General features: G+C 44.9%; 2 protein-coding genes and 1 pseudogene across 7 annotated transcripts; 1 reads left to right on the top strand and 2 right to left on the bottom strand.

Annotated features, from left to right (window-relative positions):
• Positions 1-59252: 59252 nt before the first annotated feature.
• Positions 59253-111122, bottom strand: LOC124033897 (two pore channel protein 2-like). 5 transcript variants are annotated; one of them, XM_046346302.1, is made up of 25 exons: positions 110630-111121; positions 103920-103975; positions 103703-103779; positions 103204-103381; positions 102942-103058; positions 102709-102815; positions 99969-100041; positions 99572-99671; positions 99396-99461; positions 99226-99290; positions 99009-99118; positions 98842-98923; positions 98635-98721; positions 98348-98467; positions 98039-98227; positions 95951-96000; positions 95527-95626; positions 94939-95010; positions 94711-94784; positions 94477-94570; positions 93966-94048; positions 93461-93542; positions 93252-93343; positions 80896-80957; positions 59253-59399 (listed from the first exon to the last, which is right to left on the bottom strand). In XM_046346302.1, exons 1-24 carry the CDS (start codon positions 110757-110759, stop codon positions 80903-80905), a joined length of 2259 nt encoding a protein of 752 aa, XP_046202258.1. In that variant the 5' UTR covers positions 110760-111121; the 3' UTR covers positions 59253-59399; positions 80896-80902. The 5 variants fall into 5 exon arrangements, 4 of the variants coding, with proteins under 4 accessions (XP_046202258.1, XP_046202257.1, XP_046202256.1 ...); XM_046346301.1 differs by lacking the exon at positions 59253-59399 and adding an exon at positions 77240-78264; XM_046346300.1 differs by lacking the exons at positions 59253-59399; positions 80896-80957 and adding an exon at positions 91806-92306 and having other exon boundaries at positions 110630-111119.
• A 2573-nt stretch (positions 111123-113695) lies between these two features.
• On the bottom strand, positions 113696-118029 carry LOC124032962 (annotated as a pseudogene).
• LOC124033896 (7-dehydrocholesterol reductase-like) lies at positions 115574-134911 on the top strand. 2 transcript variants are annotated; one of them, XM_046346299.1, is made up of 8 exons: positions 115574-115596; positions 129659-129779; positions 131250-131472; positions 131693-131783; positions 132420-132633; positions 132761-132965; positions 133120-133251; positions 133466-134911. In XM_046346299.1, exons 2-8 carry the CDS (start codon positions 129670-129672, stop codon positions 133928-133930), a joined length of 1440 nt encoding a protein of 479 aa, XP_046202255.1. In that variant the 5' UTR covers positions 115574-115596; positions 129659-129669; the 3' UTR covers positions 133931-134911. The 2 variants fall into 2 exon arrangements, with proteins under 2 accessions (XP_046202255.1, XP_046202254.1); XM_046346298.1 differs by lacking the exon at positions 115574-115596 and adding an exon at positions 128412-128525.
• Positions 134912-144179: the final 9268 nt, after the last annotated feature.

Below are 144179 nucleotides of genomic sequence, written 5' to 3'. Positions count from 1 at the left end.
AAGAAGGGATAGGAGAAGGGGACTCTGGGAGAGAGAAAGAAGGGATAGGAGAAGGGGACTCTGGGAGAGAGAAAGAAGGGATAGGAGAAGGGGACTCTGGGAGAGAGAAAGAAGGGATAGGAGAAGGGGACTCTGGGAGAGAGAAAGAAGGGATAGGAGAAGGGGACTCTGGGAGAGAGACAGAAGGGATAGGAGAAGGGGACTCTGGGAGAGAGAAAGAAGGGATAGGAGAAGGGGACTCTGGGAGAGAGAAAGAAGGGATAGGAGAAGGGGACTCTGGGAGAGAGAAAGAAGGGATAGGAGAAGGGGACTCTGGGAGAGAGACAGAAGGGATAGGAGAAGGGGACTCTGGGAGAGAGAAAGAAGGGATAGGAGAAGGGGACTCTGGGAGAGAGAAAGAAGGGATAGGAGAAGGGGACTCTGGGAGAGAGAAAGAAGGGATAGGAGAAGGGGACTCTGGGAGAGAGAAAGAAGGGATAGGAGAAGGGGACTCTGGGAGAGAGAAAGAAGGGATAGGAGAAGGGGACTCTGGGAGAGAGAAAGAAGGGATAGGAGAAGGGGACTCTGGGAGAGAGAAAGAAGGGATAGGAGAAGGGGACTCTGGGAGAGAGAAAGAAGGGATAGGAGAAGGGGACTCTGGGAGAGAGAAAGAAGGGATAGGAGAAGGGGACTCTGGGAGAGAGAAAGAAGGGATAGGAGAAGGGGACTCTGGGAGAGAGACAGAAGGGATAGGAGAAGGGGACTCTGGGAGAGAGAAAGAAGGGATAGGAGAAGGGGACTCTGGGAGAGAGAAAGAAGGGATAGGAGAAGGGGACTCTGGGAGAGAGAAAGAAGGGATAGGAGAAGGGGACTCTGGGAGAGAGAAAGAAGGGATAGGAGAAGGGGACTCTGGGAGAGAGAAAGAAGGGATAGGAGAAGGGGACTCTGGGAGAGAGAAAGAAGGGATAGGAGAAGGGGACTCTGGGAGAGAGAAAGAAGGGATAGGAGAAGGGGACTCTGGGAGAGAGAAAGAAGGGATAGGAGAAGGGGACTCTGGGAGAGAGAAAGAAGGGATAGGAGAAGGGGACTCTGGGAGAGAGAAAGAAGGGATAGGAGAAGGGGACTCTGGGAGAGAGAAAGAAGGGATAGGAGAAGGGGACTCTGGGAGAGAGAAAGAAGGGATAGGAGAAGGGGACTCTGGGAGAGAGAAAGAAGGGATAGGAGAAGGGGACTCTGGGAGAGAGAAAGAAGGGATAGGAGAAGGGGACTCTGGGAGAGAGAAAGAAGGGATAGGAGAAGGGGACTCTGGGAGAGAGAAAGAAGGGATAGGAGAAGGGGACTCTGGGAGAGAGAAAGAAGGGATAGGAGAAGGGGACTCTGGGAGAGAGACAGAAGGGTTAGGAGAAGGGGACTCTGGGAGAGAGAAAGAAGGGATAGGAGAAGGGGACTCTGGGAGAGAGAAAGAAGGGATAGGAGAAGGGGACTCTGGGAGAGAGAAAGAAGTCAACCCCTCTGACTGGGGTGCAGCGTTGGAAGGAAGAGAAAGAGGATTAGGCGACAATGTCGGACATCACAGAGGGGTCAGCAGAATTAAAGGCCAGCCCTGGCCGCCCTGCCAGGGGACACATGAAAGAAGGGCTTCCCCCTCCCATGAATGGAGACAGTTCAAGTGCAAGCGCCCTTCCAGAGGGGGCAAACCTGCAGCGCACCCCCCAGCCCCACTGTTCTGGCAGGCCCAGGCATTACTTTCATGTGTTGACACACATTGTCCCAGGGCTTCACAGAAACGTGCATTGGTAATAGGCCACATGCAGAATAAACTTGTCCCATTGAGATTATTGTGGCCGAGGGGGTTGGGTTGGTGGGTGGGTGGGTGGGGTGACGAGGGGTCTCTCTCTCTCTCTCTCTGTGTGTGTTTGTGTGTGCGTGCAGGCGTATGGTCAATGGAGGCCTTCATTTTCACAAATATTAAATTGTCGGACTCATTTATTTTCACTTCGTCATTTATCATTCACTATCTTTAACGTTTACTCAGCTAGGCTCAATGGCTTGAGTTTTCTTAGATTTACATCGTGGGTGGACAGGAAGAGAGAGAGGAAATGGGTTATGTGATAAAGACGACTATAATACATAAGTCCATATGATTTGTTTCATGTTCACACAGACAACGACAGATAGTGTGTCACAGTTGACTAGATCTCGTGTCAAGGTTTCAAATCAAGTTATTGGGAAAACCAGTCCTGGTTTCCATTGGCTGACCTCCAGAAGCCCAGGCTCAGATAGGAAACATGGGAGCAGCAGTTAAATAGAAATGTCACTACCTGGTCTCCTTACTTTTCTTGTCACATTTTTGTATTTCACCTTTATTTAACCAGGTAGACCAGTTGAGAACAAGTCCTCATTTACAACTGCAACCTGGTCAAGATAAAACAAAGCAGTGTGACAAAAAACAACAACACAGAGTTACACGTGGGATAAACACACGTCCAGTCAATAACACAATAGAAAAATCAATATACAGTGTGTGCAAATGTAATAAGATTAGGGAGGTAAAGGCAATAAATAGGCCACAGTGGAGAAATAATTACAATTGATCATTAACACTGGAGTGATAGATGATTATTTATTTGTTTATTTCACCTTTATTTAACCAGGTAGGCAAGTTGAGAACAAGTTCTCATTTACAATTGCGACCTGGACAAGATAAAGCAAAGCAGTTCGACACATACAACAACACAGAGTTACACATGGAGTTAAACAAACATACAGTCAATAATACAGTAGAAGAAATAAGTTTATATACGATGTAAGCAAATGAGGTGAGCTAAGGGAGGTAAAGGCAAAAAAGGCCATGGTGGCGAAGTAAATACAATATAGCAAGTAAAACACTGGAATGGTAGATTTGCAGTGGAAGAATGTGCAAAGTAGAAATAAAAATAATTGGGTGCAAAGGAGCAAAATAAATAAATAAATACAGTAGGGGAAGAGGTAGTTGGTTGGGCTAAATTATAGATGGGCTATGTACAGGTGCAGTAATCTGTGATGCTTAAAGCAAGTGAGGGAGATAAGTGTTTCCAGTTTCATAGATTTCGGTAGGATGGTCAGTTTAGATGCAGATGCAGATGATGATGTGCAAGTAGAGATACTGGGGTGCAAAAGAGCAACAAAAAAAACTATTTGGGGATGAGGTAGTTGGGTGGGCTATTTACAGACGGGTTGTGTACAGGTGCAGTGATCAGTAATCTGCTCTGACAGCTGATGCTTAAAGTTAGCTTAAAGTTAGTGAGGGAGATATCAGTCTCCAGCTTCAGTGATTTTTGCAATTCGTTCCAGTCATTGGCAGCAGAGAACTGGAAGGAAAGCCGGCCAAATTAGGTGTTGGCTTTGAGGATGACCAGTGAAATATACAGTGGGGCAAAAAAGTATTTAGTCAGCCACCAATAGTGCAAGATCTCCCTCTTAAAAAGATGAGAGAGGCCTGTAATTTTCATCATAGGTACACTTCAACTATGACAGACAAAATTTTGAAAAAAAATTCAGAAAATCACATTGTAGGATTTTTTTATGAATTTATTTGCAAATTATGGTGGAAAATAAGTATTTGGTCAATAACAAAAGTTTCTCAATACTTTGTTATATACCCTTTGTTGGTAATGACAGAGGTTAAACGTTTTCTGTAAGTCTTCACAAGGTTTTCACACACTGTTGCTGGTATTTTGGCCCATTCCTCCATGCAGATCTCCTCTAGAGCAGTGATGTTTTGGGGCTGTTGCTGGGCAACATGGACTTTCAACTGTTTGTGTTATGCAGGTGAATGAGGATCCAAAAGCGACTTGGCGAAAACAGAGTCTTTAATCCAGTAAAGTAATTTTACAATCATAAGGCATAATTCCACTCGTAATGACGAGAACAGACTGGAGACTCGATCAAGAACTGCAGGTTGCCTCGGGAAGGCACTTGAACGTAGCAGACTCAGACACCTGCTCACCACGCAGCATCTGAGGGAAACACGACACGACAGGGCGATACACAGACACAGCACGGTGAACAATAGACAAGGATCCGACAGGGCAGAAACGGAAAACAAGGGGAGAAATAGGGACTCTAATCAGGGGGAAAGATAGGGAACAGGTGTGGGAAGACTAAATGATTGATTAGGGGAATAGGAACAGCTGGGAGCAGGAACGGAACGATAGAGAGAAGAGAGAGAGGAAGGGAGAGAGAAAAAGGGGAACGAACCTAAAAAGACCAGCAGGGGGAAAATGAACAGAGGGAAAAGCAAAATGACAAGACAATCTAAGACAAAACATGACAGTACCCCCCCACTCACCGAGCGCCTCCTGGCGCACTCGAGGAGGAATCCTGGCGGCAACGGAGGAAATCATCAATAAGTGAACGGTCCAGCACGTCCCGAGACGGAACCCAACTCCTCTCCTCAGGACCGTAACCCTCCCAATCCACTAAGTATTGGTGACCCCGTCCCCGAGAACGCATGTCCATGATCCTACGTACCTTGTAAATAGGTGCGCTCTCGACAAGGACGGGAGGGGGGAGGGAAGACGAACGGGGTGCGAAGAAAGGGCTTGACACAGGAGACATGGAAGACAGGAAGGACGCGACGAAGATGTCGCGGAAGAAGCAGTCGCACAGCGACAGGATTGACGACCTGGGAGACACGGAACGGACCAATGAACCGCGGAGTCAACTTACGAGAAGCTGTCGTAAGAGGAAGGTTGCGAGTGGAAAGCCACACTCTCTGGCCGCAACAATACCTTGGACTCTTAATCCTGCGTTTATTGGCGGCTCTCACAGTCTGTGCCCTGTAACGGCAGAGTGCAGACCTCACCCTCCTCCAGGTGCGCTCACAACGTTGGACAAACGCTTGAGCGGAGGGAACGCTGGACTCGGCAAGCTGGGATGAGAACAGAGGAGGCTGGTAACCCAGACTACTCTGAAACGGAGATAACCCGGTAGCAGACGAAGGAAGCGAGTTGTGAGCGTATTCTGCCCAGGGGAGCTGTTCTGCCCAAGACGCAGGGTTTCTGAAAGAAAGGCTGCGTAGTATGCGACCAATCGTCTGATTGGCCCTCTCTGCTTGACCGTTAGACTGGGGATGAAACCCGGAAGAGAGACTGACGGACGCACCAATCAAACGACAGAACTCCCTCCAAAACTGTGACGTGAATTGCGGGCCTCTGTCTGAAACGGCGTCTAACGGGAGGCCATGAATTCTGAACACATTCTCGATGATGATTTGTGCCGTCTCCTTAGCGGAAGGAAGTTTAGCGAGGGGAATGAAATGTGCCGCCTTAGAGAACCTATCGACAACCGTAAGAATCACAGTCTTCCCCGCAGACAAAGGCAGACCGGTAATGAAGTCTAGGGCGATGTGAGACCATGGTCGAGAAGGAATGGGGAGCGGTCTGAGACGACCGGCAGGAGGAGAGTTACCCGACTTAGTCTGCGCGCAGTCCGAACAAGCAGCCACGAAACGGCGCGTGTCACGCTCCTGAGTCGGCCACCAAAAGCGCTGGCGAATAGACGCAAGAGTGCCTCGAACACCGGGATGACCAGCTAACTTGGCAGAGTGAGCCCACTGAAGAACAGCCAGACGAGTGGAAACAGGAACGAAAAGGAGGTTACTAGGACAAGCGTGCGGCGACGCAGTGTGCGTGAGTGCTTGCTTAACCTGTCTTTCAATTCCCCAGACTGTCAACCCGACAACACGCCCATAAGGAAGAATCCCCTCGGGATCAGTAGAAGCCACAGAAGAACTAAACAGACGGGATAAGGCATCAGGCTTGGTGTTTTTGCTACCCGGACGGTAAGAAATCACAAACTCGAAACGAGCGAAAAACAACGCCCAACGAGCTTGACGGGCATTAAGTCGTTTGGCAGAACGGATGTACTCAAGGTTCTTATGGTCTGTCCAAACGACAAAAGGAACGGTCGCCCCCTCCAACCACTGTCGCCATTCGCCTAGGGCTAAGCGGATGGCGAGCAGTTCGCGGTTACCCACATCATAGTTGCGTTCAGATGGCGACAGGCGATGAGAAAAATAAGCGCAAGGATGAACCTTATCGTCAGACTGGAAGCGCTGGGATAGAATGGCTCCCACGCCTACCTCTGAAGCGTCAACCTCGACAATGAATTGTCTAGTGACGTCAGGAGTAACGAGGATAGGAGCGGACGTAAAACGTTCTTTTAGAAGATCAAAAGCTCCCTGGGCGGAACCGGACCACTTAAAACACGTCTTGACAGAAGTAAGAGCTGTGAGAGGGGCAGCAACTTGACCGAAATTACGAATGAAACGCCGATAGAAATTAGCGAAACCTAAAAAGCGCTGCAACTCGACACGTGACCTTGGAACGGGCCAATCACTGACAGCTTGGACCTTAGCGGAATCCATCTGAATGCCTTCAGCGGAAATAACGGAACCGAGAAAAGTAACGGAGGAGACATGAAAAGAGCACTTCTCAGCCTTCACGTAGAGACAATTCTCTAAAAGGCGCTGTAGAACACGTCGAACGTGCTGAACATGAATCTCGAGTGACGGTGAAAAAATCAGGATATCGTCAAGATAGACAAAACAAAGATGTTCAGCATGTCTCTCAGAACATCATTAACTAATGCCTGAAAAACAGCTGGCGCATTGGCGAGACCAAACGGCAGAACCCGGTACTCAAAATGCCCTAACGGAGTGTTAAACGCCGTTTTCCACTCGTCCCCCTCTCTGATGCGCACGAGATGGTAAGCGTTACGAAGGTCCAACTTAGTAAAGCACCTGGCTCCCTGCAGAATCTCGAAGGCTGATGACATAAGGGGAAGCGGATAACGATTCTTAACCGTTATGTCATTCAGCCCTCGATAATCCACGCAGGGGCGCAGAGTACCGTCCTTCTTCTTAACAAAAAGAACCCCGCCCCGGCCGGAGAGGAAGAAGGCACTATGGTACCGGCGTCAAGAGACACAGATAAATAATCCTCGAGAGCCTTACGTTCGGGAGCCGACAGAGAGTATAGTCTACCCCGAGGAGGAGTGGTCCCCGGAAGGAGATCAATACTACAATCATACGACCGGTGAGGAGGAAGGGAGTTGGCTCGGGACCGACTGAAGACCGTGCGCAGATCATGATATTCCTCCGGCACTCCTGTCAAATCGCCAGGTTCCTCCTGAGAAGTGGGGACAGAAGAAATGGGAGGGATGGCAGACATTAAACACTTCACATGACAAGAAACGTTCCAGGATAGGATAGAATTACTAGACCAATTAATAGAAGGATTATGACATACTAGCCAGGGATGACCCAAAACAACAGGTGTAAAAGGTGAACGAAAAATAAAAAAAGAAATAGTCTCACTGTGGTTACCAGATACTGTGAGAGTTAAAGGTAGTGTCTCAAATCTGATACTGGGAAGATGACTACCATCTAAGGCAAACATGGGCGTAGGCTTGTCTAACTGTCTGAAAGGAATGTCATGTTTCCGAGCCCATGCTTCGTCCATGAAACAACCCTCAGCCCCAGAGTCAATCAAGGCACTGCATGTAGCACCCGAACCGGTCCAGCGTAGATGGACCGACATAGTAGTACAGGATCTAGATGAAGAGACCTGAGTAGTAGCGCTCACCAGTAGCCCTCCACTTACTGATGAGCTCTGGCCTTTTACTGGACATGAATTGACAAAATGTCCATCAAATCCGCAATAGAGGCACAGGCGGTTGGTGATCCTCCGTTCCCTCTCCTTGGTCGAGATGCGAATACCTCCCAGCTGCATGGGCTCAGTCTCTGAGCCAGAGGAGGGAGATGGTTGCGATGCGGAGCAGGGAAACACCGCTGACGCGAGCTCTCTTCCACGAGCTTGGTGACGAAGATCTACCCGTCGTTCTATGCGGATGGCGAGAGCAATCAAAGAGTCCACACTGGAAGGAACCTCCCGAGAGAGAATCTCATCTTTGACCACTGCGTGGAGTCCCTCCAGAAAACGAGCGAGCAGCGCCGGCTCGTTCCAGTCACTAGAGGCAGCAAGAGTGCGAAACTCTATAGAGTAATCCGTTATGGATCGATCACCTTGGCATAGGGAAGCCAGGGCCCTAGAAGCCTCCCTACCAAAAACTGAACGGTCAAAAACCCGAATCATCTCCTCTTTAAAGTTCTGGTAATTGTTTGAACAATCAGCCCTTGCCTCCCAGATAGCTGTGCCCCACTCTCGAGCCCGGCCAGTAAGGAGTGAAATGACGTAAGCAACCCGAGCTCTCTCGCTAGAGTATGTGTTGGGTTGGAGAGAGAACACAATGTCACACTGGGTGAGAAAGGAGCGGCACTCCGTGGGCTGCCCGGAGTAGCAAGGTGGGTTATTAACCCTAGGTTCCGGAGGCTCGGCAGGCCAGGAAGTAACAGGTGGCACGAGACGAAGACTCTGGAACTGTCCAGAGAGGTCGGAAACCTGAGCGGCCAGGTTCTCCACGGCATGGCGAGCAGCAGACAATTCCTGCTCGTGTCTGCCGAGCATGGCTCCTTGGATCTCGACGGCAGTGTTACGAGCATCTGTAGTCGCTGGGTCCATTCTTTGGTCGGATCCTTCTGTTATGCAGGTGAATGAGGATCCAAAAGCGACTTGGCGAAAACAGAGTCTTTAATCCAGTAAAGTAATTTTACAATCATAAGGCATAATTCCACTCGTAATGACGAGAACAAACTGGAGACTCGATCAAGAACTGCAGGTTGCCTCGGGAAGGCACTTGAACGTAGCAGACTCAGACACCTGCTCACCACGCAGCATCTGAGGGAAACACGACACGACAGGGCGATACACAGACACAGCACGGTGAACAATAGACAAGGATCCGACAGGGCAGAAACGGAAAACAAGGGGAGAAATAGGGACTCTAATCAGGGGGAAAGATAGGGAACAGGTGTGGGAAGACTAAATGATTGATTAGGGGAATAGGAACAGCTGGGAGCAGGAACGGAACGATAGAGAGAAGAGAGAGAGGAAGGGAGAGAGAAAAAGGGGAACGAACCTAAAAAGACCAGCAGGGGGAAAATGAACAGAGGGAAAAGCAAAATGACAAGACAATCTAAGACAAAACATGACAGTTTGAATTTATTTGCAAATTATGGTGGAAAATAAGTATTTGGTCACCTACAAACAAGCAAGATTTCTGGCTCTCACAGACCTGTAGCTTCTTCTTTAAGAGGCTCCTCTGTCCTCCACTCGTTACCTGTATTAATGGCACCTGTTTGAACTTGTTATCAGTATAAAAACACCTGTCCACAACCTCAAACAGTCACACTCCAAACTCCACTATGGCCAAGACCAAAGAGCTGTCAAAGGACACCAGAAACAAAATTGTAGACCTGCACCAGGCTGGGAAGACTGAATCTGCAGTAGGTAAGCAGCTTGGTTTGAAAAAATCAGCTGTGAGAGCAATTATTAATAATAATAATAATAATATATGCCATTTAGCAGACGCTTTTATCCAAAGCGACTTACAGTCATGTGTGCATACATTCTACGTATGGGTGGTCCCGGGGATCGAACCCACTACCCTGGCGTTACAAGCGCCATGCTCTACCAACTGAGCTACACAGGACCAGGAAATGGAAGACATACAAGACCACTGATAATCTCCCTCGATCTGGGGCTCCACGCAAGATCTCACCCCGTGGGGTCAAAATGATCCCAAGAACGGTGAGCAAAAATCCCAGAACCACACGGGGGGACCTAGTGAATGACCTGCAGAGAGCTGGGACCAAAATAACAAAGCCTACCATCAGTAACACACTACGCCGCCAGGGACTCAAATCCTGCAGTGCCAGACGTGTCCCCCTGCTTAAGCCAGTACATGTCCAGGCCCGCCTGATGTTTGCTAGAGAGCATTTGGATGATCCAGAAGAAGATTGGGAGAATGTCATATGGTCAGATGAAACCCAAATATAACTTTTTGGTAAAAACTCAACTCGTCGTGTTTGGAGGACAAAGAATGCTGAGTTGCATCCAAAGAACACCATACCTACTGTGAAGCATGGGGGTGGAAACATCATGCTTTGGGGCTGTTTTTCTGCAAAATGGACCAGGACGACTGATCCGTGTAAAGGAAATAATGAATGAATAGGGCCATGTATCGTGAGATTTTGAGTGAAAACCTCCTTCCATCAGCAAGGGCATTGAAGATGAAACGTGGCTGGGTCTTTCAGCATGACAATGATCCCAAACACACCGCCCGGGCAACAAAGGAGTGGCTTCGTAAGAAGCATTTCAAGGTCCTGGAGTGGCCTAGCCTATCTCCAGATCTCAACCCCATAGAAAATCTTTGGAGGGAGTTGAAAGTCCATGTTGCCCAGCAACAGCCCCAAAACATCACTGCTCTAGAGGAGATCTGCATGGAGGAATGGGCCAAAATACCCTCTCTCATAACTCTCTCTCTAACCCTCTCTCATATTTTTAGGTGGGAGAACTTGCACAATTGGTGGCTGACTAAATACTTTTTTGCCCCACTGTACCTGCTGGAGAGCATGCTACGGGTGGGTGTTGCTATGGTGACCAGTGAGCTGAAATAAGGCCGGGCTTTACCTAGCAAAGACTTATAGATGACCTGGAGCAAGTGGGTTTGGCGACGAATATGTAGCGAGGGCCAGCAAACGAGAGCATACAGGTCGCAGTGGTTGGTAGTAGACTACTACTTGAAAACAAAGTCACTAAAAACAGATCCCTTTATTATTTATTATTATTACTATTTTTAAACCAATTTGTTTATGTACTTGTCTTAATTAATCTGAAGTGTATATTCGACATACTTTAGTATTAGTAGTCCACCAGGCCAATAGATGGCGCTGTGGAGCGTGTACTTTTAGTGCAGACAGTGCAGGTGCATGAGAGAGAGACGATTTTACAGCGGTGCTACGATCTTAACTGTCAGCAATACATTCAGCTTTTTCTATATTGGTAGCGATATATAGAAAAACATTCAGTTATTTTTATCTTCATATGGGGTAGCAGGGTAGCCTAGTGGTTAGAGCATTGGACTAGTAACTGGAAGGTTGCAAGTTCAAATCCCTGAGCAGACAAGGTCTATCATCCCGCCACTGAACAGGCAGTTAATCCACTGTTCCTAGGACGTCATTCAAAATAATAATTGTTTCTTAACTGACTTGCCTGGTTAAAAATATATGTGTTTTTATTGTATGAATGTGAAATATATTTTGGCTTTCATGTGAAATCATACAGTAAGACAGGGTATTTGTGTGAAAACAAATTCTGATTTAGGTAAAGAAAGTGCTTTAATGTTGTGTAGTTTAACGTGTGCACTTGTTTGATGTGAATGTTTTAAAAATACGAACAAGAAAATAGACATTTGAACAAGAGAAAGAAAACGTGCTTCAGAATAAAGAACGAGGCAGAACTTTTCAGTTCTTTTTACTATTACAGGCCACTTCAGCCACAGACTGAGGCCGGTAAACATTAGTACTAAAGAAAACACTCAAATTAAACACACTGATGAACTATGATGAAAAAGTTGCCTGCACTGCCTTTTACAGGAACCGGATTTAGCCAGGACAGTGTAAGTGAGCTCATAGCGTGCGCTGATTCCACACACAACCAATAATCTTCCACTACCACTGCTTATGTTCTTCATAGCCAATGAAAACATCAGAAAAGGAAAGTCTACTATTCTGTCTGTCCTCAGTGGCCCAATCACAATGAAACGTTTCTGTCCTGACGGCTGTGAGGAAGTCATTTGTGGCCCTTTATTGCAGTGCCAAACGAGCGTGAAGATCAACACAAATAAGTCTGGAACAACATACGGTACAATATTAGCATACAATACAATGACTGTCTAAGCAGTCCCTATCATACGATGGGGACTGGGCCTGGCTAGGTGGCTCACATCCGTTACATTGTGCTAAGAGCTGCACCCCCTAGGTCCACTGGCCTAGTCATTATCACCGAGCTGAGGAGGATGGTCGGAAACGGGTAGGACTGGTCCCCCATTTGTTGTTCAGGAGGTTCTTCCTTCCTGCCTTCCACAAGGGCTCACAGACAATGGGAATAGCTATATTTAACACCCCTTCCTTCCCTCCAAACTTGCACGCGCAGCCTTCATCCTCAAAGGCTGCCCTCCCCCATGCGAAATAGGAAGACGGGGACCTCTTAGCGGAAGCAATGTGGCCAGAGGCCAGCGTGCTTGTCGATTGACCTGTGTTTATGGAGGATGCAGAATCTTCTCTTACCTAAGTCCTAAATGTCCACAGGTTCTTGACAAGTACCACAGTTTAACTCTGGCCACACTCTAGCGTGCGACATTTGTCGTCTGAAAGTGCCCGAAGGTGTCAATCGCCACGCCAGGATTGTTACATGTTTACTGCTAGCACCTCAATGCAGTAATAAATGACACGACATGAGAAAGGGAAGTACAAGTTGATTGGCTGGAGGTTTAAAGCCGTATTTACACGCAGCCGAATCGGGAATGGACTTGTGAAAACTCCTCCGAATTCTCCCCACATATGACCCAACTAGCAACATAGAGCCGACACTCGATTTAGGAACCGTTAGAACTGACGATGCAATTTGGGACGAGTAACAACAGTACAGCTTTGCCAAAATGCGTAGATGGCGCATTGGTGGATGGGAAGAATGAACATTTCCATTCCACCTAGATCTATCAGGCCAGACGAGGGCTGTCATAGTGTTTGATGTCAGGAAGAAAGGGGGTGAGAGCCTTCGTTGGAGGATAATCATTTATAGTCAGTAATTAAGTTGGAGGCAAATCAAAGAAAAATACAACAGGTGTTTCACCTTACAGTGAAAGACTTACAAGCCCTTAACCAACAATCCAGTTTAAGAAATAGAGTTAAGAAAATATTTACTAAATAGACTGAAGTAAAAAAGGAAATAAAAAGTAACACAATAAAATATCATTGACGAGGCTATATACAGGGGGTACCGGTACCGAGTCAATGTGCAGGGGTACATTGACTCGGGTGGCCATTTGATTCATTGTTCAGCAGTCTTATGGCTTGGGAGTAGAAGGTGTTCAGGAGCCTTTTGAACCTAGTCTCGGGTACCGCTTGCCATGCGGTAGCAGAGAGAACAGTATATGACTTGGATGACTGGAGTCTTTGACAATCTTTTTGGGCCTTCCTCTGACACCACCTAGTATATAGGTCCCAGTGATGTACTGGGCAGTTTAAAATGAAAAGGGATTGGTTCACATGTGGGGACCATTAGGGTGGCTATTAATCGTCCATTTGAATAACTTTCATGAAGCGTGATCGCAGAGTTATGTTATAGACCATTATAACTCCATTAACGTCCACTACGCCTGTCTGTTGGATTAAAAGTCAGATATTTATCCTTACCCAAAATCATGTCCCATAACAGATTCATGTTAGTTTAACAGAGCTGTTCTCCACTCCTATTCTCTGAATCCCTGCCTAATTTTGTCATACTCACCCACCATCACCAGGTATAGACTTGTTATAACATTCTATTCTTAGCGACTGGTGCTGGTGACAATAACCCAAACACTGAATCAAAAAGGGCTAGTTCCAGACTTCGCCCTACCTGCAGAAACTTCTCAATAAAATGAGGAAAGTAACACAGAGAGCTAATGGGCTCAGCTTATGAAGCATTTTAAGGGCCTACACATGCGTCATGCCTGTGTTGTTTAGGGGCTTGTTAAGACCCACACACACAGAGAGAGAGAGAGAGAGAGAGACAGAGAGAGAGAGAGAGAGAGAGACAGAGAGAGAGAGAGACAGAGAGAGAGAGAGAGAGAGACAGAGAGAGAGAGAGAGAGAGAGAGAGAGACCCTGGCCCAGTCCTACAGGATTTCTTACCTTTTTATTATTGTACTTTATAATGGAAAATACGAGTCTTTCTGAAAGCAATGCTACTTCTCCCTCAATGACACTACAAACACATAGCTTTCTTATACCGTGTATTTGTATTTATTCTGGATCCCCAAATGTTTTCTTCAATGTGTTTGTGTTCTTGGTGTTTGGAGGTTTATTGTGAAAGGTGAGCCAATTGAATGTTGCATTTTGTCAGAAATATGTAATATGCAATGCTATGAACATTCTGTTGAAATCATTTTTGAAATATATTTTTTTTACCTGTTCTTTACACTCTCACAAAAATATGCTAATATATATGTAAATATTAACTGGATAGGAAGTAAATAAGGATGTCAGTTGGAATGGTAATATTTGTCCAAGTCACACCTGGCTCCAACCTTCATTTTCATAGAGCTGTTTCCTGATTCATGACAATACACACACACACACAGACACACACACACACACACACACACACACACACACACACACACACACACACACACACACACACACACACACACACACACACACACACACACACACACACACACACACACACACACACACACACACACACACACACACACACACACACACACACACACAGACACAGACACAGACACAGACACAGACACAGACACAGACAGACACAGACAGACACACACACACACACACATTTCAGGTACTGTACAGTTTATTATCACCTTGTAATTAAATGAGCAGGAAGTGGCCCTGTCCCAATATCAACACAATTTATAGCAGAGCAGTTACAGCCTTTTAGGCTCTGACTCGTTGCCATCCTGAAAGGGATATGTCAAATGTTCTCACAGCAGCCTATATGACATCCTGTACCAAGCTAAAGCCAGCATAATCTACATTTCATCACCCGGCTATGATTCTCCTGTCTGTGTTGTGAACCCACTGACAGAAGCCATAAGCTGAGCTCTACACATCCCTCCCATGGTGGAACAGCAGACCAGCGCAGCCGCCCTGGCCGCTCCGCACCAGCGCTCCCATGAGGGCCTCCACTGATGGGCACTGCTGATTCCCCAGGAGCTGCAGGGCCACAAGTTCTGCTAAATACCTTCTCTTTGTGGAGCCCCCATGACGGCAGTCCCGAAAGCACATCCTTCCGATTCTCGGGGCGCAGACAAAAACCAAAACAAGACAGATGGAGATTGCCCACTGTCACTCTTGACACCTCTTTAGGACCACACAAAAGGAGACATTTAGATTAGGAAATGATGTCTGTTTGTTGAGAATAAGGAACTCGGTGGCGACGCTGTGCTTTGTCGAAGCTACGGAAGGTTATCGGGGCCACCCAGAGCCAGACAGACAGACAAACCTGTGACCTACATACGTAACTGAAGGTCCTGAGTCCTGACACTGCGTCTAGTTCATCAGGCGCTACTGTTGACTGACACGGCAGACCAGGGAGCAAAGGTCCTCTGCCTGAGAGGGATCAAGTCTGAGAGGGCCTGACTTAGTCTGAAAATGTGCCCTCTACGCAACAGGACGCTCTATTCATCAATCGGAAACCTTCAATTGAAAAGGCCTGTATGGCAGATAGTTTGACACGTGAAAGAGTGATCTATGCATGAAGTATGCACGTCTACAAATCAGAAGTTTGTTTGATTTCTGTTTCGGCGTATTCTTACTGTCTTTCCAATGGAGGTGTGTGGTATGTTTTAGCATGTATGACAGTGTGAAGAATTATCTCTGTATATTTAATTGCAGACTCGATGCCCGTCTCAGACACACACACATACACACACACACACGCGCAGGCACACACACAAGCAGGCACACAAACACGCACACACTTTACTTAAGGGGAAAATGTGGAGAGAGTTGATGGGACTTGCGTTGGTATGAGGAGTCATGTGAACACATAGTTCCGTGCTGAGAGGGGTCGTGTAACGACAACAGAGAGAAGGGTGCGTCTCTTCAGCACCACACCGCTGAACAACGCTGGAGAGATTTGACAAAGGTTGTGCACGGAGTTGAACCCCGCGTGCTTAGCACACCAATGACCGCTGCCTCCTACATATGTCGGAGTATGTTTAGCAGGAAGTCTTCCTCCGGTGTGTATTTGTGTCAGATAACAACAGCAAAGATCAAAGCACTGAAATCCGATTGTTTTTATTACTTATTAATCAACAAAAACCAATAGCCTAAAGATTGACACTCTTTGGTCTTTACCGTGCATGTTTCGCAAGTACTGTACCGTAGGGACAATATACTTTCTGAACAGGGGGCTATAAGAGGTTTGAATTGCTATATTGCTAAATTTGATGCACAAAACACAAAAGGTTATTGTTTAACTCTGCCATTTCAAGACGACCGTCCTCTTGCTACAGTATATGAGGCCAGAGAATGACGGTGGACTTTGGACTTAACAACTGCCAAACATCACCAAGGTTGTTCTCTGGCGTTCCTGAGGTAATTTTGGTCCCGAGTTTGGAAGGGGAGGCCTTGAGTGACCCCGACCTTGCCGAGTGGACTAGGGCAGGGCGGCACATGTGGTTCCCCTTAGCTTCCTGTCACATGTCTGGATCCCATCACCATGCACCAGTGAGGGTAAATAAGCAGGGCTTGGATTGGCTGAGGAGATCCAATTACTGATCGTCCGTGATCAGGGGTTGAAACTGGCTTTAATGGCCATGGCTTTAATGACCAGTGAACCCGCCCAATAGAGGTCAACCACAGGGCTAACTAGATATTGAACAGCATTATCGTTACACCGCTTTAGATTAGCATACCAAGTTTTTAATTTTCTAACTTAGGGACAATAATATGGATAGCAAACAAAGACAACGCGTCGTGCCTTAACGCAGATAGAAAGTCACTATGAAAGGCCAGGGGGAAAAAGTAGACGCCTCAGGGTCATCAATCAAAACCCAGGGTGCCAGGATAAGGGGGGAAAAAATGATATTTGTATATTTCCACAAGTTGAAAAAAATGATTGATATGTTCTATGATTGACTGCTTTGATGTGAAACCGGGGGAAACATTTAGTTTGATACACATGCAACGCGAATGCTTTGGCACCCCTCTTTGTCAAAGAGACTCACCTATCGGTACCATTACTCTCCATACACAAGTTAGGATACCTCCACCTCTTCCTGTCTATGCTACATCCTTCTGGATCCGGGGAAATGAATAATGGAGAGAGAGTAGTGGAAATATGGCAGTAAAATGCCAAAGCGAATGTGGTGTGGTATCTCATTCTACGCTTCGGTGGTGAATCACAGCACTGTAGAATATGTTTCTTTAAGTAAATCTAGGGAGAAGCAGGCTGTGAAGAACCAGTGCATCATCTGCAACGTTCACAGAGAGTTGCTGACAAAACAAATAATACAATGAATTGATAAACGAACCAACTAGATTAAGAGAACGTTGTCTTGGCTCGGGCTCTGAAAGGGAACTGTGCTATTGAGAAAGTTTTTAAGGGAGAGGAGGACTGAAGTCTCTCTTATTGGTATCACCTCACATCGGCTGTAAGGGGGTTTAGCTAGTGGGGGTGCAGTACAAACAAACGTGTTGAATGGGGTGATCTCGCTGCACTGCTGGCTCCCGGGAAAGAAAAAGACCCTCTTTTAAAAATTCCAATCCGGCTTGTGTTATTTGTCTCTGCACATTGTGCGGGGGGGGGCGCTGGCACGTTGCGTAAGAGGCCGCGTGGCTGCTCTGGCATGCGGGTGGTGAATTACTGCGGCAGATGGTAGAGCCACTCTTCTGGGGGGGCTCCGCGCCATGCCAATGTTCCGGGTCGGGTGCCCCTCGCCCCCTCTGGCCCCCTCCCCTCCTTCCTCAACTCGGGAACACAAAGGCCCTAGGAAGTAGGAATGAATATCCCGATGGAGCGGTGTGCCGAGGCGTGAGCCACAATCGCAGCTATCAATCACAAGTGCTTCTTAATGCTGGGCCACGCTGCCACTGCTGCTGGCTGCCGGACCGGGGCTCAAATGGGCCTCGCTACAGCACCTCTCTCCTTTGTCCAGGATTGCGCCAAAACACCAGGTCCCTGATCATTTACAAACTTACATTGCCCCCCCCCCCCCACCCCCCCCCCCCAGTGTGGCTTTGAATTGTTCCCGGTATCAAACTCCATGGCTGTTTAATGATTCTGTATTGTCCTGCTTTCTATCTTTGTAGAGAGAGATATTCTAAAGTTTCAGACAGCGTTTTAAGTTATTGTTTCGACATCTGTATTGTGGTTTTTGTTACATCTCAGCTGAGACATCTGTCTGAACCGTACTTTAGAAATAAATACAAGTTCACTTTGTTTGAACAGGAGGTTGACGTTAACGCTTTCTATGCATTTCACATAAAAGAATCACGTGGTTCTTTATGATCGCTGTCTCTACTGTATCACACTTGGCAAGTACTGCGAGTGAAATTCCTGTAAGTCTTCACTCTGTCGTCCGGGCAAAACACAAGATAGTTGCTTGTGAATCATACACACGTCCGAGGGATGCTCCGCATATATTGTTTATTGGATGACACCAGAAATGTAGTAACCCCCCTGAGTTATGTTTTAGAGCCTCCAACATCAATGTTTATCAGGGTCTCTGATATTTATAGGACAAGTTCTCCCAAAATCTGGGGCAAGACGGCCATGTTTTACATCTATTTTCTACTTTAACATCAGGGATGGGAGCCTGTCTCTGCAAGTGAGGTATATACTATGGCCTGTGAAAACGCATAGCAAATGATGACTTATCGGTGAAGCACTCAAGGTATTAGAACTATTCGCACAGAGCCTTCTTAGGGCCTTTTGAAAATGTGAGAAAATCTTCCACTGGCTGCCAATGACTGACTGACAGATGTTCAAAGTTTTTTACTGAGAACCTACGGGGATGTAACTTATACTGTAGCCGACTCTACTGTATCTATCTCCAAGAGGGAGGAAAACAGCGTCTGGCCTACTCCTCTTATCGCCGTGTTATGATGCAGTTAAATGCATTCATAGATGACAAACAGATGTTTTTATTGAAGCTCATGAACGGGATTAAAATGGCCTCCAGACAGGAACAAACACAAGGCGGCAAACCTTTAAGTGCAATATAATGGGATTGATTCAAAATGACGGCCTTTTGTAAACAGTCATGATCCCTTTTTGCAGGCCCTGGTTGCCTCCTGGCAGAAAAGGAGGAGCGTAACTAGTGGGAGTGATTTACATAACCAATAGAAGGTAATCAGTCAGCTCTGTAGCGATGGGGGGGATTTCCAGGGGGGCTCGGATGGAAATGTACCTAGAAAAATGGCGTGCTTGGCATATTGTCAGGGACTGAGGGTTCAATTAAAAAAATAAAAAATAAATGGGAGAACAAGTCCAGGTTAAAAAAAAAAAGTATGTTTTATTTGTATTCAGCCAAAAATAAGAGTGAGAGGAATATAGACATGCAGATCAGTATAGGCTTGCTTGTTTGGCTTGCTGCATGGCACAGTACATCATACACAAAATAAATCCCAAAACGAACACACAATTGGCTTCCTTGTGGAGAACCTGGAGAACCTGGACAACACATGTAAAGCATCTTCTTATCTGCGGCTGTGTGCAGGTCGTCAGACTAAATCTGCACAACCACTCCTCTTTCAACGATCGTCATTCATTGCATGCATATGAAGACGTTGTCGATGACATTACTCAGCAGTAGGTCGGGGACCTTTAGAGGTTTACAGCCTTTTTCTTTATGACAGACATTCCATAACAACCTCCGGTCACTCATTGTTTATAGATGTGGAATGATTGACACATCAAAGCTGATTGCCTTCGCAACAATCAGTCAATTAAGCTCTCCTCTAGGGTGAAGTGCAGATCTGATCTCTCCTCCATGAGGGCAAATGGGTGGTGTGTGTTTTTTGCAGCTGGCAAAAAAAGACAAGGAGCAGGCATGGAGGCTGATAGTGAGTGAAACAGGCAAAGGGCAAGGCACTGGTGGCTCCTCTAATCAGGCTCCAGCATTAGGGAGTTGAGCATACAGAGTGGTAAGGCACTCACTACTGAGAAGACTGCATGTCTACGTCCTGAAAGGCACCCTGTTCCCTATTTAATGCACTACTTTTGACCAGCGCCCAACAACATGCTCGCTCGACCCCATACCCTCCTCCCTTCTCCAGACCATCTCTGGAGACCTTCTCCCATTCCTCCTCTGACATAAAATGGCCAGAGTCGCTCCCCTCCTCAAGAAACCAACACTCTGTCTGACGTCAGAAACTACAGAAAAACAAACTACTCTCATCCCTTCTTTCTTTTCTTTCCAAAACACTTGAGAGTGCTGTCTCCGGCCAACTCTCTCGCTATCTCTCTCAGAACGATCTTCTTGACTCTAACCAGTCAGGCTTCAAGAAGGGTCACTCAACCGAGACTGCTCTCCTTTGTGTCACGGAGACTCTCCGCACTGCCAAAGCTGACTATCTCTCATCTGTTCTTATTCTCCTAGATCTATACGCTGCCTTCGACCGTCTGATCTTCCTCTCCATCCTCTGTGCGTCTCAGGCTCTGCACACTATTGGATTGCATCCTACCTGCCAGGCCGCTCCTACGAGGGGATGTGGAGAGGATCTGTGTCTGTACCATGTACTGTCACAGGTGGTGTCCCCCAGGGCATGGTTCTAGGCTCTCTCCTCTTCTCTCTCTCTATACACCAAGTCACTCGGCTCCGTCATATACTCACATGGTCTCTCCTCCTATCACTCCTATCACACTCAATCCTTTTTCTCCTTCCCCCTTCTAACACCCAGGTGGTGACATGCATCTCTGCGTGCCTGGCAGATATCTCAGCTTAGATGTCGGCCCACCACCTCCAGCTCAACCTCGACAAGACAGAGCTGCTCTTCCTCCCGGTGAAGGCCTGCCCCCTCCAAGACCTCTCAATCACTGTTGACAACTTCACGTTGTCCCCCTCCCAGAGTGCAAAGAACTTTGGCGTGACCCTGGACAACACCCTGTCATTCTCTGCAAACATCAAAGCAGTGATGCGCTTCTCCAGGTACATGCTCTACAACATCTGCAGAGTAGGACCCTACCTCAAACAGAAGGTGGCGCAGGTCCTAATCCAGGCACTTGTCATCACCCGTCTGGAGTAATGCAACTCACTGTTGGCTGGGCTCCCCGCTTGTGCCATCAAACCCCTACAACTTATCCACAATGCTGCAGCCCACCTGGTGTTTAACCTTCCCAAGTTCTCTCATGTCAACCCTACACCCCTACACCCCAATCCGAGTACTTTGTTCTGCCGCCTCTGCACTCTTATAGGCTGACCACACCACTCGCGTCGCAAAATAAATGTAGAAATCTATGTTATTCAATTATTGCACCCACACTGCTCGCGCGCGTCAACGAGCGTCTGCGTTGCCAAGGGCTAAAATAGAAGTCAGTTCTATTTCTGACGCAGATCGCGCTGCAAGTCATACCTCTCCCATCTCCTCATTGGTTTATAGAAGCAGGTACCCACGTGCCGTCTCCTCATTGGTTATACCCACATGGGTGATTGAAAGACAACTGTGTTGCCGGTCGGTGTAGTAATACCATGAAAGTTTAGATGCCAATCACCATATAAGTTCAAAGATGAAAAATCCTGAAAGGAGGAGAGATGACTAGAAACGATTCGGCTGACCGTTTTATGTGTGGATTAATTGTCAAAGTAGAGGACCTTGTGCATTTCTGGTAAAATAACAACTCAATGTTTATATCCCAGGACAAATTAGCTAGCAACTAGCAAGCTATTTAACTAGCAAGCTAGCTAAATAGGACAAATTAGCTAGCAACAGCAAACTAACTTGCTAAATTGCCATTAATGTTTAATACTTTTTGACCTGTTCCCAAATTAATGTAATCGGTTCAGAGTTTGTTTTTATATTGATATTTATATATATATATTTACTGCGTGTCATGATCGTGTTTGGTGTAAGGGGAAAAAACACATTTGTGCACGATGGCGCACGATGGTGCACGTTCGCAGCCGGTTTGGGTTCCGTGTTAGCCCACCCCTATGGGAGGGCAAAGGTCAGCTCTCGCTCAGCCTAGTCAAAACCCTTCTCTGTCCTGGCACCCCAATTGTGGAACCAGCTTCCCCCTGAAGCTAGGACAGCAGGGTCCCTGCCCATCTTCCGAAAACATCTGACACCCTCACTCTTCAAAGAGTATCTTAAATAATCCCCTCGCCACAAAAAAACCTGCCTTTCCCTGAACTAACACTCGCACATGACTTTTTCCCCCTACTAGCACTGACTTTGCCGATTGCTACTTTGAGGTAAATGTATGTACTATAACTGAGATATGTGGTTGTCCCACCTAGCTGAATGCACTAACTATAAATCGCTCTGGATAAGCGTCTGCTAAATGACTAAAATGTAAAAGAAATTACAGCGTAAGCTCGCATTGAAAACAAACAGTGACTTTACCTGTATCAGGTAAACACGAGCCAGGAAGTTGACAATCACATGTGACATTCTGACGCATACAATGCACTTGGCGTTCCCACAATAACGCACGCATACAGGCACGATTAAAGACACAAATACAGCACGCACTGTACATGCACACACATACACACAAATACACAAACACAAATGTACACACATTGGTACATACAGAAAACCCCACACGGCCTCTCTCTATGCAGCTGTCTGGCCTCACAAAGCTTGGCCTGTTAGACTAGGAAGAGCCAGCTGGACTCAGCTCACACTCATCCCCGCTCAAAAACAAAACGTGGCCCCCCCCGTACCCCCCCCCCCCCCGCCCTCTCTCTCACCCACCACTCATTACCGCATGACAGGGGACTTGCCAAGTGGGCAGCTGTCGGCATGGGTGGCACAGAGTGTTAGAGACAGAGAGCGAGAGAGAAAAAAAAGGGCGAGAGAGCTCTTCCCTTTGCAGCTCTGAAGACACATGGACGCGTTAAGCGAACGAGCACAGAGCACTTAATCAGTGTCCTGCCCCCAGCCTCCAGCCCCTCCCTTTGTTTTCCTTTCTTCGGCCCTCAGAAAGACCGCTGGACATGTTAATGGCTGTATCACAATCATAATTGCAGCCTTCCCAATCGCGTACATACAGAGGTCTACCGCACAACATGGCCCCAGAGCTCCTGTCCTACTGCTGCTGCTGGACCACAGCGAAGCCCTCAGACCTCAGCCTCCTGGGGCAATTATTCACCATTACATGTAATTGGGAGCCATGGTGGGGTCCATCAAAGGCCCAGCCGTCCCGCTCCTCCACAGGGAGGGACACTGTGCAGATGTCCGCTTATAACCCCACTGACTGGCCTGCGAGGAAGCGGTTCACTGGGTTCATGGCTCTCCTTCGTTCCCTTCCTTCCTTCGCTCTGTCCAGTATTGTCCTGTCACGGGGTGTCGTTTAGGGCCGGAGACGGACCCAGATGAGAAAAAGGTTGACCTTGGGAGTTTGCAGCCGATCTTGAGAAATCCTAACAATCTCAATGCTACTTATCTGTCTCCGTGTCTTTCTCTTTCATTCTCTTCCTCTCGTTCACCTTCTCACGTCCTCTGTGTCCCTCTGTCTCTCCTCCCTCCCAGATGTGGTATGCAGTGCACTCCTCCCTCATCACGGCTCTCTAGTGATCCCTCTCCCAGTCAGAACAACCCAGGCGGGCTCTACTCCTCTTATCAGATGGAGCCAGGCAGGCAGGACAGGACGGGGCCAGTGTGGATCCAGCTGCTCCCAGGAGCAGGGCGCAGTCGCACTTAATAGGTCTTCCCGGCATCCCAGGCCTCGCCCCACCGGCATCCCAGTCACAGCCAGGCAGGCTACTCCGTGGGTGGCACGCCTTGGAAACAGGCGGCAGAGACAGAGGAGGTGGGTACGGGGGAGACTGGTAAGACAACCCAGTCCGCCTGGTGTTCCAGAGAACTTTGCCGTTAGACCAATTGCTTCCCGAGGACCAGTAAAAAGCAATGGCTCAGACATGGAGTGCCATGACGCATCATGCTGAATCTGATCAGAACATATTGAGAGTTCAAATGACACTTGCTTGAATATGCAGCTTGAGCTACATCGAAAAGTTGTCAACGTTGAGCGAGTTTCTGTTTTCATATTGGTGGTGCTACCTGCCTAGAAGGCCGGTCAGGGTCTTGGTGTTCCAAATCATCCTAATTGATGGGTGTCGGATGTGTTAGTATTATCATAGGTGCTCTGAGATTTGTCTCCAAATAAATAAAGCTTTAATTTATAAGCATGGACGTATATTCTCCTGCCTGCCTTGAGCGGAGTGTAAACAGCTTTTTATGTTCCATCTCTTCATGTTCCCGCATGTTCCCACCCTCCACCCCTTCGTCTCAACATGATCCAGCAGGTGAGGGGATCTTCTACACCAGGTGACGCTAGGTAAGCGCGCAACCTTTTTTCAAAGATGACACTGTAAATGCATGGACCGGTACAGTATTTTTAAGTTGATCTAGAATCAGCAGTAAAGCCCGGGTGTACATACTATGCTCTAGGGATCTGATCGTGGAGGTGGCCTTGCAATTTCAGGTCATCATGACTTCTCTCTAAATATTTACATAGGAAACCCCTTCAACTGCTAACTATGGATATAAGTAGAAAAGCCTCAATAGTAAATTATAAAGCAGTGAGATATGTGCCTCCTACACCAGGGGTGTAGACAGGCCAAACCAGCTGTTAGCTGTGGAGAGCTGTGAACCCAACCATGGGGTGATAAGGGTGGAGTGGTCTACAGGGAGGAGTGTGTGCATGTGTGTGTATCTTGGCCGTCCGTGGTTAACCCCTGGCAGATCGATAGGGCCTCTATCTCTATGACTTATGGTGACATGGTGCAGGGTGGGTGTGTCTGCTCACATTCCAGGGGGGCACAAAGCAAATCTGACGCAGGCGCAACCAAATGTCGCTAGAACCGCATCCCTATAGTCATGGCATAAAAAACAAATTGCCCTGTGAGAACTGTGATTAAAGCGCGCTCTCCAGATTCCAAACCTTCCTTGCAAGTAATTATTGTTTAGACATTGAAACCATTTGTAGAGAAATGATAGGAAAACCCTAACCATTAAAAAAAAAAAAAAAATCCATGCTATTTAGGCAAAAGACATCTTTGCCTTTACAATACCCCTGGGTATTGCAATAGAAATCTATACAGTGCCAGCAGTTTTAATGTATTTCAAAGGCTTATTGGCACAGTGTCGTCCGGGTTCGGCCGGTGTAGGCCGACATTGTAAATAAGAATATGTTCTTCACTAACTCGCCTAGTTAAATAAAGGTTACATTTCTAAGATTTGAGTGTTTATAGATATACTAGAGGAATGCTATTGAAAGTAAACCCCCATGCAGATCAGCTCCTTTCCAGAAAGGCATTACATTTCTTTCTTTAAAAAAAAAAGACTTGTGCTCTTGACCTGGGAAGTCAGACACATCACTGACAGAGAAAACAACAGTTAGAGAGTTCTTTGATTACGAAACACAATCCCCGCAGGCTAGTTTCCAAAGAAAGTTATTTTCATAGATTTGCATGTTTTTGCATAGAATTTGAAAGGCAACCTTTGGCCTGGCCATGGCTTGTGTAACTGTTTCGGGGGAATCCCCAGTGATTGACTGTGATTAGTGTTACATCAAGGTATCCACATGCAGCAGCTGGCTCTATTGCTCCTTTACTCTGAAATAGTCCCATGCAGCTCCTTGTGTACAATAACATAAGACTCAGCCCTTCCTGTCCTGAATATAAAGAATTCTTCTTCCCCTTACTTTCCATGTGCATTATACTCTATGACTCTATGACTGTATGGAAACCTGTTGGTTCATTCCTGCCCCAAACCCAAGTCAATTACCAGGGGATTGGCCTGGTAAACTTGAAAAGGCGTTGAGCTCAACGGACTATCTGTCAAAACATGTTCAGGACCATTTCCGATGACAAACCCAAGCTGATATTGCAGAACTTATGTAAACAAAGCCTGTTCTAACACATTAACAAGTCGCTTTTAAAAGTTTTGTAAGTTCCGGCAGTAACAGGGAACACTGTCTGGTCAGAGTGCATGAGATACTAATAGCTTCTCTGAAAGATGGGACATGCACAGCACATAGATCCATCTTTCCTGATAAAGAAGCTTTTATCAATGTAAACTGAGGGTCTCTCTCTCCCTCTCTCGCACGCGCTCTCCCTCGCTCTCACCCCCAAGGTAATAGAACAACGTGTGTTTGAAGATAGATGATGAAGGACCTAGAATGACGGAAGTATTTCTGTTTAACGAGCTTCATAACACAAGGCTTTAAACGCAGCAAATGGGTCTACAATTCTCGTAACACGCTTGTGTTGCTTTCCCAGTGTCTGAGCACAGGACTTCGCAAGAAATAGTTCACTGTCAAAAAACAACAACAACAACTATAAACCGTTTAATAAATAACACAAAGACATTGTATTAATGCTATGCTGGTCAAAGGGTTTGGTATGCCACTGTGGCCAATCAGGATCATCTCTGGCTCCCAGTTCAAAACAGCAATCTAAGGATAGAGGGGGAAAACACCTTCGCCGCCAACAAATTAGATTTGCTGTAATGAAATCGAACAGCCACTTTGACAACTTTTAGCCCAAGTAGAACTATTCCAGGAACGTCCCGCTATTTGCAGGGGCCTGTGCACCGGCATCACCAGTCAACGAGTCCAACCTTTTTTTTTCACTGACGCAACTAAGTCACTACTAGCAGCGCTATTGAATCAACCGGGTGTTCCAAAGACAAGAGTCACTGAGAGGCCACTGTGGAATTTCACGTTAACCAGACCAACTACAACCTGGTGAGATCAACTTGCAGAAATCCATTGGTTGTCTGTTCATTAAAGAACAACATCATATTAAGTACAACGATCACACTGCTGGTTACGGATCCCCCGTAGTTTCACGGGGTGGGGGGGGGGGGGGGGTGAAAGGTGGAAAGGTGATCTACACAAGTGAAGGAAATGAGATGCAATAGGTCAAATACCATTTATGCTCGATGCCGACGCTAGACTCCGCACTTCCAGGAGCAACAGCCCAAGCTAGACTGCGCCACCCATAGTTGGCTAGCAATCAGAGGGGTTGGGGTTCAATTCGGGAAAGAGACGCTCCAGTTGAACGCATTCAGTTGTGCAACTGACGAGGCATCCCTCTCCCAATCGTTTGCAGTTCGAGCAGCCCAGAGCAAGAATGTGTCAGCACGAGATGGAAATGGAGCGCAACATCCAGCTACCGCTACCGTTCGAAAGACAACGAGCAGGGGACGTGCTCAGAGAAACTACCATTGATCGCACGTCCTCCACATTTTGGGGACGATATGTCATAACTAAACCTCTCCACCCACGCGCAGAATGGTTGGCGTCCCATGATTGCAAATATGCAGCAAGTGGCCCCTGTTCCAACGCTGCTCCAGAGCTTAGTGCATGGATCCCCCAAATTACAGTCTTGTTCAGGGGGGCTGCCATCTAGCTGTCATCTTCGGGAAGAAAGAGGAGATTTCCTGTCAGATATGTGTGCCCTTCAAGGTCTTTTAACTTTGAATTATCGGAGATATCCGGTCTGTGAGGCTAGTGTACACACTCAATGTTCCCTTCCTCTTTCACTGGAATTCTTAAAGAGGAAAAAGGACATATTGCAGCAGTTACAGCACGTTGCTATTGTTGCAGCGTGCACCCTATTGCTAAAATACACACACCACGAATGCTTGTACACACACACAGCCGCACTACAGAAACATGTACACACAGAGACACGAACACATGCTCACAATCATGCAAGTTCGTATCAGTTTACCCTGCAGTTAACACATTGTTATAAATCTCCTTTCCGTCAACCAAAACCTTGAAAGGGAACCTTAGACTAGGGCCCCACTATGTACTCCCTGTAACGTGAAATTATGTTTTCTTTCTTTATGAGAGGGGTAGGAACCCCCCCCCCCCCCCCCACAAAGCAGGATGGGTAGAGGAAGCGAACTAGTCGCGTCAGTTTTCATTGCCGGAGCGGCGGACTTCCCTTCTGAGAGAGCCGATACTGTCTGTCGTGGGCTCCCACTTAGAGCATCATGTGATTTCCTTATGGACTCCTAATGACATTAAGCCATTTCTGTCAATGGCGCGGTGCTGATTGCCCCTTGTATCCTCAAGCCCAATCCGACCCCCCCCCCCCACCCCCCACCACCAACCAAAGACTTCATACTTCCAAAGCACAAGTCGATAGAAATGTTTTTCAATGAACCAATGACAATATTGTAGAATCTCACCACCTATTAATACATATGCATGAACAGATGCATATGAGACCTCATCCAAGACTGCAGATGATAGTTCAATGACCAGAACATGCTATTTTTACACGGTAGTACCTCTCTGGATGAAAGTTGCCCCCCCCCACCCCCCTCCTCATATGACCCCCACAGGATGTCATCAGATTCCATTTCCTGGTGCTCTAAAACGTCTTCCTTTAGCTCTTTAAACACAAGGCCATCCAGATCGACTCAAGGACAGGAGTGACATTACATTTATAGTGCTGCCCCAGGGTCGGTCTTCTGCTTCCAGTCAAGCCCAAACTCAAGCCGTGTGTGTTCAAAAACAAAAGGCATGTTTCAATCTGAACCTCTGTGAGTAAGGTATGCATGATGCACAGTGACTCAGGTTTGAAAGAATGCCAATATTCCTTTGTGGTATGAAATGGAATAGAAATGTTTATTTTTGTATTTGTCACATGCCGAATACAACAAGTGTTGACTTTACCGTGAAATGCTTACTTACGAGCCCAACAATGCAGTTAAAAGTAAGAACATTTGCAAATAAATAAATAAATAAAATATGAACATAATAAAATAACAATAAAGAGGCTATATACAGGCTGTATACAAGGAGTACCGGTACCGAGTGAGTGTACTGGGGTACGAGGTAGGGTGATTGATTGAGGTAATATGTAACATGTAACATGTAATATGAGGTAGGTTTGGTTAGGTGAGTCCGAGTAGCCATTTAATTAACTCTTCAGCAGTCCTATGGCTTTGGGGTAGAAGCTGTTCAGGAGACTTTTGGTCCCAGACTTGGCACTCTGGTACCGCTTCCCGTGCGGTAGCAGAGAGAACAGACTGTGACTTGGGTGGCTGGAGTCTTTAACAATTTTTAGGGCCTTCCTCTGACACCGCCTGGTATAGAGGTCCTGGATGGCAGGGAGCTCGGCCCCGGTGATGTACTGCCCTTTGTAGTGCCTTGCGGTCGGATGCAGCTCAATGGTGCAGCTGTATAACTTTTTGAGGATAGGAGGGCCCATGCTCCTTCGGGAGAAGAGACATTGTCTTGCCCTCTTCACGACTGTGTTGGTGGGTTTGGAACATGATAGGTCCTTAGTGACGTGGACACCGAGGAACTTGAAGCTTTCAACCGTCTCCACTACAGCCCTGTCGATGTGAATGGGGGCGTGCTCGGCCCTTCATTTCCTGTCAGAAATACCGCAGGTCACAAGGCAGTATTACAGAGGCCAGACAGTTCTGTAAAATATGGTTCTATGAAGGAAGTTGGACAGTAGCTTTGAGCCTTGGCCAACCACACTCTAAGCCAGCTTAAACAGAAAACCTGTCCCATCAAATGGACTCCGGAACTAAGTTTTATGGCTTAATTAAATCCCCAATTGAATTCAATTATGATTTGCCAAGCATTCCCTAAAAATACTAATTTTGTCAGTGCTGGGAAAACAAATGGTTAAAAGGACAAACTGTACTGCCCAGTACTGTCAACCATGCAGTTGGCAGTAAACGTTACATAAAATCTGTATCACTTTACAGACCAATATAATCAGTATATTGCACTGTTATCATGGCCACGGCATAGATACATCAAATCAAACACTGAATTAAATACAGCATTTACGTTCAGTTTCGTTTTTGCTGATGACACAGCATATACGTTTGATCCTCAAGCCTCTATGTTCAGGTTCCTGCAGCGAAGTGATGCTCACCATCCTAGCATGATGTAGCATCTACTGAGCTTCTAGTGGAATGACATCATATAATATCCGCCCCTGAGACAGACGGACGGTCCTGATTATTGGCAGGAAAAAAATAAAAAAGAGAGAGAGATGAATGAGATGTAGAAGAAAGAAAAAAAAAACCCTAGAAGGATCATATGTGGCAGCTGCTCTGTTACATTCCTGAAGGCAAACACCAGGGTTAAATCTGAGGCTAATGTCCCTGGGTCATCATCTTTCCATGGGACATGCTGCCCAGGCTCTGCCCAGGCCCAAGCCCAGGACCCAGGCCAGCACCTCCTCTGGGAAATCAGATTCAATCAGCCATTCCAAGGGCTTTCAGAGGGCCGGTGGATCGACCCTGTTTGATATTTGATCAGATGTGTCATCCACCCCCACCCAGCCACTCTCTTTCCCCTGCCTAATGGGAAGTGAAAGATCAGTAAGCCTTGTGGAATTCACCACTCCTGTTACATGAGCATGTGCTCGCCGTCTGGACAAGGGCTTGTTCTCTCTTTCTCTCCCTCTCTCTCCCCTCTTTCCTTTCTATTCCTCTTCTCTTTTTCTTCCTGTCTCATCCTCCTCCCATCTCCGAGGACTGACCTCTTGTTTGTTGTTAATTAAGACTTCCACAGACGCAGGCATCTCTGAGTAGAACTGTGCAAATGGCTGGTCAAAGATCACACATATCGCATATCAGTTATTGGTCTCTGAGACCTTCTTGTTGTCATCTTGTCTCTTTTCACCATCTGGTAGTTTGTATATTTCTCTATTACCATCAATACACACCTGAGCTCCTGGCTTGCCAACGTGTGATGTATCACACCTCAAATATACCTCTGGGGTAAAAAAGTGAATTTACCTACTAGTTCCAGCAGGACCAGGAAGGAAACGAAGGAAGGTCATTTCATTTACAGTGTGCGGGTCGACATCAGCAGGAAATGAATACATTTCTTGGCAGATCTCAATACCAGGCAGCCCAAATAAATATTGCCTCACTTAGTCCCCGGACAATGCATGTTTCAGGTCTAGAGTTCTGTATTGTAACAGCTTGACCACGCTGTCCCATCCACAAGAGGTCGGAGTATGTGTTTAGTATGCACTCAAACCAGGAGTGAGGTCATTGAAGACATGTTGAGTGTAACATGAGGCGTACACTGTGATTGACGTGGCTGTCTTATGATCAATTCTATGCAACAGAAGGGGATGGCCAGACCAGTTAGGTTTCTCTATGTCGCATATCGGGGGGGGGCACTATGAGTTCATCCTCCCAGGGTTCTGAAAGTGATTACACTTCCTAAGTCCCCACAACTGTGTTTCATTTTGTCATTACAGACCCCATGAAAGCTGCAATTGTTGCACAGGGCTCCTGTGAGCGGAGCTCTCCAGATGAGGGGTGGGGGTGCAGAGGGAGGGGACCACACATGTCTCTGTGTAGGAATCCCTTCCCTATGGACACTGCCCGTGTGCCTGTGCCATCCTCTGTATGCACAATACGGGCAGAGGGGCCAACGACGCAGGCCCCTGCCATGCCTTTTCCTACTCCATGTGTTGAGGATGAGGAGGGACTACGGTGACATTGCATTGGTCAGTTGGAAGCCCCTCCCTTACCTTTCAGGCAATGACATCCACTTTCTACGCCACTTGAAGCATGGCAGGTTGTCTGCCTTTCATTCCAACCACACACACACAAACACGTACATGACTCACCTTATGTCCTCACTAGCCTGATTCAGAGCCATATTCAATCAGGCATATTCATAAATCTAGGTTTGTTGGTAGGGTTCCACTAGAGACCTTCACTTATTGCATCAATATGCTCAGACAAGACCTCACGTCAGTCACCAGGATGTGTGACGATCTCCCTATGAAGTATCTACTCTGTCAAAGCCTTTGTGCCAAATGGCACAAAGAGCCACCGTCCACAACCCACAACAAGCCTATCTCTGTGAGGCAGAGCTCCATGTCTCATGCCCACAGGCACTGGAGCCTAGCCTCATATCTCTCTCAACCCCCCACTGAACCACTTCATGCACCAGCACTGTCCCACTCATTCAGAGTCAATGGACTGTTTCGGGCCACAAGTCAGGCTAGATTTTGCAGTGGGGTGTCTGGGGTGAGGCCCCCGAGCCCTTTGCTGCACAATTAGAATAACTGCAGTCCGCTTCATTCATGGTTACGCTTGACCCCCAGAGGTTAGCGGTCACGCTGATTAGTTCACCTTTTGAGAATCATCACTCTGGTGTGTTGCTGTGTTGAAGGGATTGATCAGGGGAAGGAAGTCTATGTTAATGTATAACGGTTTGGGGGAAAAAGGCACGGCAAAAGTTGCAAAGTTGCGTAATAGGAAATGTGATTTCCTTCGTCTTTTTTTTGGTATGCAGTTGAAAACAAAACGCTTCTTTCTGGTCTGGCATCAGTGCTGTGACAGTATGGGGTGTAGATGTAACGGCCAGATCATGGCTGTACAGTAGCAGGCGTGCACCGGGTGTTTCTGGTTGAGGCACCACCTCTCCCTGGCAGGCAGATAGTGTTATCGGGTAGGAGGTGGGCGAGCAGGCGAGGAGGCGAGGTGCAGGGCGTGGTTGCAAGATGATAGGCCACTGTTAGGACCTCGGAGGTGTGGGAGAAAGAAGCCTCCCCGTGAACGTTATCTCCCTCAGCGTCTGCTGCTTGCACCCGGGGGGGGGGGGGGGGGGGGCATAGCCACTGCGATCGCTTAGGGTTCCTGTTCAGCACATCTCTTTTTTCTGCCTGTCTGTCTGTCTGCCTGTGTCTTTCTTTCTGAATTCTACAACAACAAAAGTAAGAAAATTGTGTGCTAAAAGACAATGATTCCAACAGGGACACCTAAAGGCCTTCACATGGCAACAGATCCAGATCTTAGAGGTTGTGCAACGATCCTCTTAGACAAGCCAATCACTGTGTGAGTGACCAAATCAGCTCCGGGCCAATCAGAGGGAGCCTCTTTCACCGACCAACTAGCAGAAGTTCCTCTTCTTCTCCCTCTTTCTTTCCCTCATTCACAACGCAACTCTGTCATATGTCAATTGCACGGCTTTGTCAGCAGTGTGCAATCAACTTGCAGGAATTAGGAACTGAATGTGAAAGTTGTGGGCAACAACTTCCATCTTAGGGATTGCAAAACACTCATTTCTACTTCTAGGTATTGTCATTCGCACATTTCCCTTGTTGATACAACTGAATAAAGGCCAAAGAACTTGAGAGAGATTCACCTGAATGCAGCTGGGCCACACACCGTCCCAGGCCAGGTGACCCTCAGGCCTTTTACACCAGACCTCTGATGGGCTACACACCGTCCCAGGCCAGGTGACCCTCAGGCCTTTTATACCAGACCTCTGATGGGCTACACACCGTCCCAGGCCAGGTGACCCTCAGGCCTTTTATACCAGACCTCTGATGGGCTACACACCGTCCCAGGCCAGGTGACCCTCAGGCCTTTTACACCAGACCTCTGATGGGCTACACACCGTCCCAGGCCAGGTGACCCTCAGGCCTTTTACACCAGACCTCTGATGGGCTACACACCGTCCCAGGCCAGGTGACCCTCAGGCCTTTTATACCAGACCTCTGATGGGCCACACACCGTCCCAGGCCAGGTGACCCTCAGGCCTTTTACACCAGACCTCTGATGGGCTACACACCGTCCCAGGCCAGGTGACCCTCAGGCCTTTTACACCAGACCTCTGATGGGCTACACACCGTCCCAGGCCAGGTGACCCTCAGGCCTTTTACACCAGACCTCTGATGGGCTACACACCGTCCCAGGCCAGGTGACCCTCAGGCCTTTTATACCAGACCTCTGATGGGCTACACACCGTCCCAGGCCAGGTGACCCTCAGGCCTTTTACACCAGACCTCTGATGGGCTACACACCGTCCCAGGCCAGGTGACCCTCAGGCCTTTTACACCAGACCTCTGATGGGCTACACACCGTCCCAGGCCAGGTGACCCTCAGGCCTTTTATACCAGACCTCTGATGGGCTACACACCGTCCCAGGCCAGGTGACCCTCAGGCCTTTTATACCAGACCTCTGATGGGCTACACACCGTCCCAGGCCAGGTAACCCTCAGGCCTTTTACACCAGACCTCTGATGGGCTACACACCGTCCCAGGCCAGGTGACCCTCAGGCCTTTTACACCAGACCTCTGATGGGCTACACACCGTCCCAGGCCAGGTGACCCTCAGGCCTTTTATACCAGACCTCTGATGGGCTACACACCGTCCCAGGCCAGGTGACCCTCAGGCCTTTTACACCAGACCTCTGATGGGCTACACACCGTCCCAGGCCAGGTGACCCTCAGGCCTTTTATACCAGACCTCTGATGGGCCACACACCGTCCCAGGCCAGGTGACCCTCAGGCCTTTTATACCAGACCTCTGATGGGCCACACACCGTCCCAGGCCAGGTGACCCTCAGGCCTTTTATACCAGACCTCTGATGGGCCACACACCGTCCCAGGCCAGGTGACCCTCAGGCCTTTTATACCAGACCTCTGATGGGCTACACACTGTCCCAGGCCAGGTGACCATCAGGCCTTTTATACCAGACCTCTGATGGGCTACACACTGTCCCAGGCCAGGTGACCCTCAGGCCTTTTATACCAGACCTCTGATGGGCTACACACCGTCCCAGGCCAGGTGACCCTCAGGCCTTTTATACCAGACCTCTGATGGGCTACACACCGTCCCAGGCCAGGTGACCCTCAGGCCTTTTATACCAGACCTCTGATGGGCCACACACCGTCCCAGGCCAGGTGACCCTCAGGCCTTTTATACCAGACCTCTGATGGGCTACACACAGTCCCAGGCCAGGTGACCCTCAGGCCTTTTATACCAGACCTCTGATGGGCCACACACCGTCCCAGGCCAGGTGACCCTCAGGCCTTTTATACCAGACCTCTGATGGGCTACACACTGTCCCAGGCCAGGTGACCCTCAGGCCTTTTATACCAGACCTCTGATGGGCTACACACCGTTCCAGGCCAGGTGACCCTCAGGCCTTTTATACCAGACCTCTGATGGGCTACACACCGTCCCAGGCCAGGTGACCCTCAGGCCTTTTATACCAGACCTCTGATGGGCTACACTCACTCACCTTCTCCAAATCCGCATGGCAATTTAATTCCCCTTGTTTCTACGGAAACAAGCGGCTTGAACAGTCTGAGACGTGTGTGATTTCACCCAACGTTTAAAAATGACAAGCGGGGCAGGGAAACTGTGCCCCTCACCTTCCCCCCTCGTCGTTTATAGAGGGGTTTGCAGAGTGAAGGGATGGTAGGTAAAGACCTCTCACACACAAGGTAGTCTTTCAGAAATCAAATCCCGCCGGTTCGTTTTAGCCAAAATGGGAGCGCTCTCTCTTTCCCAACCGTCTAGCCTGCTTATGTAATAAACCCAACATCCCCAAAAAATGTACAACTGCGCCTCCGCTCGGCTGTCATAGGAGGAAGGAATCTATAGGGTTGATGTGGGTGGAGGCTTAAAAACCAGAACAATCTTTGTGTGGAATGATTACAAAGACATACGCTCCATGGCTCTAGAGGCACTTTGTGCAGGCAGACACTTGAAAACAGACAGATTTGAAGATAATACTCCCTCTGAGTGAAAACTGATGGTCTTAAAACATATTCCTATCCGCTGTCTAAGTGAAGACAGATAGACCTGTGCAGAACAGAAAATAAACTGTGAAGGGAGGATAAAGACGAACATAAACCAAAACAGCATCAGATCAAGGAGGCTATTCAAGGCCAGAGGAAGGTGCAGAGGTTTTCTGAGGTACTGCAGAGACACTGACTAAAACAGTTTGATACAGTGCCTCTGGGTTGGCTTGGTGACTGAGGATAAACTTACAAGAAAACACAAACATGTTATCATTATATGCTCTAAACAACATATCTACCTTCCATCAATGTTGACCAAAGAGCTAACAGCCTCAGTGTGAGGCCCCCACACAGGAAGTGTGAAAGTTTGCATGAGTAACAAAACATCCTTAAACTATTTCTGTGGTTTTCCTCAGAGCAAAAAAATGTTAACACCCCCCCCCCCATCCCCTTTCTGTTGTCTGCGGAAAGATTTCGCCCTCTCTCCCCGGGCTGTAACGTGTGAGCATGTAGAATGTTAGGCCCAGAGCACATGGCTCGGGGGAGAGCTTTATGTGGGAGCATTACTCTGCCTAGTGTGTGGGCTGGGAGGCCTTTGTTGTAGATTACCGTCCCATGAGAACCCAGAGCAACAACTAGCTGGGGGAAGCAGGTGGGGCTGGGGGACTATGTGGAGACAGACAGAAGCTTCAGCCATGGAATGCATAAGCCCCCCCCCCCCCCCCCCCACACACACACGCACACAAAGAGTCACATAAAGCACAACATACACCACTACTACAAACTACTAAAAGCAGGAGGAATAAACAGATGAGCTAACTAGAGCAATAGATTCTCCGCCTCAAACAAAATAATAGCATGGTTGTACAACAAATATATATAAGGCAGACTGAGGTAATTGCAGAATTCCCAGCCAGATATTCTTCCCTGATGAAAGATCAATGCTTGGAATACCATCGGATTTGGCCCCGCTTAAAGTTGCCCTGGCGGAAAGTCTATTTATATGAAGAGCAAAACGTTGGATTTTGAGAGGCCTTGAGGTTAATAAAAAGTAAATGCCTATGGTTTGCTTTGGGTGGAGTAGATCCCCTTTTCATACTCTTAGTGAAATGTAAGGAATATTGTTTGTTGGAATGTTGATGTCATAAAGTCATGACCCCGAACGTGCTTTTAGCTTTTCACATTTGGCTAAATAGAATGCTCTGTAGTTCCTACCAATACGTCCACGTGGCCCACCACAAGAGCTACTGTAGCTGTTCATTTTGTTCAGTAGCGTCCTACTGCTATTAACACATTCTTAGAAACCACACAAATACCTGAGGAGTTCCCGTGCTCTAGACAAGAGTGGGTGGCTTTGAAGCATTGTGTAGCAGGAGTGTGTGCTAACAAAAGATGTCCCTGTCGTGTGGTGGCAGGTAGCCTAGTGGTTAGAGTGTTGGGCATGAAACTGAAAGGTTGCTGGATCAAACCCCTGAGCTGATAAGGTAAAAATCTGTTGTCCTACCCCTGAACAAGGCAGTCAACCAACTGTTCTCTGGTAGGCTGTCTTTGTAAATAGGAAATTGTTCTTAACTGACTTGCCTAGTTAAATAAAAGTGAAATGTACTATCTGCATTCTTGGTCAATATTATATTTATGTAGTTACTCTTTTGAGTTTAGATAGTCGTTCTTCACAAACTCCTCCTTCACACTAGTGTTCTATTCATACAAAATATTCGGTAATAGTAATCTCTCCTTTCCTATCTTCACACACACATCACATCACACATCACTCTCTCGCTCTCTACCATCCTGTGAAGTGACTTCTGTCTCCCATGTAGGCTCACAGTAACCTAACATAGCAGGCGTAGAAATATGCCTGAGCGGAGGTCTCACTTCCTTTTTTTCAGGGGAAACAGAAGTTAGGTTGAAAACACTGTATCCCTGAAAACCGGATGTTAACGTTTTCTGTCGACTTAGCATAGACAAGGGTCACAGAGGCATGACCCAGTCTCCTTAGACCTAAGCAGAGGAAAGCACAGAGAAAACCCCACTGGTTATTTATAGTGGCTGGAGAGAGGAGGTCCTGTCTGGCTGGCCATTACCTCAGCCCTCTGGATATCTCAGTCTGCTGCCCTCTCCTCACCACTCTAACCTTGCCAGACCCTCTGCTGCAGCTTTGTTGAGTTGGAATGCAAGCACCACCTAGGGGTAGCCACGAGGAACTGCGCCCGGTTCCCATATGCTTCAGGACAAGCCACGAGGCCCTGACCATGCTCTTCTTCTTTCTGTCCCTCTTTTCATAGCTGCAGTGGTCCTACTTGGACCTTATGTGGACCAGGTAGGCAATTTGCGATATGCAATGAGCATTGTAATTTGATGCAAACAATAGGTAAATATTAGTACGAGAATAATACATCTTCCACTACAACAAGACAAAGGACTTCCGTAAAATCCAACATTCACATTCTGGATAACCTAGCTGTATATCGACTCCCATGATGGTAATGAACAAAATCACCTTTCTCAGTTCCAAGACAATGAAACCCAAGAGGAAATAGCATTGACAATGTGTTTGACCTAGTATATTGCTCTGAGGGTTTCACGTGGGAACGTTAGCATTGCTAAACCCATTTACAGTGCCTTTTGACAGGAGTTGCTGCAAAGTGCCGCTGAGCTAGGGAAGTGCGGGGGCTGTTTTTAAAACTCTACAGCTCTAAAGAAACCATGTTGTGATATCGATAACAAATGCATAACTTCTTGACCCGATAAACACACCCACTCACATACAATCTCTGTAAATCATATATCCTGATGCCGAGTCACATTACCCCTATACATATCTACCTCTACCACTCCAGTCTCCCTGCACATTGTATATAAAGTATGGTACTGGAACTGACTGACCCTTAAATATTATGCGTACAGTACTTACTTTCTCGCATTCTTCTTATTTTCTATTTGTATTTCTCACGGGTTTTTGTTCTTCCTTGTGTTATTTTTTGTATAATATTGCTAGTGATTACTGCGTTGTTGGGTTTAGCGCTTGCCAGAAAGGCATTTCACGTGATATTAAAACTTGAAACTTGACTTCCACATTCTATTTGGGATACATTATTGCATCTTAGCTAATGGCGTCAGTACGGAAAATCTCTAAAGATGCTGATCGCAGAGAAGTCGAGGCAAATCTTTTGCAGGAATCAATATCTTCGAGACATCCCCATCTGCAACATTAGCTACATGAAGCATTTCTTGGAAGCCTATGAGCCCGTGTTAGAATGGCTTGCCTTGGAACATTGACGACGGGTGGTGCACTTGTGGTCCCTCTGTGGTAAGAACAAAACATTCTTCAACACCCCCCCCCCCCCCCCCCATCCCTGTGTTAGAATCGACAGTCACATTGCACAGTGACCTGTCGTCATGTTACTTCTCCAGTCATGTATGGCAACATGTGCTCCACACAAATGAAACTCCGGGAAGTAAATGTCAATATTGATAACTGTGACCACAGCTTTCGTTCTAGTAATATTTCGTCGATGTCACATCACATCCCCCCTCAGTGCTGATGGAGCCTGACTGGATCTGCAGCTAAAGTCTGCCACTACAAATTCTCCTTCTTTTGCTGGGAAGCCTGGAGGAGAGACTGTGGCTCAGTATTAGTTCACCATGAACCCAAAACATCCAGCTGTCACAGTTACAGTGGAATGTGGAAACACGGTGGGAAAAAGTCTTCCATTCTTCCAACACTACAATAACATTTAATAAAATTGCGAACCGCCTGAACGAGTTATAACACCATTCGGAGAAGCACATATTGGTTGAGAATCAGTCCTCGTTGGTAGGTATTGTCTACAGAGGCACAGGGGAGACCTTCAAGTGACCTTGAGAAGACGGGTGGGGCCAATGGTGGGTGGGGGTGTGTGAGGCCGTCAGCATCTCTTCCCTGCCTTGGGACGTTAGGCTGTGGCTCTCTGGGTGTATACATGGCCACCAGAAGGTCAGGCTCAGGACTTCTCACATGGAGCCAGGGGCCCTGCCTGGCCCCTTCCTGGTGCCATCTGTGAATGCAGGTCCTACTGAGGATCAGCACTGTATTTGCATGACCAGGAGCCTCCCTCATTTGTCATTTAACCATTTGTGGCCTGAGGTTCAGTCTTCTTCAGGCTGTCTGATTTGTCTTACTGTCATTTGCAAATTGGTCACCTTTCTGGATGATTTCTCACGCTGTTTTTAAGAAGGAGACAAAAGAAATGGACAGCCACCTTTATCATATGTTACCTGTGTAAATAATACAAGGATGAGGCCTACTGCTCTCAAGAGACGCAGCTTGTTTCTGCTTCAGGTGTATAATAGAATAGATGGATGCAAACACTCCTGAAAGTAAAACATTCCTCCCACTGCAGACAACAGAGCATTGTTCCGGAAACTCTGAGACTCAGCTGCCACTGTTAGCAATGACTGATCATTGGGTCAAAATATTTAGCAAATGTATCTTAATATTTGAAGGACATAACTGCATAGGCAAAAACATGCAAACATCCTTTTACGCTTGTGAAAGATATGTAATGTTTTTTATTGACGATAAGTTCAACTACAAGAGATGCAGTCAATTCTCTGCTCATATCTTCTCTTGGTCCCTTGATATATAGAAACATGTTAAAACATGACATGCTGAAGCCAGTTATTAGAGAACACATACAGCAACATAATTTTTATCTTTATATTGTTAATCCGGGCAACTTGAACAGAATCTGAGTAATAACGTCAACATTGATTCTACCTCTTCTGTGTCTGCCTGAAGTTCCTCCATCCGCCCCTGTTTGAACAGTGGAGGTCAGTTGACTTATCTACTAAATATTTGTGAATGAAGGAGCTAGTCAGATATAGGGAGGGCGCCATTCATGCATTCCTGCCTCTCAGGGTAACATGAGCCCTGTAGAAGGGGATGGGCTCTCAAAGTTTTCCACTGCAGACAAGGAAATGGGATCTGTCCATCCCACACAACAAACACACACTATCACACATGATCAGATTTTTTTCCTCAAAGCACAATCTAATAACCATATGTAGATGAATGAAATTAGAATTTGATGAGTGAGCTGCTGAATGAATTAATCAAATGAATGACTAGTTCAGTTGGCACAGTGTCAAATCCTTTCATGGTGTGTAGACCACGAGGTCCGGCACAATCCACACACTATCTTGAAGACTTTCTATCATTCATAGTCACATGTCAATATAACACATTTCACACTTCCTGAGGAAGAACAAACATTTGAGTTGCACACTGATAAGCTTCATGATAATGCCTTGTTCTGTCCTACACTAGCCAATGTCTGCTGTTCCTAGAAGTCAATGAGGCTGACTTTGACAAGAATATCTGTCTGTGCATGGCTGATACCACTAGCTTTTTGAGTGTGAGGGGGTAACTTGACTCCATGGCCAGCTGTTGCCCAATGGGTGTTCTAAAGGCCCGAGGAACATTATTCTTCACTCTGGCCCCTCTATGGCCAGTTCTTCAGCTCACTTTATACAACTGGGGGCACCGTCTCAGCAGACCAGCTCATTCCTGCACTCCTTCCTGACCTTCCTGCATTTAACCTTTGACCCGGAAGGACAATATTAACTCTTGGCCAATTGTCTGGGGGGCTCCCAACTTCCCCTGCACGGTCTGTGAGAACATTCCTGGGGTGGTTGCCAGGCAAGACTGGGTGTTTGAGCATTGACCTCCAATATGTCCTGGGTTACCCTTGATCTTCTCCCCACCCCCTGGCCCCTGTCCAAGCTGCATAGCACTTCCCCCACCCCATAGTAGGGGGATACTGCTCTGTCTCTGAAAGCAGCCCACCCAGTCTGCATGCTATTTTGTCCCCATTCCCCTATATCTATCCCCAGATTCTCTGATTAACACAAAACACCTGTAGCCAAAAAGCCTTGGTAGGTCTATATGAGTGCAAACACATAGCATTCACTCACACACTGGTTCTCTTGTTCACACACCATACGCACACAAACAGACAGACTAACAATAACTTCCTGTGTTACTCCCTAAAACCCCTCCACTCAAATCTCACTAACTAGTGCCCACTGGGCCCAAGCTGGTTGAATCAACGTTGTTTACATGTAACTTGTCAAGGTATTGTGACGTGGAATCTACGTGGAAAATACATTGGATTTTTAATAAGCCATCCATTGGCCCAGCGTCGCCCGGGTTTGGCTGGGGTAGGCCGTCATCGTAAATAAGAATTTGATCTTAACTGACTTGCTTTTTAAATAAAGGTTATAAATTGATTGGCATCACGGTAACCACATTTCAACATAGACAAATCATGTGTAAAATATATTGAATTTGTACCTTTTTAAAACCAAAAAAATCAGATCTTCAACGTCATATCCACTATCAGAAAAAAATCTAATAGGCTGGAGCAATAATCTATCTACAGCTACCCTTTGGTCTCCCATCCAGGGGTTTTAACCAAGCCCTGCATAGCTATGATATTTGTCACTGACTATTAACAATGTGCTATCGTGAGAATGATTGTTGAGAGAGATCTCCTTTTAAAAAGGAAATTGGTTCACTGTTGCTCTTGGAAGTCACTCCCAAAGGGAAAGTTGAACAAAGCAACTGAAATGTACTTTATCAAGCATTTGCAAAGTCACCAGCAGATATTGTTTCAATTCAACCCAGAATTCAACAAAAAAAATAGACAATAATATACAGGCCTTGGGTTTCAAGCTCCGGATGATTTCAAATGTAATAATACTTAGTGATATTCAATTGTGTTCGGTTGTCAACACAACCCAATATCAACATTTGAAGGTGACGAATCTTCTGCTTGGTTGGTTCCATCTGTACCACTGACTTAGTCTGGCATTAATTCCAGTTTATCTACAAATGAATAAGAAGTTAATACTCCTTGAAATATTTATATTTGGTTGCATTGACATCCAAACACAATTCAATATCACTTTTGAAATACAATAAATAGCCTATTAACTTGTCAACAAGTTAACTAATTGGTACTAGTTGGAACAAATTGGAGCTATCCAAGCAATAGATACGTCTCCTTTTAAAGGTTGATATATGGTTTCGTTGTCAACCAAACACAATTCAATATTACTTTTGTAATACAGTAAATATACTAAAGTTAAGTATTACAAACTAATGTTACATTCAAACTCAAAGGTCCAATGCCAACGTTTTTTTTATCCCAATATCAAGTCATTTCTACTGGGGTTGTTTTCAATTATAAAGGTCAGAAATAAACAATAATAGCTTCTTAGCAAAGAGCAATTTCTCACACAAAACCTTAGGTAGCAAGCTAGCAGTCATCATCATGAATCAAGTTGACAATCTACTGGCAAATCCTTTTCAATCCTTGTCAAATGAAAATAAATTATGAAGAGAAATTATAGATAAAATGTATCGTTGCTCATCGGCCATTGGACATAAACATTACACAATAAGTTGGAAATCCCAAATTCAACAATGAGTGGTTTGGAAGTAATCAGTGGCTAACTGCAAGCATTGCAAAGCAATCACTTGCCAGCTATTCAGTGGAGTGGATGTGGTCCAACTCTGGGTTTAAGGGTCTCCTTTGCAAGTTTAAAAGAATAAGTCAATCCAGCATGACTTCTGCCGCTTTCAAAACAACCGGAAACTCAGAACTGGGAAATCTCAAACTTCAGTGAGTTCAAGACTCCGACTGGGAAAATACATTTTGAACATTCATCCAACTCGGAATTCCAAGTCGGGAACTTAGGCCTCTTTCAAGAGCTCCGACCAGAAGATTCGACCTCGTTTTTTTTTCTCAGAGTTTCCAGTTGTCTTCAAAGCACCATAAATCCAGAGAACACCAGACCTTGATGGCAAAGTTTGAAAGAAAAAAATTGCCCATGAAGGACCGCCACGCCACCTTCCTGTTTAAGTGAGCACAGCACAACAAGGTGAGTCCAAAAATGTATTGTATGCTGCTTAAATTATGTAATATGTCAGGGAGATACAGTTGAAGTCGGAAGTTTACATACACTTAGGTTGCAGTCATTTCAACTCGTTTTCAACCACTCCACAAATGTCTTTCGTCACGTCGTTTAGGACATCTACTTTGTGCATGACACAAGTCATTTTTCAAACAATTGTTTACAGACAGATTACTTCACTTATAATTCACTGTATCACAATTCCAGTGGGTCAGAAGTTTACATACACTAAGTTGACTGTGCCTTTAAACAGCTTGGAAAATTCCAGAAAATTATGTAATGGCTTTAGAATCTTCTGATAGGCTAATTGACATAATTTGAGTCAACGGAGCAAAGTACAGAGAGATCCTTGATGAAAAACCTGCTCCAGAGCGCACAGGACCTCTATTGTTTAGTGTTATGTTGTGTAGTGGCTTTGCTGGCATGCATATAAAACATGTTGAGAGTTTGCCCCGTCAAAATGTACATGCTAAAATCACCACTGGTCTATTTAACTATTTTACCAGCTGGTGATGTCACCAGTCAGTCCAAAACTCCATCCCACCAAAACAGGCTGAAATTTCAGGCTGTCTTTTCAAACAACTCTTACACTAAAAGGGAATTATCATCATTTTCACAATTCCACAGTATTCCTCCAACCTCATAGTGTGGCAATATATATAAAACATAGGAAAATCACGTTCTTGACTGCACTGGGCCTTTAAAATGAGTAACATCAATGGCTTTACTTTGAGGTTACTGTAACTGTACAATTGTTCTTATGTAATCATATAAAGCGTGCATGTTCAAGATAGCATGCATAGGTCGCCACAGGTCCGGGGAGATCTTCACAATTGCTGTAATTAATCTGCTAAGAAACTCAAACAGCATTGATCACTTGCACCATGAACATTTCATGTAATGTGTGCTTTTAAATGGTTGGCAGCACAGTGAAAACACATTGGAAAATCAACTCACTTTTGGCTGTCTTTATGAGTGGGTGAATATAGGTTGTAATCTGATTGATCAACGTCTCAACCAAATATTACCCAATTATCCACGTTGAAATGATGTGGGGTGCCCAGTGGTTGGTTAACTCCGATTCAGGAAAAACTTTCAAACAGCTTCAATTACAGGCACTATCCATTCAAAAAATCTAAAATGATCCCAATTGACCTCAAATACTCAATTAAAGATAAGACAGCTTGGAGGAGAAGACACCACATGGATTAAACTGTGCTCCATAGTAAGGTGGCGCACAGCCTATCTATATATTTGTCTAATTATATTTGTTTCCGGACGACGGAAGTAATTGAGAAAGGTTTTTTATCCCCTTCTATCTTCGTTTTGACGTTTAGTAGAGGGCAGAGCTAGTCTCTGCAGGGCCATTGGTGCATGAGGAGGTAAAGGAGCTGGGAGAACAAAGGACAGGGCCGTGGTATCACTGCCTGCGTGGGAGGATGAAAGGCTTTACGCTATCAAGCCTGAGCTAAGGGCAGCTGCACCGACCAAACTAACAAAATATAGCCAATTCAGCACACAGTAAAAACAGGACCAAAGTTTCACTTTTAGAATGCGAGGCCCTCTGACTGACTAACAGGCAACCAGCACGTCACATTACTGCTCTCTCCAAATAAACATCCTATCAAAGTAGGACATAAATGTCAAGGCCGGAAAAGTTAGAACAGACTTTCTTTGAACAGATATCACGGGAAAGAAACAGTTGAAGCTGTATATCAGTCAATTAAATGCAAACCAATTAAATGCATACTTAATTTCCAATATGTTGTGCAGAGCAGAAGACCTTGTCCTGCTTTGGCCTATAACATGCCAGAACAACTGCCTTTGGCATTCATCAGCAGAACACTACTGCATGTATGACTCATAAGATCTATTGTGGCCATTAGTCAAAATATTCATTAAAAATGCCCGTTTTAAGATGTATGTGATTTTTAAAGATAAAATGTTGTGTTAATGTGCAATGTGGAATCGTTATGCAGTCATTGTCTGTCGAATGTATCGCAATACGCTATTCCTACGGTATTTTACCCCAACTGAATCGACTGAGGAGTTGCAGAACACATCGAGAACTGAGTCACTTCCCAGGCAGCTTGTGATTTGTCAATCAATGACTCTTCAGATCAGCGGCACATGTGAAGTCAATTGTCCCTGCTGGAGAGACTGGCATGGGAGTATTAAAAGCATTTATAGAGGTTAGTTAATGATAACAGACTACTGATATGGGTGGTGAACTTGGATACAACATGTCTCACACCACAGTGGAATCATTGTGGGAAATCTGTAAGACAGAAACTGAAAGAAAGATCCAGAGGTCATTCCGGATAGCTCCAGATACTCCATAGCACAGTGTTCACCTTTGATATCAAAATGTAATTCATGGTTATACAGTAGGTTAGGGTGGAGTAAGTTGAGCCATTCTTTTTAACATTCAGCATCATTCCGTCAAGGGAAATAGAGTATTCTTTCTAACAAAGATATCTACAGTGACAAGAAAAGGTATGGGAACCCTTTGGAATGCCCCGGATTTCTGCATACATTTGACATACAAATTTGATCTGATCTTCATCTAAGTCACAACAATACCCAAACTCAGTGTGTTTAAACTAATAATGCACAAATTATTGTATTGTATTTATTGAATACGTCATTTAAACATTCACAGTGTAGGTTGGAAAAGGTATGTGAGCCCCTAGCCTAATGACTCCTCCAAAAGCTAATTAGAGTCAGGAATCAACTAACCTGGAGTTGGCTCAATGAGACAAGATTGGAGATTTTGGTTCCAGCTGCCCTGCCCCATAAAAAACACAACATTTGAGTTTGCTATTCACAAGAAGCATTGCCTGATGTGAACCATGCCTCGTACAAAAGAGATCTCAGAAGACCCAATATTAAGAATTGTTGCCTTGCATAAAGCTGGAAAGGGTTACAAAAGTATCTCTAGAAGTCAGTCCACGGTAAGACAAATTGTATATAAATGTCAGCACTGTTGCTACTCTCCTTAGGAGTGGCCGTCCTGCAAACATGACTGCAAGAGCACAGTGCAGAATGTTCAATGAGGTTAAGAAGAATCCTAGTGTCAGTTAAAGATGTCAGGACCCGGTTACGAACCCGAGTCTCCGGAGTGAGAAACAGTCACTTAACCAACTGAGCCACGAATAGTCGGCAGAACCCAGAAGATGAGGCAGACACAGCAGTACTTGAGACAGTGTATTTAATGAAGTAAAAAAGTGAAGTCCTTCAGGAAAACATGTAACTCCGCAACCTCAAAAGGAATTCCACAAGAACACAGGTAATCCTCCAAGACAAAAAGGTAAATCCACAAGGTGGTAGGTATAGCATAAAAAGCCTCAAAAGATACTCAAAAATAAATAAACAAGAACAAAAAACAGAATTCCACAAGAGAGTCCACCGGGATCAACAAGAGTACACCGAATACTAGGGCTGGGTGCTAACATACAAACACAGAGCAAATAACTGAGGAAAACTAAGGGTTTAAATACAATCAGGGGAAACGAGGCACAGGTGCAAATAATAATGGGGATCAAGGGAAAACAAAAGGTCAAAAAGCACAATGGGGGCATCTAGTGACCAAAAACCGGAACAACCCTGGCCAAATCCTGACAAAAGACTTACAGAAATCTCTGGAAGATGGTAATATATCTGTCGACGAGACTACAATATGCTGCACGTCTGAAGTCCGCAAAAGATCACCTGGATGTTCCACAGCGCTACTGGCAAAATATTCTGTGGACAGATTAAACTAAAGTTGTGTTTTATGGAAGGAACTTGCAACACTATGTGTGGAGAAAAAAAGGCACAGCACACCAAAATCTAAACTATAAACTATGTTGGAGACAGCATCATGGTTTGGGGCTGCTTTGCTGCCTCGGGGCTTGGACAGCGTGCTATCATCGATGGAAAAATGAATTCCCAAGTTTATCAAGACAGGAGAATGTAAGGCTATCTGTCCGCCAATTGAAGCTCAACAGAAGTTGGGTGATGCAACAGGACAACAACACAAATGACAGAAGTAAGTCAACATCAGAATGGTTTGAACAGAAGAAAATACGCCTTCTGGAGTGGCCCAGTCAGTCCAGACCTCAACCCGATGGAGATGCTGTGGCATGACATCAAGAGTGGGGTTCACACCAGACATCCCAAGAATATTGTGGAACTGAAACAGTTTTGTAAAGAGGAATGGTCCAAAATTCCTCCTGACTGTTGTGCTGGTCTGACCCGCAACTACAGAAAACGTTTGGTTGAGGTTATTTCTGCCAAAGGAGGGTCAACCGGTTATTAAATCCAAGGGTTCACATACTTTTTCCAACCTGTACTGTGAATGTTTACACGGTGTGTTCAATAAAGACATGAACAATTGCAATTGTTTGTGTGTTAATTGTTTAAGCAGACTGTGTTTGTCTATTGTTGTGACTTAGATGAAGATCAGATCAAATTTGATGACCAATATATGCAAAAATCCAGATAATTCTAAAGGGTTCACATACTTTTTCTTCCCACTGTATATCTTTCAAGATGTTGTGTATCCTTGGAAACCATCAGTATTCATGTAAATATCATTTTGAAAACATAGCTTGTTCAAAAAAGTGGTCTCTTAAAACAACTTACCCCGGGTATGGGGTATGTTGAGCCACGGGACAGGACAAGTTAAGCCGCCTACACATTTCTGTACTGAATGAAATATTACCACTACATTTTTATAAAACCATGTCTATCTGTATTTTCTAAACATAATTCAACACAATCACAACTCCTTTTGTGTCTTTTAATAATTTTAAAACCGGCTTAACACCTAACAAACAGTATACTTTTTGAAACACCATGCCAAGCTGTTACCTCATATCCCAGCGATAATGCCTTGCATTACGCCTGTGAAGAAAACACTTCAATTTGCTCAACTTGCTATTGGCTCAAACATTGGTTCAACTTACCTCATGCCCATTGGCTCAACTTACACCAAGGCGAACATTTTGAGTATATTAGCCCACACAGATACAAGAATGCACTTTTAGGCTAGGTTTAGGACCATATTGAAGCTTATAGAGACAATTGATGTAAAAACCTCTAACACAAGAAATTCATTTGAATTGGTGAAACTGGACCTAACTTCCTTACCACTTTTTCCATGTGTTTTTTTCCTTTACAGACTTCATAAAATGATGACCTCTTCCTAAATATTTGGTCAAATTATACATTTTGTGTATGGTTTCCTAGAAACAAGGATGGCTCAACTTACCCCTCTAGCTAAACTTACCTCACTCTCCCCTATACGATTCCAATGATGCAGTAATCTATTTTTAACACTAACTTATCTTTAAGCAAAAAATATTGAGCAACTCAGCTACTTGCACTGTACCACTGTACTCTGGTAGCTGTGCCCAATTATTCCTTTAAAATTACTGTTTTACTTAATACCTAGCCTTGAAGGTCTGTTTCACCAGAAAGTTACAACAACTTGTGATTCATTTTGTTATATTTGACCATATGAGTCACTAACACATTCCTTTATGACTAAGCTAGGAATTTGGACAATGGTACATGTCACTGTCAAGCCCGCTGCTTTGTGAGTTAGAATACTCCAGTATACAGTAGGGATATACAGTAGGTACTACACTTTAAGATATGAGAAACCTCTGCCCTACTTTGGTTAGAAGAGTTAGAAGAATTTATGCAAGCTCATGGACGCACGGTGAACACTGTGACGTCCCTTGGTCATTAGCATCACGTCCTGGATGTGTTTCAAAGACTTGCACTTACAGGCTCAAGTGCCATGGGTTTCCATGACTCCATAGTCAACATTTATCGATCAAAGGGGAACGACCGTCTGGCTTGTGAGGGCACAACAACTGTCTCCTACTCCTGCCTGTGGGGGTTCTGATCCAACACATTCACAAGGGGCATGTGAGTCAGCAGGTTCAGGGGCTGGATCACTTGTGCAGTTACCGTCCTGGCAAGGAGTGAACAGGCACAGGCTTTGATCACAGGGCTACAGGACGGTGAACAACGACACTTCGCCCCATTAGTGGCCAGTGAATGAAACTGAGAATATACAGTGGGATATATATTTTTTTAAAGTTTGTAGATCACAATTTGATATTAGAATAAATCACATGAATATTCATAGGTACATCTAAAGTAATAAACTCACATTTTATCTGTTCAATAATCAAAGGAATGAATGTATGAAAGAGCACAGACAATGATTGAGAAAGACGGCAGAGTGACATGGAGCGAGAGGGAGCCAGAGAGAGAAAGAGGGAGAATGACATGGAGCGAGAGGGAGCCAGGGAGAGAAAGAGGGAGAGTGACATGGAGCGAGAGGGAGCCAGGGAGAGAAAGAGGGAGAGTGACATGGAGCGAGAGGGAGCCAGAGAGAGAAAGAGGGAGAGTGACATGGAGCGAGAGGGAGCCAGAGAGAGAAAGAGGGAGAGTGACATGGAGCGAGAGGGAGCCAGGGAGAGAAAGAGGGAGAGTGACATGGAGCGAGAGGGAGCCAGGGAGAGAAAGAGGGAGAGTGACATGGAGCGAGAGGGAGCCAGGGAGAGAAAGAGGGAGAGTGACATGGAGCGAGAGGGAGCCAGGGAGAGAAAGAGGGAGAGTGACATGGAGCGAGAGGGAGCCAGGGAGAGAAAGAGGGAGAGTGACATGGAGCGAGAGGGAGCCAGGGAGAGAAAGAGGGAGAGTGACATGGAGCGAGAGGGAGCCCGAGAGAGAAAGAGGGAGAGTGACATGGAGCGAGAGGGAGCCAGAGAGAGAAAGAGGGAGAGTGACATGGAGCGAGAGGGAGCCAGAGAGAGAAAGACGGAAAGTGACATGGAGCGAGAGGGAGCCAGAGAGAGAAAGAGGGAGAGTGACATGGAGCGAGAGGGAGCCAGAGAGAGAAAGACGGAAAGTGACATGGAGCGAGAGGGAGCCAGAGAGAGAAAGAGGGAGAGTGACATGGAATGAGAGGGAGCCAGAGAGAGAAAGACGGAAAGTGACATGGAGCGAGACGGAGCCAGAGAGAGAAAGAGGGAAAGTGACATGGAGCGAGAGGGAGCCAGAGAGAGAAAGACAGAGAGTGACATGGAGCGAGAGGGAGCCAGAGAGAGAAAGAGGGAGAGTGACATGGAGCGAGAGGGAGCCAGAGAGAGAAAGAGAGAGAAAGAGGGAGTGCGAGAGAAAGAGGTGGATGATTAAAGAGCTGTGAGCTCCCACGGCTCTGGGGCGAAAAAGCTCTGCCCTTGTTTGTTCAGCCAGGAATTCGCTGGCCAGGTGAGAAAGATACAGCATGGACGGGCTCCGAGGGCAGGGAAGTCTGCTGTGAGGCGGCCGCAAGAAAGACATTCCTGTGGTCAATGATTGAAAGGGCGGCAGCGACTGTGATTTCACAGCGACTCACAGCCCCAGCTATTGCCCTAGCTGCGTTTCACAGGGGCCCAAAATGCTTCTCTCTGTTTGTCTCTGTGTTTGGTCCATACATTTTGGATGAGTTGATCTGGTCCAATGACTGAAAGGTGTCTTCCTAAAATGCTTCACAAAGATCCTATTGTTATCCTCCACTGATTGTTATAGATGTTTTCAGTTTTGAACGATTTAAAATGAACCTTGGGGAGGTGAAGCGAGCGCCTGACTGACAGATGGGCAAAGTCTTGTTTTGGAGGAAATAGTGCTTTCCGTCAGCTGGTACTTAGGGTTCTCAGAAAACACAAAGGCCTCGGCATTATAGGCATGGTTGGTGTGACAGGAAGGACTGACCCAGTCCTGATGTGATGTAGCCTACACCTGCCTATCACTGACATACATCAATTAATGGTATGGCAATAATCACGTATGTCTGGTCCAAAACATATGCTAGTGGGTGACAAGATAGAACTACTGCCACCGTCTCCAGGGCAACCAGGCCCCGGTGTGGGTGGAGGTGGAATGCCATGTGCCTCAGGCTGGGGATGATAGTATTATTTACCCTTCTAGATGACACCTCAGGCTTGTGTGGCTTTCTCAGGACCAGCAGAAGTCACAGATAGCAACTAGTGTCATGCTGAGAGGACACTGCCTTCACCTTTACAGCCCATTCAGACAATATTGTCTGTAGACACAAATTAAGTCCAGATACTAGCATTTGAAAATCAAAGTATCTGCAGCCAATGGTCACATCCTGTTTTCCAACAGCTCAGAGAGCAGGTGCTGGCAGGGCAAGCCAGGGTAGGGAGAGGTGTCTTTACAGGGAATTGGTTGAAGATAAGGTGAGCAAAGAGACTGGCTGGGAGGCCTCCTGGGTGGCGCAGTGGTCCTGACCCAAGGCAAGGTGTCCCGCCTAGAGGAATTACCCCCCCCCCCCCCCACGGAAGGATTGAGATGGGCCTGATATTATGTCCAGATGGAGCTCAGCAACAGTACTGCACTACACTAAAAACCTATTGACTATGCAGAAGTAAAGCAGAATGAGGAAAATGTAGCGTGATCATACGGTAGTAATTCATTATGACTATGTTGAGGATAAGGTAACAGGTCGGAGACTTTTACATGTACATCATCTACTGTATACTTTATAGTGTTCTTGCTTTCTCAACTTTTGTTGACTAACTTACCACAGCAAAGAAGAAGTAGCAATGAAATATTGATGAGTCATATAATTGTAATACAGCTGAAGTCGGAGGTTTACATACACCTTAGCCAAATACATTTAATACATTAAAAGGGAAAATTTAAATGCACAATTCCTGACATTTCATCCTAGTAAAAATGCCCTGTCTTACGTCAGTTAGGATCACCACTTTATTTTAAGAATGTGAAATGTCAGAATAATAGTAGAGAGAATGATTTATTTCAGCTTTTATTTCTTTCATCACATTCCCAGTTTGTCAGAAGTTTACATACACTCAATTAGTATTTGGTAGCATTGCCTTTAAATTGTATAATTGGGGCAAACGTTTTGGGTAGCCTTCCGCAAGCTTCTCACAATATGTTGGGTGAATTTTGGCCCATTCCTCCTAACAGAGCTGGTGTAACTGACCAGGTTTGTAGGCCTCCTTGCTCACACACGCTTTTTCAGTTCTGCCCACACATTTTCTATATGATTGAGGTCAGGGCTTTGTGATGGCCACTCCAATACCTTGACTTCGTTGTCCTTAAGCCATTTTGCCACAACTTTGGAAGTATGCTTGTGGTCATTGTTAATCTGGAAGACCCATTTGCGACCAAGCTTTAACTTCCTGACTGATGTCTTGAGATGTTGCTTCAATATATCCACATACCTTTCCTGCCATCTATTTTGTGAAGTGCACCAGTCCCTCCTGCAGCAAAGCACCCCCACAACATGATACTTCCACCGTGCTTCACGGTTGGGATGGTGTTCTTCGGCTTGCAAGCCTCCCCCTTTTTCCTCCAAACATAACGATGGTCATTATGGCCAAACAGTTCTATTTTTGTTTCATCAGACCAGAGGACATTTCTCCAAAAAGTATGATCTTTGTCTCTATGTGCAATTGAAAACCCTAGTCTGGCTTTTTTATGGCGGTTTTGGAGCAGTGGCTTCTTACATTGCTGAGAGGCCTTTCAGGTTATAGAACTCGTGTCGATATAGGTCCTTTGCTGTTGTTCTGGGATTGACTTGCACTCTTCGCATCAAAGCTGTGTGGTCCCATGGTGTTTATACTTGCGTACTATTGTTTGTACAGATCAGCGTGGTACCTTCAGGTGTTTGGAAATTGCATCTAAGGATGAACCAGACTTGTGGAGGTCTACAATTATTTTTCTCAGGTCTTGGCTGATGTCTTTTGATTTTCCCATAATGTCAAGCAAAGAAGCACTGAGTTTGAAGGTAGGCCTTGAAATACATCCACAGGTACAACTCCAAATAACTAAAATTATGTCAATTAGCCTATCAGAAGCTTCTAAAGCCATGACACCATTTTCTGGAATTTTCCAAGCTGTTTAAAGGCATAGTCAACTTGGTGTATGTAAACTTCTGACCCACTGGAATTGTGATACAGTGAATTATAAGTGAAACCTGTCTGTAAATTTTTTTTTGAAAAAATGACTTGCGTCATGCACAAAATAGTTGTCCTAACTGACCTGCCAAAACTATAGTTTGTTAACAAGAAATTTGTGGAGTGGTTGAAAAATGAGTTTTAATGACTCGAAACCTAAGTGTATGTAAACTTCCGACTTCAACAATATATAAAAGAACCTTTGGCTGTGTAAGTGCTAATATCAGGTATGTGCTGATTGTTGTAGATCCGTTGTACCTCACGCCCTGCGTAGGACCATGTTTGCTAAAGACACTTCCCTTGCTGGTGGTTCCCTAAAAGAGCACAGGTGGCCAGCGTCTAAAAGAGGGAAGTCATTTCATTTTATACAACAGTATACAGTAGGCCATTAAGAACCACTTTCATTAACTTTCAACACGGCTCTTATTTTTTTTTTATGGGAGAAAGTTTACATTAGTAGACACCTGCACCTCTTCCCATTCACCAAAAAAAAATGGTTGGTTAATCCTGGGCGTGTTGCTGCTATGTGGAAGTAAATACTGTATGTATTACATAAATGTCAACAAAAATAAACTTCCTGATGAGAACATTCAAACCACAGTAGAATTAACGGCTCCTTCATAACATCCTATTCGACTTCACATGATGTTAGTCACTCAATTAACAAAGATCATGAGCTGGCGCACACACAGAGACAATTATTTAATGTAGAGGTGCTGACTAATGGCGAATAAACTGTAAGCTATAAAAATAAATAAAGACAGTCCGCACACTCTATATAAATAAACGCCCAGTAATTGATTGTGTAAAACACCAACGTTTGGGCATCACTGTGCCTCCTTCAGGATTATGTCATGAATGCTTGAATCAGGCTACGTAGACAAACAGTGCAATTAGTGCAACCAATGACAATAGTGAGGGGTGTGTCATAATTATTAGGTTGATTAGAATGAGTTGAGTGAAACCGTTAAAATACAATAGTTTACTGCCTATACAATTAGACTATATAGAGTGTGACTCTCTTTCTTTCTGTTTGTCACTCAATTAGTAAAAAATGATTTACTTCCTGAAAAAGCCCTTTCTAGAACTGATCTGTTGATATAGTCTATCCTAGTAGGTTCTCATGCAAATGGTTATCAAACCTAATGCTCAAGTGCTCCCAAGGCAGGGCAGTGTTTCACATTTATTCAGTGAGTAAGTAGTATTGTCTGCCATTGCGCTGACGAGGAGTGCCAGATACCATTTTGATTCTGTTATATAACCTGTAACAATGGAGCAGCTTGGTAGTTGGTTGTCCACTACTCCTCCCAGCCACCCGTAGAGAAACCCAGAGGACAATTAAAGAGACGAGGAGATTTCCCGCTTCCCCTGGGACAATCAAAACTGCCATTTCAATTTCCAGGACTGCGTTACGGCAAATTACTTCTAGCCCGGTGATTGCAATCACTAGACTGTGGTTGCGGGACTCATGGGTGGCATGTCCCCGTCAGGAACCTCTCTCTCTCTCACACACACACACACACACACACACACACACACACACACACACACACACACACACACACACACACACACACACACACACACACACACACACACACACACACACACACACACACACACACACACACACACACACACACACACACACACACACGTATCCACATGCAGTATCAGAGGTTTGTTTTTGTAATCATATAGGGCGGACGTGCGTCCTTTCTCATCCCCTGCAGAGCGCGCCCATCTTACGCGTCCATATCCATTTAGTGTGTGTGTGTGTGTGTGTGTGTGTGTGTGTGTGTGTGTGTGTGTGTGTGTGTGTGTGTGTGTGTGTGTGTGTGTGTGTGTGTGTGTGTGTGTGTGTGTGTGTGTGTGTGTGTGTGTGTGCAGATGCCACAATCGATTGTGGGCTATGTGCCACTCGTATGTCAGAGGACAATGAGAGGGCCAGGGCAGATATTAGTGAACAATGGTCATCAGTCTGGTCACAGAGGCAGAGCGCGCCAAAAAAAAAAAGGGCTGTCAGAGCAATTAAAACAGGGCTCATGGTCAGGCGGTCTTTGTGTCAATGGACCAACTGATTGGAGGGCTAGGTAGCTACACCCCCCCCATACAACTAACCCAAAAGTTGTAATTTCTCTGCGAGTAATGTATGTGTAGCCCGTAAAACAAGTAAAATATGTATTTAATGAATTGCCGCAACAGGTAACTTTTTGGGTGACATGTCATTCTCATCGATTTCTCGTCTAACGCGCAGTAGATGTGTTCCGCGCGCGCTATTTCTATGCTTCCCGATCTTAAGCTTAGTTTAAAACCAAAATTAGGCAAACTGTTAGAATTTGAGCAACCAGGAAACGTCAGAAACTCTTAAAAACATGCTATGTAGAACAATTTTCATGGAGATCTCTCCGTTGGCCAGAAACAAAGAAACAGATTATTGTGATTTAGCTGTCCACTCAGCTCGTGGTTCGGGGAGGGCTGGGAATCACTCCTCACCTGTTAACCTGATCCTGTAGGAATGTTTCCCTGTGTGACCGGATGCACCCATAGCCTTGTGAACCTGCCACCAGTGCTCCACTGAATCCACCACAATGCATCTGCGTCTGGTTCAACCCACGCATCTATCCATTCTGCTTGTTAACACTGTTTCATGGATACAAAGGAGATGTAAATGTTAGGACTTTAAAAAAAAAATGTCTTCAACGGTTGTGAAACAAATGAAACCTAAATGATGTATATGATTGTTTCGTATACCTGATCTCAGTATAAGTATGATGATTACAGTATGTATTATGGCATTGGAGAGTGAAGTCCGGGCCTTGTCTGTAGTAGCTCAGACATATCATTGAATCATTATGATTTCCATGCTCCAGCCTAATGAAGTGCAAATAAATAATCTGAGCATGGCAGCATGCATACTCTTCCACTGTTACAGGGTGCTTACTTCCAACTAATTGAACCAATTCAGAGTTTGGTTGACGTTGTTTTGTGACGTGACTAACGTGTGGCCAGAGCGTGTCTCTCATTACTGCCACAGAGCCTGCCAAGCATCTGCTCCTCCACACCGGCCCACGGTCTCTTTTCACCGCTTTCCGGGTGATTTCGTTACTCATATTCCAAAATCGGGTTTGGCCACTCTCCTCTCTTAACCTTTGTCACCCCAGCCCTCTCCCTTCTCTGTCCGTCCCTATGATAATGGGGGTCTTCCCCCTGCTCAGTCTGGTGCCTGTGGCACCTTCTCCGCTCCCCCATCTGTTGCTGGTTGGGTGCGAGCGCCACGCTCCAGTCCCCTGAGCACCGTGCCAGAACCTCGCGGCCATTCATGGACACCAGCTTTGATTCCCTTTGTTGCTGCTAACTGTACTGAGGGGGCCGACATTTGTTCCAGCATAAAAGAGGTCCTTGTATCTTCACTGGAGGGTGGGGTTGTGGAGGTGGAAGAGGTGAGGGGGAACAGGGAAGGAGGGTGGTGGTGGTCACATTTGTTCTGTGCCTTTTTACCAGCTCTTGACTCTCCCCTCACACTTGACATTCAGGAGTGATATCTTTGTTTTGTTTTTGTTTTTGTTGCTGCTACTTTACAAAAGCCAGACTTCTTGGACAGTTCCGAGGAGACATTCAGCGTGAACAAAGCTGACACAACAGATAACAAGATAACTTGCACTTACTTTGCTATTGTTGACAGTAATGGCCATCAACAGACAAAACAAAAGGTGGGGCGGGGCGGGATCGGGGGCATTTTTGGGAAAGTCCGCTTGTTTGCTTTCCACATGGTTTCACACAAACTGTTGGCAAACAAACTCAATTAGACAACAAACAAAGGTTGACAAATGCATGTTGATAATAACAGAAAATGAGATGCATCATGCTCATTCATGCCCTTCAGTCACTACATTGACAAACTGGAAGCATGAATAAAACCACTCCAGTTTTGCCTCTGCTTATGATGTCAACCTCCACAGACACTTGTATTTGCAGGCATTTCCACCATGTTTAATGGCTAAGAAAAACACGTCACAACTTGAATCACCCCCAACTCCCACCACTATACCTTTGGATAACCTATGCTGTCCATTTGCACCTAGATGAGATGTCTCGCTAAATGAAAGACAAAACAGAATGCAAGACACACAGAGACTCATCTCGGCCATTTCTAAGACTCGTGGAAGCTCTCAATCAGTTCACTACAAGACAGATTGAAGTCCAGACAGGGTCATTGTGATGCTACTGTACCAATTCCATATGAAACGAGTGCTCTTGTTTGTTATGACCTGAACCACCCTGTGATTGTATCAGAGACGCGAGGGCAAATAGAAAATGACCATGGGTGGCCGGGTCTGGTTGCTCTGCTTGCCCCAAGGGATGTAACACTGAAGAGGTCGGCCGAGGCTGACCACAAACAAAACACAAACAGCTGATGTACTGTACAGTCCAACCACCCCCTACTGACTACCAGCCTCCCACCAGAAAACTTATTTTTGGTACAGCTGTGAACTCAGCAGCAGGGAGGGGCTGGGGGGGTCAAAGGCCATTGTATGGGCAACTAATGAGTTTCATATAGAAAGGGAGAATGAGGTCAGTGCTCTGGGGAGATGGTGGCCTCCCGTTGAGAGAGAGTCACTGGGACTGGTCTAGGACTGGTCACCATCTTGTCACCGTCTGAGGCTGGGCACGCTTCACTCTCCCCCCACCGCTGACCCACATATCTGCTGGAGAGGAAACTCGTCAAGCATTGCATCAGGGTCAAGGAGGTGAGCTGCTGGTGGCAGGAGTTGGGGCGGTGTGTTGAGTTCCCCTCTAACTTGGTTCATATAGTCATATATAATCATGTTTACATTTCATGCTCCATAAGATACAGGCATACAAAACCAGAGGACGCATCGTTTGCGTTACTTTGCAATTAAACATATTGTCTTCATAAGAGGCCCTCGCTGCATTGGTATTAAGGGAACAGATTTGCTATGTGGTATCAATTATTAATTCATGTGTGCATACTGGAAGCGAGTTTGATAAATACAGTCCTGCCTATGTTTATTGAAGGATAGGATTAAAAAAGACTTGTAGGCCACAATATGGCAAGTTCACTTCCCTCCGTAACTCTACATGCACTTATGTATATGAGTAGATTATTTCCTAAATGCTATATCCACCCATTTTTCACATTGGTGTTTTTCATCAGAAATGATCACATATGGTTACCTTCACGTGTGTATATTTGACTGTTCGCAGATTTTCTTAGACTCATAGATGTGTATGAAAATGTTGTTGTTGCTCAATGCTATATATCCATTGTTCAGCTTGGAATAGATTTTTCATATCCTGTTTGCCTGTGGTATGTGGTTGTATCACCAAAGCGATCTTAAGATGAACGCACTTACGGTAAGTTGCTCTGGATAGTAGCATCTGCTAAATTACTAAAATGTCAAACGTTTAACTTACAGATCTGATGTCACTGTATTGAATCTTTTCATTTGTTGAATGTTTTTATTGATGTCACAAATGTATCAATTGTACAGTTCTTTATGTTAACATTTGACTGTAAATCCTAGCAGTGCTACTTACTTCTCTGAGGCGGATACACACTGTACGCTGAAAACACAAAACATTAAGGGTATCCACTCTTTCCATAACATAGACTGGCCAGGCGAATCCAGGTGAAAGCTAGGATCCCTTATGGAAATCACCTGTTAAATCCACTTCAATCAGTGTAGATGAAGGGGAGGAGACAGGTGAAAGGAATTGTAAGCCTTGAGACAATTGAGACATGGATTGTGGATGGGTGCCATTCAGAGGGTGAATGGGCAAGGCAAGAAATGTGAGTGCATTTGAACAGGGTATGGTAGGTAGTAGGTGCCAGGCGCACCGGTTTGTGCCAAGAACTGCAACACTGCTGAGTTTTTCAGTCTCAACAGTTTCCCGTGTGTATAAAGAATGGTCCACCACCCAAAGAACATCCAGCCAACTTGACACGACTGTGGGAAGCATTGGAGTCAACATGGGCCAGCATCCCTGTGGGACGCTTTCAGCACCTCGTAGAGTCAATGCCCCGACGAATTGAGGCTCATCTGAGGGCAACAAAAAAAATATATTGGTATACTCAGTATAGCGTTTTGCAAAAAAACATGATTATTTGTCTCTGAAATGAAACCATCAAGTGATAGATTTTAAACAAATACATTGAACAACTGAATGCCATAATTAGTGCAAAAACACCACTCTTTCATACATTTCTTGAAACAATAAAAACTCATTTACCATCATTTCTGAAAATGGATATATAGCGTTTTGGAATGAAACTCTTCATATAGAGGACACCCATTTGGACAACAGACGATAGCTATACTAACATCGTTATAGCATATTTTTCGACCAACCAGTTTAATTAGCATGTAGTAACATACATTCTTCTGGTGGGTACCAATATGTCTGTGTGTCTATATGATGCCCACTGGGCGCATCAGAGACATTATGTCAATAGACAGGCCTGTGTCGTCAGGAAAATCCTTTGACGCTTTAAAGACATTTCCAGCTAATCAAAATAATGTGTTATTTTCACATTTCAAACAAGGTCCTGGCAAAGTTGCCTCAAAGTTTTGTGACATTTGGAATAGACTAGCATGTAATTGTCTTTGAATCGGGTCACTTTATGCCAAAGAGTATATCATTCCTATCATATAAAACACAAGCGATTAATGTTAATAATTTCCCAATTTTGTTCACCAGTCCCAACAAGAACATATATTTGAGTTTTTTTCCAATCGTATGCAGCTCACCTCATTAAACAGACTGATTAAATAAAACCAATGAATCTGGGACCTCCATCTCTGCCTTTCTTTCCCGCTGACACCACAGCGTGTGTCTCAAGCTGCACACACCAGCCCCGCAAGGTCTCGCCTGTCCAGACTGCCTTGGGGTCAAAGTTGAGGCCCTCTAGCAACCATTGCTCCAGTGTATCAAGTCAGTGAGCAAAGTGACAGTGCCGGGGCTATTGTCTGCTGGTACTGTCCCAGAGACAAAAGGAGCACCTGCCTGCCAGATCATTCCCAGCGCCTCCACGAGTCCATCTACAGCCCCCACAGTCCCCACACTGCCCTGCCATGCGCCCGGCACAAGGCCTCCGTTGTTACACCAACTCCCCCCTCTCCACTCCCCTCTAATTTGGCAAGGGGCGTAGAGGGGGTATGTATATGGCACACCCTGGGGTCAGGTTGGCAGGAGAGTGCAGAGCCAGGCGTGTTAAATGTACATCTGTTCAGCTACATGTGCGCCACCGAAAAGAGCCAGGCAAAAGAACAAGCACATGCTTATTCTTTCATAATGAACAGATAGGTTGCGTCATGTTGGCATGTGGCGGGTGAACCAGAGGGCAAGCTGTCCGTCCGCAAACGTTCTCGGATCAACAATGGCGACTGCGTCCTGGGGAGAAGCGTCGGCATGCAGGTGCAGGTGCCACGGCACGGACAGAGGGACATATGTTACAGGATCTGGCACGGCATAAGCAGAGGAAGCTAGGAACACTTGTTGCACGTCTGACCATTAGTGCGTGCCAAATAAGTAGCTCGGAGTTTGTAATGATTTGAATGTGACTCCCGAGAGGCTTTAACATCGAGATAACTAGGAGCAGAAAGAGCTGTGCTGGCATGTTTGTTCCTTCAAGCAGATGATTCCCTTCAGTTCGATGGATGGGACATATTTAAAAATGACTTACTCTCGCCTCAGAAGGTCATTGTGAAACATGTCAAATTCTTAATTAAGCACACAATAACATAAATCCATCCTCACACCTGTGGAAAAGGATATCTTCCTTAAGATCATGGAAGAGAGGAAGCAGGCATGCTTATTACCAATTTGATAGACTGTAAACATACAGTACCTCACATTTCCTAAGTACTTGTCCCATCCACACTGAAGCTGGTATCACATTCCACTGTAATCTAGGCATGCACAACTCGTGGCATTCTACTCTTGAGGACACCAGACGATTCTGGAAAGGGCCGTTTTACACTTAAGTCAGGGAGCTGGCTGTGTTACAATCAATTCCAGGAGTTTTTAGTAGCAGCAATATTTGAGACATTCTGTCATGTACACAATAGCGACAGCGGCATATCTCAACTCAGCTCAGAGTCTCTGTGTGTTGTTATGGGTCTCTGTGTCCCTGTGGGATACCCCTATGCCAGCAGCAGCATCCTGGACTGTGGAGCCACACACTGCTCTGCAGATAAGGCTGTCCATGAGAGAGAGCCGGGCAAGGCCAGCGACTGGGTCAGACAGATCACTCTGCCCCAGCCCACTCCATAGGTGACTCAGGTACACATGCTGCTCTGACTGCTAGATTCCACTGTACACAGCCATAGCCTGAAACACACACAGCATACAGCCGAATACACATAGCATGCTGCTGCGTGTACTAGGTTAGAGGTGAGGGGTTAGAGGGCGCAGTCCAAGTGGAGCCGCCTGCCTCAGCGCAGCCTGTTTGTTTTGGAGAGCAAATAGAGAGGAATTACAAAGCAGCGGTCCCTTTGTTGAGCCATCCAACTTGTTTGGGTTCAAGAAAATAAATTGATTTTGGTGCGTTGTACAGTGGAGGCTGCTGAGGGGAGGATGGCTCATAATAATGTCTGGAACACAGCAAATTGAATGGCATCAAACACATGGAAACCATGTGTTTGATGTACTTGCTACCATGCCACTTATTCCGCTCCAGCAACTAACCGCGAGCGCGTCCTCCACAATTAAGGTGCCACCAACCTCCTGTACACAGAGCCAGGGCATCAAGATTGATCACCCAAGATCTACTACCAATAAAAACAGGATGAATAATAAAAATAATAAAAAAGACAAATGCTGATGGCCCATAAAACTACTATTGAGTAGTCACATTAGTTGACAATAACTATATAAAGTAAACTAAGTTTAAATTAAAGGCCCAGTGCAGTCATAAACGTGATTTCCCTATGTTTTATATATATTTACCATGAGGTTGGAATGATACTGTCAAATTCTCAAAATTATGATTATGTCCTTCTACTGTCAGAGCTATTTGAAAAGGCCATCTGAAATTTCAGGCTGTTTTGGTGGGATGGAGTTTTGGCCTGCCTTCACCAGGCGGTAAATTAGTAAAGAGACCAAAACAAAGGGCGTTCCAAACCTCTCTGTTAATAACAGCTCATTTTCAGTTTTCCCCTCCCCACTCAGACCACCCCCAGACAGTCATAGCAAAATTCATGCTTGAGAAGTTATTATTTTTGCTAAGAAGCTATTTTTGTTTCTTTTAAACCACTTGAATTAAAAACAATTAAAGTAAGGTACTTCATTGTTACCAATAAACAATTTAATATTGAGATAAAAAAAATGCCTGCGTTGGACTTTTAAGATTGAACAAAGACACAAACATAGATAAACTCATAATAAAACACAAGTTATAATTCAAATGTATGCAAGCATTTAGACTGATTTGCTGACCATCCACTTTAGTGCAAAGTTCCTTTGAGGAATGGGCGCCACCTATTGGTGAATTGATGTCTAGTTCCTATTGACTAGTTCCTCTGCACATCAAAGATGTCCCCGCAGGATCCTCACTATAAATATGTATATGTAGTAGTGTTCAGCATGCTCTTAACAAGAGCTCCACAAAACACCTCACTTTCAGTTTGCAGCATTTGGAAACAAAAAAATGCTAATACCACATGCGAGTCAATGGAGGGAACAGCAGAGAAGACAAAATGTGCTTTCATGACAGGGAGTTTTTGAACACATAAATCCCCTGTGCTCTCTTTGATGAGGCTTGAATTCACCACCGGTCATGTAACACCACAAAAGCAGCCACAACCTCCACCCCCAAGTAGCACCATGTGAAAAATGCAAGGCCATACAACACATCTGAAACCAGGCCAAAGTGAATGCCGTCTTGAGCTGCTCACACAATCAATTTACCCTAATGCAAGTGGACAGGCGATCTTTCTGCTATAGTCAGCAGGCACAATATGCCATAATTACGTATTCACAAAATGCAAGCATCTTAAATGTTCGAGCAAAGGAACCAAAGCCATTAAAACTAAATAGGGCCAAGGGAGATGCTAAAGGAAGTGATACACTCGGATCACTACGGGTAAATTACAACTCGTGCTCTTGCTAAGTATAGGAGGGCTCAACTCATTCCAGATAAATACGCCGTCTCAACCCACAGGTCAATAGGGAACCCATATTTACAATGTGCTAAGTAATATGGTGGTCTGGCATCGTTCCATTAAAAGGGCTAGGATATTCACGTACCTTGAACTGGGATAGCAGGATACTTTTACATCCACAACACAATATAGAAGAGACTACTAGGAATGTCTGTTTTAACTCCTGGAAGATCGCACCAGAATGCATAATTATTCATTATTTGAGTATTCTCTTTCAAGGGCTAAGGTTGGAGACCATGTTAGTAGATGTCTGCTCCTCTCTTCACACGCCAGGGGAGATGGATTGGCTCATAATTAGATTCAAACACAACCTGAAGAATAGTTAACTACGGGGAGAACAGCACCAGTCAAACCTCTGGGAACAGGCCAGGGCCCTCACTCCATAATACTCTAACCAGAAAATAGAGATATATCTACTATGGTTCTACTTTTTGCAATAGCGTCAGATAAATCCTTACACTGTATCTGTAATACTTTGTATTGCCCCTAAAAACCCACAAATCTTTTTGAAAATGGCCTACGTGGCATCGATATGAGTCAGAAACATTTATTCTAGTGTCAAAATTGACTACAAAGTGTAAATAGGATTATTTTGATCATGGAGTCAGTCTCGTCTAAAACGGAGTTTGGAACCTCAGTGCCTAAATGAATAAATGAAGGTTGGGTTTGTATTACAGTTATGTCAACAAATCATGCCCCCCAACGTGCAAATCACCCCTCTGCCCACTTCACTTCCCTTCATTGAATGGGGCTCTGTTGTTTCATCGCCCCAACGCGTTCAAAGGTCAAAAGTTTGAGACTAAAAAGCCCTACCTACGTGTTGACCAACTATGGTTTGCATGCCCTGCTGAAGGAAAAGGTGGTTGGATATACTGGTAGCTAGACCATACAGCAGACTACTGGTTATGTATCTGGTTATGTATATCTTGATAATCCATACCACCATCATCGCTACCATAGCTGACGTTAGCTACCTAAGTAGCTAGCTCAATACAACTCGGATTTGACTTGGTAACATTTCAAAAGAAGGCAAATAGTAGTAGAAAAACCTTTTGTCATGATTGTGATGTCGCCAGATTCACTTTAGATGCAGTAAAACTTTAGCCAGCTAAGATAGTTTGAGGGGACCTCCATATTTTATCAAGCTTACTTTAGCATTGCTAGCTATTTTTGGCAGACTTTGCAAGTAACAGTAATGACAACATTGCCATCTCTCTAAAGTAAATTTGCCGACATCATAATATGGAAAATATATTTTCCTACTTCCTACTTGAGCAATTTCATCATATTTCCATGGCACTCTAAGTTAGTGTACAAAACAGTCACATTAGCCTCCTAGGTGCAACTTATGTCTAGGGCACAAATATGGATGCAGCTATGGTGGAACTACTGTAGCTAACTTATGTTGAGCAGCAACAAACTCAAACCAATCCAGGGCCAAAGCAAAACATGTCACAGTTGGTTGCATAATGTAACATGTAACAGTTGGTTGCGTAGTGTAACATGTAACAGTTGGTTGCATAATGTAACATGTAACAGTTGGTTGCGTAGTGTAACATTTAACAGTTGGTTGCATAATGTAACATGTAACAGTTGGTTGCGTAGTGTAACATGTAACAGTTGGTTGCGTAGTGTAACATGTAACAGTTGGTTGCATAGTGTAACATTTAACAGTTGGTTGCATAATGTAACATGTAACAGTTGGTTGCGTAGTGTAACATGTAACAGTTGGTTGCGTAGTGTAACATGTAACAGTTGGTTGCGTAGTGTAACATGTAACAGTTGGTTGCGTAGTGTAACATGTCACAGTTGGTTGCATAATGTAACATGGAACAGTTGGTTGCGTAGTGTAACATGTAACAGTTGGTTGCGTAGTGTAACATGTAACAGTTGGTTGCGTAGTGTAACATGTAACAGTTGGTTGTGTAGTGTAACATGTAACAGTTGGTTGCGTAGTGTAACATGTCACAGTTGGTTGCATAATGTAACATGGAACAGTTGGTTGCGTAGTGTAACATGTAACAGTTGGTTGCGTAGTGTAACATGTAACAGTTGGTTGCGTAGTGTAACATGTCACAGTTGGTTGCGTAGTGTAACATGTCACAGTTGGTTGCGTAGTGTAACATGTAACAGTTGGTTGCGTAGTGTAACATGTCACAGTTGGTTGCGTAGTGTAACATGTCACAGTTGGTTGCGTAGTGTAACATGTCACAGTTGGTTGCATAGTGTAACATGTCACAGTTGGTTGCGTAGTGTAACATGTAACAGTTGGTTGCGTAGTGTAACATGTCACAGTTGGTTGCGTAGTGTAACATGTAACAGTTGGTTGCGTAGTGTAACATGTCACAGTTGGTTGCGTAGTGTAACATGTCACAGTTGGTTGCGTAGTGTAACATGTAACAGTTGGTTGCGTAGTGTAACATGTTACAGATGGTTGCGTAGTGTAACATGTCACAGTTGGTTGCGTAGTGTAACATGTCACAGTTGGTTGCGTAGTGTAACATGTCACAGTTGGTTGCGTAGTGTAACATGTTACAGTTGGTTGCGTAGTGTAACATGTTACAGATGGTTGCGTAGTGTAACATGTCACAGTTGGTTGCGTAGTGTAACATGTCACAGTTGGTTGCGTAGTGTAACATGTCACAGTTGGTTGCGTAGTGTAACATGTCACAGTTGGTTGCGTAGTGTAACATGTTACAGTTGGTTGCGTAGTGTAACATGTCACAGTTGGTTGCGTATTGTAACATGTCACAGATGGTTGCGTAGTGTAACATGTAACAGTTGGTTGCGTAGTGTAACATGTCACAGTTGGTTGCGTAGTGTAACATGTCACAGATGGTTGCGTAGTGTAACATGTCACAGTTGGTTGCATAGTTTAACGGCATCACCGCCCTGAATCTAATCCAATCTGGAGCCAGTCAATCTACATCTGGAAAACATTGGGGCGGCAGGTAGCCTAGTGGTTAGAGTGTTGGATTAGTAACCGAAAGGTTGCAAGATCAAATCCCTGAGCTGACAAGGTAAAAATCTGTTGTTCTGCCCCTAAATAAGGCAGTTAACCCACTGTTCCTAGGCTGTCATTGAAAATAAGTAATTGTTCTTTACTGACTCGCCTAGTTAAATAAAGGTTAACATCTTTTTTTAAATGAGCTTCCAAAAGAGATTGCTATTTCTCAAGCTATGTTTATAATTGAGGGATAATGACAATCGTTGACCCTGTTTTCTGTTAGACAAAATGCACAGTAGGGTGCTAGACTGATCCCCTTGTCATGAATGGACCCTGGGACCTACCAGAAGGAGCAACGGTGGGTATCATAACCCTGTTTGTTCTGAGTAGACGTAGCAGTCGGACGCATGTTTTGTCTTGTCCAGTCCTGTCCCGTGTAAATATTGTTTTCCTCGTATATATGTATTATATATTTTATTCTCACTTTCCATCTACGGACTAAATATACTCTCCTGCAACCCGCTAACTAGCTACTAGCTAGTTAGCGGGTTGCAGGGGCTCTGAACCTTTACACCGGAGCTCTGAACCTTTACACCGGAGCATCGCAGCTAGCTAGCTGCAATCCGAGTGGCTACTCCTGACTAACGTCTCTGTGCTGAAGCAAGCACCAGTTAGCCTTGAGCTAGCCTCGAGCTAGGCCCATCTCCCGGCTTGGCCTGGACCCTTTACTGTTGACACAGAGCCCTGCTGATCCATCACGACTGGTCTGCCGACGCAATCGTCCGAGGTGATTTTAACAGGCTTTTCCGTTGCAACTTTGCCGAAGGTCCATCTGCTAGCCCCGGTCCGCTCGCTGTCTGAATCGGCATGTCTCCAGCTCGCCTAGTGTAGTAGTGACTACAGAATCAGCTCCCTGACTCATCTATTGCTACTCATTGGACCCTATGATCACTCGGCTACACATGCCTCTCCCTAATGTCAATATGCCTTGTCTATTGATGTTTTGGTAAGTGATTATTGTCTTATTTCACTGTAGAGCCCCCAGCCCTGACCAATATGCCTTAGATGGCACTTTTGTCCCACCCCCCACACATGCGGTGACCTCACCTGGCTTAACTAGTGCCTCTAGAGACAAAACCTCTCTCAACGCCTAGGTTAACCACTGTACTCACATCCTACCATACGCTTGTCTGTATATTATTACTTGAATCTATTCTTCCATGCCCAGAAATCTGTTCCTTTTACTCTTTGTTCTGAACGCAGTAGACGACCAGTTCTTATAGCCTTTAGCCATACCCTTATCCTCCTCTGTTCCTCTGGTGACGTAGAGGTTAACCCAGGCCCTGCAGCCCCCAGCACCACCCCCATTCCCCAGGCGCTCTCATTTGTTGACTTCTGTAACCGTAAAAGCCTTGGCTTCATGCATGTTAACATCAGAAGCCTCCTCCCTAAGTTTGTTTTATTCACTGCTTTAGCACACTCCACCAACCCTGATGTCCTAGCCGTGTCTGAATCCTGGTTTAGGAAGGCCACCAAAAATCCTGAAATTTCCATCCCCAACTACAACATTTTCCGACTAGATAGAACTGCCTAAGGGGGCGGAGTTGCAATCTACTGCAGAGATAGCCTGCAGAGGTCTGTCATACTATCCAGGTCTGTGCTCAAACAATTTGAGCTTCTACTTTTAAAAATCCACCGTTCCAGAAACAAGTCTCTCACCGTTGCCGCTTGTTAAAGACCCCCCTCAGCCCCCAGCTGTGCCCTGGACACTAAATGTGAATTGATTGTCCCCCATATATCTTCAGAGTCCATACTGTTATGTGACCTAAACTGGGATATGCTTAACACCCCGGCCATCCTACAATCTAAGATAGATGCCCTCAATCTCACACAAATTATCAAGGAACCTACCAGGTACAAACCTAAATCCGTAACCATGGGCACCCTCTTATATAAACTCAGTCAGATAGGAAAGCTAAGGCTAGCTTTTTCAAAAAGAACTTTGCATCCTGTAGCACTAGTTCGAAAAGGTTTTGAGACACTGTAAAGTCCATGGAGAATAAGAACACCTTCTCCCAGCTGCCCACTGTACTGAGGCTAGGAAACACTGTTTGATTTCCTGTTTGCAGCCGAATATGCAGCATAGAGAAGACCAGCAAGGGGGCCCTCATCAGCACCATGCAGACATGCCCTCACTGTGAGGATTCCTATGAATGGAATAGTCAGCCAGTTGTTAGCAACCTTCACCTATCAGTGGCAACAGCTTTCACAAGCTCATCATTTGTACAAATACAGAAGTTAACCCATTTTATTACTTTGATGCATTTGATAACCCAATTGTTAAACATAATTTATGTAAACTGACATTACTTGTTGCTTATTTTCTACTTCTTAGATGCGTACAATGTCCAGGGCATATCTTAGCCTGGTGGAACCAGTCTGATCGCTGTGTTCTCCATTCTATTTCACTTCACATTTTAGGATATCTGAAGTGAAATAGAAAGGTGAACGCAGAGATCAGATTGGTTCCACCAGGCTAATCATAACCAACATTGATAATGTAATCTGTGTGTGTGTGTGTGTGTGTGTTTGTGTGTGACCGACCAGTATCTTTGATGAGGGGCTGATCTAGGCTGCTATGTCAATCAATGGGGCTCTGTCAAAGATCTCACCTCAAACCTCTTGCCTGCTCACCAACAGCCTAGTACATGTTTGTGTGTCAGATATCACCTATCCCTAACTGCCATTTGTAATAGAACAGGGAATGTGTGTATGTGTTCGCAGATGCATGAGATGAGGAGAGAACTGGTACTCAACACATCCACTCAACACATCCAGAGTGATTACTAATAATACAGCAGAGCACAAATGTCTGGTATTAGCCACACCCTTTTATTTCCATGTGTCACTGATGAGCTCTGCATCAACTCTGCCTATTTCTACAGATGGATTGGAGATGCTTTTGCCAGATGGCAGCCTCAGTCGTTTGATGGGGAGACCATAATTGGGTATGTTTATCTGACCTGTTAAAACGTCAGCATAATACCTGTTTGTGTGTCAGATATTACCTATCCTGACTGCCATTAGTAATAGAAAAGTGACAATGTGTGAGATCTTACATGATCTTTCTATTTTTCTGTATTCATTTGTCTATGTATGTATGTATGTATGTATGTATGTATGTATGTATGTATGTATGTATGTATGTATGTATGTATGTATGTATGTATGTATGTATGTATGTATGTATGTATGTATGTATGTATGTATGTATGTATGTATGTATGTATGTGTATATACAGTTGAAGTCGGAAGTTTACATACACCTTAGCCAAATACATTTCAACTACGTTTTTTTCTTTTACAATTCCTGACATTTAATCTGAGTAAAAATTCCCTGTCTTTGGTCAGTTAGGCTCACCAATTTATTTTAAGAATGTGAAATGTCAGAATAATAGTAGAGAGAATGATTTATTTCAGCTTTTATTTCTTTCATCACAGTCCCAGTGGGTCAGAAGATTACATACACTCAATTAGTATTTGGTAATTTGCCTTTAAATTGTTTAACTTGGGTCAAATGTTTCGGGTAGCCTTCCACAAGCTTCCCACAATAAGTTGGGTGGATTTTGGCCCATTTCCCCCAACAGAGCTGTTGGCCTGGTATGGTTCCCAATCAGAAGCAGCTGCTTATCGTTGTCTCTGATTGGGGATCATATTTAGGCAGCCATTTCCCCACTGTTTTGTGGGATCTTGTTTCTGTGTAGTTGCCTATGAGCACTGCATGAGCTTCACGTGTCGTGTATTCTTTATTTTTTTTGTGTGTGTTTCACACCAATAAATATGTGGAACCCAGATCACGCTGCAATTTGGTCCGAGTATGCTTCCAACGACGATTGTGACAGATATGATGGCTGCGTGATCCCATGGTGTTTATACTTGCATACTATTGTTTGTACAGATGAATGTGGTACCTTCAGGGGTTTGGAAATTGCTCCCATGGATGAACCAGACTTGTGGAGGTCTACAATTTTTTTTCTGAGGTCTTGGCTGATATCTTTTGATTTTCCCATAATGTCAAGCAAAGAAGCACTGAGTTTGGAGGTATGCCTTGAAATACATCCACAGGTACACCTCCAATTGACTCAAATTATATCAATTAGCCTAGCAGAAGCTTCTAAAGCCATGACACCATTTTCTGGAATTGTCCACGCTGTTTAAAGGCACAGTCAACTTGGAGTATGTAAACCTCTGACCCACTGGAATTGTGATACTGTGAGATGTGTCTGTAAACAATTGCTGGAAGAATTACTTGTGTCATGCACAAAATAGATGTTCTAACCAACTTGCCAAAACTATAGTTTGTTAACAAGAAATTTGTGGAGTGGTTGAAAAACGAGTTTTAATGACTCCAACCTAAGTGTATGTAAACTTCCGACTTCAACTGTATGTGAGAGTGGATTCTCAGCCCTCACTAGCATGAAAATGAAATACAGGCACAGACTGTGTGTGGAAAATGATTTAAGACTGAGACTCTCCAATACAACCCAACATTGCAGAGTTATGAGCATCCTTTCAAGCACACCCTTCTCATTAACCTGTGGTGAGTTGTTCACAACTTTCGATGAACAAATAAGATTTTATATGTAAGATGGTTAAATAAAGAGCTAAATGATTGATTATTATTTGTGCCCTGGTCCTATAAGAGCTCTTTGTCACTTTCCACGAGCAGGGTTGTGACAAACTCACACTCACTCTTATGTTTAACAAATGTATCGTATAGTATGTGGCAGGCTTACAATGATGGCCAAAAACAACATTTGAGAGTGTGCTGACCCTGGTGCTAGAGGGGGTACGCAGCTGGAGGTTGAATGTTTGAAGGGGTACGGGACTATAAAACGTTTGGGAACCACTGCTGTACACCAATGACAGATGGAGTTGGTTTAGGGAGTGTACATGTTTTTCTTCTTCTCTTTTTTTTAACAGATGGGTAGCCTACACAGAGAGACTCATCTGAATGGGTGTAGCCCTCAGAATGCATGCATTCAGTGATGCAAATGGGGGCCACAAACAGATGTGACTCTAAATAGCATCACACAGAGAACCCTGTGGCTCGGACCCACTATGGCCCCTTGCTGCACTGGGTGGGGGAACCACAGAGATGAAAATAAATAAATGTCTTTGGGTTAAGCACCGGAGGATGGGAGGGGGAAATCCGCACTTTGCACTGATGTGTGAAGATGTCTGGGGGCGGCATGGTTGAGAGGGATTGAAAAAGGGGTGAAGGGGTTGGAGAAGGTGTGAGAGGATTGGAGAAGAGTTGAGGGTTATGGAGAAGGGGTGAGGAGATGAAGCCTATTCTATGGAGAGGATTTATACAGAGAGAAGTTGATATTTTTTGGGTGAAGGAGAGCCATGGCTAGTACAGGTCACAAATATCTGGGTACTGAAAGGATCTGTGGTTTTAATGGATCAGTGGGTTAGGGTATGGTGCTGGAAACATCTGGGTTGTGGGTTCTATTGCCACATACTGAATATGCTGTTTGTATCAGTCCAAATATATCAGAAGTCTGATCCACTTTAAATATAATGGCAAAGAGGAGGCTGAGGTGAGAGAATTGCTGTTTATCCTGTTACTGAATCAATGCTTCACCTTCCCACTGTTTCAGGCCACTAAGAATCTCAATAAGATCTCCAGCCAGGTGATGAGCTGACACTTCCAGTGTCAGATGACAGTGAGTAACAACAGCTATTTTAGTAGGAGTGGATTGTGGACGGATAACACTCTCTTCACAGTGACTTGCTCCTAGCCACTCCACAATCTGTTTGAAGTCATGATAGGCCCAGCTATGTGGCCACTGGGTGACGGGTGCCGTCTCAGCTGAAGGAACCCTGGTGTCAGACAGACAGACGAGAGAAGAGACTGGTTTTTGTCCTCATGGAGGATTTAGTGCACATGGCCATCTCTCCTAGATCCTTGAAGTGTCCTTTCCACAAAAGAAATGTGCAACTGCCTCCATGTAAACGAGTTAAAGTCCAAATAATACAAACTTCCAAACATTCCAGCAAGAAGAGCAATGCTTAATACCATGTATGCAGTTGCATGCCAATTCTGAGAACACACTCTTTTTTGGTTTTACAATGACAAATAAACAGAAGAAGCAGAAGAATGTGAGTGGCAGAGTAACAATTAGGACGTTCCCAGAGACATCTGGCTACATGATCTTATTCCCCAATAAAAGAGGTCCCTATACCTTTGAGACATTTGTCTTGTAAAGCTATGAGCATTTTAAAGCATTTCACAGCCTTCCCTTACTGTGAGTGGAGGGGAAGTAAAGGCAGCATTTATGGGCCTGCTATGCTACAGGGATCCTGCCATCACTGGTGGGCCGATTAGGGGCCATTCGTTTTATTGACATTTTTTAAGGCCTTGGCATCCCAGCTGACCCACAGCTTAACCCTCCACTGGAGAGCACCATTCCAAGTCAGGGGCTGGAGATACGGCTCGTCGGGAAGGAAGTAGTTTGAAATGCATCACAACGTAGCACCATTATCACCAGCACGGTGCTGGGGAAAGTTCATCCTGACATGCCCCCCCGCCCCTGGCATCTCAGGAATCCTAATGGTGTCTTTACGATCCGGTCGGTGACATGACAAAGACATCAAGGAGACGTTCGGAGAACTCTAGAGGTAGAGAGACTAGTCTGCGTCTCACCACTGCTGATGGTTAAATCGATTGACACACCAAATGTGTCAGAGGGGGGGGGTGAATTAAAACGCTTCCCAACTAAGATACAGTATTTTCTTAGAGGTTAGGTGCCAGGATAATGCCTACAACACATTGCCAGTGAACTGATAAACACAGTATGAGCACACCAGCCCATTCTACTATTGCATGCTTTCGTATCTTTTCCAGCCGTTTCATGTTTTAATTGGTATTTCTACTTTCATTATATTCACAGAGAATAGCAACAGGCATATAGTCTCGAAGATGTTCATCATCATTTGAAAATGTTTTTGTTGTTGTTGTTGTGTATACATAAAGGAAATGTTCCATAAAGCAAAACAAGCAAACAAAAACAGCACGTGCTTCTTGAAACTGAGTGTTGTATCTCTCCTGGTTCCTTTAACCATATCTCCTTTAACCAGATCTCCTGTGTGGGTTGTGTTGAACCTTGATTTGTTATCCAACACCCCAGAGTTCCAGGCAACACCCGCATTCCTCTACACACCCACCCCTCTGCAACGCGAAAGGCCGTTTTTGTTCATTTTGGACTTCGGTACATTTTTGGGGGTTGTTCGGGCACACATTTTTTTTTTTCTTGAGGCAAGCCGAAAGTCAGTAGCTGAATTCTACACCCCTTCGTCGGTGATTGGTCAACAGTAGGGATTCTTCAGTAAAGTCCTTGTTGTCTTTCAACGAGAGACGACTCATTTTCATGCACATTTTTTCATTTACAAATACTGCACCAAAACATCTGTTAGATGTAAAATTACACGACTAAGACTATTTTGAAGAAGTGTATACTATCTATGGCGTCTCAAAATGTACAAACAGTATTGTTGCTTCTTTCCCCCCCTCATTTTTCAAGCTAATGTCAAGGGAGTATGCGAGCACACTCATTTGTTTCGCCTAGCCGACTTCGGCCCAACTGAAGCAGACTGGCGCCTTAACCCCTTCCAACCTCCACCTCTCCTCCCCCCTCTCCCTGCACCATCCCTACCCAGATCCATATCCAGGCTGATCCCATCTGCACAACTCAATCCTCCAAACCCAGAAAAATGGAGTGTAGTCAGTCAGTCAGTCAGTCTCACAAACCCTTCTCTTTCCTGGGGCTACGGGCTACTCAGCCATATCTGCAACCATTTGTAGCAGCCTTTAACATTGAAGGGCCTATATATATATATATATATATGCCATTTAGCAGACGCTTTTATCCAAAGCGACTTACAGTCATGTGTGCATACATTCTACGTATGGGTGGTCCCGGGAATCGAACCCACTACCCTGGCGTTACAAGCGCCATGCTCTACCAACTGAGCTACAGAAGGACAGAGTTTTGCCTGCAGGGGAGGAAACGCTCTTTCAAAGAGCTCAGACCATCCTCAATGTCTCCTTTAGGGCTGTCATAGTTAATCAGTTAACTCAAGATTACTTTTTGTCATTTTGTGCTCAAATTATTACATTTTTTTTGTAATGAATCTTATTGTCTGAAATCGTTGAAAATACACTGAACACATCCAACATACATCATCTACACCGCTAAAAACAACAATGAGATGTCAAAACAAGTTGACATTGAGGTTAAAGAGAGTGTGCTTTATCAATCTACCTGACTTTTCTAGACGTTACTTTGGACAAAATTAAAACGTCAATATTGTTGTAAAAAAAAATCGGAAATTACAGCTTCAGTTGGGCAAATTCAGAAATTGTGGTTAATCGGGATTAATTACAGCAATTCCTGTGATTTAACTAGATAAAAAATATATATAATATAATATAATTTGACAGCCCTAGTTAACTTTATTTGCTTAAATATAGCATCAAATTGTATTTGTCACATGCGCCGAATACAACCTTACCGTGAAATGCTTACTTACAAGCCCTTAACCAACAATGCAGTTTTAACAAAAATAAGAGTTAAGAAAAAAGTTACTAAATAAACTAAAGTAAAAAAATAAAAGAACAACAACAAGACAATATACAGCAGGGCTTACTGGTACTGAGTCAATGTGTGGGGATACAGGTTAGTCGAGGTAATTGAGGTAATATGTACATGTACTGTAGGTAGAGAGGTAAAGTGACTAGGTAATAGATAATAAACAGCAAGTAGCAGCAGTGTAAAAAAAACTGTCACATTGTAAGACGTTTTGATACAATGAATGTATTAATCGTGCATATGTTCAATGTGGGAATGAAGACGAGAAGACAGTTGACAATGTCTTTTAGCTGGTATATGGCTGGAGTGGTCAACGGACATGCCTTTGCTATTCCAATGGGAAGGCCCTACGCCCCTGCAGACTGGTAAATCCATCCCCTCTCCCTCCCCTACCTGCTTTCATCCTGGGTTGGAGCAGAAGAGAAACTCTGTAAACATGGTGTGTGACTTTGTGCAGATAGCCGCCATCCCTGTGTCCACGCCCCTCTGGCAAGACAAACACTGGCAGGAATTCATAGGGGTCACACAGGTTGATCATGGGGCCCAGATGCATTCACACTGTGTGTGTGTGTGTGTGTGTGTGTGTGTGTGTGTGTGTGTGTGTGCGTGCGTGCGTGCGTGCGTGCGTGCGTGCATGCGTGTCGCAGCCTTTCCGTATACCTTAACACACTACCAGCCAGTGGAGGAAGTCCCCCCTCCGCTTCTACAACTGAACAGTGGGAACATTACTTACCAAGCTGAGAGACAGAACGGCAGGCACAATGAGCGCAAGTGTACTGATGGACCACCCCATATTGCAGAGATATAATCTCCCCGCCCTTGACTTTGAGGGCTAATAAACGTGCCATTAAACCTCTATCAACAACAAAGATCTGCTGAGGGAGAGGTTGTATGTAGTCACACCCTCCACATCACAATCCCCAACCCCACTGTGTTGTTCGTTCGGGGCAGAGCTATCACACAAAGAGGGGCTGTGCCCTCATTTCCAAATAACAAAAAAACAGTCACAAAAAAAAGTCATAAACAAGGGGACTAACACAGTGGTGCCATTTCAGCACAAATGAGAAAGAAATGCGGGCCAAGAGCCGATTTAAGGCAGACGACCCTTCTAGTAGAAAAGGGTCATTCTTTCCCAGTCACCTCCTCATAAATGTGTCACTTCTCTTTGTGTCACGTACAACATTCCGCTCATGCGTTGATTCACCTCTTTTTCCAGCTCTTGCTTCACAGGGCCCGAACAATCAAACATCCATTTTCCTCATCATAAACTAGCCTTACAAAACATCCCAGCTCCACTGTGTGAGTGTTCAGAGATTGAACAGAATGTCAGGGTTCGTATATATATGACTCCAGTTGACGAAGCTTGTGCTGGTAATTGGGCTCAGGAGTGGCCACACACCCAGAACCACAGGCCCACTGGATGCTCAACGGGATGCCAATGTATTACAGCACCATTTTATTTCTCCGACGCACCAGGGAAGTCAATTAAATCATCTTTATTTTGGCTAGGTGTCAGACCGCCATTCTTTTGCACCATTGTTATTTGACTATTTCTAGGTTGTCTGAAACTGCACTGCATTGTTAGCTGGTTCCTGCTCGACTACAACAAACCAGAGACCTTACGACTAGTTGACCTTCTAAAAATATCCCCAAATAAAGTAACAATAAAATAAATGACTCCACAGTGATGCAATGGTCTTGTTTTCAGCAAACAAAGCCCAGAATACGTTACTGGTGCTTTTCAGCAATATAAATAGTCTTCAATGACATATAGCTCTGCGATCACAGCAAACCTTCCCTTGAGATGGCCATTAAGTGAGAGCATGGGGAAAAAAAGACCAACGTGTGTAATTCAACTCTCCGTTATTGTACTATACTGCACATAAGCTAATGTCCTGTTTCAGGGAGCATTTTCATCTGCTAGGAAAAACACCACGACACATTTTTTTTACTCCGTTTTGTTTTTTTACTCAATAGTTTTCGGGCTGCAATTAAATAGTCCACACGTTGACGAAACAAAGAGTGAGTCGCCCAAGTCGCTCTCACACACACACACAGTCACAACAAATGAGAGAGAGAAAAAAACACGCCATTCAACAATTAAGACATGTTTATTACCTCACTGTGAGAATACATAGGCACACAGAGTATCCCACATATGTCAGTGAGTGAAATTGAAAGCCTTCCAGCAAAGCCATAGTAGTTATGAGAACACATCATCCTCCTCATCTTCATCATGGCTCCACTGCCTATTATTATTATTAATACGATGAAGAGCCGGTGTGGCTGCTCTGGTCTTAACGGGCCTGTTAAGCATCTTGTCCCCGATAACAAGGCAGACAGTATGCCATATGATCCTCCTAAAGAGAATCAGGGCCACCAGCACTACCATGAGAGCACCGGAGAACATGGTAGAAATAACAGCAATGGAACCACTAAACTCAGATATCTCTGTCTGTCACCAAGATATTATGTAATCACTACTAGTCTAAGACACGGATGAATTCCTATCAACTACTCCAATATTTAACTTTATTTCTCTCCCTCTCCCTCAAACATGTGAATTTATAAATACAGCCAGTCCTGCTAAGGAATGTGATTGTATGCTGCTCACAAACCCAGCCTATAGAAACTACTCAGAGGCAGTGGAATGGGGTGCAGTGGTGGTGTTGGGGGTGGGGGGGGGGGGCACAGTCCACAGCACTATTCATCGCTGCCACTTCAGCCTGCTAACAATGATAGCTCTGTCAAGAGGAACTCCGGAGCAATCTCCTGCTCCCTTCAGAAAGGAGCCCTGATTTGTGGAGTGTGCCACACACCCTTCTCCCTGTGCCCCCTTTTCGATCCCTCCTTCTCTCCTTTCTTCTCGGCTGCTGATGTAATCCAAAATCATCCAGAGGAGCAGCTGCACAGCGAAACTGCGCTCTCTCACTCGCTCGCACTCTCTCTCTCTCTCTCTCTCTCTATATCTCTTTCCTTTCTCTTTCCAGAGGCGCGCAGGGCTGTCACAGGGAAGGAGAAGAGGGCTGCAGAGACAATTGGGTCCTTTCTCTCCTCTATCACTTCAAATCCCCTTTTCTGTCCACCACTGTATCTTGCTTGAAGAGGTGTCCGGGTTCGGAACAGCCTGAGGGACAGACTGTTGTGTGTTTGTAAAACAAACACACAACTGGAAAATCAACTGTAGCTATCTCCCTGTTGGGCCACCAAAGCCTTTCTCCAACAGATGTTGTAGTCTAAGTATACCTTCTAAGTATACTGTGTAAATATCACAAAAGAATCCCACCTTGCATGACTGGCTTTTCCGTCTGAGGGGAGACGAGTCATAACCGTCTGCTGTGAAAGGTGTTGAGTGCACTAATCTGCCAGTAGTGTGAAGAACAGCCTTATCTTGAATAAAGTATAGCACTAGTACATAGAGTTTACCCATGGGGGTGTGATTTAAAGTCCTTGTTTTTGACTTTCCTGATAACGTTAAGGGAAAACAGCCTGTCGACATTGAGATTCTTTTCTCAGATCAGTTCATGGTATACATATTCAGATGTTTTTTCAGTTTCAGAGGTGTCATGTGAAGCCCATACACAAAGATGCTTCCAAAAATTACATTGTCTGTCAAATCACCAGCTAGCCCCTTTCTCAGTTCCAGACCTGGAGGTCATGCTAGCCCCTTTCTCAGTTCCAGGCCTGGAGGTCATGCTAGCCCCTTTCTCAGTTCAAGGCCTGGAGGTCAAACTAGGCCCTTTCTCAGTTCCAGGCCTGGAGGTCATGTTAGCCCCCTGGAGGTCTGACTCATGCTGGTTTCCATTCTTTCATCCTAATCAGGAATTGATCCAACCCTGGGGCTTCAGGTGAAGGAACTGTCTGGCCAATCGGTGACATGGATCAATAAATTAACTCCCAGGGTGGAAAGACAACAATCAATACTCCGGACCTTCACGCTTAAATGTGACTACCTCTGCTCTACCACATAGCAACAGAAGGCAGAGCTAAGTGGAGTATATACTTAGTCATGAGGGATCCATCCAGAATGGCTTCCAGAACATAGTTACCGTTACATAAATTGTAAGCTTAACACTGCCTTGTCAATGTGACCTCATGCAGGGCGCAAAGCTCCAGGAAAACAAACATATAGACTGGGACTCCTTTTTTTTCTTCTATCTCTATGACGATCTGATAAAAATAACACCTATCCCAGCATTCCACTGACCCATTTGACCCATGAGAAGTGTGAGGTAAACCACAAGCCGGGGGACGGCTAACCATTATTTTCTCAAACCACCCCCCCACCTCATTTCACTCAGTCATGGAGAGCAAAGCGGAGTTGCCTGGGGGCTGAGTACCTGACACAGGGCTGGGATAGTGTAGGGGTTTAGGGTGAGAACCAGGGGCCTCTGCTCTCTCTGCCCGGCGGGCAGTAAATAAACGGAGTCAACAGTAAATAAACACCAGCAACCCGCCCACTCACCAAACACACAAAACAGATAACCCATGACCGGCAGTCCTACTGCTCAGGACTGGTGTAGACCTGGCCAGGGGCTCTGGAGCTCTGGGAGAGATTGGAATGTCATTGTAAAAGGTCACCGGTCAAAAGGTTCTTCATGTGCGACTGATTCAGAGGTGAAACAGACAAAGTGCAGCGCAACAGGGCATCCGGGAAGCAGGACAGCCAGCCTCATTATGATGTGGAGGTCAACTAGCTGTGTTTGTTTAGTTCCAGAGAGATGCACAGGGGATACTAAGTAAGTATCAACAAGGAGTAACAATAAGAATTTCAGAAAGAAAATCATTATAAGCCTGTCTGGGAGTTGAGTCTACTGAAGAACTTCCAGAACAAAATATGACTTGTGTAGATCACTGGTCCATCCACTTCTCTCTCGAAGCTCCAGGGCGAGTTCTCTTGCCTGCAGAGACATGTTCTCTATCACTGGCCGATCTTTCCTACCAACACAGATGTCCACTGACCTTAGGGAATCCTTCTTTCACCTCAGACTTTATCAACATGATCAATGACCACACATACTGCATAGAATAAATGCAACACTATGAAATGCCACAGTCTCATGGTGATCACTGCATTAAATGCAAAGGCTTTCCTTGTAGGCACGCGTTGAACCACGCGAGTGGAGAAGCAGCACAGGTGGTGTGTGTGTGTGTGTGTGTGTGTGTGTGTGTGTGTGTGTGTGTGTGTGTGTGTGTGTGTGTGTGTGTGTGTGTGTGTGTGTGTGTGTGTGTGTGTGTGTGTGTGTGTGTGTGTGTGTGTGTGTGTGTGTGTGTGTGTGTGTGTGTGTGTGTGTGTGTGTGTGTGTGTGTGTGGTCACTAAACACACAGTGGTGTCTCCGGGACAGGAGAAGCGAGAGAAAAGAGGAAGTGGAAGTGGCAGACAATAACCCCAAGTGCAGAGGGCAGACTTCTGCTCTGGCACGACTTGAAAGGATGAAGGGGGTTGGATGGGGGGGGGGGGAGAGAAGAGGAGAGGAGGGGACGGAGGTGGGGAGGGAGGGGGCGTCCTCCATTGCTATGGCAGGAGCAGCCGTCTGGGTTCCCATCCAAGATCCAACCTCCAACTTAGAGCCAAGAAGCCAGGTCACAGGGCACAGGACTCATCCGTGAACCATTCTGCAGCCTGGGTGGGCTAGCCTCCCTCTCTAGCCTCCCTCTCTTCCATTCAGACCTGAGTCTGATTGGTGCCTTCCAGATACACAGGCCAGCGCAGATCACAACCTTGTTAAGCTACATAATATTGACGGAATCCTGAGATGTCACACCCACCTACTATTCACCAGGTCCTGTTTGGAGCGTCACGACTTCTGCTTGCTGTGGGTACGGAGAGTCTAGCAATTTGAAAGAAAAAGGGTTATGGTTCCTAAGGATAATTCATACCTATGCCAATGGCAACACATTACATCATTCACAAGCGTTGCGCAGTCATAATCATCATTATCCTCAACGGAATAAATGAACAGACATAAATTAATAATTGATCAACAATTACAAAGGCTGTTGCGCGACTGTCGTGCAACCATAATGAAAGTGGTACAAACATACATGTATTTGCTTCTATTCAGACATCCAATTCTTTCCATACCTATAGGGATCCCCCCCCCCTATCACCATCCGACACCCATTATGCAAATCCAACATTTGCCTACTGAGGTCACAGTAAATTTCCACTACCAGACTTCCCAGCATACCGTGCAACAGTTGGGCCATTGATGATCAGTCTGGTGATGGTAGGGTGAGAGAGGGAATAATCCTTATCTTAACTATGATCCGATCTCTCTGTAAAGAGAAACGTGATATCTAGCACAAGTTATGAAATGCACTGCACAGACCAGTTTCATCCTTTTTAAACTTTTAAAAAGTATGTCTGAACAAGTCATTCCCTCAGTGAGAAGTGAAGTTACATTCCTTTAACTTGTTACTAGTGTATTTAGCTGCCTGTTTTGGCCAAATTAAAGAGAATCAAGAACAGGAAGGGGGGTAGGGTTATTGACAGAAAAGGGGCAACTGATAGACGGCGCCATTCGAGCCCCACTAGTAAAGGGAAGGTTTAGTCAAAGAAAGGGTGTGTGTGTGTGTGTGTGTGTGTGTGTGTGTGTGTGTGTGTGTGTGTGTGTGTGTGTGTGTGTGTGTGTGTGTGTGTGTGTGTGTGTGTGTGTGTGTGTGTGTGTGTGTGTGTGTGTGTGTGTGTGTGTGTGTGTGTGGTTGGGTCAGGGTCTGCCTGTGCCCTGAATGCAGAGCTGTTCAGGGCAGATTTCACGGCTGGCTGATCACAGGCGTCCATGGGCCGACCCTCGCGACAGCTGCAAGGCCCCGCCGGCTGGCCCTGCTTCCCCCCTCCATCCCTCCCTCCAGCACCCTCCCCACCTTGGCACAAAGGAGGCCCTGCACTGAACACCAGAGCGCCTGACAGGCTACTGCCGCCGCTAACGATGGCAACTGTGTGAGGCATGCGCGAGGAGGGGGTGGGGCGCTAAAATACTGCACACCGTGCTAATCGAGCAGACGAGCGAAGTGAGGAGCCCCCTTCTCTTCAGCACCCTGTCTCTCTGCCCTCCTCTCCCCTCCCGCCTCCCTCGCTCATCCATCCAGACTACGAGGAGCTTTCTTTTCCATGAGATTATTCCTCTTCATTATTCTCATTTGTTTCACTGACATCATTTTCACCCTCTTTTATTTCCAGCTCTCCCTTCATCCGACGAGTCCGAGATGTCCAAGTTCATTGCTTTCCCCACTTCACTTCTCACATACCCGTCGTGGTGGTGGTCTGCCCTGCCTGGGAGAGCCATGAAGACTACCGTTCACAAGGGTTAAGGTTGGAGGCCAGGACAATGTTTGGACTTTGCAGACAATTCATATCAGAGGGCTGTAAAGCAGAGCACAGAGCTCAGCTTGGACATTGCAGCGAGGGTGTCTGTTCCTTAGCTTCCCATCTCCACACCAACCATTCACCCGACTTCACCCCTGATTCCCATAGACTCCCTCCTTCTCAGGGTCATCAATGAAATCAAGTCGGATGGGATGCGTTCAATTTATAGCACAGGGGTACAGACCCAGAATAGAGAACTGTTAGCATTGTCCCTTGGGAGCTCATGTTTATCAGGGCAGCCTCATTGTATGGCAGTCCCTCCGTTGACCCCAAGACCATCAGGGGTCAACAGGGTCGACCACTAGACACCACACTGCTGCCCACAGGACTGTAATGAGCTTAGGTGGATCCGTCAGCCTCTGAGAAAACGTATCGGAGCGCATCTAAACCACTAACAGTCATTAATAGTGGTGACATGGGCCTAAAGCAGAGAATAATCCTTGGCTTTAACAGGATGGGTCCTCTAAAAGACACGCAGGGCCAATCCCGCCACCTTTCCTCAAGGCACTTGGGTAGGCTACAGTCATGCCAAAACGACACCGCACTCCGAACAAAAAAAAGTGATTCATTAAGGACTACGACGCCACGTTTTGAAACACACCTGAATTCACACACCTGAACTCTCCCCACCTACCGTATAACCAGTGCAAAAACGTCGCATTCCCTAAGAAAACACTGAAACTGCTTCGGACATTTCCAATGTAAGGTTGTAGATCTATTAAAGCCAATATAAACAGCTACATTCTAGCGGTATCCATTACCTTCCGTCTGCGAAGAGACTTGATCTTTGATCATATGTAGGCTTCCTTTCAATGGAGAATGATTTGAGAGATTGGGAGGGAGAGGGGTGGCAGGTAGCCGCGTTCCACTAAGCAAGACTAGACTCATTGTCCTTGTCTCTGTGGGAAACTCTGAACACTTCCTTCAAGAGCGATTACCAGGAAACTTAAGATGCCACATCAGTGACCCTTCTCACGTTCACCGCAACTAAGTACAACTCTGCCCACAGGAGATGGCTCCCCCTCATCTCTACAGACACACGCACACGCACGCGCACACACTCACACACACACACAAACACAAGAATGTGGACGATGAACAATAGGCCCTTATATGGAGAGTAGGTAGATAGGTATTGTATCCAAATAGGGATCAATTAGCATTAATAAAAGCATGCGACATTTTGGATCACTGAGAAATCAGAACAACATTGGGATGGGAGTGGGGCCGCTGATCTAGGGGTGATAACCTCATCATTATCATAGCAATGCAAAGCGGTCCTTCTATTTAACCAGGATCCACCAAACAGCATGACTAAACAGCCAGCTACGTCCAACAACAGGGAACTGGACTTTTTTCATATTCATGTTTGCACACCATGCCTGATAAAACTGGTAAAACTATAGGCCCAGGTCTTAAAAAACTTCCATCAACTACAAGCCCTTTGTTTTCTCTTCATAGAAAAAGCGGGGGTAAGATAGTCTCATAGAATTCACCACCTGTTGCATCTAGGACTTGTCGCATCTAGGAAGCAACTACTGCCATCTAGCGGTGAGATCCCTCTCATTAAGTATGGAAGTTCCCCAGAGCAGCTCTGCTCTGACAGAGACTAATGGCTGCCTTGCCTCCTACAGACAGAGCCCAGAGGACAGCTGCTGGCTTCTGTCTACATGCCAATGTTGACCTAAACCTTTTTTTTGAGTGAAAATCCCCCACATTCGGCCTCCAGAAAGAGAAAGAAAAAACACCTTTGCTTCTTACTCGACAATCGTCGCCCTGGTCGTTCCCTGTCCCCTCTCTAAAGACCTGCTTTCTTCTTCTCACCTGTATGCTAATGAGCCTGCTCTCTGAGTGTATTGAGCGGGAGAGAAAGGGCAGTACGGGCAGACTGATTGCTTCCGCTGCTGAAGAATGCATTCCGCACTTTGGCCACAAGTTAATTTATTACTGGAGAGTTACAGTGCCAGACACAGAGAGGAGTGTTTGCAGAAATCTCTCTTCATGTCATTAGGCTGGCAACCAAAAGTGCTTTGAGCAGCATCAAGTTTTTTATTTTAAGTCTGCTCTGCCGTAAAGTGACGAAAGTACTCTTGTGAGTTTTCGGACTGAGTGTTCAATCACTGAAAAGGGCACCTCAATAAAAATATCTATAGCTAATGCTTAGTCATTTCAACTAAAAATGCTTCTTATGGCGTTACGCAACTTGGGAGTATTGATCAAAGCAACGTACCTCTCTCTCTCTCTCGCTCTCCCTCACACACCCAGAGTGGGAGAGAGAAAGAGAGAGGGACAGAGAGAGAAAGCGGGCGAGTGAGAACCAGCTGCTGCTTGCTAAAGATGGGCTGGGTCATGAGACAGGCTGAAAGTGGAATGTCCTGAACTTTTCTCCCTTATTGTTTACAGCCCTCCTTATCCTGTATGGGGAGTGAAACCGGACAAACAGAGGCGAGAGGGAGGGGGCGGCGAGGCGAGGCGATAAAGTGGCACCTGGCTGGCAGGTGTTGGAGGAGGCTGCCAGGGTGCACCATGCCCCAGATCAACGGCCCCTCTCACCTGAGTGGGCACCAGCCCCAGCTCCGCCTCTCCACCAGGCAAAGAAAGGAGCTGGGCAGTGCCTGACAGACAGACAGGTGCATCTGCTCCCACTCAAAGTAGGGCAGACAGGCAGCCACTGAACAGAAGAAAGGAGCCAAGTCGGCCAGGCTGGCCGGTCCGTTTGGTGGGCGGCTGAGTAATTACAGTCAGGGAGACCTCAGATAGGACCTGGAAGATGTGGTGACAGAGTTGTGAGGCAGTAGGTGGTGAAGGAGGGGGGGGTGATATGTGGTGTAGGTCATACCTCTCCCGTGTCCAGATATGGGTCTTCTGGTCTCAAAGTAAAGAGTAAAGGCTATATGGTGGCGAAGGGACATCTCCTTCTATTCTCTTCCTGTGGCTTCACAGAGGGTGAGAATGGCCCAATACCACACAATAAAGACCCGTGGAGTCGCAAGGCTCTTCTAATTCCAGCCCAATCCCTTTAATTATATAAATCAACGTTTTTCCCTGAGCGAAATATAAGATCGCAACCAGGTGCGGCAGCTTCAAAAGGTCCTGTAAAAGCAGGTCTCCCGCATTTGGTGAAAGGGGTGAGAGAACGGACCGGGGCCAACAGGTATCATTAGGGCTTATAGAGGCAGGTTAGCTAAACCCTTCAGGTGAACAGGGGAAGGGTGGAGAAGTAGGTGGCGACTAAACCTGCCCCTCGACAGTTGCTCCTGGATCAGTTTCCTCGCTCCTGCTCTAGTAACTATGGTGTCCGAGACTTAAGACGTGAAAGATGATCCACAATCAGCAGCTGGATGGTGAACAGAATCTTTTTGTTCAATATTCTTCAACTTTCTAGACGCCACACTATTTACACGGGTGACAGCTTGAGATTGAATAGGAGGGACAGAATTGGCTGTTCCAAATGGATTTTCAATAGCATATATGTTGGCATTAGACCTGTTCACTCAAATAAAATAAAACTTTTGAGATACAGTCAAACCATCTGACTGACCAGGTGAAGCATATTGCTCAGGTACCCAAAGAGCAGTAATTCTCTTTTTACAGAACGAGAGAGAGAGAAAAAAACTCCCCTCAGTAATCAGTGAGAACATGGTGCAGCTGCACAGAACCCTTTCAGGGCAGTGAGAATGACAAAGATGTTATCAGGAAAATTCTGGAAGGACTGGCGACCGCCATTATGAGGTCACGAGCAGGGAAATACAGGTTCAGAAGCAGTTTGAATCATGATCTTTTCTGCTACAAAAAGGGTTACCACAGGTCAGTCCCACATGCTGTAACTAGCGCTGGTAGTCCTGCCAACATCTTCACACAGGGAATAACACAAACATAGGGAAAGATCAACCGAAACCCACAATGAGCAAACAACAACACCTTCTTCAAGCAGTAGGAGACAAGGCCAACAGGTCTCTGTTTGCAACTGCATGTGAATGCCTCACTTTGTTTCCAATATCCTCAGAGAGAGAGAAGGAGAGAGAGAGAGACAGAGAGAGAGACAGAGAGAGAGACAGAGAGACAGAGAAAGAGAGAGAGAGAGACAGAGAGAGAGAGAGAGAGAGAGAGAGAGAGAGAGAGAGAGAGAGAGAGAGAGAGAGAGAGAGAGAGAGAGACAGAGAGAGAGAGAGAGAGAGAGAGACAGAGAGAGAGAGAGAGAGCGAGTGAGAGAGAGCGAGCGAGAGAGAGCGAGAGAGAGCGAGAGAGAGAGAAAGAGACAGAGACAGAGACAGAGAAAGAGAGAGAGAGAGAGAGAGAGAGAGAGAGAGAGAGAGAGAGAGAGAGAGAGAGAGAGAGAGAGCCCTTGTTGGGTCACCTCCTCTGTCAGCAGCTGCATTCTTCACATGCTTGGAGAACTGACATCTCTCATCACTGGCATTTCAGCGCACAGAGCAAAAGGTCACCAGGCTATGACATAACTTAGTTTGGCAGGTAACACAGACTGCTAGCTTCCCATGAGCATCTTCTGCAGGGAATGTGTGTCGTGGGGATGGAGGAACTGACATCTGGAGATCAGACAGGCCCTGTGATCAGATAGAGAGACACTTGACTTATTCAACCAATTACTATAACCCTGATTCCTCATGCTGTTTAGTAGGCCTAGAGACCAGCGTTTCCCAAACTCGGTCCTGGGGACCTCAGATTTAGTTCCCCCCCCCCCTAGCACTACACAGCTGATTCCAATAATCAAGTCATCATCAAGCTTTAAATAACCAACTCATCATCAAGCTTTAAATAACCAACTCATCATCAAGCTTTAAATAACCAACTCATCATCAAGCTTTCAATTTGAATCAGCTCTTTGGCACATTTCCCCAACTGAGTTGATGTTGATGAAACTGAGTGTCTAGTGAGAAGTGAGGCTGACCAACAATGAGGTAGCGGAAACAAACCCAGTGTCACGCCCTGACCTTAGAGAGCCTTTTTATTTCTCTATTTGGTTAGGTCTGGGTGTGATTTGGGTGGGCATTCTAGTTTTCTATTTCTTTGTTTGCCGGGTAGGGTTCCCAATAAGAGGCAGCTGTCTATCGTTGTCTCTGATTGGGAATCATACTTAGGTAGCCTGTGTTCCAGCCTAGATTGTGGGATCTTGTCTTTGTATAATTGCTGTTTAGTGCTACAGAGCTTTACGTTAGTTTATATATATATATACACATATATATACACTGCTCAAATAAATAAAGGGAACACTTAAACAACACAATGTAACTCAAAGTCAATCACACTTCTGTGAAATCAAACTGTCCACTTAGGAAGCAACACTGATTGATAATCAATTTCACATGCTGTTGTGCAAATGGAATAGACAACAGGTAGAAATTATAGGCAATTAGCAAGACACCCCCAATAAAGGAGTGGTTCTGCAGGTGGTGACCATAGACCACTTCTCAGTTCCTATGCTTCCTGGCTGATGTTTTGGTCACTTTTGAATGCTGGCGGTGCTTTCACTCTAGTGGTAGCATGAGACGGAGTCCACAACCCACACAAGTGGCTCAGGTAGTGCAGCTCATCCAGGATGGCACATCAATGCAAGCTGAGGCAAGAAGGTTTGCTGTGTCTGTCAGCGTAGTGTCCAGAGCATGGAGGCACTACCAGGAGACAGGCCAGTACATCAGGAGACGTGGAGGAGATCGTAGGATGGCAATAACCCAGCAGCAGGAACGCTACCTCCGCCTTTGTGCAAGGAGGAGCAGGAGGAGCACTGCCAGAGCCCTGCAAAATTACCTCCAGCAGGCCACAAATGTGCATGTGTCTGCTCAAACGGTCAGAAACAGACTCCATGAGGGTGGTATAAGGACCCGACGTCCACAGGTGGGGGTTGTGCTTACAGCCCAACACCGTGCAGGACGTTTGGCATTTGCCAGAGAACACCAAGATTGGTAAATTCGCCAGTTGCTCTTCACAGATGAAAGCAGGTTCACACTGAGCACATGTGACAGACGTGTCAGAGTCTGGAGACGCCGTGGAGAACGTTCTGCTGCCTGCAACATCCTCCAGCATGACCGGTTTGGCGGTGGGTCAGTCATGGTGTGGGGTGGCATTTCTTTGGGGGGCCGCACAGCCCTCCATGTGCTCGCCAGAGGTAGCCTGACTACCATTAGGTACCGAGATGAGATCCTCAGACCCCTTGTGAGACTATATGCTGGTGCGGTTGGCCCTGGGTTCCTCCTAATGCAAGACAATGCTAGACCTCATGTGGCTGGAGTGTGTCAGCAGTTCCTGCAAGAGGAAGGCATTGATGCTATGGACTGGCCCGCCCGTTCCCCAGACCTGAATCCAATTGAGCACATCTGGGACATCATGTCTCGCTCCATCTCCAGACTGTCCAGGCATTGGCGCATGCTTTAGTCCAGGTCTGGGAGGAGATCCCTCAGGAGACCATCCGCCACCTCATCAGGAGCATGCCCAGGCGTTGTAGGGAGGTCATACAGGCACGTGGAGGCCACACACACTACTGAGCATCATTTCGACTTATTTTAAAGACATTACATCAAAGTTGGATCAGCCTGTAGTGTGGTTTCCCACTTTAATTTTGAGTGTGACTCCAAATCCAGACCTCCATGGGTTGATACATTTGATTTCCATTGATTTTGTGTGATTTTGTTGTCAGCACATTCAACTATGTAAAGAAAAAAGTATTTAATAAGAATATTTCATTCATTCAGGTCTAGGATGTGTTATTTTAGTGTTCCCTTTATTTTTTGAGTAGTGTATAAATGTATATATAATTTTTTTGGGGGGGGTGTTCATTTAATAAAGTACGATGAACACTTTCCACGCTGAGCTTTGGTCTTGTTCAATTGACGACGGACGTAACACCCAGCCAACCTCAGTGACCGAACAAACAACAGGGCCAACAATCTATGGTCTGGTAAAGAAACTCACTGCAGTGATATAGTAGGTTCCTAGGGGATGTAATGACTAGTAATGCCTGCATACATCCATCTGCCCAGCCTGCATTCCTTTACCACAGTGGTCCCCAAACTGTGGCCCCAGAGCTAGCCTGTGAAGGGCTTGATTTTGTTGGATTTAAGGAACTCAATCCGGCTTTCAACTTACCCCTGAACGTTGCAGTAATAGTAGAATGCACAGGGTGCAATTTCGAAATTGGGTAGTGCATCATCAGTTCCTCTTGTCATGTTAGACATTGCAGACGCTAAAGATGTATTTATAGTCAGAAATGTACAGATAAATTAGCCCATGTCAGCTAACATTCTTTAGCTAGGTTCTTTTTAGCCCATTGATTTTTTTGTCAATGTTTGAGTCACTTAAATATCACAAACACATAAGATATAGGGGAATGTGGAGAATTCCAGGAAATGTACTTTAATGCTCTCTGCACCACACCATGACAAAATGTGGGAAATTGCTGTAAATTAGCATTAAACCTGCAACATTTCCTCTCCGCCAACAAGAGGAGTGTGAACAGTTTGTGTCATGAACAGTGCTTGTGCCAATATAAAGTGGGTAGGGGATGTTCCCCAATGCTGGAAAGGGGGCCTGAGTAAGAGTTTGGGAACCTCTGCTCTACCACACATCACCTAGGCCTATCCCTCCTGCTAGTGTTGGCATTCCAGGCAGCCAGGCTATGTTGACCTAATCTGTCCTCATCAAGCTGGGTAAACAGGAGTGTGTGGTGTTCATTAGTCTGCCGGACTCATTAACCACCTGCTTCTAATTATCTCTAATCATGCCTCGTCTTGGATGTCTCTGCCGTCACTGCAGTGGTGGGCTCTAGACAGAACATGGCTGACATGTTGGCAAAATTGATGGAAGCTTCAACCTTCTAGAACAAGGATGGGCAACTTCGATGGTGACAACTCGTGACAGCGAAGATAAACATGTGAAGTTTTAAAGTTAATTTCCTGCCATTCTGCACATCTTGCTGTGGGGCGTAGAGAAAATGTTTTCGTTTTAGAACTAATTTCATGCAATTCTACAAAATTTGCCATTGAGAATAATTATTTTGATTACACATTTTGCCATCGGGTGGAGGAAAATGTTTGCTGTTTTTATATCGATAACTGATGATCAACGGGCCCCTGTTTGGTAATTTGACGTTGCTTACTACAAGTTTAGATAGTCTTTCGGCCGGCTAACTTACCAATAAGAAAAAACATGTCATGGGCGAATTGTGTGACTTCTGATGCACAACCAAATATCTAAATTGTGTATTGTATTACCCTAACTCTCAACAGTAAGTTGAGACCCTGAGTTTCCCCCGAAAATAATTCAAATTGGTCCGCGTGCCTTCAAAAATGGGGTCCGCCAGTTACCCATCCCTGTTGTAGGATCTAGAAATCACTACTCTGAAAAGACTCAAAGAGAAGCGTCCAGATAGCCCATCACAGGCTAGCTAGCCGACATCATATCTCAATGGTCTGTCATGTTGTCATGAAATGGGCTTTTAACCAGACCTTCTTATGTGGTTGTGGACAGGGTTTGTGGTAAGGTCTTTGCACGAGCCCAAACTCACCAAGAGGAAAAGCAAACAAATAGTGGGAAGAGAGGAGGAGGTCAGAGCTTTGATGTCAGGTCCTCTGGAGGTTGGCTTGTTTGCCCTACTCTGTTTCCAGTAAACATGATGCTTGAGTGTGTGGGGTGTGGAGTGTCAACACCAGTGTGTGTGTGTGTGTGTGTGTACTCTATTAGCATAGAACCACAGAACAAACCCAGGGGGAAATGCCTAGAACGGTGCCATGCCTTGATCACCGTAATTATCTTCCTGATTGCATTTTATTATGACGTTGGAAAACATGCCATTTTTATTCTTCTCAAAAACACATGTTTCTCCCGCTGCCCTTCGGGCAGAATAACAGTTCTCCATTCCATTCTATACCATGCCATTCCGCAGTGTGAGCAGGATTCCTCAGTCAAGACTTGCATGCCCCGGGGGAGAGCTAATAACCCTTATCTGAAATGACCATCACCAGGATGCATCAGCAGGAAATCTTCATTCACGCTTATCACTAACTAGCCTGACCTGATGAGTGAGGAGGAGGGAGATATCAGTTGGTGGTTATGGCCGGAAGACCCGAGGGTCTCAGAAAACACACAACACCTTCAAACTGATTACAACAGTCAGGAAATTATGGAACTTCAAGATGATGAATTGTTGCTATAGCTATTCGGGAGAGAATTGACCCAATGCAACAACGACAAAAACACAAGGGCAGGCCTTGCCTAAAAATGAGTTTCACACATTTGAGAATCTTTTCCAGCCATGCTAAACACATATTTCATCATTTATATATAACAGTCACTGAGATAAAAACGCGTATTTCTTTATTTAGCTAAAGGCAAAATCCTATTTACATTGCAAGGCAGGTATAAGCAAAAGAAACCGCTTTCATGACAAATAAACGGATAAAAACGAGTCCTTTCCCCCTTTTTACTCCCTTAAATAATTCAATCATTCCATGAAGAACAGTGGTGTATTTTGTTTTGTTTGAAGGCATACAGTGATTGCCATCAAACAAAAGTAATAAATGGGAGCTCCTGAGTGGCGCAGTTGTCCAGTGGTTTGAGTGCAAAAACATACAAAATGTGACAACATAGGACGAATCAGAATTGAGAATTGAGCCCTAACAATATAGTCGCTCGTGGTTTGAGTCCCTGCCGTTCACACAGACATACGTGATAGCCAGTAAAGGCCCTGTTTATTTTGGATTGGCCTGGTCGGACATAGGGTCATCAGCTGAGGTGCAGGTGAGGGTGCTGGTGGAGTTGGGTGACCAGTTCCTCCTCTGTAGGCTCCTGAATTTGTTCTCTGGAAGGTACAGTAGAGTTTTAAAAGACAGGACACCAAACAGTGTCAAGAGACAAACAGCGAGTTGAAGCGAAGCACGCTCATGCAGGCGGCTGCCGTAGTCCACAACGTGCATTTAGGGATGGGCATTAAGGGTTGCTCTTCTGACTTGTCCCTGCTAAACATATCAACAGCACTTTCGGGCAAATAGTTCAGCGCCATGTGTTTAGTTGATCGAGCGGGTGAAAAGGGTGGGCGGATGTTTTTGCGACCAATTATATTAGTGATGGGGTACAAATTGATACAGTTACATGTCGCAATATTATTTTTGACGATTTTTACCAAATAAAGTGCTCGTCGGCTGTACCTGCACCTGGACACCTAAGCTGTGCCTGCGCCTATCCTATAAACAGTGAGCCAAGATGTTTCCAGCGCTTTTATATCCTTGACTGATCATGGCTCTCTCTCTCGTCACTCTGCAGCAGACATGGCGAACAATATGTTTGGAACATCGAATCGCAACAAAATCGCGAGAATTGCAATACATATCGAATCGGGCACCTAAGTATTATGATAATATCGTTAGGTCCCTGGTAATTCCCAGCCCTAAATGATATAATGCATTATCTGCAAGCAAGGTCCTGAAGAAATACATGCCATTTTCCAGTTTGTTATCAGAAAGCTCACCCGACACAATTGCCCAGACAAAAGCATTTCTGAATATTTGTTGGGGGAAAAGTGATTCAGCAATGAAACGCGAGGAGCCAACGAGCACGATTTAAGGCAGTTCACAGAGAACTGACAGAACCGCTGACAGTGAGGGTATCCCAGTTCGTGACTGACCTCTAGGCCTAAAACCCAAACACCAGAAAGTAGGAATATGCAACCACTCAGACAACAAACAGGAGCAAAAAAGCCAGAGCCAGAGCAGAGTTAAAAAGCAGCTGCAGAGTTACAGCAACCTACCTGAACATGAGCTGGACGGACGTCTCATAACCTATTCGCTCAACATCCGCCACTGAACACATGACACTCCGGTCCCACTTATAGATGAAGTTCTGTTACATAAAACAGAGGTATCGTGGCGTTTACATGTGTTTCCCCCCCCCCTCCAGAAACATCTTGCACTTAAAACACAGTAAGTACACATCAGGCCAGCATAAGTTCATACATACCTCCAAGATGAGAGCCACAAACAAGTTGACCCACATGACAGAGGAGGTAAGCCACCAGGAGACAAAGTAGACCTTGGACCACCTGGGAGGAGAGAAGAAACCTGATCAACTGTTTACATGGACACATCACCATTACCCATAATCACTGTTTTACAAACGGAGCCCCATGCACAATTAACTTGTCTTCGTCCTCTTTAAGCAGGACAAATAATGACTATGCCCCCCACTCCTACATGCATTTTCACCGTTACTAGCCTTGTCCTGAGTTGGGTACAAAAGCTTGTTTAACCAACCAAACAGTTGCAATTTTTTAGGGAACAACTGAAATGAGATAAATATTATGAAGCGGGAGCTCATTAAAGTAAGGCACGGCCCCAGAAAATGAAAAGGACTCATGTGCTTCAGCGTCAACTGCTGCCCTCTAGTGGAAGGGGAAACAAAGTGAAGCATCTGACAGTTGGATCATAAGACTCATAAGACTCGGTGTGTATTACAGTTGGCTTACTCTGTGGTGTATCTGGTGTAGGCATCCATGAAAACTTGCCAGTTATTCACCACCATGACGTTGTAAAGGAGGACGAGGGACGACTGAGCAAAACAGAGGGAGAGAGGAGAACGAAAACAGAGGTTTGTGTCCACTCTCTCTCAACATTTCGACCCAATTTAAAGACTAATTGGATTGACCGGGACTGAAATGTCAACATACCCACCAAGGTATTTTATAGGCATCTTTTAAAAGTTACTTCAGTGCATTATCCCTTTGAAAAGTTACCCCCACAACATCAGCCTTCCCAGTACAGATGAGTCACAGATAGAATGCCAACCATGTGTTTTACTGTTTCATTCCCTCCAAAGCCCATTCTCATTAAACCAGTCTCTTATGACAGTAGACAGGGCTATGCAGAGAATGATATCGTTAAAGTCAGAATGTTCGCCTTGAGCTAAGCCTCTGTGTTCTCTGCCTATGATTTGGCTTCAGGGACTGGCAGAGTGAGAGACGAGAGAAGGGTACCCACAGCAAAGTCGTCAAAGTTGTTTGGCCAGTAGCCCAGCTGCTCGTAGGAACCACACTCCACGGTGACGTTCTTCATACTGGAATTGGACATCACACTGTAGAGGAATAGATACAAATCAACTTCAATTACCTCACAGAGTAAACACATTAAAACAGCCACATTAGCTACTGTATCAGGCCATTGCTACCTTTGAATAGTGAACAAGCGTTCAAATACATCATTGTCAAAGTGTACCTCATCTGCCCTGGAGCTGTGATGGCTCCCTGGAACAGCCAGATGCCAAGGACAGCAAACACATAGAACACCACCTAAAGAAGAACGACGTGCAAAAACACAGATAGATGTTAGCTGTGATAGGGAATCTATGACGTCCAGCAAACAGACGCCTAGTGTATAGACATGCATTTCAAATGACTAGTTAAGAACAAAAGAGAAGAAAACAAGTGCCGTTGAGTCACTCACCACTAGTATTCCTGCAAAAGCTCGGAGGTTTTTCACCAGGTCGACCAAAGTACTCGCTATGAGGGCCATCAGCTAAAAGAGGCATTAAGGATGACTGTTTCTATAGTGTAATACCAACACGCATAACCAGAGATGATAAAGACATTGGCTGTACCTGCATGAATTTACAATAATACAAATCTATTGACATACCGGTACACCAAAATAGAGCATAAGTCCAGCAATAAACCATTTCCACATCCATATTATTATTATTATTATTATATATTATTTCCACCATTAGGTGGAGCCAAATACGTCAAATATCTAATTGAATTATCATTATATGTTTACTTAACTCGGCAAATCAGTTAAGAACAAATTCTTATTTACAATGACGGCCTACCCCGGCCAAACCCAGTCGACGCTGGGCCAATAGTGCGCCGCCCTGTGGGACTCCCAATCACGGCCGGATGTGATACAGCGTGGATTTGAACCGGGGACTGTAATGACGCCTCTTGTACTGAGATGTAGTGCCTTTGACCGCCGCGGCACTCGGGAGGCCCAAAACGACGACACTACTTCTCCCCAGCGGCACCACTTCCTCACCTTGATATCAGGGATGATTCGAAGGAAACGGACGACGATGAGCATGTTGACCAGACGCACCATCTCCCACAGAGACATCAGGCCACGCGATGCTGGGTTCCTGGGACAACCACACCACAAAGGTTTATTCAATCTCAGTGCTACTTAGTTACTTATCGTTCATCCATCGTAGTGTTTTATTCAGTAACACTCTTCCTCTGCTATGTTTATCATGTGCATCACCATGTACCATATCTATATGTCCATGTTTCTATTCCTGTTTTCAACCATCCACATGTACCTGTGTGTGTGTGTGTGTAAACAAAGTTACTCTTTCATCACTATTGTAACTGTATATACAAATGAGCACCATCCTTCAAGACAATTTCCTTATACAGAATATATTTGTTTTAGCGAGAAATATGACCGAAGTGAAGACACCAACCATTTAGGAAACGGAAGCCTGTAGGTGGCAAAAATGGTGATCTGAAGGACCTGTAAAAGAAAAATCAAATACTTTTGAGTTCTATTACCAAGACAGAAATATGCTTAAAAGGTGCAGTATGTAGCTTTTTGGGGGGGCGACCGGACCAAATTCGCATAGAAATGTGAGTTATAGATCTGAGAAGCGGTAGATCCATTCGATGTGCACTTTTGCTATGCTCCCCGTTAAGTTACGTTTTAGCAAGCGTCTTTTCTCTTTCTGTTTTGTACACCAGCTTCCAACAGCTGAAAATATAAGATACAGTGCCTTGCGAAAGTATTCGGCCCCCTTTGCGTCCTTATGCCACATTCCAGGCTTCAAACATAAAGATATAAAACTGTATTTTTTTGTGAAGAATCAACAACAAGTGGGACACAATCATGAAGTGGAATGACATTTATTGGATATTTCAAACTTTTTTAACAAATCAAAAACTGAAAAATTGGGTGTGCAAAATTATTCAGCTCCTTTACTTTCAGTGCAGCAAACTCTCTCCAGAAGTTCAGTGAGGATCTCTGAATGATCCAATGTTGACCTAAATGACTAATGATGATAAATACAATCCACCTGTGTGTAATCAAGTCTCCGTATAAATGCACCTGCACTGTGATAGTCTCAGAGGTCCGTTAAAAGCGCAGAGAGCATCATGAAGAACAAGGAACACACCAGGCAGGTCCGAGATACTGTTGTGAAGAAGTTTAAAGCCGGATTTGGATACAAAAAGATTTCCCAAGCTTTAAACATCCCAAGGAGCACTATGCAATCGATAACATTGAAATGGAAGGAGTATCAGACCATGCAATTCTACCAAGACCTGGCCATCCCTCTAAACTTTCAGCTCGTACAAGGAGAAGACTGATCAGAGATGCAGCCAAGAGGCCCATGATCACTCTGGATGAACTGCAGAGATCTACAGCTGAGGTGGGACACTCTGTCCATAGGACAACAATCAGTCGTATATTGCACAAATCTGGCCTTTATGGAAGAGTGGCAAGAAGAAAGCCATTTTTTAAAGATATCCATAAAAAGTGTCGTTTAAAGTTTGCCACAAGCCACCTGGGAGACACACCAAACATGTGGAAGAAGGTGCTCTGGTCAGATGAAACCAAAATTGAACTTTTTGGCAACAATGCAAAACGTTATGTTTGGCGTAAAAGCAACTCAGCTCATCACCCTGAACACACCATCCCCACTGTCAAACATGGTGGTGGCAGCATCATGGTTTGGGCCTGCTTTTCTTCAGCAGGGACAGAGAAGAGGGTTAAAATTGATGGGAAGATGGATGGAGCCAAATACAGGACCATTCTGGAAGAAAACCTGATGGAGTCTGCAAAAGACCTGAGACTGGGACGGAGATTTGTCTTCCAACAAGACAATGATCCAAAACATAAAGCAAAATCTACAATGGAATGGTTCAAAAATAAACATATCCAGGTGTTAGAATGGCCAAGTCAAAGTCCAGACCTGAATCCAATCGAGAATCTGTGGAAAGAACTGAAAACTGCTGTTCACAAATGCTCTCCATCCAACCTCACTGAGCTCGAGCTGTTTTGCAAGGAGGAATGGGGAAAAAAAATTGGTCTCTCGATGTGCAAAACTGATAGAGACATACCCCAAGCGACTTACAGCTGTAATCGCAGCAAAAGGTGGCGCTACAAAGTATTAACTTAAGGGGGCTGAATAATTTTGCACACCCAATTTTTCAGTTTTTGATTTGTTAAAAAAAGTTTGAAATATCCAATAAATATCGTTCCACTTCATGATTGTGTCCCACTTGTTGTTGATTCTTCACAAAAATACAGTTTTATATCTTTATGTTTGAAGCCTGAAATGTGGCAAAAGGTCGCAAAGTTCAAGGGAGCTGAATACTTTCGCAAGGCACTGTATTTGGTTCATGAAAATACACTTCAGAGCAGTTTAGATTGCGCAATGATTCTCTACACACTATACATTGTTAAACTGAAATTAGGAGAAGCATCGAAATGGGCGAGTGATTTCTACATACTGCACCTTTTTAATATGTTTCCTTTCATTTACAGAATACCTTACCAGAAGGCAAACTGTGAGAAGTCCATCAAATATATTGTTTCTGTATGACAAGTAGCCTCTCCACCCAAAGGCTAATATCTTTAGACTCATCTCCATCAGGTAGTATAGAATAAAGAAGCAGTTAATAACTTCCATGTAGTAGTCATTCCGCTCTGCAATGGACTTCTCAGAGTCAAGCACCAGTATGGTCTGCAACACACACAGAGAGAGAGAAACAGAGAGACCAAACAAGTTGAGCCTCGGTCTAATATGATGGACACGCAAAATACAGGCTCGACATCCTGTCTGTTCCGAAGGTCCTGGACTTACACAGATGCACATGACATTGACCAGGGCCACGGCGTTGCCCACTACCGTAACATAGTAATGGCTGAAAAGCAACTGAAGCCGCTGGAGGAGTGAGGAGTTGTACTCTGGCTTCGGAGGGTGCTGCAGGAGAAAGACAATGAAGACTCGTCAAATCACACAGGAGCAATCTAGCTATCATTTAGACAAGTAAAATAAGCCGGTTTAGAACCGACTTTGACGTTAAATCCATTCCAGTAACATTGATCCAGTGGAGAAGCGCAGAGCAGTTAATGAGATGTGGCAACCACCTCTTTGATGCGGTCCTTGTCCAGTTCGTCAAAAAGCCTCCGGAAGGCCTCCCACTGGATAAAGCCATCAGACAACTGCTGCACTCTCTACACAGAGAGAGAGCGAAAGAGAGAGAGAGAGAGAGAGAGAGAGGCACATTCAAAGGGAGCTATATTCAAATGTTTATCCAACACGTTCTAAAGATTTGCACCGTAGTCTTTTCTCACCTTGATGATGGCTTGTCTGTAGTAGGACTTCATTTGTACCCTCGCCATGACCTGCAAAGAGGCATCCACCCGCACACGCTCTCTGGGGGGAACAAGATGTAAGGCCATTCAGTGTGTGTGTGTCTTTGTGTGTGTAGGGCTACGGGTAAGAGAATGAGCAGTCTTACACATGCTCCTCTGAGTGTGTAGCGTCCTGACCCCGCCCCTGGCAGGACATGACCTCAAAGGCAGCTCTGACGCCCAGTCTCCTCCTTAAGATGGACGCCTGGACAGACATCTGCCACAAGAGAACAGCTTCATCATGATTATCTATGGGGTTTACACTGTACCTTAAAATGGTCTGATATTTAAATCACATCAATCCAAAGGCAGTCTTAAACTCACCAGCAGGTATCCCCTGAACTGGTTGTAAACGATGGCAGTTAGCAAGTTCATCAAGAAGTAGGTTCCTGGGAGCAAGTAAATAAGACAAATGATCAACCTATTGTGTTACCACTTAATCCGTTTCATATTTTCCGTGTGTCTTAACAGTTCATTTGGTGGCTAGTTCTTACCGAAACCACTGAAGAGAATGAAGAAGATGGAGTATCCTCGGTTTAAGGAATAGGCCGGAATCATCACTGTTAAAAAAAACAACAACATGAAAACAGGTTTAGGTGGAGAAGACATCTGTAAATTATTCAGCAGGAAATATATGTTTAATTCACTATGACCTACACGGTGGACTTACCATCGGGGTTATTGGCTGTAGTGAGGAGCACCAAGAGAGAGAAGAGAGACGTCGGCAAGTCTCTGAAGTAGGCCTCCCACTCCCCATTTTGCTTAGGATTCTAGGGACAAAAGAGGTAATACGGAGATATTTAAGTCCCTTATAACAACAATGCTAAATGGACATTCATCGTGCGTTATACTGGTCTTAATGGTCACGTGAGGGCGAGTTACTGTACAGGTCTTTATTTAGACAAGTGTAATATGACACATCTACCACTGGTTGGTGTTAAAAGCTCTGTTAAAGCTCTGTACCACCGGGGTGAATAAAACAGTCGTGCGGTAAGGTAAAAAAGGGCACATTCTGGCTTGAGAACTGGGCGTCAACAGAACAGCCAGCAGGGTGGAACAGGGTGTACCTCTCCTTTAGCAAAGAGCAGCATGCCAATCATGGTGAAGAGGCAGAGGTGGAGGGCCAGGAGCAGGATAACACTGGGAGGTAAGAGAGAGAGGAGTGGTGCATTAGACACCTCTGCAATGACAGTCAGGCCTATATACAGTGGGGAGAACAAGTATTTGATACACTGCCGATTTTGCAGGTTTTCCTACTTACAAAGCACGTAGAGGTCGGTAATTTTTCTCATAGATACACTTCAACTGTGAGAGATGGAATCTAAAACAAAATTCCAGAAAACCACATTGTATGATTTTTAAGTAATTAATTTGCATTTTATTGCATGACATAAGTATTTGATACATCAGAAAAGCAGAACTTAATATTTGGTACAGAAACCTTTGTTTTCAATTACAGAGATCATACGTTTCCTGTAGTTCTTGACCAGGTTTGCACAAACTGCAGCAGGGATTTTGGCCCACTCCTCCATACAGACCTTCTCCAGATCCTTACATTTACATTACATTTAAGTCATTTAGCAGACGCTCTTATCCAGAGTGACTTACAAATTGGTGCATTCACCTTATGACATCCAGTGGAACAGTCACTTTACAATAGTGCATCTAAATCTTAAAGGGGGGGAATACTTATCCTATCCTAGGTATTCCTTAAAGAGGTGGGGTTTCAGGTGTCTCCGGAAGGTGGTGATTGACTCCGCTGTCCTGGCGTCGTGAGGGAGTTTGTTCCACCATTGGGGGGCCAGAGCAGCGAACAGTTTTGACTGGGCTGAGCGGGAGCTGTACTTCCTCAGTGGTAGGGAGGCGAGCAGGCCAGAGGTGGATGAACGCAGTGCCCTTGTTTGGGTGTAGGGCCTGATCAGAGCCTGGAGGTACTGAGGTGCCGTTCCCCTCACAGCTCCGTAGGCAAGCACCATGGTCTTGTAGCGGATGCGAGCTTCAACTGGAAGCCAGTGGAGAGAACGGAGGAGCGGGGTGACGTGAGAGAACTTGGGAAGGTTGAACACCAGACGGGCTGCGGCGTTCTGGATGAGTTGAAGGGGTTTAATGGCACAGGCAGGGAGCCCAGCCAACAGCGAGTTGCAGTAATCCAGACGGGAGATGACAATTGCCTGGATTAGGACCTGCGCAGCTTCCTGTGTGAGGCAGGGTCGTACCCTGCGGATGTTGTAGAGCATGAACCTGCAGGAACGGGCCACCGCCTTGATGTTGGTTGAGAACGACAGGGTGTTGTCCAGGATCACACCAAGGTTCTTAGCGCTCTGGGAGGAGGACACAATGGAGTTGTCAACCGTGATGGCGAGATCATGGAACGGGCAGTCCTTCCCCAGGAGGAAGAGCAGCTCCGTCTTGCCGAGGTTCAGCTTGAGGTGGTGATCCGTCATCCACACTGATATGTCTGCCAGACATGCAGAGATGCGATTCGCCCACCTGGTCATCAGAAGGGGGAATACGGACTTTCAGCTCCCTCCAAAGATTTTCTATTGGGTTCAGGTCTGGAGACTGGCTAGGCCACTCCAGGACCTTGAGATGCTTCTTACGGAGCCACCCCTTAGTTGCCCTGGCTATGTGTTTCAGGTCGTTGTCATGCTGGAAGACCCAGCCACGACCCATCTTCAATGCTCTTACTGAGGAGGTTGTTGGCCAAGATCTCGCGATACATGGCCCCATCCATGCTCCCCTCAATACGGTGCAGTCGTCCTGTTCCCTTTTCAGAAAAGCATCCCCAAAGAATGATGTTCCACCTCCATGCGTCACGGTTGGGATGGTGTTCTTGGGGTTGTACTCATCCTTCTTCTTCCTCCAAACACGGCGAGTGGAGTTTAGACCGAAAAGCTCTATTTTTGTTTCATCAGACCACATGACCTTCTCCCATTCCTCCTCTGGATCATCCAGATGGTCATTGGCAAATTTCAGACGGACCTGGACATGCGCTGGCTTGAGCATGGGTGACCATGCGTGCACTGCAGGATTTTAATCCATGACGGCGTAGTGTGTTACTAATGGTTTTCTTTGAGACTATGGTCTCAGCTCTCTTCAGGTCATTGACCAGGTCTTGACGTGTAGTTCGATGGTAAGTCCACTTCAAGCTGCTTGCCTATTGTCCTGTAGCCCATCCCAACCTTGTGCAGGTCTACAATTTTATCCCTGATGTCCTTACACAGCTCTCTGGTCTTGGCCATTGTGGAGAGGTTGGAGTCTATTTTATTGAGTGTGTGGACATGTGTCTTTTATACAGGTAACGAGTTCAAACAGGTGCAGTTAATACAGGTAATGAGTGGAGAACAGGAGGGCTTCTTAAAGAAAAACTAACAGGTCTGTGAGAGCCGGACTTCTTACTGGTTGGTAGGTGATCAAATACTTATGTCATGCAATAAAATGCAAATTAATTACTCAAAAATCATACAATGTGATTTTCTGGATTTTTGTTTTAGATTCCATCTCTCACAGTTGAAGTGTACCTATGATAAAAATGACAGACCTCTACATTTTTTGTAAGTCGGAAAACCTGCAAAATCGGCAGTGTATCAAATACTTGTTCTCTCCACTGTACATATACAAGTATATTAGGGTGCCATCTGTGGGTCTCACATGTACTGAAACAAGAGTGAATCGTGTATGTATATAAGCCTAAATATACCCTACGGTGCAGTTTTAGGGAACTACGTATCTGATCACAGAAGTGAGAGCATTTTGAGGTTGACGATAATTGTAAAGCTGTGAAGGGAAGGTGGCAAACACAATTACCTGGCTATCTCTGGGAGGGTCCGCTTGATGCACTTCAAGGTTTTCTTCATCAGGGAGGAGTTTTGAAGGAGGAAGAAGGGCCGAATGAGTCTCCTAACTCGCAAGTTCTGCCGTCGACAACAACAGGGAAGGAGCAACATTCCATTCGAATCTTTGCATTACAAAACCATATCTTTATGAACTGTTAAATATTACAGAGGATGTTTAAACCAACACTTTGAATATCCTCTCACCTGATCACAATACATGCTCAACGTCAACGCCCAATCAATTACAGACGCTGAGACGGCCAAGATGTAGACAATCAACCACTTGCACTTCCGAAACTCCTCCCAACCAATCAAGTAGCTCTAAGAACAATATATTCAGTTAGAGTCATATCTATTTTTATTGCAAATAAAGACACAATGGGGATTTTCATGTAGACTTATTGTTGCCCATCTACTGTGTGTCTCTTCCCCGTTGGCATTGGCAGAAACATGGTCTGATGGTTACCTTGGTAGCAAAGTCAATGGCAAAGATGATGAGGCAGACCATCTCTATGCCCTCTGTCAGGCCACAGGGGGGCTCCCAGGGGGGAGGTCTGAAGCGAGGGTCTGATGTGTAGGAGAAGGACGAGGGCCTCTCGATGAAAGCCAGCATCAAGACGACCGCAATAGTCAGGCCCAGCCCCCTGAGCAACACAGACAGTCGCTTAACAATGACACAAAGCCCGTGGGGGGTGCAGTTCAAACATCTGACTGAGAACGAGAAGGGTGATGGTTGGCTTCACTGTCATTAAAGTGCTCTTCTCACTACACCTAACCACAGAGGAAGCTAAGACAGGACAGAGTTAAGACATAGCCATGCTGAGTGTGGTCACACACTGCAGTGAGATACAATGCAGAGGGGATATAATGACATCCTTCAGAGGATAGGACCAATATAATAATAGAAACGTGCAGAACAATCCAAAACAATATACTTTGACTCATCACGACAGTAGTAGACTTACCATTGCCATAACCTGGAGTAGTACCACCTGTACAGACGTAACGAGTTTGCATCCACTCTATGATTGATGGATCGGTACTGTAGAACCAGAAACACATTTCATTGTTTTGAAACCGCAGTTTAGGGGTAGTTCCTAATCCACACCAGTCATACAAACAATATATGTCAATCAGTTACAGCGACAGTTCATACAGAGGATATATATATATATGTTTCACCTGTATGGCGTCCTCAATAAACACGACAGCTTGCTGGAGGTAGAGATCCTCATCACCTGTGTACGAGGAGAGGGAAATGATTACGCTTGTACATTGTCAAAAGCACGTGCTGTGAAGCAATAGTTGTTCTCAAGCAAATAAAGTCATAGTCTGTATTTGGTTGAAAACAAAACATTGAAAACAAACCCGTCTACCTATCTGTCGCTTTTCTCAAGCAAATGAATAAACCCCAACCAAAACAAAACGTGCATCTCGCGATCACCTTTTATCAGTGGCCACTGATTCGACAACAAAAACCAGCGCAGTCAGTTCCAGAGGTCAAAGTCTGAGCCCATATCCTAATCCTACAGTAGGCCTGTGTGCATGTGTATGCAGTAAACTTCAACACTAGCATGTCTGAATTCATCTTAGTCGTTCAAATATTCCAATTGAATTAGACCCGAGCCTGGACGAATAGTGTGCTCCAAACATCCCTCGCCAGGTCAGATTAAATTAGCTACTGATTCCAGGCATTTTTCCACAGAGCTCATTACACATCTAAATGTCAACTGAACCTTCTTACATTTACTGGACTGTCACTTCAATTCAATTATCATTTTCAGTTTAAATCCAATTCATGAAGCTATTCTGATCTGTGTTAAGAAGCCATATTGTCTCCTGGATTTGTCTTTGTCTCCATTTGTCCCCCTTCAAATGAGTGAATTGGGTCTATTTCAGCCACACCCATTGCTGACAGGTGAATAAAATTGAGCACACCACCATGCAATCTCCATAGACAAACATTTGTAGTAGAATGGCCCGTACTGAAGAGCTCAGTGACTTTCAACGTGGCACCGTCATAGGATGACAACTTTCGAACAAGTCAGTTCGTCAAATTTCTGCCCTGCTAGAGCTTCCCTGGTCAGTGCTGTTATTATGCAGTGAAAACGTCTAGGAGCAACAGCGGCTCAGCCGCAAAGTGGTAGTCCACACAAGCACACAGAATGGGACCGCTGAGTGCTGAAGCGCGTAGCCCGTAAAAATTGTCTTTCCTCGGTTGCATCACTCAGTACCGAGTTCCAATCTGCCTTTGAAAGCAACGTCAGCACAAGAACTGTTGGTCCGGAGCTTCATGAAATGGAATTCCACAGCCGAACAGCCGCACACAAGCCTGAGTTCACCATGCACAATGCCAAATTTGGGTGGAGTGGTGTAAAGCATTTTTATTTACAACGACGGCCTACCCCGGCCAAACAACGCTGGGCCACTACAACCACATCATATGTCATCACTCATCGTGGCTGTCTCTGACAGGGCAGAGAAAACTTCCTGTCAATGATTTATACTGTCACCAAGCATCATAAAGATTTTTTATAAACACATTGTGGACCACTCAAATAGAGTTCTGAGACATTAAAAACAATTGGTAACACTTTACTTGATGCATAGGGTCATAACACCTTATTACAAGGTCATAACCATGTCATAACATGTTATAACAGTTGGCGTAACATATCATAATAACCTGTCATAACATTTTCACAACACTGTCATGACACATATTTATGTGTTGTGACATACTATGCAATCTTTTATGACTGGTTATGACACCTACATTAGAGTGCCAAAACCCACAAAACCTACCACACAAGGCAAAACATTCCATTCCAGTATAGCCTACTTGTAAATAGTATGTTATATAACATTTTCTGAAATTGGCCATTTTATTACCATGGTAATTGCACATACATTGATGTCAAACATGTGCCTACCCCAATGCTCTGTTGCTGATGACTGGGATGAGTGCAGGAGCAGAACAGCATTTGTGACTTATGACTGATATATGGTGATGTACATGCTAGGCCTCCAGACAGTAGTACGCTCTTTAAAAAGTGTGTTTGTTTTTTAAATGTACTTTGTCTGGAGCCCATGTGTGACATGTAATTCATAATATTTTACTTTAATAGGCATACTTGACATAAATTCTATAGATCATTAAATTATATATATATATATATATGCATACCGTATATGTGGGGTCTGAAATTATTGACACCCTTGATAAAATTGGCAAAAATGACTGTTTAAAATAAATCATTTAAATACTGAGCTATATTGTATGCTCAACAAATAGGGAAATTATATTATTTTATACTAATACAATTGTTCAGAGAGAAAAAAAAATATGTTTAACAAGTAATACTTTTTTTCTCTCAAAAAGGTAGGGGTCAAACTTATTGACACCCCCCGTTTTCAATACCTTTCAATACCTCACCTTGTGGGGATAACAGCTGTGTCGATGCCTATAACCTTACAATGCATGGGGGAATATTGAGATAGTCGTTTTGCACAACACCATCTTAGAGATTTGCAAACACTATAATAATAATAATAATATATGCCATTTAGCAGACGCTTTTATCCAAAGCGACTTACAGTCATGTGTGCATACATTCTACGTATGGGTGGTCCCGGGGATCGAACCCACTACCCTGGCGTTACAAGCGCCATGCTCTACCAACTGAGCTACAGAAGCGGCGGGTAGCCTAGTGGTTCGAGCGTTGAGCCAGTAACCGAAAGGGTGCTGGATCCAAACCCCGAGATGACAAGGTAAAAATCTGTCGTTCTGCTCCTGAACAAATCAAATTGTATTTGGTCACATACACATGATTAGCAAATGTTAATGGGAGTGTAGCGAAATGCTTGTGCTTCTAGTTCCGACCATGCAGTAATATCTAACCATAAACCTAACAATTTCACAACAACTACCTTAAACACACAAATGTAAAGGAATGAAAAATAATATGTACATAAAGATATATGAATGAGCGATGGCCGAATGGCATAGGCAAGATAGAGTACAGTATATACATATGAGATGAGTAATGTAGGGTATGTAAACATTATAAAGTGGAATTGTTTAAAGTGGCTAGTGATAAATCAATGTTTCTAAAGTGGCTAGAGATTGAGTCAGTATGTTGGCAGCATCCACTCAATGAACAAGGCAGTTAACCTACTGTTCCCCGGGAGGCCATCGTTGCAAATAAGAATTTGTTCATAAGGTTCAAATAAATAGCTAGGTAGCTAGTAAGCTATTGTACATGAATAGTTGAGAGCTAACATTAGCTATATGTAAATGTAAACATTGAGAAATTGTGATTTGAATGTGTTAGCTATTGGCCTTAGATTTGAGTGTATCTTTCTGTAGCGGTATTACCGCATGTTGTATACCCTACTCTGATTTCTCTTCTAGTATTTTTCAGAGAAAGGAGCTAGCTCATGCATCTGTATCCATTGTGGAGGTGAAGACTTTGAGGGAGGCTGCCATTTAACAAACTTCGAGTCTAACTTCCTGTGAGTGACCCAAAGACAGGTGATCCGGCCCCGTTTCAGCCCACTCACGTCAAAATGACAGTTGAATGACAATAACCAATAATGAATGTAATGATTGTTGTCTTGACCTGAAATACTCATCACGGCACCAGTCACAAATCTCTCTCTTCGTCTTTCTCTCACAGATTCACCACCTTCATGGAGAAGCTGGACCATTACAAAACCGCTGTCCTTGTTCAAGATGTAACGTTATTTATATTTTCAAATGTAAACTTTATTATACTAGTCAATATGAGAGGAGGTGCTGCAAAGGAGATGCAGATCATCCTGGTAATGCTACGGGGTATGCGCTAATGATACAGTCACATTACAGTCAATAATTACATGTTGGAGACAATTTTGTTAATTTGATTGACTGTAGTTGCTATATTCTGTTAATTACTGATGTCCCCTTTAAGGATGGAGCACGCTTGGTCATGGCAGTGTTGTTCTATGTTATTCTGGTACTAACTCGTTTGAGTAAATGTGAAGCTCCAATTCAAATGCTTGTATTCAGAGTCTTTCTTATTACATAAATAAGTACTAAGTGTTAAGACACTACAATGGCGACGAGGATGATTACCTGCAGTGTGCATCACGAATACAGATGGAGTTCGTAGGAAGAGAGGAAGATTTTGACCCTGTGGCACAACAGATAGCAAGCAGTGAAGACGTGGGGAGAGCTGACGAGAACGAGGCGGCAGATCAAAGACCCGTGGAGCCGGAGGTAAAGAGAATGGCTAGCGTCGGGAAAATAGATGTGTTTGATGATGCGCAAGAAAACTGGGCAACTTACATTGAACGACTGGAACAGTACTTCATTGCAAACGTGAAGAAAGACGGTTCTGTTAGAATGTGTGGGGACTTCAAGGTAACTGTGAATTCAATGTTGCATGTGGACCAATACCCCCTACCCCGTCTGGATGACATCTTTGCTGCACTAGTTGGTGGGAAACACTTCAGTAAAATTGATCTGAAACAGGCTTACCTGCAGCTACCGGTTGAAGAGAGCTCCAAACAGTACCTGACAATAAACACACACAAAGGTCGATACAGGTATAAGCACCTGGTTTTTGGCATTGCATCAGCCCCAGCCATTTGGCAACGAACTATTGACCAGATTTTGCAAGGAATCACAGGAACCCAGTGTATCCTGGATGACATGATCATAACAGGACGCACCGACAAAGAACAGAGAAAAACTACTCACAAATAGACAAAGAAGCACTGGAACTAGTGTGGGGCGTCAAGAAATTCCACGCATACCTATATGGCAAGCGTTTCACACTGGTTACAGATCACCAGCCGTTGCTTTCCATTTTCAGTCCAAAGAAAGGCATTCCAGCAATGACAGCAGCCAGGTTACAGCGATATGCCCTGTTCCTTGCCAGTCATATGTATGACGTTGAGTTTAAGCCGTCATCCCTCCACACAAATGCAGATGGATTATCCAGACTGCCGTGTACAAGAGAAAGGCAAAGGAGGGTGGATGCAGTGGACATGTTCCATACCGCTTAGCTCGAGGCCCTACCGGTCACAAGCACAGTTGTCAAAACTGTACACTTACACCATGTCAGGATGGCCAGCTACTGGCAGAAAGGAGCTGACTCCGTATTTCCAGCGGAGAAACTAAATTACAACGTCCCATGGATGTGGGGAATGAGAGTCATGATACCCCAGAAATGCCAACATCTAGTATTGCAGCAACGACATGAAGGTCATGTTGGAATTGTCAAAATGAAGCTGCTCGCAAGGAGCCACTTCTGGTGGCCAGGTCTGGATCAACAGATAGATAATATGGCGAAGAACTGTAGCGGATGTTTGGAAACCTTTCACAGGCCTGCTCCTGTCCCAGTCCACCCATGGGAATGGCAGAGCCATGGCAGAGAATTCATGTGGACTACGCTGGTCCCTTTGAAAAGCACATGTTTCTGGTTATAGTTGATGCCCATTCCAAATGGCCAGACGTGTTCTGCACTGACTCCTCCACCTCAGCTCAGACGATAGAGTGTCTCAGAACAACGTTTGCACGCTTCGGTTTGCCGCTGCAGCTGGTAAGTGACAACGCGCAAGCTTTTGTAAGTGACGAGTTTACAAGATTCATGTCAGTCAACCTCAGCTCCGTACCACCCTGCCACCAATGGGCTGGCAGAACGCTTTGTGCAAACCCTAAAGCAAGGACTCCGTGCAGGAAAACTGGCCAAGTTCCTGGCCTCCTACCGAAACACCCCACATGCCACGACAAATGAAAGCCCAGACGCACTGATGTTCGGGAGGCCTCTCCGCACACAGCTGGACATCATGAAGCCAAACAGCCGTAATGAAGTGCTGAACAAACAAGCCAAGATGCTCTCCTGTGGCCGGGAGCGCCATCTCCAAACAGGACAGGAAGTGATGGTTCGAGACTACAGAAGAAGAGGGAAATGGACAAGAGGGTCCGTACACACACAAACGGGACCCAGAACTTACCAGGTTCAAGTGAGCCCAGACATAATGTGGCGGCGTCACATTAACCAAATGCATTCCACGGAAAACAGCACAACAATCGAGAGAGAACAGGCACAGAGAGATCCCGAGAGTGACACACAGGGAACTGTAGAGGACCGTGGGGCAGTAAAGAGACCCCAGGCTGAAAGAAGGGAACGTGTTGATGAAGGTGCTGCTATAGCAGACGCTATAATGGAACAAGCACACACTGAGGATGTTCAGGAGCCTCCAGACAATCCGAGGCGCTACCCAGAACGAAGGTACCGTCCACCAGACAGACTAGACTCATAAACAAACAAACAAAAACGAACTGTTCAAGTTCAAATTAAAAGATGCAAAATAACTACAACAAGTTCTGGGAAATGTTTCACTTGTGGTTTGGTAAAAGTAACTCTGATTGTATAAGAGAAGGAATGTTATGTTCTGTTATTTACTGAAGTCCCCTTTTTAAGCACCCTTGGTCATGGCAGTGTTGTTCTATGTTATTCTGGTACTAACTCGTTTGAGTAAATGTGAAGCTCCAGTTCAATTGCTTGTATTCAGAGTCTTTCTTATTATATAAATAAGTACTAAGTGTTAAGACACTACAGTAGAATATACAACCATTTTAATTACTTCTGATGTCAATGCAACACCCGTCCAGAACAGAAGAGACTGGGTGATCAGTGGCCTGATATTATACTACGGCGAAAGGGTAGAGGACCTTATCATTGTCATATGTCACAACAGGTCTAAATATATATGTGTCATGACAGTGTTATGAGCATATCATGACAAGTGATGTCCGCTGTTATGACATTGACTGGTTATGACCGTGTTATAACATGTTGTGAAGCTATGCTTCCAATAGTGTGAACTACTGAAACGCTTACCCCCTTCGACACAGCAATAGTCTGCAGCAACCGAGGACAGACGTCTTGTCTTTCCCTTTTCAAGGTGATCATTGTTGTCAGGGTGGGAGTCGTAGTTCATGCTCCCAGTCAGCAGTGGTTCCGATTCCATTTAGCACATTTGACCTAACTAAGCGAGTGTAAACTTGATTATACAGCACCTGTAACTCGGGTAAAACAAACTCAACCTCCGCCAAGTGTAGATTGTGTAAATTGACAGTTTTAGTAAAGAGAATGAGAACTATACTGTAACTGTCATAGAGACAGAAAACATGTTATGCTGTCAAAAACGTGTCAGCTCGTTAAATCCATCATTTTCTATTTACAGACAGTTTCTCCACTTAGCTACGACCGTACGGGGAATATGTTTTTAGGAGACGAACTAAACTAGCCTACTCCTCCCTGTGTCCTCGTCCTCAAGTATCACTTTTCACCAGCGGGTGACTCACTGCGCCACTGACCTACACCGCGCGAAAATCAAAAGGTCATCCTGCCCCCCCCCCCCCCCAAAAAAATGCCTCGAGTAGGTCTAATGTAAATCAATGGTAGTCTACTTTGGCACGGTCTAGTGGTAGTGTACTTTCTATTGTGTTAGTCAGCAGCCTTTTATGCGCCAATCAAAAGTGGTACGTAAAATACGTTTCTCACTTACTCGTTTTAGCCATCAGTTTTCCACTTCCTTTGTAAAAATTACCACTTAGGCTCATGTTATACACATGATTGATGACAACAGAACAAACAAAGATAAAAACGTGTTTAATAGTAAATCTGAACATCAATATTTCAATGAACAACTGTATTGTATTTGAACCTGAGAGAAGACTGTTAAAAAAATATATATATTTTTTAAGACATTGTTACTACTTTTGACCTAGAGCATGAAGAATGACCACATAATGCACATAATGCTGAACCACTGACACAAAATACTCATTTTGAATACCTTTCATTGTTAGAGTCTACAATATCAATCAATAGTCTAGGTCTATTTTCAGAAATTGATATGCTGTACAGCAGTGGCGACCCATCATTCAAGGCAAGTTAGACCCACATTTTTAGCAATGTGCTTGCCTGTTATTTTGTCATTAATCGTGCCACATATCAGTTGGCAAACAATATACAAAATATATATTTGAGTTAATAAAGCCGCATACAAACATGGTCTATTTTTTTTCTTAAGTAATGCAGCTCCAAAATGCAGGTGTTTCAGCCTAGCTAAGTGCTTTCTGTGGTGGTGGGGCAAGCCAGCAGAAAATACGGAGCGTTGCGCCGAGATTGGCTCAGTGTTCTGTCACTCACGGGGATACTACATCACTGCCAAGTTGTCACGGCCGCCAAAAGAAGTGGACCAAAGTGCAGCGTGGTGAGTGTACATTTTCCTTTTTATTTAAAATGTCACCAACAAAACAACAAACAAAGAAACAACCGTGAAGCTTACCGGCCTATAGTGCCACTAACAAAAGTCAACTACCCACACTGAAGGAGGGAAAAAGGGCTACCTAAATATGATTCCCAATCAGAGACATCTGTCCCTGATTGAGAATCATACCCAGCCAAAACATAGAAATAAAGAAACATAGAAAACAAAACATAGAATGTCCACCCAAATCACACCCTGAAAAAAAAAAAATAGAGATAAAGGCTCTCTCAGGTCAGGGCATGACACAAGTCTAAGGGTAGACCTAAAAAATTCTAGCCCCTTGGGTACTGCAATAGAGTTACATTAGAAGTGCCCATCCAAGAAGGCTCACAGGCATTGGCCACAGATAAAATGACGTCAAATCACGTTTTATCTACAGTAGCTTTGATTGGACTGATCATGACAACATCATACTTTCAAAATCTTAGCTAGCAGTCATCATCATGAATCAAGTCGACAATCTGCTGGGAAATCCTTTTTAATCCTTGTCATATGAAGATAAATCATTAAAATAAATTATAGATAAAACATAGCGGTGTTATCGGCCATTGGACATAAACATTACACAACAAGTTGGAAATCGCAAATTCAACAATGAGTGGTCTGGAATGAATCAGTGGCTAACTGCAAGCATTTCAAAGCAGTCATTAACCTGATATTCAGTGGAGTGGCAGTGTGGTCCCAAGTCTAAGATTAAGCGTCTCTTTTCCTAGTTTAAAATGATAAATGTCAATGAAGCATGATTTGTGCCGCGCTCAAAACAACTGTTCACTCAGAACTGCAAAATCGGACTTGAGTGAGTTCAAGACAACTGGGAACCTGGGAAAACGACTGGGAAAATGTGTTTTGAACTTTCATCCAACTCGGAATTGTAAATTGGGAACTCTGGCTTTTTTTCTAGAGCTACAACCTGAAGATCACAGACGTCATCATGATTCAACCTTATTTTTTTCAAAGTTCCCAGGTGTCTTGAAAGCACCATAAATCCAGAGAATGCCAGCATTTGATTACAAAGTTTGATGACAAAATTTGCCCACAAAAGGACCGCCGCACCACCTTCCTGTTTAAGTGAGCACAGCACAACAAGGTGAGTCCAAAAATATATTGTATGCTGCTGCTTAAATTATGTAATATGTCAGGGAGATATGTATACTGTAGCTAAGAAAGTAATACTAAGTGTATGTTGTGTAGTAAGGTGTTCGTAGCACATGTGCCTCACACTAATAATTTGGTATATTTTCAACTCTTAATTTTGCCTACTGTTCTGACTTGGTGGTGCACATGTAACCTATAACCTGTTTTTGAGAAATGTAATCAATCTAATATTGTAAGAGCTTTCATTAATGGGGCAGCAGGTAGCATAGTGGTTAGAGCGTTGGACTAGTAACCGAAAGATTGCAAGATTGAATCCCCGAGCTGACAATGTAAATATCTGTCGTTCTGCCCCTGAACAAGGCAGTTAACCCACTGTTCCTAGGCCGTCTTTGAAAGTAAGAATTTGTTCTTAACTGACTAGCCTAGTTAAATAAAAATTGTCTGCTTATATGCCCCCTTTATATATCCTACGGTTCTGATTTGGTGTACAGGGAGAACACTATAAGAATGACCCATGTTCTGAATTCTGTCGCTGTACATTTCAAAAGTGCTGAACAAATAGTTATGACTACATCCATCCTAGCTCGCTCATTAATGTCTTAATTAATATTATGGATTACCTCTTATCCGCTTGTCGTGCCCCACCAAGATTTATATGCTGTGGTAGTTGTGGTAGTCATTCCCAACCTCCCTCTTGGACACCTATGTATGAAATAACAATAACTTACCATGTTCAGTGGACTCAGTGGACGTTCACAATTCTTGTGAGATTAAATCAAATCCGCTAAAGCCGTTGAGGGAACAAGCAAATGTGAAAGATCCACAGTAAAATGTCATGTTGACTGTTGGATCCCCACCTGATTATCAATGGCTCTGTACTGCCAGGACCAGCGAGTGTTGTAGAGCAATGGCCTGAGGTCAAAGCGGTTGTCATCGGGGCCATCCATAACTCTCAGTGTGGTAGGATGGTGTCACAGTTGTCATTTTGTGTCTGTTCACAGAATACATCTGGAAGAAGTGTTTCACTTTGGCTGCCCCCTGAAATTTCAATGGTCAGAAGAAGTGTTATTCTCAATCATACAAATAGATATCATACACTGAGTGCACAAAACATTATGAACACCTTCTCTTTCCATGACATAGACTAACCAGGGGAATCTTGGTGAAAGCTATGATCTCTTATTATTAAATGCACTTCAATCAGTGTAATTAAAGGGGAGGACACAGGTTAAAGAACAACCTTTAATCCTTAAGACAATTGAGACATGGATTGTGTATGTGTCCCATTCATAGGGTGAATGGGCAAGACAAAATATTTAAATGCCTTTGAACGGGGTATGGGAGTAGGTGCCATGTGCACTGGGTTGTGTCAAGAACTGCAACGCTGCTGGGTTTTTCACGCTCAACAGTTTCCCGTGTGTGTCAAGAACGGTCCACCACCCAAAGGACATCCAGCCAACTTGACACAACTGTGGGAAGAATTGGAGTCAACATGGGCCAGCATCCCTGTGGAACGCATTTGACACCTTGTAGAGTCCATGCAACTCAATATTAGGAAGGTGTTCTTCATGTTTTGTACACTCAGTGTGTACATGACTTTGTGTGAAACATAACACTATCATTGAGAGTTTTCCTCGTTTTTTACACGGTAGGCATATAATAGTATGAAAATAGTAAATGTGTGGGATACAGGGATGTAGAGTGACCTGTGGAGGGGAGAGGACCTCCCTCCACGTGCGGATGAGTTTGCAGGACATGCTGTACGGGACGCACTTGGAGATCTTCCTGATCCGGCCAATCACAGACAGCTCTGAGTATGTCATCCCTATATCAGGCTGACGAGAGGGGGACACAGAGAGAGCAAGAGAGAGGACGACAGCAAGGGATAAGGAAGAGGTCAGATTACACCATAACAGAACAAGCTATGTGCACAGATGACATCCCCGAAGAGACATCCATCTTCCAAGCTTGTGAGGTGGTATATATAGACAGCAGTCACGGACAAGGGAAAGTTGAGCCACACAGTCAACACAGCCACAGAGGAAAAGCATGGCAGGACAATAACAACAGTAGTCAAGCTGAATAGAGCTGGGTTTTTTTTATTTACGGTATATGGTATGACTTTAACTCCTAAGTCTTAAATGTCAACTTTTCTTAATACGTATAAATAAAGGTCAATCCCAGCAGTGTGTGTTGTACAGTATGTGAGAAGAAAAAAGGAAAAAAATAACAATAAGTTGTCACTTCATATGTGGTTGGCCCACACCCACAATGATCAACATAGTCAGAGGGCCCAAGGCCACATCTGGCTCCACTAGTGGTGACTTGTTACCTCATCAGTCTGCGACACCTGGCCGTCTGTCAGGGGCTCCAGCTCTGCAGTGGGAGGTGCAGCCATGATACTACAGAGGACATAATGACAGTTGCCAACACGGTGAGTCTCCTGACATTATACTGACTGTTTTGTATTGTCCCAGAGAAGAATATGGATTTGCAGAACAGCATGCTTCACCTTCTGAGGGCGGTGAGCTGGAACTTTTCGACACAGTACTGCAGGAAGCTTGTCAGGTCTGCCTTACTGAGCAGTCATACTTACTTAGTGAAGTAGCCAGCTAGGCTGCAGAATAGAGGGGTATTGAGGTGAAGGTCAAATAGAAAGAGGGGTCCATACTATTTTTGTTATTTTATGTTGGACTGAAGCAGACAACACTGAATAAATAAAAAAAATGTGAGACAGAAAATTCTAAATAAAAAAATAAAAAACATTGACATTCTCTAGTACTGTCACACCCTGACCATAGAGAGCTGTTTATTCTCTATGTTGGTTGGGCGTGATAGTGACTAGAGTGGGTCATCTAGGTGATTAATGGTTTATGTTGGCCTGGTATGGTTCCCAATCAGAAACAGCTGTTGATCTTTGTCTCTGATTGGGGATCATATTTAAGTAGCCATTTCCCCATTGTGATTTGTGGGATCTTGACTATGTATAGTTGCCCTGTTAGCATCATGTTTCGGTTGTGCTTTAGTGTTTTGTTTGGTGAATTTCGATTTATTAAAATATGTGGAACTCTACTCCTTTCAACGAACGTGACAAGTACTCACTAACCTCTCTTCCACATGAGAGGTTTCTGTTGAACAGTCTGAGCTGAGGAAACAGGGGCAGATTTTTACCTTGTCAGCTCAGGGGTTTGATCCAGCAACCTTTTGGTTACTGGCCCAACGCTCTAACCACTAGGCTACCTGCCGCCCCAAAACAGTAAATGATCATCAAATTCACACACCACACAATTGTTTCCTCAGCTCAGACTGTTCAATGGAAACATGATGGTGTGGGGATTGTGGTGAGCATGTGTGAATATGCAAGTAAATGGCGCAATAAAAGAGAAGTGCAAGCGAGGGCAAAAGCCCTGCTCATCTTAGATTTGTTTTTTCACTTTGCAAAAAACAGGTCTCTGCTTTGTTGTAGTGTTTCAGGTATCACCTGAACAATGTATTGGACCTGTACTCCTGGACCCTTTACACTTAACCCATTTGCACATTCTGTAGGGCAAGGTTTTCTCTGGTGCTTCCACCATTAGCATGGAAACTGGAGACACTTTCCCGTAACCATGGAGAAGATTCCCAGCATGCCTTTCACTGCCATGTCGATGTTGAGGTTCATGTGTGAACTGAATCAACAAGAAAAATACAAAGAAGAAAAATAACTTTCGAAGAAAAGCACACGGTGAGATTTATAACAAGATGCAACAGATGTTCTAATTTGTTATTCTGTAACTGCCCAACTAAGATGGGGCCAGTGACGCTCACTCACCTCCCAATCTGAGCAGCCAGCTCTTTGGCCCTCTTACGGGTTCCCACCGAGGAGTTCTCACTGGCCATGTAGCAGGTGGTGAAGATGCGTCCACACAGCTCCAGTGGATCCAGTGGTGGTGTAGGACACATCACATCCCTACCCTTTGAACATCCTCCAGCACCTGGGAGTCTGATACAGGGAGAGGGAGGGAAGGAAGGAAAGAAGTTGAAGCTGTAGCTGTCCGAAGCTGTAGTGACAAACTTTGAATGCAACGTCAAACTTTAGAATAGGAGCCATGTGTTCCTTGTGGGACACAACAAACCATTATGGGCCTGTACAGTATCCAGTCCAGTACTCACTGCCATCTCTGACTGCCTGGCAGACCAGCACACAAATGGGGTAGACAACGCAGGCTGCAGAGGAAGTGTCCACACCACCACTGAGGGGCAGGAGGAAACCAGCCTGGAGCAGGGAATAACAGGGGTGTTTATGGACAGAGATATACAGACAATATAAATATTCAGTACAAATATTCAGTAATACGCAAGTAAGCGCAAGCACTACACATCTGACCACTTCTCCTTAGGTATTCCCAAAGCCAACATGCTGGACCCAGGCTGAAGACACCAAAGACAAGACCACAGAGACACGCATGTGCATGTATTTGACATGGGTCAAATTGCAGGTTAGAATTAAGGCCTGTGCTTGTTTGTCACATGAATAGAAGGGTCTGTATGTGTACACTGTAAACTGTAAAGAGGTGGGCAGTCACATGATCTGGAAAGTAGCTTTAAATAAAACGTGTCTTTTTAGTTTTAACTTCTCTCACAGGGATTGGCTCCACCAAAGACAGGCAGCTCAGTTTCAGACACAAAGGGAGCAGTCAGGGTAAATGAATGTCACACTCCATGCTTCAGAATCCTCTGTGTGGCGATATAGTAGCTGCTGTTTCTGTCTGTTTCCAATGATTCCATGGTGAAAAAGAAAATACAGGGAGACACAGTCAAAAATGGCTACTATTTATTTTAGCCACACAACACTCTTGTGATCACAGTCTTTGTCAGGGGGTGCCATGCCGAATCTCTTCCTCAGGGGTGTGGATCTGTCACTCAATGGGCTGGCGAGTGGGGAGGTAGACATCTTCACAATCAGACCAGGAGAAGTCCACTTTGACTCGATGGTACAGCTTGTGCTCATACTCCTGGACACAGTGGAGGACATAACAGCAAACCATGTGACATTTCAAATGTAATGGGCATTTTATTTTGAGTCTGAGTCAATAACTGAAGGGAGAAGTTAAAGTGACTCTCAAGTGTAGGGAGGAAAGACGACACTGGACAGAGACAGAGCCTTGGGTTGGGGAGTTGAATGTTGAACAGGATTACCTCTGGCTTCCCTTGAGTGGCTAGTTTCACTAGGGGAGTAAGGCGTTTCTGAATCACACCTGCCATTTATGAGAAGTAAAAAGAGCCCTGTTTTGAAGAGAGATGTCAGCTCACCACATGTGGGTGGCAATGCTCTCCTCTGTAGCTGTGGACATCCTCCAGACCCAGAGTGACACAACCTCCTGCAACACACACACACACACACACACACACACACACACACACACACACACACACACACACACACACACACACACACACACACACACACACACACACACACACTGTCCAAGAGTTCCCTTTGGGAACTGGCTAACATTAACAATAACATTACACGACATGCTGACATGGCATGCCATGTAATCAAGCACAGCTCACAGCGGGTGTGTGAAGTGAGGGTGAAAGAATAGGCTGCAAGATATTCTTCTCACATTTGCTTTCCGTTATGTTTTGCCTGTCTTTACCAAGTCGTCCAGGAAGAACTTTCTTCCCTGGGCCACTATGTCCTCGTTGATGGCCACAATGGCACAACCATCATAGTAGAGTCTGTCTCCATCACAACCCTTCTGATTGGCAAACACATAGATCCCCCCCCCCCCACACACACACACACTCTGTGCAAAACAACAACACACTTGTCCTTATTCCACTTGTAATATTAGAAACTGCCCAACTTCATTACTATGCAATAACAATTAACTCAAAATAACATGAAACAACAATGTAGTTATGTAATAATTACAGTGCTATTACACACGTCTAGGATCAATGTGATGATAAGTGTTACCCAAACTCATACTAATCAAAATATACATGTAGGCAAAAAACTGTATGAAATGGAGCAGTGCTTTAATGACAAAACAGTACCTCTAAATGGTTACTGGGCAGGCAACATGCAGTACCTCTACTCTCACTAAACATACTGTGTAACAGGGATACTCAACCCTTAGCCTACGTGGTCCGGAGCCCGCTGGTTTTCTGCTCGATCTCATAATTAATTGCACACACACCTGTTGTCCCAGGTCTATACCGGTCCCTGATTAGAGGGGAACAATAAAAGAATGCAGTGGAACCGACTTCGAGGTCCAGAGTTGAGTTTGAGGGCGGTGTAACATGTGCATGTGTCCGTCCGTCCGTTCGTGTGTGTATGATCACCTTCGTGGTGGCTGATTTAACCAGGATGACTCTGTGGTCTGCCTTGCGTAGCTCGTGGTAGCTGGCTGAGGAGTTGGTGAAGATCTCCACACCGTCCAGACCCATGTCCACATGGGGGCTGCCAAGCACATGGCATTCCCACATACTTCATTACATACTGTAGCTTACTAGAAAAACTGTATACTGTATATATTTATTCACATAAGCAATCTCACTTAATCTCTCAAAAAAACATTTGAGCTCTCTTTCAATCCATTACACAAATGACTGATGGCACACAGTAGTACACAACTCATTACAGAAATTGAGTAAGGTTTGAAAAGAAAAGACCTTCGTTTGAGGCTCTTAATTGAATGTGCCTCCTAGGGTTCCACAGTTCAGCACAGACCTCACTCCCGATGCAGATGTCTTTGGTTGAGAGGACGCAGTGAACAAAGGGGACAGTGTCCTTCAAGAGACAGAACAATGGAAAATAATTTCATTAACGATCCCATTAAATTGATGATACTATTGATTGCTGCACATATACAGTACCAGTCAAAAGTTTGGACACACCTACTCATTCAAGGGTCTTGGTCCTGTGTAGCTCAGTGGTAGAGCATGGCGCTTGTAACGCCAGGGTAGTGGGTTCGATCCCCGGGACCACCCATACGTAGAATGTATGCACACATGACTGTAAGTCGCTTTGGATAAAAGCGTCTGCTAAATGGCATATATTATTATTATTATTATTACTATTTTCCACATTGTAGAATAATAGTGAAGACATCAAACTATTAAATAGCACATATGGAATCATATAGGAAACCAAAAAGTGTTAAACAAATGTATTCTTCAAAGTAGCTGTCACGCCTTGGTCTTAGTATTTTGTGTTTTCTTTATATATTTGGTCAGGCCAGGGTGTGACTTGGGTTATTGTGGTGTGTTTTTGTCTTGGGGTTTTGTGGGGCGTCGACGTAGTCTATGGTTGCCTGAGGTGGTTCTCAATCAGAGTCAGGTGATTCTCGTTGTCTCTGATTGGGAACCATATTTAGGCAGCCATATTCTGTGAGTGTTTTCGTGGGTGATTGTTCCGGTCTCTGTGTTAGTGTTCACCAGATAGGCTGTAATAGGTTTCGCGTTTCGTTTGTTGTTTTTTGTATATTTTAGTTATTTCATGTATCGTCGATTCTTCATTAAAGAACATGAGTAACCACCACACTGCATTTTGGTCCGCTTCTCCTTCAACTGACGAACGGCGTTACAGAATCACCCACCACACACGGACCAAGCAGCGTGGTAACAGGCAGCGACAGCAGGAGCAGCGAAAGGAGGAATTGACATGGGAAGACGTGTTGGATGGCAAAGGTTGTTACACTTGGGAGGAGATACTGGCCGGAAGAGATCGCCTCCCATGGGAACAGGTGGAGGCACTTAGGAGAGCAGAGGCAGCCGGAGAGAGGAGCCGACGATACGAGGGAACACAGTTGGCAAGGAAGCCCGAAAAGCAGCCCCAAAAATGTATTGGGTGGGGGCTCAGGGAGAGTGTGGCAGAATCAGGAGACAGACCTGAGCCAACTCCCCCTGTTAATCGTGAGGAGCAGCGATCAAAGGACTTCTGGACTTGGGAAGAGATATTGGACGGAAAAGGACCATGGGCACAGCCTGCTGAATATCGACGCCCCAAAGAAGAACCGGAGGCGATGAAAGCGGAGAGGCACTGGTATGAAGAGGCAGCACGGCGACGCGGATGGAAGCCTGAGAGTCAGCCCCTAAAATGTATTGGGGGGGGCTCACAGGGAGTATGGCGATGCCAGGTAGGAGACCTGCGCAAACTCCTTGTGCTTACCGGGGGGCTAGAGAGACCGGGCAGGCACCGCGTTATGCTATGGAGCGCACGGTGTCTCCAGTGCGGCTACATAGCCCGGTGCGGTACATACCAGCTCTTCGTATTGGCCGGGCTAGAGTGGGCATCGAGCCAGGTAAGGTTGGGCAGGCTCGGTGCTCAAGAGCTCCAGTGCGCCTGCACGGTCCGGTCTATCCAGAGCCACCTCCACACACCAGTCCTCCAGTGGCAGCTCCCTGCACCAGGCTTCCTGTGCGTGTCCTCGATCCAGTACCACCAGTTCCAGCACCACGCACCAGGCCTTCAGTGCGCCTCGCCTGTTCAGCCCAGCCAGAGCCTTCCTCCTCTACAGCGCTGTTGGAGCCTCCCGCCTGTTCAGCACAGCCAGAGCCTTCCTCCTCTACAGCGCTGCTGGAGTCTCCCGCCTGTTTAGCGCAGCCAGAGCCTTTCTCCTCTCCTGCGCTGCCGGAGCCTCCCGCCTGTTCAGCACAGCCAGAGCCTTCCTCCTCTACAGCGCTGCTGGAGTCTCCCGCCTCTACAGTGCTGCTGGAGTCTCCCGCCTGTTCAGCGCAGCCTGAGCTGCCAGACTGCATGGAGCAGCCAGAGATGCCAGTCTGCATGGAGCAGCCAGAGCTGCCAGTCTGCATGGAGCAGCCTGAGCTGTCAGCCTGCATGGAGCAGCCAGAGCTGCCAGTCTGCATGGAGCAGCCAGAGCTGCCAGTCTGCATGGAGCAGCCAGAGCTGCCAGCCTGCATGGAGCAGCCAGAGCTGCCAGCCTGCATGGAGCAGCGTGAGATGTCAGTCTGCATGGAGCAGCCTGAGCTCTCTATCTGCATGGAGCAGCCAGAGCTGCCAGTCTGCATGGAGCAGCCAGAGCTGCCAGTCTGCATGGAGCAGCCAGAGCTGCCAGCCTGCATGGAGCAGCCAGAGCTGCCAGCCTGCATGGAGCAGCCAGAGCTGCCAGCCTGCAAGGAGCAGCGTGAGATGTCAGTCTGCATGGAGCAGCCTGAGATGTCTATCTGCATGGAGCAGTCAGAGCTGCCAGTCTACATGGAACAGCCAGAGCTGCCAGTCTGCATGGAGCAGTCAGAGCTGCCAGTCTACATGGAACAGCCAGAGCTGCCAGTCTGCATGGAGCAGCCAGAGCTGCCAATCTGCATGGAGCAGCCAGAGCAGCTAGATCCGCCAGTCAGCCATGATCTTCCAGATCTGCCAGTCGACCAGACTCTTCCAGATCTGCCAGTCAACCAGACTCTTCCAGATCTGCCAGTCAACCAGACTCTTCCAGATCTGCCAGTCAACCAGACTCTTCCAGATCTGCCAGTCAACCAGACTCTTCCAGATCCGCCAGCCAGCCAGGATCTGCCGGAGCCAACTACCTGCCTGAGCTTCCCCTCAGTACTGGGCTTCCCCTCAGTCCCGGGCTTCCCCTCAGTCCCGGGCTTCCCCTCAGTCCCGGGCTTCCCCTCAGTCCCGGGCTTCCCCTCAGTCCCGGGCTGCCCCTCAGTCCCGGGCTGCCCCTCAGTTCCGAGCTGCCCCTCAGTCCCGAGCTGCCCCTCAGTCACGAGCTGCCCCTCAGTCACGAGCTGCCCCTCAGTCACGAGCTGCCCCTCAGTCACGAGCTGCCCCTCAGTCACGAGCTGCCCCTCAGTCACGAGCTGCCCCTCAGTCACGAGCTGCCCCTCAGTCACGAGCTGCCCCTCAGTCCAGTGGGGTTCTGGGTGAGGACTATTAGGCCATGGTCGGTGGCGAGGGTGGATTATCCCAGGACGCAAGGGGGAAGAACTATGACATTTATGGAGTGGGGTCCACGTCCCGAGCCGGAGCCGTCACCATGGACAGACGCCCACCCATATCGTTGATTCTTCATTAAAGAACATGAGTAACTACCACGCTGCATTTTGGTCTGCTTCTCCTTCAACTGACGAACGCCGTTACAGTAGCCACCCTTTGCCTTGACAGCTTTGCACACTCTTGGCATTCTCTCAACCAGCTTCATGAGGTAGTCAACTGTAATGCATTTCAATTAACAGGTGTGCCTTGTTAAATGTTAATTTGCGGAATTTCTTTCCGTCTTAATGCGTTTGAGCCAATCAGTTGTGTTGTGACTAGGTAGGGGTGGTATACACAAGATAATAATAATAATATATGCCATTTAGCAGACGCTTTTATCTAAAGCGACTTACAGTCATGTGTGCATACATTCTACGTATGGGTGGTCCCGGGGATCGAACCCACTACCCTGGCGTTACAAGCGCCATGCTCTACCAACTGAGCTACAGAGCTAAGTTTGATAGGCAATACCAAGTCTGCATTATGGCAAGAACAGCTCAAATAAGCAAAGAGAATTGACAGTCCATCATTGTTTTAAGATATGAAGGTCAAGAGCTTTTAAAGTTTCTTCAAGGGTAACCAGAGAAACCATCAAGTGCTATGATGAAACTGGCTCTCATGAGGACCGCCACAGGAAAGGAAGACCCAGAGTTACCTCTGCTGCAGAGGAAGTAGCTCAAGTAAATGCCTCAGAGTTCAGGGTAGCCTAGTGGTTAGAGTGTTGGACTAGTAACCGGAAGGTTCAAATTCAAACCCCCGAGCTGACAAGGTACAAATCTGTCGTTCTGCCCCTGAACAGGCAGTTCACTGTTCCTAGGCCGTCATTGAAAATAAGAATTTGTTCTTAACTGACTTGCCTGGTTAAATAAAGGTAAAAATAAAATAAGCAGACATCTCAACTGTTCAGAGGAGACTGCATGAATCAAGCCTTCGTGGTCAAATTGCTGCATAGAAACCACTAACAAAGGATAACAATAATAAGAAGAGACTTGCTTGGGCCAAGTTACACGAGCAATGGACATTAGACCAGTGGAAATCTTTGCTTTGATGAGTCTAATTTTGAGGTTTTTGGTTCCAACTGCAGTGACTTTGTAAGACGCGGAGTAGGTGAACAGATTATCTCTGTATGTGAAGTTCCCACAGTGAAGCATGGAAGAGAAGGTGTGATGGTGCTTCGCTGTTGACACTGTCTGTGATGTATTTAGAATTCAAGGCACACTTAACCAGCACGGCTACCACAGCATTCTGCAGTGATACGCCATCTCATCTGGTTTGCGCTTAGTCCCACTATCATTTGATTTTCAACAGGACAATGACACAACACACCTCCAGGCTGTGTAAGGGCTATTTGACCAAGAAGGAGAGTGATGGAGTGCTGCATCAGATAATAACCTTGCCTCCACAATCACCCGACCTCAACCCAATTGAGATGGTTTGGGATGAGTTGGACTGCAGAGTGAAGGAAAAGCAGCCAACAAGTGCTCAGCATTTTTGGGAACTCCTTCAAGACTGTTGGAAAAGCATTCCAGGTGAATCTGGTTGAGAGAATGCCAAGAGTGTGCAAATCTGTAATCAAGTCAAATTGGTGACTACTTTAAAGAATCTCAAATATAAAATATATTTTAATTTGTTTAACACTTTTTGGGTTACTACGTGATTCCATATGTGTTATTTCATAGTTTTGATGTCTTCACTATTATGCCACAAGGTAGAAAATAGTAAAAATAAAGAAATCTTTGAATGAGTAGGTGTGTCCAAACTTTTGACTGGTACTGTATATTAATGGTACAGTTTCCCTTTAAATGAAGAAACATGCAAATAATCCTCATCACTGATCCTTTTTAGTGCATACCAACACCCCACCACTATTAGAGAGAGAGGTAGGGAGAGAGATTGATCCTACCTGTCCTGTCACATCCTGGATCATCCTGGGCAGGAAGTACTCCTCCACATGTCTGTGGCAGACAAGCACAATAATGCCATGTTCAAATCAAATCAAAGTTTATTGGTCACGTACAGATAGTTTCAGGTGTTATGGGGGGGGGGGTAGCTAAATGCGTACATGTTATTATGTGTGATGTGAAATAAATGGATTATTGTCCTTTTCCACTTACCAAATCTGCTTTGACCTTAGATCAAAACATTTAAAGACATGCTCTGGTACTTTGGTGAAAACTAAGTATTTTTTAAACCTCCCGCTTTGGGCTGGATAGTGTCCATGTGTAGTTCATATATACATAATCTATGAGCAAAATGACTGTCTTCCCTAAATTAGCCACAAAATCCCTAGTTTAAAAACAACTGTTTTTCTCGAAGCTGTGCTGTGCCATTTCCCCTAAATGTTCCCCTATGTGGCCCAGCCCCGTAGCAATTCGAGTTCTAGCCAATGAGCTTCTGCCCCTCGCCATTTGAGTGTCAACTATCAAGATGCACACACAGCAGAGCGAGAGAGAAAGAGAGCAATGACTTGGTGGACATATCTGAACATTTGTGACACAGTATGCGATTTTCTGAGAATACTTTTGGCTTATGAGCCCTACTTTCAGAACTACTGGCTAAAAAGTATACACAAGTACCGGATAATCTTTCATTTCCCTGTTTATCAAAGCATTATCATTATGTTCAGAAGGTAGGCTTTCTTGTGCAGATTCTATGTTGATCACTAACCTGAGTTTATTCCATGGTGAAAACCAGCAGAACTCCCGGTTTCCAAGACTTATAATGAACATTAGCCACAGCAACATACACACTAAACAGCAACATACACTGTTTAGTGGGGTGTGATAGTCCAGGGGGCAAAGAGAGCCACAACATAGCTGAAGTGCTTGTCAGATGATGTCCTGGGTGACAGGTGACCCTAGCAGCTTCCTGAGTAGCTAGAAACAGTGCAGCAGGGTGTCTGACTCGTAGAAGTGGTCTGCACAGCCATACCCACTGATGACCAGGGACAGAAAGAGAGGGGGTTGAGGGAAAGTTCATGGAAATTCAGAGCAGGCATGGCCATGTAGGATGCTTATTATATGCACAAGCACAGAGCTTCATAGGAGTCAAATAAACAAAGACATACATTTGTCTAATAAGCTAAATGTGTGCTGTAGGCTACTCACTGTATACAGTAATGTACTCAACAATCACAACTTCGATGAAGGAGATGTACTTAATAAATACCATATTTTCAGTTCTGGTCCCAATCTGTATTTTTCCCCTGAGACTTGGCTTTCGCGATACCTAGGCATGAGGATATATCATTATTAATGTTAATGGCATGTCCAGATTCCTGATTTGCAAGATGTGCACGCTATTCCAGCAGAGCAAGTAACCTAGTATAGTAGACTATAGGCTTATGAGTGAAATGTTTATAAATCATCACAACACAGTATGACCTTTAAAACAGCCCTGTGGGGCGACGCACAATTGGCCTAGCATCGCCCGGGTTAGGGAGGGCTTGGTCGGTAGGGGTGTCCTTGTCTCATCGCGCACCAGCGACTCCTGTGGCGGGCCGGGCGCAGTGTGCGTTAGCCAAGGTGGCCAGGTGCACGGTGTTTCCTCCGGCGCATTGGTGCGGCTGGCTTCCGGGTTGGATGCGCACTGTGTTAAGAAGCAGTGTGGCTTGGTTGGGTTGTGTATTGGAGGACGCATGACTTTCAACCTTCGTCTCTCCCGAGCCCGTACGGGAAATGTAGCGATGAGACAAGATAGTAGCTACTACAACAATTGGATACCACGAAATTGGGGAGAAAAAGGGGTAAAAAAAAAACAGCCCTGTATATGAGCCCACTACAATTTAAGCTAAATGGACAATGAATCTTCAATTAATGGATTTTTTTATTCTGACTTCTTTGTAATTTTCTCCAAAGTTTCCGTCAAAATCTAGTGCCCGTTGTATCACTGAGCACGTAACTAATATAACCTTTCGTCCCATTTTATATAATGGTGCAACAAAATATCCTTGTTGATATTCAAACGTTGGAACCTTAGTCTAAATTCTCAAATTAGTTACTGTATCACTCGACCCAATACTATCTGAGTTGCAACGTTGTTTCACTTCAATCCGGGCACTCCAACCACAAATACAACAATGAGACAGATATTTCACCGGATGTACAAATGTGAAGCATCCGCTTGGTTTTTCCACTCGCTCAAATAATGTACCAAATATGGTAGTGAGAGGAAGCCGTGTTAACGGCAGTAGGAGAGGATGGAACGAGATGGATTTTGTGCCACATTCTGCTAATTTTCTCATCGATGAAACATTTGATCTCAATATAGTTTTCTGTTCCCAAAACTAGAACATGTTACGAACAGAGTGGATTCAAAACATTGCTAGAACGCGAGACAAGTTTCAAAATATTGCTAGAACGCGAGACAAGTTTCAAAATATTGCTAGAACGCGACAAGTTTCAAAACATTGCTAGAACACGATAAGTTTCAAAACACTAGAACGCGAAAATAAGATCTTGCTTAACTCGTGCTTGGCTCTGCCCACCTCGCTTGTTCTGGCCAGTTCGTTATACAAATCATTGCTACTACTGCCCCTCCTCTTCATATATCTTATTAAAGAGACAGGTAACTCGTTCACACAACCAGCTGCTGCGCCTCTGCTGTATATATTGTTTGTTACGTAAAAATACTTACGTTTTTTTTGTGTATCTGTATTTACTTTAGTATTTATTTTTTGACAACTTTTACTTTTACTTCGTTACATTCCTGAATATTATAATGTACTTTTTACTCCATACATTTTCCCTAACACCCAAAAGTACTCAATACATTTTGAATGCTTAGCAGGACGGGAAAATTATCAATTTCATGCACTTATCAAGAGAACTACTTCTGATTTGGCGGATCCACTAAACACAAATGCCCAATTTGTAAATTATTTGTTGGAGTGTGCCCCTGGCTGTCCGTACATTTTAAAAACAATAAAATGGCGCCGTCTGCTTTGCTTAATATTAGGAATTTGAAGTGATCTATACTTTTACTTTTGATATTTAAGTATATTTTAGCAATTACACTTAGTTTTGATACTTAAGTATATTTAGAACCAAATACTTTTAGACTTTTACTCAAGTAGTATTTTACTGTTTGACTTTATCTTTTACTTGAGTAGTTATCTGTTTAAGGTATCAATATTTTTACTCAAGTCTTTTTAATGGCCCATCCATTCATGAGCTCATCAGGCGGTAGTGGCTTCAGGTCCGTGTTACCCAATCAGAGGTCGATATGGCAGTGTGGCGCACCCTACTGAGATGTTATTGGCTGTACGTTTACACGCATTTATTATTTGGGCGGAGCTGTTGTTAATATATAAATTTTATTCGTTATATCGTAAACATCTGGGCCAAGAGTTTTCCTATAGGTCCTAAAAGTTGGTGAGTAGCCCACGAAATTATCTTTAATTAGACAGATCTATTCAAATGTCTGCTTATAATGTGTATGTAATTTTTCCGTCTATGATCCTCGACATTATGCATGGGCTATTGTCCATATGAGTTATGGCTTTTTCCGGAGGTGCGTTATGGATGCGTTAGGCAATTCGTTATCAATTGTTTTGTGATAGCCTTTATCGATCGTCTATTTATGTATTCGATCCGTTGTCGTGCAGAATTATTGACAATACAATTTCAGAGTTGCGGATATTTTATTCAATAATCGGGTATATAAACAGCTGACGCTTGTTGTAGGCCCATCAGTAATTTTAAGTAACGCTAAAAGGGTGGAGAATGAAACCCGTACTTCAATCAGTCTTGTACACAACATTATTTGAGTGGTCTATGTGAATGTGTAACAGCTGTCACTCAGCCAAAAGTGTCCTTGTCAACCTGTACAACTGTTGTTCCCCTCAGCATTATCGTTGTATCTGTATGCTGGATTTGGTCCAAAAACGTATCAGCTGACATAACCTATGCACTGAGACCTGCTATTATCCCTGTGGGTCTGCTTTACTACTCCAGAAGCTGTTTGTGGAGTGTTTTCTGTGGATTGTTACAGTACATGTGTAGGGCCTACTTCTGATTTATGGTATAATAATATAATATATGCCATTTAGCAGACACTTTTAACCAAAGCGACTTAGTAATGCATGTATACATGTTTATTTTAATGGAGGGGATGAGCAACATTATTAATGGGTAGTTTAATAATGGGGGTGGAAAAGTTTGTTAGCTTCTATGGTGACTTTGAGCCCATGTAGTAATCATATACCATATGCAGTTATGGTCTTATTAAAGTGTATGTACACATTTTTCCAATGTGTTTGATATGATTGAACACTTGCATTAGATTTGCTAACATACGCAACTGTATTGTGCTAAAACCTCTCATTGTAGAATTATCATGCTCAAGTCTATTCACAAACCATGCATCATGTACAGCACCATCACAGAGTGTGTTATGTCAGGTCCTCAAGGACCCCAGATGTCCTTTGATTTCCCACATGACCTTATTAGGTACAGTAGGGTCTGTTATGTCCTGGTTATTACCATGACTCTCTACTCTCTCTCAGTTTCCCTAGAGATGTCTTCTGCAGTGGCCATGGAGGCCACCCGGAGGCGCCAGAGGCTCAGCTCTAACGGGGGGGCGTCTGAGACCACGGAGGAACCTGCAGGGCAGTGGGGAAGAGCATGGTAAGATGAAGCTGACTGGCTGTAGACCTATAGTCATTAATCCTCTACTCGGGTAACTTGGGTTCACGTGTCACTGGTTTCACTCTGTTGGTTCAGGAATGATTTGTGATACGATATACTTAAATCTGCCGTCAGGTGAAACTGCCACATCCGTTTGCGATATCACGACAACAACGTAGTTAAAGCAAGCAACATCAATTGCGCGCACGGTAGAGCAGCAGCATATGTACTGAGACTTGTTTTACACTCCCCACCTCTGCTTCGTCAACAGAAAAGGCCATGGGGGCGGAGAGTGGCGCTGTTTCCACCAACTGTGGATTCCATATTTAATGTCCATTTTATATGGAAATTCACTTTTGTCAAGTCAGCATCCAAATACACAATACAGAAAACACTGGAAAGTTCATAGTCAATGCACACGTATTCACAGTCCCTGTGGCCTACTGTCTGACAATCGGGCCTACATCTGTCCCATGTCCCACTGTTGAGCAGCCTGATGGCTGTCGGAATTACATTTTGCCTGCTCCTATTCTTGCTGAACAGTGGGGACCTTGTATTTCTTTGGGGAGGGAGGCATCTCAAAACATTGGGCAAGATTGTGTGTGGGGACCTGCTTAATCTTCAGTCAACAAAGGTAGTATGGAAAGGAAGTAGAAGTATTTGACTGCGGAAAATGAACGATCAGTTTGAATCAGTTCACAAGCTTCCCGTCGTTCCACGCATTGTCTTTCCATTATATGTCTATTCCAGTTGTCATTGAGTTATGGGTCGCTGCCACTGAAATAAGTTAAAAAGTGACATACATGTTTTTGCCGTTGTAGCCCTTATGCAAAACTCGGGTTAGCGAATGGATTCACGACAGAATTATTAAAAAAAAAGGAAAAACTAGGCTCTCAATATTTATGTTGTTCATGCGGTTGATTTGTGCTGCACATGGACAGCACGGGAGGCTGGTGGCACCTTCATTGGTGTGGATGGGCTCGTGGTAATGGCTGGAGGAGAATAAGTAGAATGGTGCCAAATACACCAAACACATGAATTCTATGGTTTCCATGGTTTCCATGGTTTCCGTGGGTTTGCTACCATTGTATTTGCTCCCGTTTCAGCCATTATTACGAGCCGTCCTCCCCTCAACAGTCTCCGCTGATGGACAGTCACTACATGGCCTATATCATTCTTGTCATATAATCAGTGTTATTCAAATGAGCCTGTAATATACACTGGTCATGCTTATCTTCTAAAGTAAACTCTAGAAAAGTGGTCAGAACACGGCCGATAGCGTTTATGTTAGATTAGATCTACAGCCTAATAATAACAACTCTCGAACAAATTAGAGTATCAAGTGTTTTTTTTAAGGAAAAATGTAAGGAATGATTAATTATTATAAATGCTCCAATGATTATGCATTTGCACCATTACAACTCTGAATGTCTTTCCCCCCCATCTCCTCCACACCTACCACTCTGTTAGGGAGGTGGACTGGTTCTCTCTGAGCGCTGTGATCCTGCTGCTGTGCACAGCTCCCTTCCTGGTATTCTTCTTCGTCATGGTGTGTGACCAGTACCAGTGCTCAGTCAGCCAGCCCCTGGTGGAGCTCTACAGCGGAGAGGCCACCCTTCGCTCCATCTGGGACAAGGCCCCCTCCTTCACCTGGACCGCTGCTCAGATCTACACCGTCTGGGTCTCCTTCCAGGTAGGGCCAGAGAAGAGAGGGACATAGGCTGCGTTTACACAGGCAGCCCAATTCTTTTGCCCAATTATTGCTCCTTTGACCAATCAGAACAGATAAAAGATCAGAATTGGGCTGCCACTATATATTTTTTAGTTGGTGTAAATTGCATTTTATTATGGTTTATAGCGTCAGAATATTTCACAGATGAGAGTTCTGTGGAATGACACTGTTTCTCCATCAGGTGGTGCTCTACATGTGTGTTCCTGATGTGACTCATAAGTTCCTGCCTGGCTACGCAGGTGGGGTTCAGGATGGAGCTCGCACCCCAGCAGGTAAGGCACCTGAGAAGAAAAAAGTTGTTTTTGGAGATTTCTAGCATGAAGGATTGGTTTCTATTAATATTTACAGATATTGTATGCGCACAATACTGTTAAGTGTAGTTGTCTGCAAACACTTGGCTCTGTTCCACCCAGGAGAATGACTGCCCCCTCTCATTGAAGCCACGGATCATGGTACTGCAGGCAGGGTTTGCAGAAAACAGGATCCCCATTATAGTGAATTAAAAAATGGCAATTTTCGTGTAAAAAAAATAATAATATTTGAAGCCCGTTATGGTAACAATAATTGCTTCTAATACACTTGATGTATGTCCTTGAGCCGTTTCTTTTTAAATCACACACAGACAAAGTTATAAGGGTAATTTAGTTGCTAATGGCAGTCTGCAGTGCCCCGGTCGGCCTTCAACTTGAGTTACTCAATGAGAGGGAGCAGCGCTGAGCTGGCCTGCAACGTCACTTCCTGGAGTAGCTCAAACTGTGCATGTTGTCTTCATGAGACGCCATCTTAAACAACTGAATTTGGCTTCAATGTGTTGTTGTGTCTTCACATAGGAATGAATGGTGTCACGTGATCGATGGCTTTGTCCATGTGCAGTCATTGTTTCACCCCCATTGTTTGTTCTCTCCTAGGCCTCATAAACAAGTATGAGATCAACGGTTTACAGTCGTGGCTGATCACCCATGCCCTGTGGTATGCCAACGCGCAATACTTCCACTGGTTTTCCCCCACCATAATCTTCGACAACTGGATCCCACTGCTGTGGTGCACCAACATACTGGGCTATGCTGTGTCCACCTTTGCCTTTGTCAAGGCCTACCTCTTCCCCACCAATGCAGAGGACTGGTGAGGATTACATGCGTCCAATAGTATGTTAGGATATTCAAACTTGTCACTTGCATGTAATATTTCATAAAACTTGTCACTTTGGGCATAGTTAATCTGAATTGCCTTTGCCTTTGTCATTTTCCAGCAAATTCACAGGCAACGTCTTCTATAACTACATGATGGGCATTGAGTTCAATCCCCGCATCGGCAAATGGTTCGACTTCAAGCTCTTCTTCAATGGGAGACCTGGTATTGTTGCCTGGACTCTAATCAACCTCTCCTATGCAGCCAAACAGCAGGAGCTCTATGGCTATGTGACCAACTCTATGATCCTGGTTAATGTGCTGCAGGTGAGACACTCCTCTCCCTTTACCACTAGATGGCAGGGTATGTTAAGTGAGTGAGCTAGCTAATCTAGACCTTAGAGTGGTAGCTTTGACTGAACCAGTTTAGGAAAGCTTGGCCTCCAGTGAATGGCTACTGATGTAGTAGCTACTCCTCCAGGCAATCTATGTTCTCGACTTCTTCTGGAATGAGGCATGGTACCTGAAGACGATTGACATCTGCCATGACCACTTTGGCTGGTACCTGGGCTGGGGAGACTGTGTGTGGCTGCCCTTCCTCTACACGCTGCAGGTAAGTCACATCATCATTAAAAAGAAATGAGTCCGACACCCAACACAGAAGCCGCTGCAAAAAAAATATGAATAAGTAATGGAAATGATAGATGCATCGACATGCTTCTATTATACTGGCTGAGTTAAATATGGCTGTGATGCAGTCTTTCTTGTTTTCTGTTCAACAGCGATGACATCATACTGTATGTTTGGAATCATGTCTCTTTCTACAGGGCCTGTACCTGGTGTATAACCCAGTCGAGCTCTCCACAGCCCATGCTGCTGCTGTCCTCCTCTTGGGGCTGGTGGGTTACTACGTCTTCCGCTCCACCAACCACCAGAAGGACCTGTTCCGCCGCACCGAGGGGAAGTGCTCCGTCTGGGGCAAGAAGCCCACCTTCATTGAGTGTGCCTACCGCTCGGGTGACGGCGGCCTGCACCACAGCAAGCTCATGACCTCCGGCTTCTGGGGCGTGGCACGCCACCTCAACTACACGGGCGACCTGATGGGCTCGCTGGCCTACTGTGCAGCCTGCGGCTTCGGCCACATTCACCCCTACTTCTACATCGTCTACATGACCATCCTGCTGGTGCACCGCTGTGTGAGAGACGAGCATCGCTGCAGCAGCAAGTACGGCAAAGACTGGAAGCGCTACACGGATGCAGTTCCCTATCGCCTGCTGCCTGGGATCTTCTAGAGTCGAGTCAGAGGTTGAAAGAATCCCTGCATCCTGAAATAAGTTTACCAGAAGAAAGAGATGTGTGTTAAATGGACTGTTCACATTCCATGGGAAAGACGTTGATGACATTGTGTGTGTGTGTGTGTGTGTGTGTGTGTGTGTGTGTGTGTGTGTGTGTGTGTGTGTGTGTGTGTGTGTGTGTGTGTGTGTGTGTGTGTGTGTGTGTGTGTGTGTGTGTGTGTGTGTGTGTGTGTGTGTGTGTGTGTGTGTGTGTGTGTGTGTGTGTGTGTGTGCACCGTGGTGTCTTTGGATGTCAATGTGGGTTTCCATGTTTCTCTGTCTGAAAATACATAGTACTCAGAGTGAGATCTTCACTTGTAGTCAGGAGACTGCCAGCATTGTGCTCTAAGAAGCGATCCTCAGCTACTCTCAGAACTGCTCTCACCGGTGCCTAGGAGCATTTCTCCGTAAATGTTGATACTATGGTACATATATCTATGTTCTATGGTACATAGATATTATGAGAAACTGCAAAATGGATTTCTAATTCAAATCTGTATTTAAGTGTACTGTAGTCTAGCAACGTGAACATCACATAACCATACAGTAGCACTTAGTTGGCGTTGGTCAGGTAACTACAGCTACAAGTGAGCAATAATCTAGATGTCTTTTGGCAATGCACTGTCGATGGAAAATGTCTCTTCTACTTAAGGGTCAGCCCAGCGTTACATGAAATGCTAGCAGCAGACTGGTACATTATGTTCAAGAAGCAGCTACAACTATACAATGATTGTTCCTGCTAAAATACATTTTTCTTTATTTCTGTCAATATATTTGAGGTACCTGTTATTTGAAAGTTTTTGTGCTAATAGTGCTTTTACTTTATCCAACAGTCTTTTTGACATTTGATTTCAGTTTGAATTTGATTTCAGTTTTCCTCATCTGCCTTTCCTCAAGTAATAACTTAGAAAAGTAAATAAACCTAACATGGTGAATACATTTCTGATTTCTTTACTTTGATTCCAACAAAAACAAAATGTGTACGTGTTTGTGCATTGTGTGTGTGTGTGTGTGTGTGGAGGAAATGACAACGACAGAGGTGTCATTGCAACATCACAGAGTTGTTCCTGTGGAAGGCCACCACTTCCTCCTGCTGTGACTGAAGAGGTTGATCAGGCCTCCCGTCTCTCACGCTGACCTGCCTGACCCCTTCCGATCATCACAGCTGCCAGGAAAAGAGTTAAACAAACACAGACGGTTGGAGCTGGATGTGAGGCTGATGTTAGGCTCTGACAGACAAGAGGAGGGTGAATGTGGAAGTGGTGGCTGGTGGAAAGATCCCCTGGAGTGGGTATAACAGTGATCACTCACTGGTAAGGGTGATGGTTGTACTAATGTCAAAAGTGCACCCTTCACTTCCATTTACTATTTCTTCCTCTATTCTCTGTTCTTATGTCTCCCTAATCCTCATCATTCTGTCCCTCTCTCCCACTCTAATTTAAAGTCACCTCAAATCTGACATTCAGCAGCAGGGGGCAGTAGAACACAGTTTGTGAAAAAAAATCTAATGATGCTAATTACCACTGTTTATAGTTAATAAAGTTCTTAAGAATGTGAAGTTAGGATAGCCTGAACATGAGAACGGTTCAAGAGTTACTTTAGGAGAGTTAATGTATGCTTATTTATATAGTTATAGTTGATACCATTTTTTAAGAATTGGAAGATAGGAGAGCCTGAACATGCGAGAGTTGGTTTAGTGTCTCTAGCTTGAACGTTTGAAGAGTAACTGTTGGCGAGTTATTTTATGCACATTTATGTAAATGTATATAGTTATAGTTGATAAAGATTTTAAAGAATTTGAAGTTAGAATATGCCTGAACATAGAGAATGATTTATATATTTTACCATTCAAGTCTACGCGCCTTTTCTCCCCCATTGAAATGTATTGGTAGCTCATAAAAAATATTGTTATAGTTCAAAAAGTATAAATGCTATTAAAAATATTTTCTCAAGCAATCTAAGTCGGGGTCGTCTCTACGTTTTGAAGTTGGTTTTCGTGTTCATGGAGTAAGTCACTTAACGCTTTGGAGTGGGCTAAAGAAATCAAATACTAAGAATATGAGTATGTAAGAAATCTCGAGTTGTGCTTTGCCTTCAGCAAGCACACCGAATGATGAATATATCATCGACATGAACGTTAAAGACAACAAAAGATCCTAATGATTCACCCAGACACACGTATCTATACTCGTTATTCACACAGACTTAGACAAATAAACACAGAGCGCTCTTCTACTCCCTCTTCAGTCATTCACATACACACGTACTCAATCACCTCTCCCATCCCTTTTCACACCGACACAAATAAACAAACACGGGACCCTAATGTCCTATCCACAGAAACGCAACTACACAACTACTCCCAATCGTGAAACTACACACCATACATAGACATTCACCCACCAATGACCAATGATGATAACCAAGGGGGAGAAGGGGTTATTTCTCAGTCGAATAAATGGTCCATTACATAATGTAAGCACTTGCCCAGAGACTGCACCACACCACTGATAAGATGCTTCACAAGGACAATAATGGACGTAAGTCAGTTAAGGTAATGGAATATTGCATCGATTTCCCCTGTCTTTATTCAGAGTGAACCCAATGTACAGCAAATGCATTACATTGCCATAGATAGAACACAATTGCTTTTCTTTTTTTAAATGAATGTCAGTTAAAGGATGACTGAACTGAAGAAGAAGTGATAATGCCACGACACCAGATTGAAAATGACATTATTACTAATGTCCTAGGATACATTATTGATTCTAATTATTACTAATGTCCTAGTATACATGATTGATTATCATTATTACTAATGTCCTAGTATACATTATTGATTATCATTATTACTAATGTCCTAGTATACATGATTGATTCTCATTATTACTAATAACTTAGTATACATTATTGATTCTCATTATTACTAATAACTTAGTATACATTATTAATTCTCATTATTACTAATGTCCTAGTACACATTATTGATTCTCATTATTACTAATAACTTAGTATACATGATTGATTATCATTATTACTAATGTCCTAGTATACATTATTGATTCTCACTATTACTAATGTCCTAGTATACATTATTGATTCTCATTATTACTAATGTCCTAGTTTACATGATTGATTCTCATTATTACTAATAACTTAGTATACATTATTGATTCTCATTATTACTAATGTCCTAGTATACATTATTGGTTCTCATTATTACTAATAACTTAGTATACATTATTGATTCTCATTATTACTAATGTCCTAGTATACATGATTGATTCTCATTATTACTAATAACTTATTATACATTATTGATTCTCATTATTACTAATGTCCTAGTATACATTATTGATTCTCATTATTACTAATGTCCTAGTATACATTATTGATTCTCATTATTACTAATGTCCTAGTATACATTATTGATTCTCATTATTACTAATGTCCTAGTATACATTATTGATTCTCATTATTACTAATAACCTAGTATACATGATTGATTCTCATTATTACTAATGTCCTAGAATACATTATTGTTTCTCATTATTACTAATAACTTAGTATACATTATTGATTGTCATTATTACTAATGTCCTAGTACACATTATTGATTCTCATTATTACTAATGTCCTAGTACACATTATTGATTCTCATTATTACTAATAACTTAGTATACATTATTGAGTCTCATTATTACTAATGTCCTAGTATACATTATTGATTCACGATTCAAAACGGAGTAGAAAAAACTATGAGGGATAGTTTTGTGAGAATTCACCCCACACATGACTTCCAAATTACCATACTGCAAACAGCCTGAACATTTTTACTTCTTTTCACTTCCTCTTGATCTGTTTTTCATTCGGACTTTAAAGACAACATGGTTTTATCTACAAAGCACTGGGGATCAGCCGGACAAAGAGAAAGAGCGAGAGAGTGTGAGCGAGTGGAACAAAATAAGATATACAAAAATTACAATAAAATATTTGGACTGAGTGCCAACTGTGAATAGACTCTGGATTATTTCCCAAGAGGCCAAATTAATTTTATAGGTGAGTTTGGAGGCAGAGGGGGGATGTGGGCTTGATGTGTGTGTTAGCAAAGAAAAGCAGTGACCTAACAGTCCTCTGTATGGGCCCCTGAACAGAGGATCTCAGATTATGGTCACTGGGGTTGGTTGACTGACTGATCTGGTGGGAAGGAGCTAATGGAGTAGACATGTTGAGTAGTGGGCTGCTATATTTCTCTTGTGAATGAACTATGGTGTATTTAGTGCTAATGTACTTTCTCTATGTCTCACAGCGTGTGGGAGAATCTCAATTGCATACGTCTCGCGTCCTCTTTCCTCATCTCCTTCTCAAAACCCATCGGATGAGAAAGCCAGAGGTCCCTCCCTTCTGACCTTCTCCAATAGGGTTTGAGAAAGAGGGTCGAGAAGAGAGGACGCGAGGAGTATGGAATTGAGATTCTCCCCAGGTCTCTCTCACCCCCCCCCAGCCTGTGATGATCTCTTTGTAACAGCCAAGAGCTGAGGACTCTTCTATGCTTCTGATCACTGTCCTGCCCTCTCCTGCCCTTCCCTGCCATCGTGAGGGGTGATAAGATGACCAGAGAAAAGCCAGACTAAACACACCTAGCCTTAGAGTGACACTGACCTCAGTCTCTTTCAGTTCAACAGAACCACACACACACACACACACACACACACACACACACACACACACACACACACACACACACACACACACACACACACACACACACACACACACACACACACACACACACACACACACACACACACACACACACACACACACACACACACACACACACACACACACACACACACACACACACACACACACACCCCAGCCTTGTCTCCAGCTCCTATCCCATGTCTAACCCTAGCACCAACTGTATCTCCAACCCCATGTTCAACCCCTGACTCTCGGACCCTAACCATAGAACCTGCTGTATCACCTTAACCACTGGCAGTGTTATTAATCCCAGGAGAAGGCTGCGCGGTAAGCAATGAAGATGGAGGTGTGGAGATGAACTCATTGTGCTCAGTGCAGTTGAGAAGTATTCGATACTGATAGGATGTGGTAGTGCTGTAGAACTATACATGCTGTCCTGTAATTAGATCTTTCCCATGTGGTCTGGGAGTTATAGGCAGGACGTTACTGTGGAAATACATCATCAGCTGGACAGATTTCCTGAATCTCTACTAATATGAAGAAATTCCAAAGGAGTGGCAATTTTATTTTCCCCTGGACATTCCCATCCTGACAGTACGCAGACACCCTTATACACAAACATGTTCATGTACGTACACACGCACACACCCTGACCCTGACCTTACCCAAATCCCTCTCTGGGGAGGCCTGCAGTCTGAAGTAGTCCATTAAACTCTGATGGAGGGTGCAAGGGATGGGCTTCTCTGCCATGTGAGGCTAATTCGTGTGGTCAGCATGTGTTACGTTCACATGCAATGCTACAATAATTCACATTTTTCTCAGATGTTTCTTTCTCCATTCTCTCCCTTGGTCCAGCAGCATTAACCCCGTCACGAATAACTCTCCACCCAGCAGGGAACAGGTGGGGGAGTTTCCTGTGGGAGGAGGTCGGCACGTTTGGTTATCGAGGAGACGAGCGGGCGTTTGGCCTGGAATGGGTGTGAAAGGGTGGGACGGGTGTGTGGGCAGTGGTCAGCTGTCCAGGGGGGCTGGGTGGTAATACAGCCCACACGGACCCATTGCCAAACTTGGCAGAGAGCAGGCAGCAAGGTCACCCTGTCATCCAGTTCAACCCTGGCCGACAGGACTGAGCCATACCCACTGCAGAGAGAACTGGCCAGTGATCCACATGCAGGGCTCAGCCCATTCCAGCGGTTAAATGGGCTGGTCTGTACCGGATGTCATTATCGAACGAGCCACAGAGTAAAGTGCCTCTAAGAGCGCACAACTTTAATGTCCTGTCTTTAATAAATCATTGGGGGCGATCATTCTTCCATTAGACTCAATCACACATGAAATGAATCCAGACGATTATACTGCACACGATACCCAGTTTATAACGGCTTAGGTTAAGAAAGCCTCTTGACTTGCCATATTATCGATAGTGGCCTTTGCGTGACCATTTCAGGTTTGATACAGAGCCAGAGAGATTCATGCCAGAATCAGTGCTGGATATAAAGAGCAAACATATGTGCCTTCAGAGTGGATATATCCACTTAAAGAGCCTGAAACTGATCCACAGAGACTCCATAACCATGTAACCTCCCAATCTCTCCACCCACCTAGCCGGCCGCTAACTCTTTTATCCTCTGTCATCCATTTATTTCTACCCCTCTCTTTCTTCAGCTCTCCACCTTCTGTTTGTTTTTCTGTCCATCGGGTCCCTCGTCCTCTCCCCCTCTTTCTCTTTCGGGCTCCTTTCCTCTATAAACCTCAATATTGTTTTCCTTTCTCTGCCAGTCCCCTACATGTTCTCTTCTTCTCCATCTATTTCTCATGAGAAGTGGTGGATCCTGGGCCGGGGTGAGAGTTTCCTGTCGCGTCAGCGTTTATTGACTCACGTTCACATGAGGGAAGAGGTTGATGATGGATGGATGGTAGTATCATGATTTACCCTTCATCATACTCTTGGTGACATGCCGACACTTGGTCATGCGGGTGGGGATTCCGTGGTCCGTGTGGAGGAGTGTTGAAGATCAAGGGAGAGAAAGGAACTCGTCTGAATGTGACATATTTCTATCTAACAAAGCTAGAATAATCACATCTGTTGCGTGCTTCGTCCCCCCCCCACACCTCTACGCCCCAGTTGTTTGATCCAAACTACGCTAAAAGCCTACCCCCCAACCCTGACACTCACCCCCCAACCCACACACCCAAACCACATGCACACACAATGCCTTTCTCCCAGACTCAGCCCTCCACACCCTTTCCCAGCCAACACACACACACACACACACACACACACACACACACACACACACACACACACACACACACACACACACACACACACACACACACACACACACACACACACACACACACACACACACACACACACACACACACACACACACACACACACACCTTCTTCACTGTTGCCGTCAGCAGCCGCAGTTCCTGCTTCCTCTGGAGCACCGGCAGTAGTAGTGCTGCTTTGAAAGCTTTCAATGGCATGCATAGTTTTTTGGGGGTGGGTATTTCTGATCTCCAGGAAAAGGTTCATAGACCCCCCCCCCCCCTCTGTTCCCCTTCCCAGTGCTGTTGTGACCCACGTCTGACTAAGCTGTAATGTGAGTGTGTGAATGTGGGTTGAACGGAGAAAAGCTGCTTTAACACTCGTGGTTGACGGAGGGAAAAAAATGAAGAAGAAAAAAATGCGCTGAGTGGAAAAGCGAGTCAACTATCTACAACGGACTGTTGACAATGTTTTTGGGGGGGAGAAAACGTCAAGGCAGGAGGATGAGGGAAAAGACTGAGGGGGAGAAGTGAATGAGTGTCCTGATACAACAGGGACTCTATCAAAGATTTATTCATTGTCCCACTTACAACAACAAAAAATCCTTCTGGCTAGTGACGCCGCGACTGCCCATCAATCTATCAGGGATAAAACTCTGTGTGTGTTGTTGAGCCCCGGTGGGCAAGGCGGTCGGCAGTCTGGGCAGAGCAAAGCCCATTCTTAAATGTCATCAGTCAATGTGACGTGAAATATTCACTTTATACGGGAGCTGTTTTTAGCCATACTGAATGTCATTGGCTTTGTGACTGATAGCAAAGCTACTGGAGCCTTGAATACACTACAGTCAAAAGCCCCCTGCTCACCTCTCTAAGCACACAGATACAGGGAGAAAAACATTCAGCTAATGTGCAATCACACATACACATACACAGACACAAAAACACTCAAATACTGAACACACAACATCCAAGTCAGCCACCCCAATAGCAGACTCTTAGTGGTCATGATATGTGCCTGGAAAGACCCCTCCCCCCCGTTTCCTCCAATTTGGCTCCATGCCAGAGGACCGAGGCCTGTGCCCGGCTGCTCTCTTCTTTCCCAGACAGAGACACAGACAGGGCTAGAGCCCAGGCTTTCCTGTGAAAGGTCCCTAAATGTACATACCCCCCCCCCCAACCCCCCATCTCTCCCTCTCTGTGGGCCACTCTACTCTATTGTTCTACAGCCCTATGCCATCCTATCCTGAGCATGGTACATCCGACTCACGGACTAAGCTGCATCCAGACTTTTAACGACAGCATTTTGCAACAGGCCCTATGTTGAGTTGTGTGCTTTGGCTTTGGCTTTGCATGTGGAACGGTATAAATCCGCTATATATCCTCAGGTTCGTACGAATATTATTGCGCCTCAGTAACAGGGTGGAACATCTGCCTTCAGCTTTCCTGCTTAGTGTGTAAAATTGAATTTGGCAGACTTCTAACCAAGCATGTTTCTGATTTAGCCATAAATTGTAGATCAGAGAGTGGATGTTGACCAAAACGGGGGGTGAAACAACACTCTGACAACGAGAATAAAGGCTTGTTGTGATTCAAATAAGGATGTCAGTCCTGTGATGAGGCAAATTCAATCAGGAGAATTGATGGGTCTGAGGCCCATCAGAGAGAAAAACTCAAGCAAAGCTATGACTAATTTACATTTACATTTAAGTCATTTAGCAGACGCTCTTATCCAGAGCGACTTACAAATTGGTGCATTCACCTTATGACATCCAGTGGAACAACCACTTTACAATAGTGCATCTAAATATTTTAAGGGGGGGGTGAGAAGGATTACTTTATCCTATCCTAGGTATTCCTTAAAGAGGTGGGGTTTCAGGTGTCTCCGGAAGGTGGTGATTGACTCCGCTGTCCTGGCGTCGTGAGGGAGTTTGTTCCACCATTGGGGAGCCAGAGCAGCGAACAGTTTTGACTGAGCTGAGCAGGAACTGTACTTCCTCAGTGGTAGGGAGGCGAGCAGGCCAGAGGTGGATGAACGCAGTGCCCTTATTTGGGTGTAGGGCCTGATCAGAGCCTGGAGGTACTGAGGTGCCGTTCCCCTCACAGCTCCGTAGGCAAGCACCATGGTCTTGTAGCGGATGCGAGCTTCAACTGGAAGCCAGTGGAGAGAGCGGAGGAGCGGGGTGACGTGAGAGAACTTGGGAAGGTTGAACACTAGACGGGCTGCGGCGTTCTGGATGAGTTGTAGGGGTTTATGGCACAGGCAGGGAGCCCAGCCAACAGCGAGTTGCAGTAATCCAGACGGGAGATGACAAGTGCCTGGATTAGGACCTGCGCCGCTTCCTGTGTGAGGCAGGGTCGTACTCTGCGGATGTTGTAGAGCATGAACCTACAGGAACGGGCCACCGCCTTGATGTTAGTTGAGAACGACAGTTTGTTGTCCAGGATCACGCCAAGGTTCTTAGCGCTCTGGGAGGAGGACACAATGGAGTTGTCAACCGTGATGGCGAGATCATGGAACGGGCAGTCCTTCCCCGGGAGGAAGAGCAGCTCCGTCTTGCCGAAGTTCAGCTTGAGGTGGTGATCCGTCAATAATAACGTCAATAATAATAACTAATGAGACCAGCATTAAAACTAGAAGAGTGGGATGTGTGTGTGTGTGTGTGTGTGTGTGTGTGTGTGTGTGTGTGTGTGTGTGTGTGTGTGTGTGTGTGTGTGTGTGTGTGTGTGTGTGTGTGTGTGTGTGTGTGTGTGTGTGTGTGTGTGTGTGTGTGTGTGTGTGTGTGGGCACACGTGTGCGTGGGTAATTCCACGAAATAAGTGCCTTTTGCGTCCCTTTGATAGTTTAAGTAGGAATATAGAATTTTAAAAGCCTGTTACTGTATATTCATGTCGTGCCCTTTAATACAGACAACAGGGAAAATTCATGAAAGCAGATTTAAAAAATATTAATAAAGACTTGCTAAAGTGACAACATTATGTTCCTCTATGCATCCTGTTTGAATTAACCAACTTAATCCCAACATTACATTGATCCAAGTTTTCACCATCATTGAAAAGCCCTAGTAATTACACATCAACCCTGTTATCCATAGATAGACAGGCTGGAAATGCTTACACATCTTCAACGTCTTTGTGAAGCTTGCATTCAATTGCCCTTCCTTGTTGCACACACCAGCTTCCGTTCCCCCTGTCCAAAGGGGATTTATGGATCATTTGAGATGCA

Source organism: Oncorhynchus gorbuscha, linkage group LG04 (genome assembly GCF_021184085.1).
Source record: "Oncorhynchus gorbuscha isolate QuinsamMale2020 ecotype Even-year linkage group LG04, OgorEven_v1.0, whole genome shotgun sequence".
In the NCBI taxonomy this organism is placed as follows: Eukaryota; Metazoa; Chordata; class Actinopteri; order Salmoniformes; family Salmonidae; genus Oncorhynchus; species Oncorhynchus gorbuscha.
Note: the sequence above shows the minus strand (reverse complement) of the source record. Positions and strands in the feature narration are given on the sequence as shown.

Coding starts and splice junctions, on each gene's coding strand:
- LOC124033896 (XM_046346299.1), top strand. CDS start 129,670: ATGTCTTCTGCAGTGGCCATGGAGGCCACCCGGAGGCGCCAGAGGCTC. Junction 132,966..133,119: donor TCCTGGTTAATGTGCTGCAG/GTGAGACACTCC, acceptor CTACTCCTCCAG/GCAATCTATGTTCTCGACTT. Junction 133,252..133,465: donor CCTTCCTCTACACGCTGCAG/GTAAGTCACATC, acceptor CTCTTTCTACAG/GGCCTGTACCTGGTGTATAA.
- LOC124033897 (XM_046346300.1), bottom strand. CDS start 110,759: ATGGAATCGGAACCACTGCTGACTGGGAGCATGAACTACGACTCCCAC. Junction 100,042..102,708: donor ACCCTCCCAGAGATAGCCAG/GTAATTGTGTTT, acceptor CTTACCTCCCAG/TGTTATCCTGCTCCTGGCCC. Junction 94,785..94,938: donor CTTTTGCAGGAATACTAGTG/GTGAGTGACTCA, acceptor GTTCTTCTTTAG/GTGGTGTTCTATGTGTTTGC.